Source organism: Phyllostomus hastatus, unplaced genomic scaffold, assembly GCF_019186645.2.
Source record: "Phyllostomus hastatus isolate PE091 unplaced genomic scaffold, TTU_PhHast_1.1 phas_contig_40, whole genome shotgun sequence".
NCBI classification, from domain to species: domain Eukaryota; kingdom Metazoa; phylum Chordata; class Mammalia; order Chiroptera; family Phyllostomidae; genus Phyllostomus; species Phyllostomus hastatus.
The window spans coordinates 1245145-1385849 of record NW_025333872.1 but is presented as its reverse complement, the minus strand read 5'-3'; the positions used below and the strand labels follow the sequence as shown (position 1 = coordinate 1385849).

Genomic DNA, 140705 nt, shown 5'->3' with positions numbered 1-140705 from the left:
TGAGGATGGGCTGGGTGATGGCAGGAGCTTCTCATTGGTCTTAAGACTATTGGGTTTATTTATTGATTTTTAGAGAGAGGGGAAGGGAGGAAGTATGAGAAACATCAATGTATGGGAGATATATTAGTTCGTTGCCTCTCACACACCCGCAACTGGGGACCTGGCCTGCACCCTCAAATGGGGATAGGGACTGTAACCCAGGCATGTGCCTTGACTGAGAATTGAACTGGCGACCTTTTGGTTTACAGGCTGGTGCTCAATCCACTGAGCCACACCAGCCAGCATGCTGAGTGTTCCGTGTGTTCCCTGGTCAAGGTCCTTTAGTAACTTCACAGTGTCAAAACTTCAGCTTGGCATTCAGTGTCCCCCATTGCCTGGCCACTGCATTTTACCATTCTCAGTATAGACCTCTGGCCACCCACAACTTTCTCCTGATCAGCCCAGGCACTTACTGCTGCATATTTCTATGATCTGGTCAAGGAATCATAGGAATAACCCTAGTACTACTTATTGCTTGTCTGTGTCACTCTACTAAGCAATTTGTCACGTTATTTCACGTAGTCCTCACAACTCATTGTGATAGAGGTCATCTTCCTCATTTTGTAGGTGAGGAAATCAAGGTTCAGAGATGTTAAGTAACTTGCCTAAGTCACACAGCCAGAACATGACTGAGTAGAACTCAGCTCCCCAGATCAAATCCGAAGTCATCTCATTCTTGCCATTCTGCTCCTCTGAGATGAGGGGCAGACAACGGGCAAGGCAGGGATTAGTAACTTTGTCTCCTCATTCCCACTGCTCCAGCACCTGAAATACTTTCGCCTACAGGGATGTCAGTGTTGCACTTCTCTCAATACACCCCAGAGACTCTCCCTCTCCCTGAATCCCCTCCATTGCTGCTTGCTCCTCTTCTATCATGACCATGGATTACTCATGATTCCATGGCCTTGGGATTGTTCTCTATTGATTTTGTTATGGAGTGTATTTGAGCCTGACTACAAACTACAATTCAGACCGGCTAGATGGCCAACCTCCATAATAATAACTAACAGTGTTGCTGAGAATGGAGACCAGTCATCAGAACACCAGTAGAGGCATATCAAGGAGGCCTCGCAGTGTAATTAGTATGGTCATATCTTTGGGCTATGGTCTCCTCATCTGCAAAGTGCAGGGGCTCAAACCAGAAGGTCTCTGGACAACAAGAATGCCAGGCCTCAGGCATGCTTCTGGGTAGTTGCAATTAAAATAGACAAAAATCCTTGCCCTCATTCTAGTACAAAGAGACAGTAGACAAAGTAAATACATAAAGCAGGGAAGGGGGAAAGAAACACCAAGGAGTGACATTATCTGACTTTCTTTGTAAAAGGCTCACTAGCTGCCAGTGGAGAAGAGGCTGTAACAGGATCAGCAAGTGAGCAGGAAGACCAGTCAGGAGGCGACTGCAGCAACCCACTGGGGGCTGGCAGTGTGGCTTGGACAAGAAGTAGAGATTAGAAGTGGTCAGATTTTAGACACATTTTGAAGGTAAAGCCAACATTTACCCAGGGATTGTGTGTGTACCTGGAGCAGACTCAAGGTGTTTGGCTTGGAAGGAAGGAACGTCTAGAAGGATGGAGTTGCTGTTAACTAAGATGGGAAGATGACACGAGCAGGCTTTGAGGAGAAAGCCAGTGGAAATAGGGTTACTCAGGTGAGTATTTGTGTCTAGAGTTAAAGGGAGAGATCCAGTCTGGAGATATAAGTGTCAGAGCCATCAAGGTATAGATGATATACACTCTTTTAAAAGACTATTTCTTTTTAGAGATAGGGAAGGGGAAGCTGGAGAGAGAAACATCAACATGTGGTTGCCTCTCTTACACCCCCAAGTGGGGGCCTGGCCCAAAACCCAGGCATGTGCCTTGACTGGGAATTGAACTGGCAGCCCTTTGGTTCACAGGCTAGTGCTCAATCCACTGAGCCACACCAGCCAGGGCAATGTCAGACACTCTTGAACACTGCTTTCAATTCCCTTGACCCCACTTCTTCCTCTAGCTGATGTAATGCAGCTGACATTGGCTAGACTGGCAATGGCTACAAGCTGACAGTACCTCACCCCTATCTGCTCCTGTACTTCCTGTTTTTTGCCCAAGGTGGCTATAGGACAAGGGTGGGAACTCACTCAGCACTGCCCTATGTACAACCCAGAATTATTGGCGGAAGGGGTTTGGCGTCATGGGGCCACCCTTCATCAATGGAGAATAGAAGTTGATGGGTAGTTGTGACCCTTTTCATTCTTTGACAGGCAGTTCTGAAGCTCCTTGGAAGGTTCTGTGGCACACCATTATCCTGTTGTGGTAGTTCAACAATGCATCCTTGAACTGGTTTCCCTTTCTTCTCTGTTTTTCTCACCCTGCTCTTCTGCTCTAGAATTTCATTCCTGTATAAACTACCTGCATGCAAACCTTTTATTAAAGTCCTGCTTTTAGGAAGACCTAGGCTCCATGAGACTGAAGGGGATCACTGAAGGATTAATGAAGATCAGGAAGAGTTCCAAGGACTAAGCCCTGGGCCCCTCCCACATTTATAGGTGAAGGGCCTGAGAACCTACCAAAGGAGACCCTGAAAAATAACCCAGAGAGTGCAGCATTGTGGAAGCCATGGGAAAAACATGTTTCAAGGAAGAAGTAATCAGCTGATCCTCACTGGGCAGTCAAGTAAGATGAAGTGTCAGTGGTGACCACTGGGTTTGGCCACCGTGGAGGGAGCTATGGAGGGAGCTGGTGACCTTAACAAAGAACAGTCTGGGTGAAGTTGTGGAGTGACAGAACTGGGTTTGGGAGAGAACCTGGAGGGGAAGGAGGGTCAAGAGAGACTTTTAAAAAGATGGTTGAGCCCTGGCTGGTGTAGCTCAGTGGATTGAGCGTGGGCTGCGAACCAAAGGGTCACTGGTTCAGTTCCCAGTGAGGGCATACGCCTTGGTTGCAGGCCAGGTCCCCATGGGGGCCACATGAGAGGCAACCACACATCCATGTGTCTCTCCCTCTCTTTATCCCTCCCCTCCCCTCTCTTTAAAAATAAATAAATAAATAAATAAATAAATAAATAATCTTAAAAAATAAAGATGAGTGAAAATATAGCATATTTATATACATTTATATGCTGATACGAGTGATTCAGCAAAAAGGGGAAAACATGCTGCAGGAGAGAGGAGAGAGCATTGCGGGGGAGCGGGGAGGAGGCGCGGTGGCCAGGAAGGTGTTTGCCTCAGATAGGAGCTGGACAGTTTATCCCTGACTGCAGGAGGGCAAGCTAGTTCTCACAGCTCATGACTTACCGGCTGCTTGAATTGCAAGAGGTCATTGGGACTCTGAGTCTGGACTTCCCAGCAGTCCCCTCCATTTTACAGATGAGTCCTTGAGGGTAGTGACCTGCCCAAGGACACATCGTGGTTTAGATGCAGAATCGGAATCAGAACCTACAGATCCCCATGTCTTGCCCAGTGACCACACTCTGCCACTCACCCCGCCTGTGCTCTGGGTAGTGGACATACAGCCTAGTGGGCTCCAGGAAGGACATTAGAAGAGGGAAATGAAGAAATGGGCAAGCTTCAGAATAGGACCAATTAGCCAGCAGGTGAGTTTATTTGAAGGTCTACTGATGAGTTCAAGGAATCTCCCTAGATGTATTTAGGAGTCAACTTAGTCACTGTAAGGGAAGCTGTAAACCTGCCAGTTGGGTTGAGAAAAATATGCCAAAATGCAGGAGGATATTATAAATCCACGTGCAAACAGGAGAACACAAATCCCTTTGGAATATTGATTTCTTATTTCAGATATTCTGTCCAGCCTTGTTTCCCAATTTGGGATTTGGAAACACAGTCCCTCTCAGGTCAGGCAGAGCTGAGCGCAGCCTCAGCAGTGGGCCCCACAGCGGGAGCTGGGCAGGCGCAGTGCGCTGGTCCCGCAGAAGAGCTACATGCTGGCCTTTGCCTTGACCTCCAGGATACTTGCAAAAGCACTGCACTCTGCTCTAGTTTCATTCATTTCACAAACATGCTCTGTGTTTTTGTGCTAAGTGCTTACAGATACACAAGGTAAGGGAGTAGGGGAGGGGATGTACAGAGCAGATAAACAGAAAGAGGTCCTGTCCTCAAATCTGTATGGTCTTACAACAAGGACGAGCTATTCACGAGTTTGACTGTGGTGCCTGCCGCTCCGTCTCCTGTTTCTGTTACCTCAGTCCTGGACAGAAGGGGTTGTACAGTGTGGGGAGACTGCATCTCTAGTCACCACAGAGACAGCGCTCTGGATTCAAAAATATAAATTGTAAACAGCTCTTGGGTACAAATTATTCCCATGTGAGCTTGTTGAACGTGATGCACTTATCTGTCTGGCTGATTGCTAGTTGAGTCCTACACAAGTAGCTGAAAGCCCGTTTGTTTTACAACAAACAGGAGAGAGGCCCTGCTGAAACTGGGGCCTAGCACAGAGCCTGAAGCCCACACTCTAACTAAGGTGTCTGGGGAATGCTTAAACGGGTATGGTTTGTGATGCCTCTCTTTCCCCCTTTCCGCTGAAACAATGCTTGAGAAGGCACACAGGCTAGCTTCCGACTTCTGTCGCTGGAGTGCAGAGAGTGCTGTGTGAGAGCCAGGAAAGTTTCTCTGAAGAAATAATCACGATCTCTTTATTTCTGTTGTCCCTTGCACTGTGTTAAAATGCTCTCAATAACAGTGATTTCACGGACTCCTCACCGCCTCCCCACGAGGTAGGTGGAGCAGGCTTTATTATCACCCTTGTACAGCTGAAGAGACAGAGGCTCCATCTGAGAGGTGACATGACTCAACACAGGTCACATGGCTCATAAGCAGCTGAACTGCAGCTGGAATCCACGCCTCCTGACAGTGAGTCGGATGCCCTGGTGACAGGGCGTCTCCTCAGCCCCTCAGCCCCAGCATGAAGGTGTGGCCCCCCTCCCAGGATGGCCAGGCTTTGAGTCCCAGCTCTGCCCTCACCAGCTGTGTGACCTTGGGCAGTTTATCTAAGGGTCTCCGTGCCTCTCCTTCCCCGCTTCGTAAAATGAGCAAAGTAGTAGTGCCCAAGTCCCCATAACCCTTAGTTAATGGAAACCTTTCATTGTGTGGGCATCCTTTTCTGCTTTTGACAGCGGCAGCCAGGGGACCTAACTGAATCCCTGCAAGCTCAGGATTACCTTTGAAGGGTGAGCAAAGTTTTGTCATCCCAAAATATGCTTTTGGGGATATTGATTTAAGCTGGTTGTTAAGAAGAAAAGACTCAGAAAGAATCTCTGTCCTCCCCGCTTACATGCCGAAAGGAATTGAGATCGAAATGCTTCAGGACAGCGGCCTGACCATGTGCACCTGAGCATGCATGAAGCGAGTGTGGCAGACGGGAAGGGTCCAGCAAGTCTGTTAGACTCCCCTGCCCCACTGTTTCTGGGGGGCCCAGCAAGAATTTGTTTGCCATGACGTTTGCTCTTTCTCATCCACCTGTGAATTACCCGCTCTCGGTGGAAATCCCAGGCCCCTGCACCCCTTCTCCTTTGCCCAAAATGGCATGTAAGCCTCAAATGCCCAATGCATTTGGGCTTCATATCTATGGCACCCCACCATGTACATCCGTGGTAAATTTTGGACATTTTCTCCTGTTAATCTGTCTCATGTTGATTTGGTTATTAGCCCAGCTAGAGCTCAGAAGGTGGGCGAAAAGCCTCTTTTGAGTGTCCCCACATCTTTCAGAATGAAAACATCTGATAACACAGTGATCTGCAGCCTAGAGACCCCCTGCACCCCACGAAGTCTCTCTGCACACCAAAACCTGCGCCTGGGGCTTGGAAAGGCAACCCAGAGTAAAGGGCCAATTCCAGCAGATGCCCCACAAGTGGGTGAGAGTTGAAAGGTCAAAAGGGCGCTGCTTGGCCTGAGAGTCCAGCCTCAGCTCTGCACTGATATCTGAGAACACCTTGAACAACTCAAGGTACACCTCCGTTTCCTCATCTGCAGCCGGAAGCCTGGATTAGATAATGTCTCAGCTGCCTTCCTGATAACCTGAGAGGAACTTGCTCGAGGACAACAGTGACACAATACTGGCAGTCTCTAAAAACTTTTTTTTTATGAAGAATTTCAAACAAACTTTACACTCATCGAAACAATGTAACGAGCCCGCACACGTGCTTCGTGGACCTCGGCCATCATCTGGCTTCATCCCCCCTGCCCACTGCCCCGGAGAGTTATCTGTGGAGTTCTTCTCTAGGTGGAAGTCACAAGCATCGGGAGGAGGAAATCTTAACTGTGTGATACTGACAAATGGGTTTGCCCGTATAAACTGTACATCTATCACTTTCCTAGAAAGTTCTCTCATGTCTGTCACAGACAAAGGTATGGCTGACCGTATTAAACAATAAAACTAAACAGAAATGTGAGTTGAGCGTACTGGGTTCAGCTCTCTCCCCGGCTGGCGAGGTCAGGGTCAGACTCGCAGTCTAGTCTGTTCTTCTCCTTCCTGCTCTGCCCACTTCTGCCCTGCTGTGTGTCCCTGGGGGTTAAGGCCTATGCACGTGCTCTGTGCCCAGTTACCTATCAGGAGAGGCCTTCGCTACTACGCTGGCTGCAAATTCTCAGAAGCTCGCTTTTCTTCTCCCTGTACTTATGCTTCTCCAGGTGTTTTCTTTTGTCCTCTTCCATTTTTCTTGCCTACCACTGCTTTCTCACAACGGCTGCTGTTTCTTTTCCTTTAGAAACAGCACTCTCACTTTCCTGCGTTCAGCCCATCTGCTCTGAGCTCACTGTCCTTTGTCTCCAGACTGTTCGTATCCTGGACACTAGACACTGAGCCCCAGCCCCAGCCTGCAGCCCAAGGCCAGCACATGGTCCACAGGGAGTGAGTGAACGCAAAGGGCCACACGCTCTACCAACACTTGCAGTCTAGTGACTTTGCTGTCCCCTAAGGAACCCCAACCTGTCAGCCTTGCCATTTCCAGACCAGTCTTTCTCCTCTCGTTGAGCAAGAAGCTATTTATCTGTCCCTTTGGAACCCCCAGCATTTGAAAGGAAGAAGGCTGATTTCCTGGCAAAATGTGACCCAAAGGACCATTCTTCCCCAACCCCCATCATTAAAAAAGAAAGCAGAGCAAGCGGGGCTATCAGGGACACTTCCTGTTTTCCTCTGCTGAGAGCATCCTGGATGGATGGAACCGAGGGATCAAAGGGACTGTCTGCCTCTGGGGCTCGGGGACTGGCGGAATGGCTTTTAACCCTCTGCTGACATGTGAGTGCGTGGGCAGTTTATGCCTTTTATTTCCTGGGTAGATCTAACTTTCTGAGGCCTTGCCATTCGTTCATTCACCAAACACTAGTATACTCTACCAAATGCCAGGCTTTGTTTGGGGGCCTGGGGATACAGGGGTGAATATGACACAGTCCCTGGCCCCATTCATCTAACAGCAGTAACTGCAAGTACTAACTAAATTAAGCACTTTCTCTATGTCAGGTACTCACTATGTGCTTTTTATACATTTAGATCCTCACAACAAGCTTATGGGGCATTATTCTGGCCATTTTACTGATAAGGAAAGCAGGGCTCGTGCAGGTGAAGAGCCTGTCCCAGGCACATGACTAAGTAGATGCTGGGGCTGGGGTTCAAGTTCAGTGCTCTGACAGCTCCCACCTTCTTAGCTGCTACACTAGCCTGTAACATGGCCGTGATTCATTGCTGGTAATTTTGACAAGTGCAGTTTATCTCTGGGCTTGGTCAGGTGGCTTCTGATGGCCAGATTTGTCTGCATCCCATTTCCCGCACTACACTGTTCTAGGACAGAGGCGAGCTGGCTCGCAGCCCCCAAGACTAGCAAAAAGGCCGAGAAACCAAGAGGCCATGTTTGGCCCTGTTCAGGGGACAAGGTGTGTGCCTGGGTCTTGCTTCCCCTCTCTTCTGGAACAGATCAGTTTCTTCAGGTTTGGGGTTTTTTTTGGGGGGGGGGCTGTTTGTTTTTTGTTTGTTTGTTTTTGCATTTTCTCTAAAGCCTCAAAAGAGACCAAGGGATCACAGATAGGTAATAATAGCAACCAAGTGGATGTGTACTGAGGAACTATTCTAAGCCTCTGCTTATATCTTGTCTTGCAACCTTGCAAAAATAGGTAATATTTTCTCCATTTTTGGAAGGCTCAGAGTTATTAGTTAACATATCCAAAATCACGCAGCTAGACAGAGCCAGGACTTGATCCTAGGTTTGACTAACTCCAAAACATGCACTTTAATTATACTGTCTCCCTGATGCTGAAACTTGGCAGAGAGAGGAAGGAACTCCCTTCCTGCTGAGATTCCTGACAAACCAAAAGTGGCAGGTGAGGATACCAAGTAACCTTGAGATCACTGGGTAGGGACACTTGGCACGAAAGGATCTTAAGGTGCTTCCGACTCTGCAATTCTATCTCTTTAAGACCCAGAGCTCCCATGCCAAGCCTACTCCACGATCCTCAGAGATTTCAGGGGTGGGGAAACTGGATTGAATACGCTGACATACAACAAGCAAAAAAAAAAAGACCTCAGCGTTTTTGCCTCGCCTCAGTGGCTCCGGCCTTCCCCCCCGCCCCCTCATTTATTTATTACTATGCTATTCCCTGGCCCCGCTGCTGTGTCAATACTGATAAAAGCAAATCGCCCCACAAACAGGTGCAGCCAGCGCTGCCCCTTGGACAGCTGCCAGGGAATGTGATCGCTCAGCTGGGGTGACCTGCCCCTGCCCAACCCCCTTCTCAGGTTCCAGTCCAGGGCATGTGTCCTTGGGCAGTTAATGTCATTCCGTGTGCTGGGAGCCTGGTATCTCAGTTGGCATCATGGACTCAAGCATGGGTGGGGTGGGGTGGGTGTGTGCAGCACAGAGGGGCCTCCAGGAGTTATTGCTCTGTTTATTTTCTGTTTCAGTTTCTTCTGAAATTCAGATAATACCATGTCACCAGGTCCCTCCTGAAAATATTTCCTAAGAATGTCACTGCAAGATTTTTCTAGGTTAGAAATATTCTTTTCCAGGCCTGCCCACTTCCAAATTCACACAAACATTTGCAACTTAATGATCCCGAAGACATTTTCCGAGTACCTCCTAGGGCTTAGCTGAGGGCCCACCTAAAGCAACGCTTTGTGAGCCAACCACGTTATCCAGAATGCATTTGGATGCCACCAAGCCATGTGACTTTGACTCCGGTTTGGAAAAGATTATATTTCATCCTCCCTCCCCCATTTCTGTGTTTTGTCCCCAAGCATTATTTCCCCACCTCTCCAGCCTTTCCAGAAATGTCCTAGCTCAGAGAGCAGCCTTCCTTCACCTGTCCGGGAGGTAGGACTGTGGCAATAGCAGATGACAGAGCAGCAAGGCCCGCCGGCGCTGAGGCTGGAGCCACGGGGCCAGGCTGTCTGCCCGCCTGAGGCCGGAGGAGTACAGCTCGAGGGGGAAGGGGGTTGCTATGCAAATGACACAGCGGCCTGCGATCCCCTCACCCTGGGGCCCTCTGGTTGCCAAAACAGACCATTCCCCAGAACAGTCGCCTAGAAACGCGTGCTGTCATAGCAGCCTCTCTGCTGCGGTGGCGGTGAGCCAGCCTGGCTGCCAGGAGCTGGGTCAGGGTGTTCGGACCTCTCAGCGCCCCCTCCCCACCCAGTCTCCACCTCAGGGAACGGAGCAGTGGCTCAGCCCCTCCTTGGAGCAGGGAAGGCCGCTAATTGGATTGGAACACTCCACAAACACATCAGCTGCCTCTCCCTGGGGGAAAGGGGTGTGTATTAGGGGGTGGGGGCCTTGCACGCTGCTTCCGACTGTCTTTGTGCTGGGTCTCAGCCTCACCCTCCCAGCAGCCTCGCCCTGACCCGGTCCTCACAAGCCTCCACCCAGAGCCTTCCTAGGGCGAAACGGGGCAAGCACGTTGTGGAGTGGAGGAGGCAGACGTTGATCAGATAACTACCAAAATGAAATTCAGCTCTGATACCGAGGGGTATGTGACGCTATAGGAATCCGGGATGTGGGGTCTGACCTGCTGTAGAGGGGTTAGGGAAGAATGCGGGTTGGCCGCCATCCCTCAACACCCCCTTCAGCAGCTCCCCTCTTCCCGCCCAGCCTGTGCTGACCTGGCCAGCCCCAGCCCCAGGCCCTGGGAGCAGACGTTGTCTGCTTCATTTGGCAGCAAGAGAGGTTCAATCACCATTTCAGTGTGTGGATCTTGCCTCTTTCCAATTAAACTACAGCATGAACTTCTAAAAGGCAGTTTAAAATTTTGTGATGGCCCATCCGAACCGTGAAGGGCCGGGCAGATCTGAGCAGCCCTGCTGAATTCAGTGATCTCTGTCACCCTGGGAAGCCTCCAGTGCTGCCTTCGCAGCAACTCTTCCAGACCTGCCTCCAGAAACCACCGGAACCTCTCACAACTCTGGGGTGGGGGAGGGGAGCAGAGTCAGCGGCAGCCTGAGTGACATTAAGCCAACAGGTGAGGTACATGAAAGTGAGTGGGTACTTGGACACCGCATTCCCTGTGGTCCAGACGCCGCACACCAGGGGCAGAGGCAGGCGCATCTCTGATGGGGGTGGGAGGCCAGCTTTGTGCTTCTGTGCTGGGCAGGGGCGTCCCCTTCCTTCATAACCACAGAGGCCTTGGGAGTCTTACGTACTCAAATATGAAGTCTTCATTCGGCCTTCTCTTTCTCCCTTTTCTTCCTCTTGTATTGAGAGCCTACTGTGTGCCAGGCACTGGAGATTCATAGAATGATTCCACTGGTATGGAGAAATACCCTATGTAGTATAGGGGATATTTGCCAGGCCTTATGGTCACCAGTATCTTTGATTCTGTGGCTTTTCCCCACATCCTAAATTCCGCTTCTCCAAAGTAAAGGCCTTTTTCCCAGACTCCCTTGCAACTAAGGTATAGGCATGTGACCTAGGCTTCACCTGCATAAGATTTTGATTTGGAAGAGAGCAACTAAGGAAACGGTCATCATGGGGAAGGGGTCTGAAGGTGGCTTCTGGCCTTTAGGGCAATGAGAGGGATGTTCTGGGATCCAGTTTCCACCATTGTTGCAGGGGTGGGGTGAGGCAAGTTGCTGATGGATGGCCGGCACCACGGCTTGTCCGGCAAAGGAGCTCTGGGTGGTCACCCCTGAATTGCAAGCCTCTGTGCCTGTCTGCCCTTCAGGATTCTGTGAGCCTCTTAATATTTTAAAAACAAGTTCCTTTTCTGATAGAATGGATTCTGTTGTTTGCAACTAAGAAATGATACAAGTAGATGGATGGATGGATGGATGGATGGGTTGAAGGGTGGGGGTGCATAGAGGATGGATGAGTGGGTGGGGAGAAGGGTGGATGAAGGGTGGGTGGGTGGGTAGGCACCAACATATTGAGTGATTTTTTTTAGATGGAATTATAGATTATTTTATCTCTCTGGTTCTCTGTATTTTCTCCTTCTCCCATCCTCCTCCCCTTCTTTTTGGTTTTTTATAATGAAAACAAATAACTTGTATGATGATAAAATTACCAGAAACCCAGACCTAGAAGAGCTCATAGTCCAGTGGGAGGGCCGAACAGGGAAGACAGAAGCCAACTCTAAACTCAGAGAGTTCTCAGTCAGTATGAGCTCTGGGCAAGCCCCGAGCCCGGACTCAGACCCCGCTGTCTTGCCACGCCCACCCTGACCGCCACACCCGAGGCTGTGCCCACCACTCAGAAAGCGTGGCCTTGGCTCATCCTGCCTTGTGACATTGTTCCCGTCGTTACCCAACAATCCTGTTTTACCTTGAGCAAGGATGACACATATCTGTGACTCATCCTGTATTGTTCTGACCTCTCCCAGCTCTGGCCTCTGGTGGCACTGAGTGTCCCTCAGCCAGCAAGTGCCACAACCTTGCTCTGCGGCTGTTTTCACATGAGCACCACGTCCCATCACCCAGCACAGACTGTTGGCTGTGCGGAGCCTGGGACGGCCACTCACGTGCATTTTGCAAACCCTGTTCTCTACAGCTCTGTGGAAAGGAGGATTTTATGATCCACCTATAGATATGTTTCTTTGTGCCTTGATGACTTTCTCCATGGGAAAATTTTAAGCTTTTGAAGGCAGAGCCTCTATTCCTTCCTTTAGTCATTTCTTCATTTGTTCATTCAGCACTCAATGCCAGGTGTTTCAGTTTAATAGAAACGAACACATAAAGGCAAGCAAGTGGGGAAAGCGGTGGAAGAGCTCAGAGAGCCGAGCGTGTGGGGAGAGGAGAGGAGGGTTTGGTGGGGGAGAAAGTCTCTGTCACAGGCACAGTACAAGTGAGTATTTTAAGATGGCTCTGTCTCAGGGGTTTCTTTAAAATCTTTTAATTAATTGATCTTAGAAAGAGAGAGGAAGGGAGAGATAGAAACATCTATTTGTTGTTCCCCTATTAGTGCATTTATTGGTTGCTTCTTGTCTGTGCCGTGACCAGGAATTGAGCCTGCAACCTTGGCGTACTGGGGCAATGCTCTAACCGGCTGAGCTGCCCGGCCAGGGCTGTTCTCAGTTCTTAGCATGCTCATTTTGTTTAACCTCACCAGCAACAAGGCAAGTCATACTCTTAATACTCCCGTTCTACAAATGAGAAAACTAAACCCCCGAGGGGTTACATGTCTTACAGGGTCGCTACAGAACTGGGCTGTGCACCCAGGCCTCTGGCCTCTGACAGCTGTGACCTTAACTGCTGCCCCACACTGGCTGGAGCGGATTCTGGGAGGTGAGTGAGCGATCACCAGGTGTGGGGGCCTTCTGCATGGGCCAGGGCATGGGGTGGCTGCCTGTCCTGTTCGGCTCCTTGTGGGTGTCGGGGGAATGGTATGGTGCAGGGGCGGCCACTCCGTAACACGTGGGAACCTGGTACCCCAGCCTTGGACTTCATTTGCTCTCTGTTTCTTGAAGGGTAATCTCAGTGTGGAAGAGCGGTGACCTAAACAAAATTGTGAGGTTGGCAGGATGGTGCTTTCCTTCCCTGGCTGGGGGGAAAAGACTTGCTGGCTTTGGAGTTGTGGGCACTTGGGACTCAATCCCCGAGCCCTGCCACTGACCCGCCAGTTGAGTGACCTCGGACAAGTCACTCAACATCTCTGAGCCTGTTTTCTCAACTGTTTATAGAAAATAATAACCTCATAGTGCTGATGTAAGATTAAATGAGATAATGCATGAAGATTAGAATAGCACCCAGCATATAACAAGCTAGCAACCTTAAGTCCCCATCTCTTTATCTACAAGTTCAAAAGCCTGAAAACTCTGAAAACAAAACCCCTTTGGCAACAAAACCTGTCTGAACTAATGCAAGGTCATCTGTAGTCTGTCTATAGCTCCATCAACGATGACGATCCATAGACTTCACTGCAGCAATGTTAGCACGCTTGAACATAGGGTGCTGACCACATTCCTGCTGGGGACATTACGGAATATGTGTGCACGTCCCCTCTGGTAGCTCACAGTTGTTAGAACGCCATCCTCATGCACTGAGGTTGCAGGTCCGATCGCTGGTCAGGGCACATAAGAGAATCAACCAATGAATGTATCAGTCAGTGGAACAACAAATTGAGGCTTCTCTCTCTCTCTCTCTAAAATCAGTAAAGAATGAATGAATGAATGAGTGAATGGTATAGGCACTGTGTTACTTTTCTCAAATGTAAAAAACTCTGAATTACAAAGTGGATCTGACCCAGAGACATCACATAGGAGGTTCTAACTTGCACGATCTCCCCTCTGAACCACTCTTTCCACTTCTGGTTTGCTTCTTACTCCAGCTGCTCAAATGGCTTTTGGACATCTGAAACCAACCTTTCCCTCCTGAAGAAATGCATTTATACCCGCATACCCTGTGGGCCTCCCCACAGACCTGTGTCCCTTGGCCAGGCTCCTCTGTTCTCCGTGATTCCTCCACTCTACTTTTGGCCAATGCCATCCAATGTTGGTGCTCTTTTCCCCTCTGCCCTTGTCAAGAAGGTGGACTTTGGAGATGTGTTCTGTGAACTGCTCTGGCAGTTTGGCCTCAGCATGTTTTTACCTGCCCATGGGCTGCAAGGTTATTGCAAGAAGTCTGTCTACTTATACTCCCAATATCGCCTGCCAACTGTACAAGTAATGTCTGGGGTAAAACTGTGTGTCTCCTTTGCAACTGTGCTGAAGCTCTGGTCATTTTTCCACTGTGAATTTCCCCAGTTGACTAAAGCCCAAAATAGCTCCTCTAATCTGCAGGATTGCAACAATGTCCGAAGGGAAAAGGAGCCCTCATGTTGGAGCAGGTCGGAAACCACTGAGCAGGGCTGCCAGGCCCCACGTCAGTCCCTCTTGCAGACAGGGAGTCAGGAGGCCTGAGGTCAGGTTCCAGCCCCACCCCTGGCTGGCTGGATGATCTTTGGGGCAGCCACATGTGACTTGGAGAGCTTTGGTTTCCTCATGCTGAAGCAGAAGTAATGAAAATTACTCGGCAGGATTGTCAAGAAGATTAAATGAGATAATGAAAGGGCTTTGAAGACTATGTCGTGTTGCACAAATGTCAGGATTGTTGTCATCTTCTTACACATATTGTCAGCTTCTTAAGGGCAGGGACGCGTCTTCTGTTTCCTTCTTCCGTTCCCTCAGTGACGCCGCTCATCCCCACCAGCTCCTGCACCCCACACAGCGCTGTGGAGTGACATCATTGAAACACTGCAGTGACTGGTGCAGGGGCTGAGCACACAGAAGTTGCTTAAGAAATGGTAGCTAGTATGCATACATGTGCTGTTGTATGGCCCCTGGTTCAAATCTCCTCTCTGCCACTTGCTAGGGTAATGAGTGTGACTTTGGGCAAGGTTGGCACTAATGTGCCCTAGTGTCCTCGCTTATCGCTCATGGCGATGAGAACAGCAGCTCATTCTCGCAGTGGTTGGGAGAACTGAGGGAGTTTAGTCTGCATAACAGAACCAGGCGCAAACCCAGCACTCTGTGGGCATCAGCTGTGGTTGTTATCTTCCTACTGCCCATTGAGCGGTTCACGAAGAGGGCATGAGAAGATCTCCAGACTGAAGAGTTGGAGATCTAGGTCCTGGTCTTTGTTCAGAGTCGGCAGGGCCTTTGAAGATGGTGGTCAGGTGCCCAGGCCCGCCGCTCAGGGGCAGCACAAATAAAGTGGCCCGACTGCGCTTGGGTGTTCCTTCCCGAGGGGACCAGACGTCGTCGTTAGGTGGAAGGTGAGCGTATTTAGCATTTGGAGAACTTTCACAGTTGTTGAATGGGCAGCTGTGTGTATTCTCTCCAATTGGAACAGGAGGTCCTGTTTCCCCATGCCCCGACCCACCACCTACACTTTAAGTTTAAATTTTATTAAGTTTTTGATGATGCAATATTTGCAGAGGACACAAAATTTTAAAAGGTACAAAGGAGCAAACAGTGGGAAGTCTCCTCACCCTGTCCCAGCCATCAAGTCCTCTCACCAGAAACATAAACTTTGACCTCAGCCTAACTGGTAAGTGGAAAATAGTCTCTGACTAAATCTCACTAGTATTTCCATGTGAAAACAAACCAGCATATATTCTAGAGTGGAATGTTGCATTTGAATGAACTTTAAGATAAAACCAGAGACTTCAAAGACATTTTTGCCGAAGGGCTGGGGAGCAGCGGGAGCTGGTATAACTCTGAGTTAGTCCACACAGCACACAAGCCGGGAGATGCCCCCTGCTCCCTTGATTGTATCCGGGCTTCCTCCTCACCACGCTCGCCTGTGCACGTGCCTTTCCTGGCCTCTTCCTGCTTTTGACTCGGCCACCACCTTGCTGTCTGACCTTGATTCAGCCGCCCCTGCTCTGGGCTTCAGTTTTCCTCTCTAGTAAACAGAGACATTGCACTAGGCCCATCCAGATGTAACATTCCAGGACTGATCAACTAGTTCACATCAAGGTGCAGATGACTGATAACAGCTTAATGCATCACCTCTCCTGTGGGTGGGGAGCATTTGAAGAGACCCAGTTTCTCATCCCATAGGAATGAACATGTATGGTGTGATTTCAGGCCCGGCCACAGGCAGGTGGGGAAGATGTGCGGGGTAGGGGCGCCTTTCCTGGTTCCTCCCATGGTCACTGGGGTGAGGGGCTGCCCAAGCCAGGGGTGGGGTCGGCTCTGAGGGGGCATGCTTATTGGTTTTCCTCCAGGGCTCACGCCACACTCATTTCCCTCTGCCCGTGGGCCAAGAGCAGGGTTTTGTCATAACTAAAAATGCCTCATCAGGGAAACCCACGTGTGTGGCCTGGAAAACTACCCTGTTCCCTGGGGCACGGGGTGCGGTGGGGATGTTTAGCAGCCCGACTTCCAGGCTGGCGGGTCAGTGCTCATCCTGGGTGAGCGAGGAGAGCCCGCTGGAGGGCCATCAGCGTTCTGCCAGAACAGGTGGTCCGGGCACACCTGGATCCAAGACATCCGCTTTTCACCCAGGGAGAAAGGTTGTGCCAGGCGCTGTCTGGTTTCATTTTCTGTGGGAGGTTTGGTTTGGCTTCTGAGTTTTCAGGGAGGGCTTGAAAGGGAGTGGCCCACAACCACTGTTAGCTCATCGGAGGTAAGAAAGGGGGTCCTCTGGCTGGCCAAGTCTAGGCAGGCTGGCCCGGAGCAGTGCTCAGTGCTGTGACCCAGCACGTCTCCTCTCCACGCCCCTGCAGTGGAGGCCGCTGGGGGTGGGAGGTGTTGGTCCGGGTCCCCCCAGAATAGTGGTAAGTGGGAGTGGACACCAGGGGCAGCGGGCAGCGGTCCCCACAATGTTGGCAGTGCTGAGAGGCTCAGAGCAGACCTCACTCTCTGTCAGAGCTCCAGTGTCACACTCCCTCTTCTCTGGAGCAGCGCAGCTCCTCACACCTGTGGGTGCTTAACTCACAAACCCCGTTCGGAGCACATGGAGCTCTAGTCCTCGGGGTGTGGGCCCAGGCCGGCAGCACTGGCTATCTGGGAGCTGGTTAGAAATGCGGAACCTCAAGACCCACCCTAGGCTACTAAATCAGAATCTAAATTTTCACAACACACCAAGTGGATTACAGTAACACATTAACGTTTGGGAAACACTGGTCTAGATGCTGAATGCCTGAGGGAGGGAGGGAGGCAGGGAGGGAGGCAGGGAGGGAGCAAGAGAGGAAACAGAAGCTCCCTGAGGGGCCCTTGTTGGAGGAAAGGTTCACCCAGCAGCCTGGTTCCACGGAGGGAGGCAGACACAGGAAAAGGCTAAGGAAGGCCCTCTAGAAAAATATGTGGAAATAGACGTGTGTCTTCAATGTGTGTTATTTTACTTTAATTTTAAACAGGCAATTCCCTCACACAGTTAAAATTCTAAGGATACAGAAGGGAATGCCAGGCAGTTCCTTTCCCACACCTGCCCCCCAGCCACCTCCTCCTCAAAGGCAGCCTGAGTTACCGGGCCACAGATATGAGATATTATGCAAATAAAAGTGTTTGTGTGTGTTCTTACAGACCTCTTTTTAAAAATTCAAATACACATTAGCCTGCAGCACACAGTGTCTGGTCCTTGTTTTTTTCATGTACTGTATATTGGAGACCATTCTGTATCAGTAAATGAAGCTCTTAATTGTATTTCAGCTGAATATTAGTCCACTTTAAGAATGAAACTTAGCCAGGGCCGGCATAACTCAGTTGGTTGGGCGTTGCTCCATGAAGCAAAATGTCACTGATTCCATTCCTGGTCGGGGCACATACCTGGGCTGCAGGTTCGGTCTCCTATAGGGGCATGTTCCAGAGGCAACTGACCCCTCCTTTTCTCCCTCCTTTCACCTCTCTCTAAAATGAATAAATAAATAAATATTTTTTAAAAAATGAATGAAACAATTTATATTGCCAGTCCCCGATTGATGAACTTGCAGGGCTTTTTTAAAAATTTATTTTTATTTTTATTTGTTTTCGGCAGCTTAATCTTAGCATCTAGAATAAAATCTGAAGGTCATTTAGTCCAAATTCCTATCCCACTTAGGAATTCTTGCATAGCACCCTGCTGCATATCTGAGACTCAGGCTGATGTTGCCTCCTCTGAGAAACCGCACCTCCTCCTCTTTCCCATTGCGCTTGCACACACCTTCACCGTGGCCCCAGTCACATGATGTTGTTCAGGCAAAGGCACGCTAACATCTGTGTCCTCTCACCCCTGTCTAATCACAGTGCACGGTAGGTGCTCAACCAGTGTGAATGGACTTGAATTGACTGTCCCTGAGAGGGAAGTCCTCCAATTATGCTGCTTGAACACTTTTAATGACAGATCTCAGCTCCCCAAAAGCCCATCCTGCCTTTTCGAGGCTGTAAGTGGAGGTCCTGGCATGAGGTTTTTCCCTTTGGCTCTAGTGCAGGGGTGTCAAACTCATTTTCACCAGGGGCCACATCAGCCCCGTGGTTGCCTTCAAAGAGCTGAAATAATTTTAGGACTGTATAAATGTAACCACTCCTTAACTGTTGAGGAGTTGAAATTACATTTGGCCCTTTGAAGGCAACCTCGAGGCTGATGTGGCCCCCAGTGAAAATGAGTCTGATGGCCCTGCCCTAGTGCATCTTCTCGAACAACACAGACATTCAACCCCCTTCCAGATATTTCAGATAACCATCTTTTTCCAAACCATCCCTGTGGGTCCTAGTTCCAGATCCTTCTCCTTCTAGTGTTTTCTTCCATACACTTTTTGGTTTGTAATATGACCCTTTTACAGTGATGTCTGGCTCCCAACACTGACTAGAATGGTTGAAATAACGAAGACTGACTATACCAAATACTGGCAAGCGTGTGGGCACTGGAACTCCCCAACTGCTGGTGGGAATGTAAAATGGTACAGGTGCTTTGGGAAAGAGTTCAGAGTTTCTTAGAAAGTTAAATGTACATCTTTCATATGACCCAGGCGTTCAACTCCAAGATATTTACCCAAGATAAAGGAAAGCATATATCCATTTAAAGGCAAATGTTCATAACAGCTTTATTTATAATAAGATCTGAAAACAACCCAAATGTCCACCAACAGTGAGTGGATAAACAAACTGTGGCATATTGACAAAAGAGAATAGTACTCAGCAAAAACAAACAAAAACCAAAACAAAACCTACTGATGTACTTAACAACATTGATGAATTTCAAGATAATTACACTGAGTAAGAGAAGCCAGCTGACAAATAATAAGAGTTTATGCTGGATGACTTCATTTACACATAATTCTAAGAATGCAAACTAATTGATAATGCTGGAAAATGCCTCACTGTTCGCCGGGGTCATGGCTGTAGGGAGGAGCAGGAGAAACGATTGTGAAGGGTGCGAGGAGACTTTGGTTGTGGTCACTTGATTCGGTATGTCAGAATTATGTCAGAAACCAGTTTCACAGGTCTATATGTATGTCAAAACTTATCGAATTGTATGCTTTAAACATGTACCTAGTTATTGTATGTTAGTGATCCCTCAATAAAGGCTGTTTTAAGAAAATCTGATGTCAGGAATGGCCATGCCCTCTCGATGCCACCGATTGGTGTGCACGGTACACAGCTGGCTTCTGTGGCTTGGCCTCTGTGCTCCTACTGGTGGAGCCCAGAGTTACCTGAGCTTTTTAGGAGCCATATCGCTGTCCTTGAAGTTCAGCAACAATTCTAAGATCTTGATGTCATGAACAGTGACAAGCCAGGTCTCCTCCAACTTGAACGTGAATTTTATCAAGGTTATGGGTTTGATCAGGTCAAGGCAGATAGAGAAGGCAATGGATTGATATTTCTTTCTCACACCGATGTCTCTCTCTTTCCCCTTCCTCTCTCTCTAAAATCAATTAATGTGTGTGTGCGTGCGTGTGTGTGTGTGTGTGTGTGTACATACAAACATATATATACAAAAAAGCTCTGGCTGGAGTGGCTCAGTTGTTTGGGCATCATTATCCTGCAAATCAAAAGATTGCAGGTTTGATTCCCAGTCAGGGCACAGGCCCGGGTTGCAGGCTCAGTCCCCAGTCAGGGTGTGTGTAGGTGGCAACCAATCAATGTTTCTCTCTCTCTCTTTCTCCCTCCTTTTCCCTTTCTCCAGAATCAATAAAAAGAAAATAATCACAATCTCTTTTTTTAAAAAAGCTAATTTTATAACTCTATCACTCTTGCCTGGCACAATATTTTGAAATCTGTCTGTGTATGCCAGGCCTCTCATAACATCTCTATATTTGATTAGCAGGCTATACCCCTTTACTGGAGTTTCTAATATAAACATTGAAACAGGCCAGTTAAAACCAGCTCTGTGGCATACTACCATTAAGTTTCTTCCAGATTGATTTGCACTCCTTGGGTGGGAAGCGGTGAGTTCGACCCTGCATTTTTAAGTGTGATGGCTAATAGGCTGACTAATGTAGAGGCCATCAAAGGAACATGGGAATGCAGGTAAACAGAGTGGCCACTGTGAGAAATAGAATGGTTCTTCACAAAGTTAGACATGGAATTGTCATGTGACCCCATCATCCTACCTCTGGGTGTGTACCCCAAAGACTTGAAAAGGGAGTTGAACAGGTGCTTGTACCCCCACGTTCACAGCAGCATTCTTTGTAAATGGCCAAATGGTGGGAGCAGCCCAGGCATCTGCTGACAGGTGAACGGACAAAGGAAATAGGGTCTGTCCATACAGTGGGATATTATTCAGCCTCAAAAAGGAATGAAGTTCTGACACATGCTACAACATGGATGAGCCTTGAAAACATCGCACTCAGTGACACAGGCCACACAGGGAAGGCACATATCCTGTGCTCCCGTTGGCACCGGGTGTGTGGACTAGTCAGCTGGGGGAATGGCGGGGAGGGCGGCAGAACAACGCAACTGTACTGAGCAACGCAGAGCCAGAGCTGTATGCCTGAGAATGGCTAAAATGTTCCACTTTGTGTCATGTGTATGTGGTGGGGAGGCCAGGCCTGGGCCTTTGGACGGTGGGTCAGGAGGAGCTGCAGAGCAGGCTGGCCTGTCAGTCTGGAGGAGAGGAGGCTCAGTGAGCCCTGGTGAGCCTGGAAGTCCAGACTGAGGAACTGGGATCTGAAATCCTCAGTGAGCCACTCCTGGGGGTCAAGCCTTTGCCACCTGGTTAAAATGAACAATTTCCCGAGGGTACGGCAACCCAGGAACTCTATAGCTAGCCCATTAAGGCAGCATGGATGGGTTTGCTTGTGAACCATTGGAGCTGGGTTGGTGGTCAGAGTGGGACAGGTGGCATAGAACACTGGGCAGGCAAGTGTTGAGCAGAAGGGTTGGAAAGACCCTTCATTGTCCTAGGATTCTTAACAACTCTGGGCTTGCATCACGATTTCTCCATTCATTGTCACAGTGCCCTTGACTATTCTGTGCCTCAGTTTCCTCTTCTGTAAATTGGGACTAATAGTGACCTTGTGTAACAGGGATAACAGAAAAAAGGTACATGCTAGGTGTTTGTCACTTTTGTCTTCTCCACCACGCCAAAGAGGAAGGCCAGCCCTCTAGGATGCAGTTTCAGGTGGGGTGGGCAAGGCCATGTCTTTAAATAAGAAAAATGAAGAGGGAGGAAGGAAGCCAGCAGAACCACTCCTGGGTGTGCAGGCAGGAGGGGGTGCATGGGGCGGGGTGGGGGGGTGGAGAAAGAGGGAGCAACTTGGCTGAGAAGTGGGACTTGGGCAGATAAGAAGTCCCTCTGTTATGTTGATATATTTTTCCTTTTGTGTATCTTCAGAAAGTTTTCAGAAAACATCTGTGTTGTTTCCCAAACTGCATTGGAATCCTGACCTTTTGAATTTTGTCATAGGCCCTGAGGTGACCCAATACAATACATCTGGGTCACATTTGCAAAATGTTTACACACTGTAGGGCTCAGCAAATGCTCCTAGTTATTATTCTGAAAGAAGACAGTCCTGGAAGCTGGGGAGATGGGGACTGAGTCCTCGGAAGAACACACAGGGCTCTCTCCTGAGATTCCAGGCCACTGGGCCAGGTTACAGGAGTTTTAGGCCCCCAACCCCTCCCTGTCTCTGGAGCTGTGCTGTCCAATATGGTGGGCACTAGTCATATACAATATGTACATTTAACTTAATATATATTTAAAGATTTTACTTATTTATTTTAGATAGAGGGGAAAGGAGGGAGAAAGAGAGGGAGAGAAACATCAATGTGTGGTTGCCTCTTATGTACCCCCTACTGGGGACCTGGCCTGCAACCCAATCATGTGCCCTGACTGGGAATTGAACCAGTGGCACCTCTGGTTCGCAGGCCGGCACTCAATCCATTGAACCACACCAGCCAGGGCTAAGTTAATTTTTTTTTAAATTAAAAATTTAGCTCCTAAGTCACATGTAGACAGACATCAGTTGTTCAATAGCCACATGGAGCTTAGTGGTACCACAGGAGACAACACAGATATAGAACATTTCCATCAGCACAGGCACTTGTATTGCCCTAGAAAGATGAGGAAAAGGCCCAAGTAGGTCAGGTTTGTTTGTTTATACCTGACTTGTTCCTAAAAGGATCTGAGGCAGCTGAGGACAGCCTGAGGCCATCAGACCAGTGCCTTCCTTCTAGTTGGAGACGTGAAGGTTGTGAAGGTTGGCGTGTGGGCTGAAATAGTCATTGTCACGAGTGGAGGAGCAGAGAGAAGCCAGGCCCCAGTGGGCTGGGCTCCAGGCCCCAGATAGGAAGTGGGAGGGAAGGCAGAGGTGGGCATGCTGTGGGAGTGAGCGTCAAAGGCCAAGGCCGGGGGCAGGCAGATGTTGAGCAAGGAGAGAGCTACGGGAAAGGAGCTCTTTGTTCCTCTTAGCAATATATGGTTATCTGACCTGTTTAATCAAGGAGTCCCCTGTGCCCTTCTGTGCTGAGATACAAATTCCAAATTCCAGCTAATCAGATGCAGTTAAGGGATATTGCTGGCTGGGTGCAAGTTGCGACTTGCACCACCACGAGTAGGATGCCAGACCTGGGCCTGCGCTCACCGCCCGCTGCTCTGTTTTGAGCAGCCAGGCCAGAGGCGGCAGGGCCGGGCGACATCCTTCCTGGTGGCTGACGTGAGTGGAAAGGTTGTAGCCGGAGGGAGCCAGGCCTGCGTGCTTTCCTCCGTACTTTCAAAGCAATGGTATGCTCTAGGGGTGGGTTCCTTCTGAGGGCAAATCAGAGTTTTAAAAAATGTTCACTCAATTTGGCTTTTATGTTAAACTCATCTTTTGGGGTTAAAGATGAGCCAAACATATATTAAGGTGATCTTAATTTAAGCTTGGAAAGTTCAAAGACATCACAGGGTGAGATGTGGTGTCAAGAGGAGAAGCTTCTTATTGCTTAATTTGATATAATATATAAATTTTAAAAATATATTTTATTTATTTATTTATTTATTTACAGAGAGCAGGGAAAGGAAGGAGACAAATATGGATTGGTTGTCTTTTGCACGCCCCCAACTGGGGAAATGGCCCCGCAACCCAGGCCTGTGCCCTGATTGGGAATCCAATTGGCAACCTTTAGGTTCGTAGGCCAGTGCTCAGTCCACCGAGCCACACCAGCCAGAGCTATAAATTTTATTTTTACTTTCATTTTGAGGCATAACAGACTTACAGGAAAGTGCACTAATCTTTAACGCATGGTGAGGTGAACTTTTACATAGGTAATACCTGAGTGACTTCCACTCAGATGGGGGTGCAGAACATTTCCAGCTCCCTGTTCCTCCCCTGCCTCTGCCACTGGCAGTTCGTTTGCCTTTTCGTAAACTTCATATAAATGGGACCATGCCTTTCTTGTGCTGTGTGTCTGGCTCTTTCACTCATAAGCCCATGAACTTTTTCAGAAGAAATCTTATAAATACAGATCCACCATCCTTTACCTAAAATCACTGGGCCAGACAGGTTTGAGAATTCAGAAATTTTAGCAATTTAGGAAAGGGCCCAGATGAGCTCACTCTCACCGTCTGTAATAAACCCCCTCCGGCAGAGCCTGGGGCAGTGCCTGGTAAACATAAACACTTCTGAGCAAAGTCTATGAATATTCACACACCAAATGTTGTAAATAGAGGCTGCAAATAGCATCATGTCAGTTGAGGTCGGAATTTTTGCTGCCGAGTGAGTTCACATCAGGTCAGGCTTTGCAGTCAAATACCTAATGATAGAAATGCTTTTATCATGCAGTTTTCAGAGGTTTGGGGATTTTGAAACTAAGAATAAGGAAAAGTACGACCTGTTAGTTCCCCACAAGCCGTCGGCTCTGTGGGAGGCAAACTGACGGGGTAGCATGAGTTTCCAGTGCTGATAGAAGGTCACAGAAACAGCTGCCTCCGCCGCAGTGGGTACTGAGCTGGTGTGGAGCCGGGTCCGCCAGGGGCTGGGTGTCTTGGCCGCCTTGTCAGAGGGCCACCGTGAACTCCTGACATTGAAGACACATCTTTGTTGTGTACATGTGCATTTGGGCATTTTTCTGGGACCCCTGTCTTTGCTTAGGTTTTCCCAGACATCTGCTACACATATAAGGCTAAAGGCCCAGTTAGAATGTCAAAGTGGTGCCAAGTTAGAGCCCCTCGCTGTAGCCCTGGGTGTCGAAGGGACATGGGATTCTGATAACAGACTCTCAGTGACTGTGGAAGCAGGGAACAAGAAGGAGCAAGCACACAGGTTTAGGCAGGGAGAGGGAGGGGCGGCAGAAGGGAGAATTGGGATTAGGATGAGCACGAGGGGAGCCAAGATAACAATACACACAGACCACCCCCTCGGGGTTGAGCCCAGGAGAGTCCAGGGCTGGGGGTGTGCGGGGTATGTCTTCAGTTTAGGAGCCTAGGTGAAACACCTACTTTGTGCCTGGCACTGGGGATACAAAAATAAATAAGACCTGCTCCCTTTGGGGGTCTTTCCCTATTTCCCATCAAATGCCCAGGTCCTGTGTCTCATGTCCATAAAGCCCATGTAAAGGAAGGAAGGAAGGCAGTCAGCTGCCACAGTAATGTGTTCATCAGAAGCATGGATTGGGCCCTCCCTGGTATAGCTCAGTGGACTGTGAACCAAAGGGTTGCTGGTTCAGTTCCCAGTCAGGGCACATGCCTGGGTTGCAGGCCAGGTCCCCAGTGGGGGGCAGATGAGAGGCAACCATACGTTTATGTTTCTGTCCTCTTTCTCCTTCCTTTCCCCTCTTTCTAAAAATAAATAAATAAATAAATATAATCTTTAAAAAAGAAGAAGCATGGACTGGGGTTGCTGGGGTCTAGTTCCTCTCCATGACTTAGTGGTGTGACCTTGGATAAATCCTTTACTCTGAGTCTCAGTTTCCTATCTGTGGAATGGACCTAATAAGTCTACGCCTCCCTGTCTCACAGGGTGTTGTCAAGACCGAAGGAAATAACATGGCAGAAGGTGTAAATGGCAAGACCTGACCAGGGCTGGCCTGTGCTTATGATGGGCTTGTTGCGTTCCCAGACAGGGGGCCTTCCCCCGGCACCTTCGGCAGCAGCGTGTCAGTGATTGTACAGACTCATTCTACCTCTTTAGGCACCCTGGGGTACCATGGGGCTGTACGGCCTCTTGGATGAAAGTATTCTCTGCACCTCAAATGTGGTTTTATGCTCTGCTTGCAACAGCTCTTTGAAAAATAATAGTAGCTCACAGATGTTCATTACAGTGTTATTTATAGTAGTCCAAGAAGAGTTATTTTTCATGGCAATCCCCAAGGTCCAAAGGTAGGAAGTGCTCAAGAAATGCGTAAGTTAGAGGCTTGGAGACCCCACTCCTCCTGCTCTCCAATGCTCCCTTTTGTGGTAGTGGGGTAAACGCCTCACCACCCATAAAGAGGACAGAGGAGGGGGGCAAGAGCCATAGGGCCCCCAGAACCTGTGAGTTCCAAAGGACCTTTCACACTGGCAGTGGTCCTACTGCTTGGAATGCTTCTGCACAACAGAGAGGGGTGTAAGGGTGGCCACCACAGAGTGGTGCATTGAAAGTTGCCATAATGTCCACCCATTGAGGGAGGCTGAAAAAACTACGATGGATACACATGGTTTCTACACAGCCATATTAAGAATGTCGTAGAACAACAGCCTTTTCTAGGCAATGCTTCCTCCACAGATCTAAGCCTCAAGAGGATCCCTCCAGGAATTTCACAGTGAAATATGTGCAGGAAATGCCAGTCTCCTCTTTGATGATTCAGAATGCACATTACTAAATTAAAGACTCTGTGAGGTCCTCCAGGAAAGAAGCCCATGTACGTTGGCATAAGCCAGGGTGTCCCAAATAGGTGGGGAAGGACTGCCCTGTTAATAGCAACTGGCCCTGGCGTTCTGTGGGACCAGATTGGGGAGCACTGCACAGCAGACTCAAGGCGAGAGAGCAGAGCAAAAACCTCAGGTTCCAAGTCTCTGCAGCACAATTTAACCCAACACACTACCTGTGTATATGTTTGTATTTGAAAAGTTCTAGCAGGATGCATCTCAGAACTTCCATGGTGGCTGGGGTGGGGGGAATAGAGGTGATTTTTATTTCATCTTTCTTTGTTTTCATCTTTTAGCTCATTTGGGTTTTCTAAACCGCCTTTCATTACCATGTTTAACTTTCAGAATGAGTAAAGTAAAAAACTGCTAAGAAAGGGGTTGAGGGACTGCTGAAAGCTCGTCCTCAGCGCTGCTGCCCAGGAGGAGTTGGGGCCTCCTGCTCCCTGGCCGGCGGAGAGGCCAGGTCCTTATTTAGGCAGAGACATCCCGAGCTCGCATTCCAGTGGGAATCCTTCCCAGCGCATTCCTCCTGCAGCACCGCGGCGTCCAGCTGCACCCTCGCAGGGCCTCCCTCTCCTTTGGTAGCCGCCGTCCTCGCCGGCCCAAGCCCAGGCCCGCCGCACATCTGGACCTCGTTAGGGGCCGCCAGCACCAAAGCCGGCACATCTGGCCGCCGCGAGGCGGAGTGCGCGGCAGGGCAGCAAAGGGGAAGGGGCACGTCAGGACAGGGCGGCCGGGCGCTCCGCTCCGAGGCGTCTGGAAGTGGGGAGGTGGTGGGCGGCCGGCCGCAGACAGGCAGACAGGCAGACAGTGCACACTGCCTGCAGGGCCAGGCAATCCCAGGCACTCCAGGGAGTCCAGCAGAGTAGCCCCCTCGCTGGCAGGGGAGCCTGAGGCCTCAGAGGCCTCCCAGGATGAGGGGTTTAGGCCTGCAAGAAGCAGGGATTCTGGATTCCAGGCATGGTGCTTTTGCCCTCAGGGAGGCCTGGGGGCCTGCCAGGATGGGAAGCAGAAAGCAGCTACAGGGTGGCTGCAGAGAAGAAATGGACAGAAACAGGGTGCCTAGGCTTGAGGGTGTGGACTTTTGGGGCTGCAGGTTAGGAGTCAGGGTCTTCTGTGTCAGACAGAGAATACTCCTATTTGATATGAGAAAGAACAGAAGGGCAACAAGGCATGCTGGAAACGGAGCATTCCCAAGGCCTTTTCCTCACACCTGCAAGCCCAGGCCCCCTGCTCTCCCCTGTGGTGCCATTATTCGCCCCCTGTGCAGCCTGTTCCTCTAAGGCTTTAGCAGCCTTGCCCATTCTTTCCTTGAGGCATCAGCAGATGCTCCTGAAAACAGTCAACAAAAAGTACAGCCTATGGACTCAGCCCTCGCCTCTCCTCTTTGTCCTGCTGCCTCAGACCTTGCTGGCTCCATCCTGGAAGGCCTGTGCTATCACAGGAACCCACAGATTGCCTGCCTCCTCCCCACCCACTAGCCCCACCCTGCAGCAAGTGGCTTACGCACGGGCCCACACAGCCACCCTAGCGCCCTCGGAAGAACCCTCCGAAAGGCCTAGTGGGGGCCAGCTGTGAAAGTGGAAGCCAAGGACAAGGGCAGAAAGCTCAGGACTTCAACTCAACAGACGGTTCAAAATCCCACCGGTTACCCACTCTCAGCACCAGTTCCTCACCTGAAAGATGAGGGTAATTTTTTTTAAAGGACTGTTTTAAGCTGTCTGATAGAAATATGCAGTAACAGACCCTGGCTGTTGTGGCTCAGTGGATTGAGTCCCAGCCTGTGAACTGAAAGTTCTCCAGTTCAATTCCCAGTCAGGGCACATGCCTGGGTTGCAGGGACAGTTGGGGGTGTGCAAGGGGCAATAGCTCATCGATGTTTCTCTCCTTCCCTTGTCCTCTCTTTAAAAATAAATAAAATCTTTTTAAAAAATAAATATACAATAATAGTATTATATATTTCCCCAATAGAAATATAATGTAATTATAAATTAATGTGGGGGATTTTACATTTCTCATTCTGGAATCATTTTAGATTTATAGGAAAGTTGCAAAGATTGTTTGGTAAGTTCCAGTAACCCCTTCACCCGGCTTCTCCTGAGGTTAGCATCTTGCGTAACCAAGGTACATTTGCCAAAACTAGAAGATTAACATTGACACAACATTATCAACCAATGGACTTTATTTAGATTTCACCAATTTTCCCAGAACATTTGTAATTTAAAATTTTCTACTAGCTACATTAAAAAGTAAAATGAAACAAGTAAGATTGATTTTAATAATATATTTGAACTCAATATGTCCAAAATATTGTCCTGTCAGCATTCATCAATATAAAATACACTATGAATGAGATTTTTACATTTTGCTATATTAAGTTTTTGAAATCAGTGTGGATTTTACTCACAGCACATCTCAGTTTGGACACTAAATTTTCACTGGAAATTATTTTTTTAGCATTGGAAATTCTTGATCTGTAGTTAGATTTCTACAAAGCAATAGATTTACATACTCAAGTTGTCCTAAACATATTTAAAAGTTTTCTAATGACTGAATTGAGTATAAATTTTAAAATTTTATATTAAATTAAATTAAAAATTCAGTTCCTCAGTGGTACTAGCCACTTTTCAAATGCTGCACATGGCTAGTGGCTACATCCCGGACAGCTCAGATTGGAAGGATTAAAAGAGATCACTTATTCCCTTGCCAGCGTGGCTCGGTGGGCTGGGCGTCGTCCAGAAAAGGAAAAGGTCGCTGGTGCAATTTCTGATCAGGGCACATGCCTCGGTTGCCGGTTAGTCCCCCATCAATCAGGGTGTGGGACAGGGCTCTAACGTTATCATTAAAGCTTAGAGTTGCTGCTGGTAAAATTAATTTCCAATCATGTTATGGAGACTCTTGCACCCATTTACTGCCAGAGGTAATGGAAGGAAGCAGGGAAAGGTACTGGTCTGGGGAGAGAGGACAAGGGGAGGGGGCCAGATCCTTCTTAGCCCAGCCACGTTCGGGAGACTCCTCCCGCTCCATCAGCCCCTCCCCCATCTCGCATTCAGTGCTTTGGGCAGTCGTCAGAGCAGCGACCTCTGTTCGCAGGTGAGAAAACTGAGACTCCAGACAGCTGAGTTAAGAGAAATGCAGGAGCTTTGAGTTCCTACCTGGCCACCTTGTCTCATTGTGAGGTCTGGGTGCTTTTTCCCTTCCTGGGCCTCAGTTTCCCCGAATGTGTTAAGTAAATGAGATGGAAGTTGGTTTGGGTTACTGGGTCCATCTAGGGCAATGCAGAATTATTCAAATAGGGAACATTTGGCTAGCCCTCACTTCTCAGAATTCACCCAATTCTGATTTGTTATAAATAAATAGATAAAGAGAAAGAGAACTTATTATTCTATTCACAGTGGGGGCGGGGGGACCTGCCATGTAGTTAGTAATATTTTTCTCCACAGATTGGGACACCCTCTCCCAGTCGTGAGGTGCCTAGGAAACCTAATTAATTATGGACTTATGGGGCGCCACTTGTGCTAATATAGAATCAGGGCCGAGGGAGCTGGGTGTCTCAGGGGATATTTATAACGAGCTGAGGCAGTCTGGTGAGTCACTGCTCTGTTCTCCAAGAGGACACACCTGCCTCGCCTCCCAGGAGTGGGGGGCTGTTGCTCTCTGGTCAGGCCCCCTTCCCTTACAGGGCGAGGACACACACACACACACACACACACACACACACTGGGGAGCGCTGCCCTGCCCTGGGCTCCCCTGGGACACTGATTAATACAGCCCATCCCCCCGTTCCAGTATCATTTCCCAACAGCCTCCCACTTCCCAGACTGAGGCTGCCCTGTCCGCCAATGGTGCTGCAGACTCGTCGTTCCCTGGGAACATCTCATTCCAGAGGGATTCCTTCTGGGAAGGTTTACTACGGTCAAGCCCAGCTGTGCAGCTGGACTCTTGAGCAGCCTCTAGCAGGGCCAGCTCTTCCGGGAAGCAGAGAGGCAAAAGCAGAAAGGGGAGGGGAGCAAACCTTCATCGAGCCCCTACTCTGTGCCAAGCCCTAGACAGGGCGCTCGGCATCCCTGAGCTCCCTGAAGTGTCACCATAAGCTGTGTAGTGGGTCCATCACCCACACTTTATGAGCCGGGAAACTGAGACGCGGAGAAAAGTAGCTGGGAAGGAGCACACAGCTAGGAAGGGCTAGAGCCAGGGTTCCCACTCAGGCCTGCTTAACTCCAAAAACTCTTTTCTGTTTGTTTATTTTTTAGAAAATATTTTATTTATTTATTTTTAGAGAGAGGGAAAAGGAGGGACAAGGAGAGGGAGAGGAACCAACTGGGGACTGGCCTGCAACCCAGGCATGTGCCCTGACTGGGAATTGGACCAGCAACCTTTCCGTCCCCGGGACAGCACTCACCCATTGAGCCACACCAGCCAGGGACAAAACTCTTGTTTTTATAAGATCATCTCAAGCTATCAGAGTAGTGGTACAAAACACACACACACACACACACACACACACACACACACATATATACGTGTACTATGTTCACTTAACTCTCAAAATATTGAGGGTGGATCCAAACAGAAAAAGATGAAAGATCTCAGAAATAATAGTCAGAATTGATAGAGGACCAATCCCGACTCTCTGGGGCTTACAAGAAGTACATCTAAAACATAACAAGAATTCAGAAAGGTGGAGGACAGAGCCAGAGTCTGAACTGGGGATCTCGGAGGCTGCAGGATGCGCTCTCCCCTCGGCCTCCGCTGTGCCGAGTGGGCTCTCACCGAGGACGTGACTGAATGGAAGGCACTCTGACACCAGCACCAGATGATTCTCCCATGCGACCCTGGACATTCTCAGGCGACCTCAGTGTCCTCCTCTGTAAAATGAAACAATAATTCATACCTCATAGGGGTGTTATAAGAGCTAGAGACATGTTTGTGGCACCCACTGCACAGTAAAACATTAATTATGTTTATTTTTGTTGGTGTTTTACATGTGCCTGGTGTGATCTGTAAGACTGTATGGGCTGTCGCTGGCAGTCCGATAGACTATTAAACTCTTTTTCTTGTCTGTGTTTGGAGTAGGTGGAGTGTGGGGGGTGGGAGTGGGGGTGAGTCCCCTCTACCTTCCAGGGTGGAAAATCCCAGGGGTGCCCCTTGGAAAAGCCAAGGGGTGGCTCCAAGGTGACTCTTCCTATTTGTCTGCCAGCCTGACCAATCTGTCACCCAGTCTTCCATTAGGTCACACTCCTGCTCGGACTCTAACCTTGATGACTTCCTGCTGTCCGTGTGTCAGGGTCTCTCCTGCTTTCAAGGCCTCTGATGGCGTGCTTTCTGCCCTCTCCTCTGCCTGTGGATTCGCCCCTGCCGGTGAGCACCCACTTGCCCCTCCCAGCCCGGCAGGCTCTCCCCACTGTCCCACCAGGGCTGCCACTCCTCCTTTGTCATCCAGGCTCACATTCCCTTGTCTGTAATTCTGAACTCCAAACACTCTAAAAACCAGACTTTTAAAAATAAGTTGGATATAAACTCATTTGGCCACAAATCTGGTCTGCTCTGATGTAAGGTTATTTAAAGTCTTTATTATGTCTCACGCTGCTCATACATTTTGCCACAGAAACTTTGCTGTGCCTAATTAAGGGCGCTGCCCCAGACCCCGCTGGGGTGTCCTGTCGTGTCAGCACACGCATGTTGTGACTGTTCTGAAAGACAGAAAGCTCTGCAAACCCACAGGCGTCTGACCTCAGGGCTTCGGGCAAGGGCCTGCGCCTGCAGTCACAACAGCCTAAGGCCCGCCCTGTGCAGGCCCTGGAGGTCCTCATCGCCCACCCTACTTGCAACCTTGGAAGGTGAACATTAGCCCCTCCAGTTTACAAATGAGGCCAAAGAACAGACAGCCGGGAAAGTGGCCAGGCCCTTCTGAGGGCCCAGCTTCCTGCTCTCCATCTCTCCTCGGTACCAAGTTCCTCTCCTGTCCTCATGCACTACCCCCCTACTCCCCCATCCTCTGTCCCTCTGACACCCCTGGGACATGTGAGCACAAGAGTGCCTTATCTGGCAGTATTTATTCAGGGCTTCTCAATGTGCACGCAAAATCTGAAGATACTGGTTCAGACTTAATAGTCCTGGGGGTGGTACTCTGTATTGCTGACAAGCTCCCAGTTGCTGTCAGGCCCCACCTTGAGGAGTAAGGGGCTAGAGACAAGTGGAGATACAGCGTTGAATAAGACTCAATCCCTGCCCTGACCAGCATGGCTCAGTTGGTTGGTGTGTTGTCCCGTACACGGGAAGGTTGCGGGTTCGATCCCCAGTCATGGCACATACCTAGGTTGTAGGTTCAATCCCAGGTTGGGACACCTATGGGAGGCAACCAGTCAATGTTTCTCTCTTCCTTCCCCTCTCACTCTCCCTTCTTCTCTCTCTAAAATTGATACAAATATATATATTTTAAAAAAGACTCAATCCCTTTTGTCATCACTCTCATGTACAAGAGCTCTCTGTGTACCTGAGCCAGAGGTGGGTGCAATTACTATCCTCATTTGACAGATGAAGAAACAAGCACAGAGAGGTTAACTAACTTGGCCAAGGTCACACAGCTCACAAGGCACAGAGCCAGGACTTCAACCTGGTGAGCCTGGCTCCGAGAGTGCTTGCTGTTAACTACCGCATGGCACACGAGTCGGAGACACGGACCTGGCAGAGCTGTGTGACGAGCCGATTGCTGCAGGCAGGACTGGCAGTAGCAGAGCACAGGGTGAAGGCCGGGCTCCTTGTTAATGCATGGTGAATTTTCAGGGTAACTGACACTCTCCCCTTTAAACACCCAAGCCTATTTTCTTCAGAAGATCTTTCCAACTGGACTGTACATCGTCCTGCTATGTGTACTTTAACCTTTCCTTGAGGACTCGGGCCACTGTTATGATTGCCAATGTTTGTAGCCACAGCAGGTCCTCGAGTGGAGTCACGTCGTCCAATGTTATTTTGTTATAACTTTGATGAGGTGCCGTAGGCACTTGACTCTTGTTTATATGTCGTTTCACTTAAAGTCGCAGAACTTATTGACGGCGTCGAGGACTTCACTGTGTTCTAAAATATTAATTCTCAAACCATTAGCTTTCAGTTTCTCAGAGTTCTTCCTATGCATGCTTCCTATACACCGTGGGCTGAGAAACCAGACGACCAACCTCGTCAGAATTCTGTGTGGAGTAAGGTCTACAGGTGCAGAGTGAGGCTAGAACAGTTTCTTTAAGACAAACAGGCCTTAGCTTTTGCACATGGAATTTATGAGATTCAGTTTGGTTGCTCATTTACATGTTTTTGCTTATTTCCTGGTTCATGGTTGTGTATTGAGAGCTGAAGGAATCGGATAGGCACGCTTTATGTCTGATTTACAAGCTGGAATGTGATCGGACTTCCAGGGCAGTATTTCAAAGCTGTCTGGAGTCTTTATTCTGTACTCTGAGGTGGGATGTGGGCCTCTGAATTTTGAAAATGGCATTTGGAACCACCAGCACTTACTGAGCACCTACTGTATGCTCGCATGTGCTGGGCACTATGCACAGGAAAACGTGCGAGCCCAGTCCTCACGCATTACAACATCAAACTGAGTGGACAAGCTGCCGCACAGGAAGCCTCCCTCGCCTGCAGACAGAGAGGGCCGGTAACAGCGGTGCTGTGGCACAGTGAGCACGTCTGCAAGAGCGGCCTGGCGTCAGCAAACCGATCTCTGAGTTCCTACTCCCCGAACCGCCAGCACACTCATATCCTCTCTAAACATCGGTTTCCCCATCTGTAAAATGGGGATAACCCTCTCTCCCTCCCATGGCCGTGATGAGAGAATGCCTGGGAAAGTGCCACGTAAACTGTAAAGTGCTGTCCACACGTGTACAGTGAGACTCCTGCAGGCTGCAGGGAAGACTGACCCACTCCGGGTACTTCCGGCGATGAGGCTTTACTGTAAGGTTGTGCTGGGGAGGTAGGGAGACTGCAGGGGGCTCATCAGACAGAGAGCAGCCCTCCAGGATGACTGGACCCTGGTGCTGGAGCCCTCGGCTGCTTACACCCAACCCAATTATGGACTCTCTGTCTCTTGGCTTCTGATGCCTCCTGGCTCCTGCTTGCTACCTTCTCCTCATGTAGTCCTTACCTTCTGCCCCCTTAACTGTCCTCTGCTTTTCAAGCAACCTGGTGAGAGAGAGCTGGCATGGTGAGCCACTTTTCAATAAAAAGTGAAAAGTGGCTCACCATGCCGGTCCCCACGGGCAGGGTGTTAATGCTGTGCTCCCCCCTCTGTGCCCTTTACGCACATCCAGTCTGTAAACCACTGCTTGCGTGGTAGCCACACCTTGGCCTGGGCTGTTGTAGCTGGAGCTCTGTGCCCAGCAGCACAAGGTTAGGGCCGGCGGGTGTGGTGCCCACGGGGAGGGCAGTGCACACTGTTCACTGCGGAATTTGAGCTGTTGTTATGGAGGGAGGACCTCGTTGAGGCAATTCATCTGGCCAGCAAGCAGCACCTGCCTGTCATGTCTCACGTGCCACTCAGTAGGGGCCAGCCACAGGGCACATTGTGCAATCGGGGAAGGCCACCGTGTCCCAAGTCTCCACGTTCTGCAGGTTTCTCAGGTGGATGACAGTCTTCTCAGTGACCCCTGCTCCAGGCTCTGGCTTCTCTGTGTGTGCCCCCCAGTCCTGTGTCTAGAACCTGTGCACAGGGTGCTGCTTGCAGCATTGGACGTGGTAGAGAAGAGTTAGAACCTGCTTCCGTGTCCAGCAGTGGGGGATTAGTGACCGATATTTGGTAGATTTAAATGACAGAGTGCACATAGGCATGAAGAGTTGCATGATCAAAGGACACTAACGACACGGTGTAACAGTGAGGTGCCAAGTTGGCATTATGTACGTGTGCACGTGAGCGGGTGTGTGTACGTTTACCTACATGTGTCATTTACATAGGGAAGAGACTGGAGGTTTTATGTAAAAAGTGTTAGTAGAGGTTATCTCCGGGCGACATTTTATGAGCAAATTTTGTTTGCTTATTTATGCTCTTCTCTTTTTCTACATTTTCTACAACAAATACATTATTTTTATAGTCAGGAAAAAACCCCATAAATATCATTAAAAAACAAACAACCAACCAAACCCTATCCTCAGAAAAGAAAATTATAACTCATTTCTCTTCCACACACTTGAAGATTCAGTTCCTAAGAGGGGGAACTATATTTTCTGGGAAAATGAAATTTTTCATTAAAGATCTGACACGCAGTCCTGCCTGGTGTGGCTCAGTTCATTGGGTGTCATCCTGTAAAGCCAAAAGTTGCTGGTTCGATTCCCAGTCAGGGCACATGCCTGGGTTGAGGGCCAGGTCCCCTGTTGCGCGTGCGAGAGGCAACCAATTATTGTTTCTCTCTCACATCGATATTTTCCACCCTCTTTAATTCCCTCCCTCTTCCTCTCTCTAAAAGTAAGTAAATGAAAACTTAAAAATAAAAAAAGGTCTGACGTTCTGCCGGCAGAATGCAACCTAATGGGGAGGTATGGAGGGCAGCGGGTGTCCTTCTCGGTGGCCCTCTGGGAAGGCTGTAACAGCAGCCAGAGGTCAGGGAGGTAGGAGTGTCCAGAGTGGACAGAGCCAGGACACTTCCCAGACAGATCACCTTGTCACCAACATATTTAAAAGGAACTGGAGTGAAATGGACATTTATGTTGTCAGTTACAGCACTGACCGAGTTTTTGTTTCCCTTCAGGGAAAATCACTGCCCTCTCTCTCCAAAGGGAAGAGAAGGAGAGAGAAGGAGCCTTAGCAAATGCTATCAAACTGTCACCAGGGATGACCTCTGGGAGTGTGGGGGAGGGGTGAGGTGGGAGGGGAGAGATGAGGGCATTTGCCTTTTACCTTTGCCTTTTATACAGTTAAAAAAAAGAGAGCGTCAGTGGGATGTGGGTTTTTGGTAGTCTTCAATTTTTTTATTGTGAACACAAGATACCTTTGTAATCAGGAGAAAAATGTCATAATGAAAGGACCAACCTGTGGTTGGCTCCTGGGTGGCCATCCCGCTGTTCCCACCTGCAGGCCACCCACCACCCTCACTCTGGGGCCGAATCTTTGGGCTCAAAGCTGCCCACACTTGGCAGGGGATGGGAAACAGGGCCAAGGGCAAGCAGCCTGGGTCCTCCATTCTGCCATCCCGGCCCCTCTGGGCAAACCTGGTCAACTCATTTCGAGTTCATGGTCTTAGCTGTTTCCCCAAGCTTGACCCCATGTGTGCCTCCCTGCCCTCTGCCAGCTGCCAGGCCTCCCTACTTTGCTGGACTCCAGCCTGACCCCTTCTGACCAGCACTTTCCTGGGGCTGGGACTGCCCAGGCATTTCGCTCATGGCTGCTTGGTGCCTGGCTGAGAATTCAAGGCTGCAACTGCCATCTCAGGGAGCTGCGCCTGCAGCTTTCACAGGGACTGTCAGGAGTTTACTCGTCCTTGGAGACAGAGCAAGGCTCACCCTCTCAGTCAGCAGGTGAGCACAGCATGCGATCCACGGAGAGCCCTGGGTGAGAGAGGGTGCCCCGCCCTAACTCCATGAGGCCATCTGCCACAGCATCACAGACGTGGGGTCCTGAGACACCTGTCCATTCGTGCCTCCTGTAAGTGTAATCCCAGCCGTGGGACTCTGAGTGCATCCCTCTGAGCTGCGCCTCCCTGCTCTGTAAAATGGAGATGATAATGACGTTTTCTATCCAGGGACTCCATCAGGAGCAGATAGGTTAATGTAGGTGAAAACGCTTTGTGAGGTGAAAGTGCTCAAATGGTATTTTCTGTGAAAACCCATTCTGGCATTTTGAGAAGTTTTTAAAAAAACCCCAACTAGCTCCCAAGTGTTTGTTAACTCACTAACTACGCGTGCTCAGTGCTCAGCTCAATTCCCCGAGCGAGTCAGGAAATGGAAGGTGCGTGTGGCTTGTCACCAAGGAACTTGGGCTCAACTGGGCAAATGGAGCACTCACATTAAAAGTTCATTTGCTTTCTGTTCAAGATTGGAAGCTTCAACGAGGGAATCCTCCGCCAGCCCTGTGGGCGAGGGGCCGGGCAAGCGCCGACAGTTCCCGCAGAGGTAGACACACCTGAGCACAAACTGGGGCTCTTCCCCTCACCACGTTCCCTGAGAGTGTGAGCCGGTTTCTCTCACTGGGCCTCAGTTTCTCTGGATGTGGAAAGAAAACTGTGATGGCTACCACATTAAATGGCACTGAGAATTATACTTACCTGGCAGGGGAGATACCAGGTGGTTTTCCCAGGGCGAGGCTTGTCCATTGCACTCTGGCTGTGCTGACCCCTGCGATTCCCCCAAATGTGGGAGACTCGACTGCATAATTTGTGTTAGTGGGGGGCTGCATTTGCTTTCTCCCCTGACAAAAAATACAAATAAATAAATAAATAAATAAGTTGTGGTGAGAATTAAAGAAAACAATGCATATCAAGTAACTGCCTTGGACAGTATTATAAATACCTCTAAAGTGAGGAACTCAACAAGGTTCCCCCCTTTTTAAAATTTTTATTTTTAATTATGGTAAAAACCATAAAATTTATCATCTTAACCATTTTTAAGTGTATACAGTTCAGCAGTGTTAAGTATATTCACATTATTATGCAATAAATCTCTATAACATTTTTACCTTGCAAAACTAAAACTCTATACCCATTAAATAGTAATTCCTCATTTCCCCCTCCACCAAGTTCTCAGTCGCCACCATTCTACTTTCTGTTTCTATGAACTTGACCACTTTCGTTACCCCCATAGGTGGAATCATGCAGTAAATTTGTCCTTTTGCGTCTGGCTCACTTCACTTAGCATAATGTCCTCCAGGTTTGTCTATGTTGTAGTGCATAACATGTAGTAGCATCTCCTTCCTTTTTAAGGTTGAGCAATATTCCATTGTATGTATAGGCCATGTTTCATTTATTCATCTTCAGTGGACACTTAGATTGCTTCCACCTCTTAATGGAATTGTAGATAACACTGCAATGAATGTGAGTTTGCAAATATCCCCTTGAGACCCTACTTCTAACATTTTTAAAGATTTTATTTATTTACTTGTAGAGAGAGGAGGAGGGAGGGAGAGAAGAGAAGGGAGGGAGAAACAGAGGGAAAGAAACAGCAATATCCGAGAGAGACATTGACCAGTTGCCTAGTGCACACCCCCAGATGGGGACCTGGCCTGTGACCCAGGCATGTGTCCTTACCAAGAATCGAACCAGCGGTCTTTTGGCTCTCAGGTCAGAGCTCAATCCACTGAGCCACACCAGCCAGGGCTAATTCTTTTGGATATATATCTAGAATGGAGATTGCTGGATCATATAGTAGTTCTATTTTTTAATCTTTTGAGGAACCACCATACTGTTTTCTACTATGTTACAATCTATTTCTTTACATCTATAGTTCCAATTTCTTTACATCTTTGTCAACACTTCTATTTTTGTTTTTGTTTTTGTTTTTTTAAAGAGTAGCCATCTTAATGGGGGTGAGGTAAACAGGGTTTCTTTTTGCAAAACTATTGAAATTTGTTTTCACCACTCCAGTAATCTCCTAATAAGTCTGATTATGGGATTGACACCACATTTGGTCAAAGGAGTGTGTTTCCTCGGTGATTCTCGCAGAGCCCAGCAAAGCTGGCAGGGTGCCAGCGCTGTCGACCTGCTGAGAGCTGGGTGCCCGTGCCCTTCGTCTGCGGAGGGCGCAGGAGCTGTGAAGGCAGGCCAAGTCTGCCACTGTATTTGCTTTGGCAGAAAAGATGCCACCAAAGCAACAAGGCACTCGCCTGGATGGCCAGATTTTCTGTGTGGCCGCTGTCACCCTTCCCAGTGGCCTCTCACCACCGTTATCTTGCTTCTGTCATGTCTCCCCAAGGTTACCTTGGGGGCAGAACTTGTTGGGAAGTTTAAAGCCAGGTCTGTTCGGCTCTATTGAGCAGACTCTGGGGGAAGGGCCTTGAGGCACAGTGGGCGGCAGGTGAGGAGGTGGCCTGCACTGGGTGCTGTGCAGCTAGAGGAGGTCCCTGCACTCGGGAAGCTGGATAGAAAACTCAGGTGCTGCCCAAGAGAAAGAGACAAGCAAGAGAAAATTCCAGATAGGAGGCTCTGCAGAAAAAGAATACTAGACGACTCTTAGGGGTATAGCTGAGCAGGGCTTGCAGCGTTTCCCAAAAAGAGACTGCGTTGTAAAGTCAGGAGACCCAGGGTCAAACCCGACCAGGCTGCACCACTGTGTGGTCTTGGGCAAGCTGTGGAAACTCTCTGAGCCTCACTTTCCTTACCTGTGAAATGGGAACAGAAATTCACACTCAGTAAACTGTTGTGATTAGTATTGTTTATCAAACAGCTCTTGTTTGTGTAGCACCCCTTATAAGCACGCAGACCTTGGTTAAAAACCTAGATCTGCTCCTTATTAACTGTGGGACCCAGACCAGCTGCTAACCTCCCTGGGCCTCAGTCCTCTCACCTTTAACACGGGGATGATAAATAGGAACGATAATGCCCATCTCCCCAGGCTGATGCAGGTGTTGATGAAGTATCACACAGTGCTTTCGTGCAACAAATGTTCGTGACATGCCTACTATGTGCCAGCACTCTGCTGGGGGCTGGAGATCAAGGATGAATTAGACTAGCCCTGCCTTCAGGAAGGCATCTTTAGTGGTAACAAAACAGCTCATTTTAATACTGAGATGGGGAAGGCTGGAGAGCAGGGCTGTCCGCAGAGTAAATGCCTTTACATAGAGTAAAAGCAGCTGTGATTCAAGCATGGCGGAGCTGATGGGGAGCGGGCATCGCTTGGTTCCAGCCCTCTCCTGATGCCTGCCCTGTGTTTCTGGACTCCTGCATGGCTCTTTGGCCTCAGAGGAGCCCTGCATTCTGTCAGTTCCTTCTTCCCAGTGCAGATGGGAGGGGTGTCCTCAGGCTTTGAACCCATCTTGGTGCCTCCAGGCCAGAGAAGAGTCTCCACACAGCTCGTGAGTGGACAGGTCTCTGGTTTCACAACAGGAATGATGGTGCCGTCGGTGTGAGGGCAGCCATTGGTGGCCAGGGTGGCCTGTGGCTCTGGAAGAACGCTGGCCTGGCGTCTTGGGGCCGGGAGGGAGGGTGGTTTTCCTGCCCAAAAGGTCTCCCAAGAGACCCACTGCTGACTCTCCATCCCTCATTCTCCCTGGGAGAGTGTCCTGGGCACACTTTTCCTGACTCCTACCCAGCTGAGCGCTCACAGGAGCAGGCACACTGGTGGGGGCTGCTTTCAGCCACCCCGCCACCCCAGTCGGTCCAGCGTGTGCCTGCTGCCTGTGTGCGGCACATTTCTCTCTGTTCAGCTCCCAGCCTCCTAGCCCCAGGAGTGACCCTGCTCCTGTCACCGGAGGCATGTGGGAGACCGACAGGGCAGGGGTGGCCGAGATGGTCTCTTGTCAAAGTAGTCAGAGCAGGAGAGCATAAAAGCTGGGCTGGGTGCCCTGGCTGAGCCCAAAGAACGCAGGACTGGCACATGGTGGTGTGGCTGGCCCCAGCGGCAGTCCCGCAGAGGGGCTGCCTGGGCCAGCTCTTCTTCCCGCATGCAGAGGGAGGCTCGTGAACCAGCCACCCAGTGTCTCCTCCTCCTCCAAGCCTGTCACCGTTTCCACACACACAGCAGGGTCTGTGGGGGTGGAGGCTTTTTCCAGACATGTATTTAAGTGAGGAGAGAAAACAAGGCGAGTCGCCCAGGATTTGCCAAATCAGTAGGCAGGAACGCAACCCAGGAAGGAGGCCAAAAATAAGACGCCAGCGAGGGTCACCCTCTTCTCCTGAGCAACAGCCTGCACTGAACACACTATAATCACACTTTTGTTGGAGTCTGACCCTTGATCCCAGGGCATCGGTCTCCTGGTCAGAAGGTAGCAGAGCCCTGCCTGTGGGCAGTGAGCAATGGTGAGTCAGGGAAATCGCAAGGACACAGGGAACACCCCCGAGTCACCGGGGACAGGCCCTGCTTCCCCCTGCTGGTCAGGGAGCCAGGAGTTCTGGCCCCACCGAAGAGGAGGAATTTCTCAAGAACTGTGGCAAAATTCAACGGGATCTTTCAGAGGAAGCAGTAGGCTTTGGATTTTTTTGGGGGGGGAAAATTGTTCAGATTTTTTCACCTTTATATCTATTTATGAATTAGTTCCTTTTCTCCTTTAGCTCCAAAGTATATTTATCTCTGTATTCTTTTGGGGGCATTTGTTACCTCATGCTCCAAAGAGCAAATAATGACAGTAATAACAGGGCTGACATTTATTCAGTCCTCACAACATGCCAGGTACTGGCTTCCCCACAGATTTGTGTCTCCTCCAATCTAAGGCTCCACTAGCCTTCAGGTACACCATGATTTATGTGCCGCTGATGAATGCACGACATGTTGTTGGCTTTAAGGCTCACCTGATTTCAGAACTGTCAAAAAGGGAATCTTAGAATCAATAAAACGCAGTAACTAATGCTCAGTTGCCATCGTGCCCCACAGAGGGGCACACCGAGGAACAGAGAGGCTGAGCACATCCATCCCGATGTCGCGCAGCAAGTACGTGGTGGAAAGGGGATCGAACCCAGAGCTGGGCTCCGAAGCCTGTGCCATCTTGTGTGAGTGAGTGACATCTGTTCATGGGCAGGGCACAGGGAAGGACACACAGTGAAGAGGGAGAGTGGGACCTCCCCCTCCACTCCCTCCTCCCCCCCAGGCCCAATGTTGAAACCTGCTCTTGCTGCTGCACTCACTCCCAGCAGCGGGCACCCTGGGTCTGTGCTGCCTCACGTCTCTCTTGCCCCTGCTTGGACTATTGCAGCAGCCTCTTAGCTGTCACCCTCCTCCAGCCGCCCCCCACCAACACACATGGAATGAGGGTCATCTTCCCAAAATGTGAATCTGATTGTTTGACTCTGTTCCAAACCCTCTGAGGTGTCCAAACCCTAGCAAGCATTTGTTCATTCACTTGGCCATGTCAGCCCCTGCTCTGTGCCAGCTTCTGAGGGTACAAAGGTGACGAAGCCCGATGTGGTCCACGGCCATGGTCTCCTGCGGAAGCGAGGCCCTCAGTGGGCACGTGTGATCCAGTGTGAAAATGCCTCAATGGGACACGCTGGGCCCATGCGGGGAGCCCCTGATCTGCAAACTCAGAGACCACTTTGTGCAGGATGAGCGGGGATTCACCAGGCAAAGAACAGCAGGAATTCCCAGGCAGAGGGAAGAGAGATTGGAGGAGAGTATCAGATCTGTCCCTGATGAATCTGGAAGGACAGGCTTGGGGGAGGGAGACAGCTGGACAAAACTCTCACTGGTCCCTCCTTCCTTTTTCAGCCTCTACTCCCCTTTCCCCACCTCTTTCCCCCCTTCTTTTTACAACATCCCTGTGCAGTAGGTAGGTACCCGTTTCCCCAGCAGGCACCTTCCCCCTCAGGCATCCTCCACAGGCAGCAACCCTCCGCTCCGCAAACTCATCCTTCCAGACCCTCCCCCATGAGAACACCCCTGACCCGAGACTTATCTCCCTGAGCTCTGAGCCAGGCAGAAGCCTGGGGACCTTGTCTCAGTTTCCACATGGGGTCTGGGGAGTATTCTGACAAAATTCAGCTGAGTAAAAGCCAAAGTTCTTACAAAGGCCTTTATGCCCCTGCATGGTCTAGACCACCCCTGCCTCTTCGACCCTACCTTCCACTGCTCTCCCCTTCGCCAGGACGGCTGCTGCACTACCGGTCCCCTTGCTGGTTCTTAGATACCTGTCCTCTGCATTCCTACCCCAGGTCCTTTGCACTTGCTGTTCCTGGTACACATTTTCCCTCCCTTTTTTGTGCAGCTCCCTTATTCGTCTTCATCTTCATCAGATTCTGCTCCAGTATCTCCTTGGAGAGGTCTACCCAGACACCCTATTTAAAATTGCAACCGATTAGCCCTGACTGCGTAGCTGAGCTGGTTTCAGCATCGTCCCAATACCCCAAAGTTTCAGGTTCGATCTCTGGTTAGGGCACGTACAAGAAGCAACCAATGAGTGCATACATAAGTGGAACAGCAAATCCATGTTTCTCTCTCTCGCTCCCTTACTTTCTCTCTCTCAAATCAATTAAAATAAAATAAATAAATAAAAATAAAATAAAAACCCTCATCTCACACTTTTTATTGCTTTATTTTTCCTCATCGCACTCACCTTCTTCAAGAGCCTCTGACTCCCTTACTTGTTTCCCGTCTGTCTTTCCCCACGAGGATGTCTGTCCCCACACTGTAGGGTCTGGGTCCGCCTGGGTCATCTCCCTGCGCCCCCAGCACCTAGCACAGCACCTGACACACGACAGGTGCTCAATCACGCTTGTTGGCTGAATGAATGAATTCTGAGTTCTGACTGTGTCTGGCAGGCTCTGCCCCGGAGCCCGGGAGGGCGGAGGGCTGAAGAAAAGGAGTCTTGGCCGCTCCAGGGGGCCGGCGGAGCTGGTTCTGGAGGGCAGTGGGGCAGGCCCCTGACAGTCAGGTGAGTCCTGGGTGAATCACTGCTAATGAGACGGTGAGGGCCACGCCAAGCTGCTTCCCACACAGGCGGCCGGCAGGTCACTGCCTGTCGCCGAGAAACTCGTCAGTAGGGATTGAACGGGACCCTGGGCTGGGGCAGGAGGAAGTGCCTGCCTCCCCTTACGGCCCCACCCATTCCTGAGGACTGAGTCGGCTCACCTGGGTGCCCCCACCCCCAGGTCTTGGCAAGATGCTGGTTTCTCAGCCTTGGCTCTGAGAAGAGTTCCTTCCTAAAAGGAGTTTCGCTCGATGCGTCCCACACCCCTCCCGGGCTGGGCCTGCTTGTCAGCTGGCCCTGTCTGGGTCACCGAGCCTGCGGAGGGCAGGCAGCCGGGCCTGGCAAACCCCGACAGCCCTGGGCAGCCCTAGGGAGAGTCGGTTGGCCAGTCTGGTCGGTTGACCAGAGTTTATTAAGTGTGAGGATAGGATCAATGGCTTGTTTGTTTGTTTGTTTGTTTGTTTTTCATCCTCACCTGAGGACATGCTTCTTGATTTTATAGAGAGAGGGGGAGGGAGGGAGAAAGAGAGGGAGAGAAACATGGATGTGAAAGAGGAACATCGATTTGTTGTCTTTCATAGGCACCCCAACTGGGGATTGAACCTGCAACCCAGGCATTCCTGACTGGGAATCAAACCTGTGACCTTTTGGTTTGTGGGATGACACCCAAACAACTGGGCCATACTGGCCAGGGAGGATTAGTGGGGCTTTTAAGGCCTAACTGGACAGTATGAAGTGGCCTTCAGGACCACACTCCACCTGCCCCACTGGGGCCTCGGGCCCACCACAGCACCGTCAGGACAGGCGTCAATTTCTGTGAGTCTCCATTTCCTCACCGGCAGGGTGCTGCAAAGCCTCCTGCCCCCGGGGCAACTACGGGGCTGGGATGAGATCATGGGTAGACACAGCAAGGAATGCAGGTGGGTAGCCAGGCCTCCACCCGCAGCCCAGAAGACATGGCTGATGCAGCCGACGTCGGGGAGGAAGCTGGCAGGTGCTGTCCCAGAGTGAACGCAGCCGGTCCTTCATTTCTCCCTCCCTGTGCCTCAGGTCAGTGCCCTCAAGCCCCCCACAGGCCCTTCTGCCCCAGAACCCAAAGAGCCCCTAACTGTGTTGCCTTATTCCAGCCCTCTGTCCCTCTCTGAATTCCCCACCCTTATTTATTCGTACCATAGTAACCATCTACAGCTTTTAACAAATAGATTTGTTTATCAGTCATCAGGTGTCCAAGGGGCACTGCCCAGCTGCCAGGCACAGATCCCGATGGATGGATGCAGTGATGATGAGGCCTAACCTCTGATTCGAGGACGCACAGTCTAGGGGTGCTCAGAGAAGGGAGTGGGGGTGGGTGAGGGTGAGTTTTGGGTAGAGCCTCGTGCAGAAGCTGCAGCTTGAGCAGAGTTGTCTTTGTGCTTTGCTGACATATTTGTCATTTAATCCTCACGAGAGCCCTGCAATGCTAGCAGCACAGGTATCATCATGCCCATTTTATAGATGACAAAACCAAGGTTCAGGAGGCAGGAGTGTACCTGGACGATCTGAGGAGGGCTGGGAAGCTGAGTAGGTGAGGGAGGGAGTGGTAGAGAGTGGGATCAGGAAGGTAATGGCAGGGGTGGGGCATGTGTCCTAACGGCCTTGCCAGTCAGTGAAGCCTTTCCCCCCACCCCACCCCACCCCAGTGGGATGGGAGCCATCAGAGGGTTTTGAGCTGGGGACTAACTTCACCTGTGTTTAAAAAAGACTCTCTCTGGCTACCGTGGAGAACAGACTGGCATGGGGTAAGGAATGGGAGAGGCAGGGAGATGAGGAGGGGCTGCTGAGTCTCCCAAGCAGAGATGGGCCAGGCTGGTGCTGGAGGAGTGGTCACGTCTGAGATGTGTTTGCAGGGAGCCCAGCAGCATTGGAAGGCAGACTGGACAGGAGTCATGAGGGAAAGCGAGGGGTCAAGATGACCTTGGCTGCGAGAACGAGGGCAGCTCTGCTCAGGTCACATCCAGCCTGGAGAGCGGCAGGGGCACGACTGCCCAGGGATGCGAGGCGCTCGGAGAGTGCCGGCCGCCCTGCCGTCCAGTCCATGCTGCCTCCGCCTCCTGGTTCATCCCAAATGTCACGAACTGGGCCCGGCAGCGGCTGGGACCTCTCCGCCCTGGGTGGGACTCTGAACCACACGGCTTTTTCGGGAAGCACTTTGTTCATATGTATGGAGTCTTTTTAAAATAAATATCTCTGCAGTCTTTATTCTGTCCCATTGATCAACATGTCTGTCCTCATACCATTATCACACTTTCTTCGTCACTGTTTTTGGTAGTACATTTTGAAATAAGGTAATGTGAATCCTTCAATTTTTTTATGTTGGCTATTCTAGGTCTTTTGCATTTTCACATACATTTTAGGATTTAAAAAATCAAACATTTTTTCAGTTACAGTTAACATAATATTATATTCGTTTCAGGTGTACAACATAGTAGTTAGACATTTATATACCTTAGGAAGTGATCGCCCTGATAAGTCTAGTACCCATCTGACACCATCCATATTAACTTGCTAATTTCTACAAAAACAGTCCTGTTTGAATTTTGATTAAGAATTGTGTTTAAATCTATCGATCAATTTAGATACAATTACCACTTAAAAATACTGAGTTTTCCAATCTATGAACACGGTACGTTTTTTTCATTTATTCAGTTCCCTTAAAAACATTGTTCTGAAGTTCTCCGTGTATGGATCTTACACTTTTTGTTACTATTTCCCTAAGTGTTTACTTTTTATATCCTTTGACCCAGTGAGTCTCTGTCTAAGAAGCTCCCCTGGGGAAGTCACCTGAAATGCAGACGGGCCTTCCTGCATCGAGACCCGCTGTGTAGTCATGGCCGGTTGGCTCATCTGTTTGGAGCATAGTCTCATATGCCAAAAGGTTTTGGGTTCGATTCCTAGTCAGTGCACATGCTTAAGTTTCAGCTTTGTTCCCTGGCTTAGGTGCATGCAGGAGGCACCTGGTCAATGTTTCTCTCTCACATTGATCTTTCTCTCTCTCTCTCTCTCTCTCCCTTCCTCTCTCTTTAAAATCAATAAACATAGCCCTGACTGGGCGTGGCTCAGTGAACTGAGTGCTGGCATGAAGGGTCACCGGTTCGATTCCCAGTCAGGGCACGCACCTGGGTTGCAGGCCGGGCCCCCAGTTGGGGGAGTGTGAGAGGCAACTACACACTGATGTTTCTCTCCCTCTCTCCTCTCTCTAAAAATAAATAAATAAAATCTTTAAAATAAAAAGAAAAAGACCTTCATTTAGCAGTCACACTACCCCCAAATCTATGTGCATCCTCAGAGTTTTAATGTCAAAGGACAACACGCATGCTACCATGTCAAGTGGATGCAATATTGCACAGGAGACACGTACACGAGGGAAGAAACAGACAGTGATTACCTCCGAGGGCCTGACTCTTGGATTGCTATTTTTATTTTCGTCTTTATACTTTGATGCGTGGTATTAATGCTTTAAGATGAATGTGCATTACCCTTACGATAATTTGATTAAAAAAAAGAAAGAGAAAGTAAATGTGAGTTCCCAGAAGCTGAGGAAGCACAGCAGAGGCCAAGCCAGAAAGGAAAACCAGAGACCCATCCCTTCCAGGGAAAGGCAGCGGCCACGTGGAGGGAGGCAGGCCTGGTGCCCTGCCAGCCAGCGCTGGGCTGGGCTCACCTCCTCCCCCAGGGCTGCCCAGGGGGCAGGGCTGAAAGTTCTAGCGGGAGAGAGCTGAGGCCCCTCTTTCTCCTCAGGCCACGGGAGGGGGGGTGTACCCCTCCTTGGGCCTCCACAGCCCTCAGTGTCTACCCTCCACTGCCTCTGCTTCCATTACATCTCCTGGGAAGCCTGCTCCTTTTGTGCCGGGTGTTTAACCTTGTGTGTCTCCCCTGATGACTGACTATAAGCATCCCATAACCAGCGGTTTTCTGAGCGTGGTCCCCAGGCAGCATCAGCACCAGGGGAACTTGGTAGAAATGCAAATTCACAGACCTCCACCCCCGGAATCTGAAATTCTGGAGGTGGGACCCAGCAATCTGTCTTTTAATGAATCCTCCAGGGCTACAGTTTGAGGACCACTGCCCTAGGGTACAGCCTTACTGTGGTCCATGTTGGACATGGTTGTTTCTTTTTACAGATTGCATGACCCCTGTGTGATAGACATAGAAATGAGCTCAGAGAGGTTAAGGGATTTGCTCAGGGTCACACAGCCGGGCAGAGGCAGAGCTGGAACTCTGAGCACATGCTTTTGTTTTAACTCCTGTGCTTTACAGCTGCCTGGACATCAAGGTCTCCTGTGGCCTCCAGTTGGGGGTGAGCATAGGGAGTGCCATGGACACAGGGTGAACTGAGGTCTGGGTGCTGTGGGGTCAGTGCCCTGGCTGCTCAGTCGGAAAAGCAGACTGATTCCCTATGAGACCCAGGGAGCCCCATCCCTCTGTGGGCGGGAGGCAAGCTCTGTGTGCTGGCGGACCCTCCAGTGATGACAGCAGTCCATCAGGATGGACAAATACCACAGAGGAGGGGTGCAGCGCCACCTGCTGTCCAAAATTGTCAGTGATGCTGGTGGGTAAACACAGGCACCCACAGACACATCTCAGAACACCATGGCAGCCTTGCACGTGTCTCCTCCCACTGCACATGGGCCTACACATCCACACGTGGATGTCTGGGCCTGTGGACACGTGGGGCTCTTGGCCACACCGCCTGGCAGATGGAACTAAATTCACTCATTCTCTCATCAATGTTCATTAAGATATGTCAAGCCCACAGTTGCTGCCCCTGGGGGACCTAAATGCCGAGTGATGGTCAGGAGACTAGGCAATCACAAGGTGATGTGGGTCAGAGATGCACCTGGTGAGGGATGCACCCAGTGAGCTCATGGAGGCAGCCCCAAACCCACCTGGACTGAGAGTGGGAGCAGGAAAGACCCTCCAGCAAATCCATGCCCCACTGGATCTTATGTGAGCAAGAAATGGCTGGGTGAAGGAGGCAGAGGCTCCTCAGAGCAAAGCCCAGAGGGGGAGCTGGAGAGGAGGTCTGGGACTTGCTGCAGTGGGTCTTATACACAGACAGCAGAGTCCCTGAAGGCAGTAGGGAGCCATGGAAGGTTTTTAGCAGAGGAGTGCCATGGCCAGATCCTAGTGCACGCCACACTGACACATTTGTACTAAGGCTTGGGACTGGAGTGTCTCAGCCCCTTCTGGGGTTAACCTTGCATGTCATTTTTCCCTGTGCGTTATTTTCCTTTGCTGCAGCAGCTGCCCATGGTTGTGTCTAGGATGGGGAGAGCCATCCCCCCAGTCTCTAGAGAGAAGCAAGCCTGTGTCCAGTCTAGAAATGAGGCACACAACAGTCACCATTACATCAGGCATCTCTGGGTGGCCAGAAGGTGCCCTCTTTCCAACTTTCCAGGTCATCTGAGACAGCTCAGAGGATGGGGCCTATTCCAAAACATAGCTCCCTGTGCTTACTGGGGGGTCGGTGCCTCTCTAGGGGTTGGGGGCTGGATGGGTGAGAACTGGAGGACGGTGAACAGAGTGAGGGGTGTAGACACTGACACAAGGATGATCCTGGCGAAGGAGTGGTGGAGGAGGAGGGAGGGCGCCCCGGGCAGCTGAGAGGGAGGGGAGTGCATGAAGACTTCCCAAGAGGAGGTGGTGAGTGGTACTGAAGAGAAAACGTTGGCAGCTTCACAGCTCCGTCTGCATCTGCGAGCTGGGCTGGAGGCCGTGGCTCTCTGTCTATGGCCGGTTCTCCACCACCCTGGCCCCTGGACTGGCCTCCGGCCTGTGGTTTTCCTCAGTAGAGCAGTGGTGGCTGTTTCCGAGAAGCCCCACCAAGACTTTCCTGTAAGGGCAACTCCAAGTTCCTCTTATTGAGGAAGGGGAAGTGGTGGAGTTTCTCCTAAGGGCTTTCAGTTTCTTTCTAAGAAGCTGGACTGTCCCAACCCCAGGGCCCTTGGCAGAGCCAGGTGTTGGGGGGAAAGCTGCGACCTCGGGGGCTTCCCCACCTCAGTTCCAACCAAAGCCCAGTCCCATCGTGGGCATTCCAGAAGAGGAAATGAGACGTGTGCGTTTTGCGGGCCCTTTCCCACACCCAGGGACATACCAACCCCACCAACGGCCCCCTCGCTTGTCGTGGTCTTCCGGCTCTCAGAGACACCCCGGGTGGAAAACGTGCTTCCTCAGCCTGCAAAGCCAACGTCTTCTGAGTGCTGCTCCTCAGGGCTCTGCTGGGCAACTGAAAATCTAACCCAGACGAGGAAGTGACAGGTGACGCTGGCTTCGTGTAGGTTCTCGTCCAGGCGACATGACCATTTTGGAAGCCCAAAGCTTCTTGAGGACAAGTTTTGGGAGCCTGGAGAACTGAGAGAATGCCTTCTCAAGAAGACCTACCGGTTTGGCGATGAAGAGAAAGCCCTCACACTGCAACAGCGGTTGCTGATGACAGTAAGCACTTAGAGTGCACCAGGCTCCTTGCCCAGCATCTGGCATCGGTTTCCCTCTAACCGCCACAATGGGGCCATGATGAAGACGTGGTCGTCACCCCCAGGTCCAGCACCCTGCCCGGCTCACACAGCCTACCAGCCCCTTCTTCTCAATAGACTCTTTCTCAGAAAGGCAGGGAGGGAGGAATATCTGCCTCTCAGAGGAGGGGTTGGGAAGGTCTGGTCTCGATATCCCCACAATCTCAAAACAGCTGTACTTCCCTGGGAGGCGGGGAGCGGGCAAGCCAAAGCCACTCCAAGGGGTTAGGGACTCCCCTCACCTCTTCTGTTTTCCTTTCACGGGCATTGTTTTAGGGCTTCTGCTTTGCCAACACATGCGAATGGGGACCGTAGGGGGATTTCCCTAAGCCACGATGCTGTTCCGTTCAAAACATTTGCCTAGAGGTCCACAGCTGTGACTCATGCACTGATGAGGTGGCAGGAAACCTCGCAGCTGCAGGGTGAAGGGGACAGGGGACACCAGGAGTGTGGCCGGGCTCGGAAATAAACACACAGGACACCCAGTTAAAGTTGAATTGCAGAAAGCAACATTTAGGATATCCTTATACTAAAAAAAAATTGTTTATCTGAAATTCAAATTTAACTGGACATCCTGTTTTGTATCTGGCAACCCTGGACACTCAGCACCTGGAGCAAACCTCCAGCCCTCCCCAAGGTCTGGGGCAGGGGATGTTACAGAGACAGTGGGGCCGGAAGAAGTCCACTGGCCTGGGGTGCAGTACACGTGGGACTGTCAGTGGTCAGAGAAGCGTGGAAACACTCTGCCTCACCGCTTCCTTCTGAGCAATCTCAAAGTCTCAGTCTCAACCTAGTACAGAGTCCTGCATTCACATTCCACAAAAATGCATGGGTGCTCCTGAAGGGGACCCTCCTTTCTTTGGACCCCAGTGTCCTCATCTCTGTCATGGGGAGGAGGTTTGGATTCTGTGATGGATAAGGACCTCCTGGCCCAGGGCTTCTCTGGCCTAGTGGGAAATCTGCTAGAAGCAAGAGAAGGTGTGGCCTGGCCGAGGGGCAAGTTTGTGGGGGGGGGGGGCACAGTTCTGCCATAGGGTCCCCTCTGGCACTTACAGGGGATTAGGGTACTGCAACTGGTCCCTGGGTGCTTGGTGGGCTCCCCTTGGGTCAGGCACACCCAGTGCACACCAGACCTCCTTGGAAGGGGCCCTGGGGAGGACCCGCAGATGAGTCCTCGGCTGCAGTGCCTGGAGTCAGCCAGCTTTTCAGACACCCATGGAAACACCTGAGCCAGAGTGGGCATCATGGGCAGCTCCAACATTAGAAAAGTGTGCTGTTGTAAAGGTGAACAGTTCAAAGTCCATGCAACGTTGACTAGACAATTGCAACTCAACCGCTATAGTTCATGTAAATTGTATGTGATGAGGTGTGTGGGTTCTTCTGAATGTGTTTGAGGGAGGTGGTCTCTGAGAGTGAGAGTGTCCAGGGTCTTGCAGCCCCACAAAGGGCAGCCCTGGGCTGTGGAGACAAGGAACGTCCTCCAGACCAACAGCCATTTTTGAGTCTGTAGGTAGAGTGGGGTGAAGCAGAGCAGCCAGGAGCTATGGGGATAGAGATGGGGGTGGTCTGAGAGGCAGGCGGGGCCCCTCTGAGAAGAGTGACAGGGTCCCAGATGGCCCCTAAAGAGGGGGCTGGAAAGACCAGCCAGGGGCCTCAGGGCCTGGCTACAGTCTCAACAGAGAGCTGGAGGCCACATCACCTGTGGAGTCTGGGCACCTCCCACTGGATGGGTGATGGGGTTACTGCTCAGCCTGTGGGGAGGGTCCGGGTGCTGACTGACAGCCCGTCGTGGTGGCAGGGATAAGGGCACCCAAGGGCTCCACAATCACCATCAGCTCCGCATTTCAGAGCCGTCGCAGAAGATAACAGCCTTTGCTGTGGACAACGGACGCTTTCTCAATTGTGTGTGAAAGTGTATCTCTGGGAAACTTGGTATATTCGTTGGTTCAGGCTGCCGTATCAGAGCGCCACCATCTGGGTGGCTAAAACAGCAGAAATTTATTTTCTCCCAGTCCTGGAGGCTGGAAGTCTGAGAGCAAGGTCATGGCAAGGTTGGTCCTTTTGAGACCTCTCTCCTCGTTGCCTCCCTGTGGCCTTTCCCCTGTGTCTGTGCCCGAACTTCCTCTTCTCATGAGGACGCACCGGATTAAGGCCTACCTTCTGACCTCATTTCACCTTAGTGACCTCTCTAAAGGCCCTGTCTCCAAATACAGTCACATTCTGAGGGACTAGGGGTGTCAACACATGGATTTTGGGGAACACAGTCGAGCCCATGTTTGCTGGCCCTTAACCTGCAGTGGAGGGGAAGGCGGTGTGCCCGCTTTGGGAGCGCAGGTTGGAGGCTGGTCCCGGACCACCGGACCACCGCTCAGAGCTCGCCCTCTTCCCGTGGACATCCGGGAGCCTCCCTGCCTCCCAGTTTTGACTGGGATGGTTCGGGGATGCAGCCTCTGGATATGGCCCCCACGGCCAGCGGGCTGTGACCGAAAGGCTGGGCGAGCAGCCCCCTGAACCCAACAGCGTGGGTCTGGTTATCTTTGTCCTTGAAACACTGCTGTCTCTAAAAACAAAGTTTCAAATTCTCTACCTGGGGCTGCTGTCTACAGGATCATCCATGAAACTTTTTAAAAAGGGACCAACTTTTAGCAGTTGTGTTTTTACAAAAGTACCCCATTTATGGTTGAAAACACAGAGCAGAAGAAAACAAAAAGGAAGATAATCTGACCAGGCAGAGATAAGCACTGCTAACATTTGGTTTCTGCATCTCTCTGTGTTTCTCCGTGTGTCCTACCCTGCATCGCCTTCTGCACTCACATGGTCACATTCACGTTACAGATAAGATTATACCGTGCCATTGCATAACTTCGCATAGCTAAATCTTTGTCATGATTGCTTACTAAGTATACATATCTAGGAGTAAAATATTTGAATTGAAGAGAAATCGATAGTTAAAACTTTTGAACTTTATTTCCCAAGGTTCAAAATTTAAAAGGCATCTCTCCACCTCTGATCTCCTCCCCAGAGGGAATCACTATTACCAACGTCTTAAGTTCTTCCCACAGATGTTTTGTGTATATATAATATGTAGAGTGCATGTATTCTCTGTAACTATGCATTTGTACATATAAATGACTGTGTATACACACACTTTTTTCACAAATGGTAGTCAACCCTCTATATACTACTGTGCACTTGGCATTTTCCCCTTCATGTCAGCACATAAAGAACTTCACTTTTTTAAACAGCTGCACAGTATTTCATTATAATCACATACTGTAATATATTTAAATAGTTTCCTATTGATGGGCATATAGGTTGTATGTTAATTGTATGTGGCTGTGTGACACCTTACCTCAGAATGTAATGACATGAAACAACAATAAAAATGTATCTGTTTCCATTGGTCAGAAACTTGAGAGGGAGTTGGCGGGGCAGCTCTCTCCTGGGGTCTCTAAGGGCTGCGGCCATCTGGGGCTGCAGGGCCAGGTTCTGAGGCTCCTCGCCCGTTGAGGGCCACGGGGGGGCTGGCTGTGGGCGGGAACCTCAGTTCCACACGCACAGATCTCTCCGCAGAGCTGCCTAGATGGCCTCGCCACCCGGACGCAGGATTTCATGGTGTGAGTTATCCGAGAGGCCAAAGTAGAGACTGGCCTTGGAAGTCACATGCCTTGGCTTCTCTTGCTTGTGGCAATGACAAAGGTCTGTCCAGGTTCAAGGGGAGGGAATAGGTGCCCCTCTCAGTGGAGGAGTGCCGACATCACATTGTAAGAAGAGCAGGGGCAATAGGATATAGTAGTGCCTCCATCTTTAGAAATTATAACTTGCCCAAGTCATTTCCAGTATTTTGCTGTTGTGAAAAACTGATGGTAAGTACATTTGAAGACCTTTGATTTCTATTAGCAATTCCCTCTAGAAAGTTGTGCCAATTTAGACTCTCCCCAGTGGTGATTGAGAAAGTCTATATCTCCACATTCTTACTACTACCAAGTTTATCTTTCAAAACTCTTTGCCAATTTGTTATGCAAGAAATGTATCTCGGTGTCTTAAGAGAATTCCTTCTAAAAAAGTAGAAGACCTAAATTTGATAGATCTACACCTCCATTTGCTTGCTGCCCACGACAAAGTGCCAGAAACTGGGTGTCTTACACAACAAAAACTTATTTTCTCATTGTTCTGGAGCCTGGAAGTCCAGGTGTGAACAGGTGCGCTTTCTCCCGAGGCCTCTCACCTTGGCTTGTAGACAGATGCTTTCTTGTTGTGTCCTCACACGGCCTTTCACCCGGGCACGGCCTCTTAGATCAGCGCCTACTCTTCTGGCCTCACTTAACCTTAATGATCTCTTTCAGGGCCCTATCTCCAAATACAGCAACGGACTCAGGGCTTCAACTATGAATTTGGGGTCATACAATTCAGATCTTAATAGCATTCCTACTGACTTGCTGAGCAGTTAGGGGGCAGTCCCCTATCTCTCTCATACATTTAAGGGAAATATGCCACATTCCCTCTTCTTTGTCCTCACTGTATTGTTATGACAATTAAATTAGTACATATGATAGGGTTCTGGAGAATATAATTTTTTAAAAAATATGTTTTATTGATTATGCTATTACAGTTGTCCCATTTCTTTTCCCCCCTTCACTCCCCTCCACCCTGTACACCCCCTCCTACCCATATTCCCCCCCTTTAGTTCATGTCCATGGGTCATACATATAAGTTCTTTGGCCTTTCTGTTTCCTATACTATTCTTAACCTCCCCCTGTCCATTTTATACCTACTATTTTTTTTAGTTTTTTAAATATATTTTATTGATTATGCTGTTACAGTTGTCCCATTTCCCCCCTTCACTCCCCTCCACCCTGTACACCCTCTCCCACCCACTTCCCCCGCCTTTAGTTCATGTCCATGTGTCACACTTATAAGTTCTTTAGCTTCTACGTTTCTCATACTATTCTTTCTCCCCCTGTCTATTTTCTACCTACAATCTATGCTACTTATTCTCTGTACCTTTTCCCCCTCTCTCCTCCTCCCACTCCCCTGTTGCTAACCCTCCATGTGATCTCCATTTCTGTGGTTCTGTTCCTGTTCTAGTTGATTGCTTAATTTCTTTTGGTATTGCTTTAGGTGTGGTTGTTAATAATTGTGAGTTTGCTGTCCTTTTACTATGCATGTTTTTTTTAATCTTCTTTTCCTAGATAAGTCCCTTTAACATTTCATAAAATAAGGGCTTGGTGATGATAAACTCCTTTAACTTGACCTTATCTGGGAAGCACTTTATCTGCCCTTCCATTCTAAATGAAAGCTTTGCTGGATAGATTAATCTGGGATATAGGTCCTTGTCTTTCATGACTTGGAATACTTTTTTCTAGCCCCTTTTTGCCTGTATGGTCTCTTTTGAGAAATCACCTGACAGTCTAATGGGAACTCCTTTGTAGGTTACTGTCCCCTTATCTCTTGCTGCTTCTAGGATTCTCTCCTTCATTTTTACCTTGGCTAATGTAATTATGATGTGCCTTGGTGTGTTTTTTCTTGGGTCCAGCTTTTTTGGGACTCTCTGAGCTTCCTGGACTTCCTGGAGGTCTATTTCCTTTGCCAGAATGGGGAAGTCTCCTTTATTATTTGTTCAGATACATTTTCAATCTGTTGCTTTACCTCTTCCCCTTCTGGTACCCCTACAATTTGGATGTTTGAACGCTTAAAGATGTCCTGGAGGTTCTTAAGCTTCTCCTCGTTTTTTTGAATTCTTATTTCTCCATTCTTTCCTGTTTGGTTGTTTCTTTCTTCCTTCTGGTCCACTCTATTGTTTTGAGTCCCAGTTTCCTTCCCATCACTATTGGTTCCCTTTGCATTTTCCTTCATTTCTTTTATGGTAACCTGCATTTTTTCATCTAGTTTGTGACCAAAATCAACCAGTTCTGTGAGCTTCCTGATCACCAGTGTTTTGAACTGTGCATGTGCATATGATAGGTTAGCTATTTCTTGGTTGCTCAAAAGGATGAGTTCTGGGGCACTGATTTGTTCTTCTGTTTGAACCATCTCTCTCTCTCTCTCTCTCTCTCTCTCTCTCTTATCTGGTTGCTCCTATTACCATGAGGGGCGGAGCCTTAGGTGTTCTCCAGGGCTGGGCACCCCAGTCGCTAGATTGTGACGTTGTATGTGAGGGCGGGGTTGAGAGGGAACAATGGCGGTAGCTCCATTCTCTATGGGACCTAAGTCCCTTCCCTGGGATCCTGGGTTGTGCGCTCTGCCCTGCTCCACAATCGCTGCCTCACTGGGTCTGCCAGCTGCCACTTGCGTACTCAGGGTCCACCCGCTGCGATCTTGCGTGCTCCCAGTTGCCTTATGCGCCCAATTCTCCCTGTTCTCTGAGCCTCGATCCGCGCATGGCTGCTCGTCTCTGCCTCTCCTACCGGTCTGGATGAACGGGTCTATTTCAACTTCTTGGCTGTCTGAATTCCATTCAGATAAATTTTCTGCCAGTTATGGGTGTTATTCTGCCTCTAAATTGTTGTTGTTCCTATCTTGGTTGTGCGTGGAGGTACAGTGCATCCACCTATGCCTCCATTTGGCCAGAAGTCCTTCTACCTACTATTTATGCTACTTATTCTCTGTACCTTTTCGCCCTCTTGGAGAATATAATTATTAACACATGAGATATTTATAATTTCTGGTCTCACAATTCTGAGTTTGCATAACATGAAAGGCCCTTTGTAGACCAGGCAGTAATTTATAAGGTAGAGAAATGTATCAGTTACCCGTTGCTGTGTAACAAACCATCCCTGGATTTAGTGACTTAACATGACAATCTATTATTTCTTGCAGGTCTGTGAGTTGGCTGCATGCTTCCCCTGCTTGTCTTATTTATGTGGCTGCAGTCTGCCATGATGGCTCGGGTTGGTAGAGATGCCTGGGCCTTTCTCTGTCTGCGGTCTTCCATGCTGGGCTTCTTTACGTGATGATAGAATCATCCCAGAAGACAGCCCAGCTTCAGAAGTTGCATAGCACTTCTGCCATATCCTATAAGTCAAAGCAAGTCACAAAGCCAACCCAGACTCAAGAGGAGGTGACACAGATTCCACCATGTGATAGCAGAAACAGCAAAGTCCATTGTAAAGAGGCAAGGACACAGGGGTGGGGATAATTCTATTAGGGGCCATTATTGCATCAATTCTCCTTATGGATGGTGTATAAAGTACATTTGCTGAGTCAGTATGCCCCACACATGCACCCATAGACCAGTGAACTTTGGCTTTACTCTTGGCAATGACCTGACCTGGCACCTCCAAACTTGTTTCTAACTCCATTCTCACCCAGCCCAGCCCAGAAGCTCTGCGCGTTGGCTGTGTCTCTGGTTCAGGGCCCTGTGTATGCCCTTTGGCCTTGCTGATGCATCTGAGGACTTTGATTTGGATTACCCTTTGAGCCTCCCTGCTTCCTGGAACTCACAGCCCAGCCCAACCCTCCCAGCTGCCCTCTGGCAGGGCCTACCCTCCCTTCGGGGAAGTTCATTCTCTTGACCCATTTCCCAGGAAAACTGCTTAATCCACCTGCAAGTGCAAAATACTTCTCTCCCTTTTTATTCACCCTAACCTAAGAAACTCCAGTAACTCAGGACTTTGAGAAATTCTACAATTTATGCTCCAAATTTTAGTCACTTTTTTTTTGGTCTCTCACACCTGTCATTTAGAACTCATGAGTTATAATGTTGTCATTGCCAAGAGCTATAAAAGGAGAAGATAATACCAATAAGACAGAATCTCACAGAATGCTGGGCTGGGTGGGCTGTCAAAAGTTCCATGAGTCCCGTTTTCCTAACTGAGTTGCATTCTGTGATGTTGTGGCAGAACTTGCTGCTGAGGACCCTCAGACGTCTGTAAGGCAGAGCACAGAATTATTTGGTAATAAAATTTGGATTTTTTATAAGCCAAGTTTTCTGTTAAGAGGCAGCTTTTTTGTAAAGATATTAATTTGATAATTATTAAAATGAGTCTAGTGTTTTAAGATATATTAAGTAAAAAAGGGTAAGGTATACAATGATTGCATAGTTAAGTACCTTTTGTGTAAAAAGGGGAGAAAATATAAAACATAACATAACATATGGTGTGTGTGTCTACATATCTCCTTTCCTTATAAAGTATCTGTAAGAAAACATTGCTAATGACTCGGGAGAAAAAACCAGGTGTCTGACGGCAGGATGGGAGGGAGATTTTTCAGTTTACCCTTTGTGCTTTTCTAATTTTTTACCAAGAATGGATATTGTGGGGGCTCAAGGGACCCTCTGGCTGCTGGAAATGTTCTGGTCTCGGTCTGGTGGCGGCGATGCTGGCGGGCACGAGAAGAGTCCCCGAGCCACACACCTGAGGTCTGTGCGCTCTGCTACACCGTCAAGCAAGTGGTGTCTTCTTTATGTGTTAAAGAAGGTTTTATTACTACATTTAATATTTATAATAAAGCACAAAAAACAGCTTTTTTTTTTACCATTTAGCAGGTAACATAAAAATGTTTAATTTATTTTGAGCTAATTATGTAACATAAAGTATGATTTTTCAACAAATAGATTTTAAAATGACTTACATCATGTTTGAATTAGGGCCTAAATATTTATGAAACCATAGGCTAAATTTAACTATGTGTTTTGGCAGAAAGTGATGTCTCTTAATGAAAAAAATTAAATATATTAAAAATAATGTTTAAAAAAAAGTCAGACCAGCATTTCTTGCCTTGCTCCACAAAAGTAGACGTGTTTCTGGAAAGTTTACTTGAGCCAGTTTCTGTAAAGTGAAGCACAATCTCCAACTGGCCTCCGTTCGAACATACTTACTCTGGTGCTGGTCTGGACCTGAGTGTTGGAAGCCTGCTGGGGAGTACCCTGCCCACCCTGCTGGGTGTAACCATAGCGACAAAAGGGGCGAGGTGCTCAGTCTCCCCAGAGCTTGAAAAATAAGAGCCCAGGGGAGGACAGGGGAAGAGAAGTCACACTGAGGCCCCTGCACCCGGAAGCCTGCCGTGTGCCGCACACACCAGCACCACTGAGGCAGACAAAGAGATCTTCTGAGAGGCAAGAGAAAGTTAAAATTAGAACCACTTACTAATAAGCTACTAATTTGCTGGCAAGGATATGGGCAATGGGAATGCTCTTTGTTGCTGATGTGAATGCAAAATGGTACAGCCACCCCAGAAGACAGCTCAGCAGTTCTGAGAAAGTTAATCATACACTTACCATATGACCTAGTAGCCCAATAGTAGATATCTACCCAAGAGAAATGAAAATGTGCACTCATGCCCTGGCCGGTGTGGTTTAATGGGTTGGGCGCACCCTGCAAACCAAAAGGTCGCCAGTTGATTCCTGGCCAGGGCAGGTGCCTGGGTTGAGGGCTAGGTTGGGGGTGTGCGAGAGGCAACTGATTGAAGTTTTTCTTGCATACACATTGATGTTTCTCTCCTCCTTCCCTTCCCCTCTCTCTAAAAACAAATAAATAAAATCTTCTGACATTTTCCAAAATATTTCAATACCAGGTATTAACAAGAGAAATAATTATGGTAAAAAAACATTGTGTCAAAACTAATAATAAATGTTTGAGGATAGTCTATATACAATTCAGTTTTTGGTGTAAAGTTATTTGGCTTGAAGAAAGAACATTTGGCCCTGGATGATGTGCCTCAGTGGATTGAGCACCGATCTGCGAACCAAAGGGTTGCTGGTTCAATTCCTACTCAGGGCACATGCCTATGTTGCCAGCCAGGTCCCCAGTAAGGGGACATGTGAGAGGCAATCACACATTGATGTTTCTCTCATCTCTTTCTCCCTACCTTCTCCTCTGTCTAAAAACAAATAAACAAAATCTTATAAAAAAGAACATTTGGTTTACTTCACTAATAGGAATATGTCTTAATGCTGGAATAGCCTCTTCTTGGTGTTTCTTCTGCTGTTGGTTTTTAGCACAGTTCCCTGTGACTGTGTGAATGGAGCTGAGTGGCAGGCACTCGTCATGTTTATTCCAAATGGGAGTACATGCGGTTATTACAGTGATGAGGAGGTAGGCGGGCAACACACTGCCCAATACCTGTCATGTCCAATTTCTGAGTCTTTCTGCAGTTTTAGGGCACAAATATTCTTGCTGGTTTCCCTATTTTGAAGCCAATAGGTTAAGTTCAAGGTGTTCAGCCAAGATTCAGGAATAAAAGCCCATGCAAGATACTCTATGAAGTCAAGTTGGGAGCTTAAGAAAAGAACAAAGGCATAAATCACTCTGTCTGGGCAATGGTGACAGTGAATTTTCCATTTTCCCTGTGACTTTGAGACAATCTCAGCACAGAGTCCCCTGGGCAAACGCCCATGCTCCCCCCCTCCAGCCCCTGCCCAGGCACAGGTGCACTGCCACCTTCCCCCTGAGGGCTAAATAAAATCTTTAAAAAAATGTATGCTCACACAAAACTTGAATGTGAATGCTTATAGTTCATGGTGGCATCATTTAATTGCCCAAATTGGAAATAATCCAAATATCCTTCAGCTGGTAAATAGGTAAATGGTGGTACACCCACACAGGGAGTACTACTCAGCAACGAAAAAGGACAAAGACCAATCCGTACGACCGTGGATGAGTCTCGAATACATGATGCTAAGCGAAAGAAGACAGGCTCGGAAGGCTGCATACTACACGATTCCATATACATGGAAACCGCAGGTGAGAAAGCAGATCCATGGTTGCCAGGGTCCGGGCTGGTGAGGAGAGGAAGGGGTGACAGCAAAGGGGTAGCACAGGGAAACTTCCAAGGGGGTGCAGCTGCTCTATGTCTTGATTATGATGGTGGTTGCCTGACTTTTGTCCAAACTCATAGCACTATACTATATAAAGGGTGGGTGTTACTCTATGTGAATTATCCCTCCGCAAACCCAACTCATCTAGCACCTTGATAAGGACAGTTCCCACACCAACTCAGACTAAACCCCCTGGAGACCCCTGGGGGCCAGAGCCAGGGCTCCTGGGCTCAAGAGCTGGTCCTGCCCTTTCTGAGGGGGCTGTCCACCAGAATCACTGGTGGGCTTTAAAATGCTGATGCTGCAGCCCCAGCCTAAATAAGGGGTTCTGATTTAATGGGCTTGGGGTGCAGCCTGGGCATTGGGAGTTTTTCAAAAGCTTCCCAGGTGATTCTAATGACCTAGACGATGAGCTCCCCAATGGCAGGGACTGTGGCTTATTCAACTTTGCATTGCCTCGATACCCCCTGAATATGTGCCCGGAAGCTCACGGAGGCAGACGAACGGTGTGAAAGATCTGACCGGTGAACACCAGCAACAATCGTGTGGGGCCACCTCTGTTCTCAATGCTGGGCACACGTATTCATTTAGTTGATGCCCACCCCCTTCCCCAGGGAGGCAGGAATGTGGCTGTCTCCCTTTGACAGATGAGGAGACCTGGGCACAGAGCACTGAAGTCTTGCCTAAGACAACATAGCCAGTAAGTGGCAGAGCTGCCTGGTGGCCTGGACCACTAACCACTGGGAGATGCTGCCCCCCAGTGCCAGCTGGGGCAACATTTTGGAATCAGATGGGCTTGAATGTGAATCTGGGTTCATTACTTACAGGCTGGGGGACCATGAGGAAGATATTTAGCCTTGCTTGGTTTCACCTCCCCTTTGTAAAATATGGACCCTTGAACTGATGTCAAAAGGCTGTTACAGAAATGAGATGATGTCTGCTGAGAGCTCTCTGCATAACAAAATACTCAGTGCTAGCAATGATGAACCTGGGAAGAAATGAATGAATGAATGAATGAATGAATGAGTGAGTGAGTGAAGCCCCAGAACCCCAGCATGCCAGCAGCAAGACCAACTCCCGGGAAGGGCGTTTCCCAGGAGGGAAGGCAGGGAGAGGCAAGGTCTCCCAGCTGACGTGGGTTCTCCAGAGATGCCCCAGAGATGTTGGGGTGAGTGTAGCTAGAATGTCAGGGTGAGGAATGCCAGCTTTCCTCACCCCCACCCCCAGCTTTCCCTTCAGGGGCAGCCACCTGACTGTAGGCGATCCTTCTAAAAGTTTTCCTTTTAGAAGTAAAAACTCTGAGTAGTAAAACTTTGAAGGCTTTCGAGTCTTTGCTGCCTGATGCGGCCTGAGCCTGGGCTGCACAGTGTCTCTCGGGGAGTGAATCCAGGCTGAGATGCTGCCAGGGAAGGCTGGGGCTCCCCCCGGTCACACAGGCCCCTTTCAGCTCCCAGGAGCAGGGCCGGGGGGATGGCACCCTCTGTGTCCACGGCTCTCCTCTTCAGGGAGACCCTGGGTACTGCCCAGTCCAGCTCTTCTCTACCCCTGGTCACTTCTTGTTTTCTCATCTCCACACTCAAGGGTGGAATAACAAGCCAGCCCCACTCCCACTGGGTGCTTCCCGGGGGCCCTGGGACACAGCCTCTGGCTCTGGCACCGATGCTTTACTGACCCCAAGTGGTGGCAGGCCAGGCCTCCAAGGCAGGGCAGGTGCCTCTTACTTTGTTCTTCCTTTATCTTCCCCCTCATGTGGGGAAGGCACTTTTGTTCTTGTGATTATTAAATGAAAGGTATTAAAAAAAAAAGCAAATGCCACAGAGCATCTGAAGGAGAGAGCAAAGCCACCGCTCCTGCAGGGCATTGTGGAGTTCCTGCAGAGAAACTCATAGCGCAGGGTTCGGGACACTGCCTCTTCTCGTGCCACACGACCACAGGCAAACTACTCAGCCATCGACGCCTCGGTTTCCTCATCTGTACACTGAGAATCCGAACAAAGTGTCTGTTTCTAATGTTATGAAGAATTAGATGAAGTAATCTCCACCAAGGCCTCATTACAGGGCTTGATGCAGTAAGTGTTTAAAATGATCAGCCCCTTCTGTGGTTACTACTCACCTCCCACTCCAGCACACTAAGACCCTTGAACAGCCACGCAGCTCTGGGAGTGGGTATGGCGGAGGTTCCCAGGACCTCCCTCTCTGTGGGTGTAGGTCCATTTACTGAGTCTCCTTTGGATGGATATTCATGCAGTTTCCAGTTTAGGGGCTATGGTAACAATGCACTGGAGTCTTTTCACACTTGCCTACTTCCTTGGAGTGAATTCTCAGAATTGTAACTGCAGGGTTAGAATGTTGGGGTGCATGTAGCTAAAGTGTTGGGGTGAGTGTAGCTAGACTGTCAGGGTAGATGAAGCTAGAATGTTGGGGTGAATATACTTAGAATGTTGGGGTGCATATAGTTAGAATGTTGGGGTGCATGTAGCTAGAGTGTCAGTGTGCATGTAGTTAGAATGCCAGGGTGAGTGTGGTTGGAATGTCTGGGTGAGTGTAGCTAGACTGTTGGGGTGCGTGTATTTGAATGTGGGAGTAAGTGTAGTTAGAATGTTGGGGTGCTTTTAGATAGAATGTCGGAGTGGGTGTAGTGAGAATGTCAGGGTGAGTTAGAATGTCGGAGTATAGCTAGATTGTTGGGGTGGGTGTAGTTAGAATGTTGGGTTACATGTAGCTAGAATGTCTGGTGAGTGTAGTTAGAATTTTCATGTGTCCCGTGCAATTTAAAATGTTGAGGTGCACAGGGCTCAGTCTTTGGACCTCTTCCTTTTGACTCACACACACTTTAAACCCCATCTCTGGGATGATAGCTCCCTCACCAACTTCCCAGGTCACACCTGGTCCCTGAGCTCAGGCGCCCCTTGGGGGCTGTGACTGTGAGGGGCAGCTCAGCTCTGACTTAGTCCCGACAGAGCTCCTGCTGTGCTGCTGCGCCTGACCCTCCCTTCCATAGTCTCTCCTCTCAGCCAGTGGCGTCTCGGTCCTCCGTGCTGTCAGGACAGAGGCCCCAGGTCACCGCTGGCTCCCCTTCTCCCACCACATTCACTCTGTAGGGGAATCTCCTCCATCTGCCTCCAAAATCCAGCCACAGTGCTGTCCCTTCCCACCCCTTTCAATGCTCCAACCTGCCGTAAGCCTCTCCACCCGGACTGCTGCATAGCCTGCAAACTGCCCCCACCCCCATGCCTTTCAGTCTGTGTCACAACAAGCAGCAGGGGTGTTTGTTAAAATGAAGCTGACCCCTCCAATGGTCCCTGCTCTCCCTGGGCCCTCTGGAGGCCTCCCACCTGCTTCCCCCAACTCCTAACCTTGGTTTAGTGATGATTAGCGTCTTCTCCCGTGATTACCTTCCCGTGTCCTCTGATCCAGCCTCACTCACCCCCTCACTGTTCTTCACGGACACTAGGCAGGCTCCCACAGCAGGACCTTTGCACCGACTCTTCCCGCCACGTGGAATGCTCCTCCCCAGATGTCTGCGTAGCTCCCTCCCTTCCTTCCTTGTGATTGTTTTCAAACATCAAATTCTCAGTGAGGCCTTCTTTGATTTTCTTTTTAAATACACACACTCACACACATCCCATTCTCCCTCATTCCCCTTCTTGCTTTTTCTGCTTCTACTAGGGTGACCAACCATCGGGGTTTGCCTGGAACTGCAGGGTTTCCTGGGACTGGAGACTTTTGGTTATAAAATTAGGAAAGTCCAGGATGGTTCATCACCATGTTTAAACACTTATCACAACTGATATGCTCTACATTTTACAAACTTACGTTGTTGATTATCTCCCCCACTAGAACATAAACTCCATAAAGGCAGAAATTTTTGCCCGTCGTGTTGACTGCTGTATCCCCAGTACAGGAACTGCACTTGCCTCATAGAAGATGCTCAACAAATGCTTGTTGAATGAATGGATGAACTTGTGGCCAGCCTGGTTCCCAGGGATCATGCCAGTGAGGTTTTCTTGGGCTTTCAAAACACCCACGGGAAGGAGGTAGCCTCAGGTTGGGGACAGGCAAACTGCTAGGCCTGGAAGCAGGCAAAGATCTATGACTTGTCCGCTTGTCCTTCTTGAAGGGCAGAGCCTGGCAGTGTCTGGACTTGACGGAAGGGACATCGGGTGTCAGGGCCCCGCCTGGGGCCACAGCGTGCATTTGGCTGACCATTGCCACCCCCTGGTGGTTCCTTATGGAAAAGCAGCCTCACCCACCAGCCAGGGGCCTAACAGAGGTACCTGCCTTCCCCACCTCCTTTCACTTCTCCCCTCCTGTCTCCCCCACCTTTTCTTCACTCCTTCCCCCCTTTTCCTTTTCCACTCAACTCCTCTCTTCGCTTGCCCCAATGCTCTGCCACCTGACAGTTTTGACCTTGGTGTGCCAGGTTCAACCCTGGCCTTGGCGTCCACTAGCTGTGTGACCTCGGGCCAACGACTGAACCACTCTAAGACGCACTGTCCATCTGGAAAGTGGGGCCACAACTCCTGAGGGTGAAATGAGATAGTCTGTGTCAAGTACGTAGTACAGTGCCTGGCCCAGTGGATGTTTCTTCTTCTTCTTCTTCTTCTTCTTCTTCTTCTTCTTCTTCTTCTTCTTAATCTTCTTCTTATTATTATTACTTTTTAATTTTTTTTATTATTTTTATTATTATTGTAGGTGCCCAGCCAGTGGTCGTTTGCTCTCTTTCTCCTTTGCCCCGGGCAACCCAGGCTGCACGTTAGACTCGTGGGGGCACTCCCAAGACACACCCAGGCCTCCCCAACACCAGCCCAATTAAATCAGAAATCTTCGGTGGTGGCTACAGGCACTGGTAGTTTTAGTTTATTTATATATTTTTATGGGCATATTTTTTTAAAGGTCTCCAGTGATACTGCTGTGCAGCCCAGGGTGAGAACCACACTGGTGACCACCAGTCCTGGGTAACCTGGGACTTCCCTGGTTTTACCACAGAAAGTCCCTTGTCCTAGGAATCCCCTCAACCTTGGGCAAACTGGCATGCTTGGCCACCACGCCCGCCTTCCCAACGGACACACTGGGCACAGATGATCAGAAATCAACTGTGTAAAGCTCAGCTTGGGTGGCGGGTCACAGAGGCCACAGGGGCGGCCCGTGGCAGGAGCCGGGCTCTGAGGGGAGCAGCCGGCTGCGCTCAGTCAGACAGGTCCCCGTCACCGGCTTCCCCGGGGATCCAGCCACTGGCGGCCCGCTCCATGGCTTTCACCCAGCGGCCCTTCAGCTCCTCGGTTTCAGCTTTGAACGTGTAGAGTTGGCCTGACTGCTGCAGCTGGAAGACCCGGGAGTCCCCCTGGGGTCCGTCGGTCACCTGGTAGCCCAGCAGGGGGATGGAGGTGTGGGCCCGCATGTCCTGAGAGGGAGGAGAGAGCTGTGGGCCACTGTCCTCCCATTCGGCCCACCCCTCAGAGAGTCACTTGAAGGTCATGGCCACACACCTGCCTCCCACTTCCCACACCCGGGAGGCAGGAGGGCTGGCAGAAGGGCACCAGGGCAGAGAACCTGCTGCCCCTTGAGAACAAAGCCGTTGTGTCCTGGAGACTGGGCCCAACTTTGAAAGCCACTAATCCTGTGACTCCAGAGAACTATGTCCTCACTGGGCCTCAGTTTCTGCATCTGAGATAACGGGGCCAACAATACTCACCCTCCCCCTGTCCTACACGCTGCAAGAAGGCCAAGACCTGTGTGTGTGCGTGGGGGGCGGGGCGGGGCAGGTGAAGGCGTTACCTGAGGAGCAGCGTAGACATAGAGCACGAGGGGGTCGTCCCGGGGGATCGCACACCAGCCCCGGGTGCTGCCCTTGCCCCACTTGTCCCCGAGGAGCTGCAGGAAGCTGCACATGAGGTTCTGCTCAGACCCCGACGCGGACCCCTTCTAAAGCCAGAGAACAGAGCACATGCTAGATGACAGGCATCCGCCTGGGAGCTGGACAGTCACCGTTTCTAATCCTGCAGCAACCCTGCAAGGAGGGGCTATTTGTCCCTGGGGCTCAGAGAGGTCCCCTCGTGAGCCTGTGGTCGCACGGCTGGCCAGTGGCAGAGTCATGGTCAAACCTCGGCTAGCCTGAACTTGGGGCAGGTGCTGGGAGAGCTTACCACCTGAAAGTCCCCCCAGGGAACGCAGCTGGGGCCCAAGAAAGGACTGGCCACCTCCTCTTTCTAGGAGCGGGCCGTGTTGCTGGATGGCCAGGAAGGGCGGGGGCAGGGGCTGGACCAAGAGTAATGGGGAGGACAGGAAAGCAGGGAGATGCCCACAAAAAGGAACTAACTGGAAACCTGGGAGGCATGTGCACTGGAATAGGCTGGGGTCTTCTCCCTCCCAGGGATGTGGGATGTCCACCAGCCTTTAGTGAAGGAGGGGCAGGGGGCAGTGGTGCCCAGCATCCGGGCTGGGTTGCATTATATGTGTAGCACGTGGCTGAACACAGCTAGTGCCCCAGCGGTGCTGACCAGCAGCGAGGGGGCGGCCTGGGGAGTGCCTGTGGGGCAGGGAGTGGCTCAGCCAGGCCCCAAGGGTGACAGAGAGGACATCTGTGGCAAGGTCAGAGAGCTGACTCCCAACTCACTGGGCGACCTTGGGCACATCGCTGCTCTGGGTCTGGTCCCTGAAGTCCCTTCTAGTTAGAATGGGATCTCCAGTCTGCCTCTTTTCAGCAGTGGGGCCCTGACCTGGAGCCTCAGTCTCCCCATCTGTAATATGGAGTCAGTAACACCAGCTCTCCTCAGCTCCTAGGACTATGGGGCAGGGGTGGGAACGTGAGCAAACACTGTCCAGAGAGGCCGTGCCGTCTGGGTGGGGACCCAGGGGGGGAGTGGAAGAGCCTGGATGACAGCCTGGAGTGAACAGTTGCTTTCCTGTGGTGACAGGCCCGGCTCTGGTGGGGGAGGGGGTGAAGGGTAGAGAGAGGAGGGAGAGCGGGGCCATGGCTGGCTTTTCCTCAGCACCTAGGACAGTGCCCGCTGCGGTGGGAGTCCTGTAAACTTTTGGTGAATGGGGGAAGAGTGGCCCTCACCTCCAGGATGCCCCGCCTCTTGTCATCTTTGTCCTCGGGGAGCACGTTTCCGGTGAGGAATGTGTAGCAGGTGAGGCAGACTCGGTTGGGCCTGTTGTCATCATATTTGAGCTCAGCCCGGTAGTCGGAGCACCTGGCACACACCACCTGAGGGAGGAGGGGCAGGAGGGGCTTGGGGCCTCGGGCGAGTTGGGGAGGACCGTGTTTATACCTTGGCTGGATGGGGGTGTGAGAGCAACCAGGGGCAAGAGGAAGAAAGAGCAAGATTTGGGAGAGGAATGTAGGCAGAGAGGGGCCGTCCCGGCACTGGCGGAGAGACAGCTGTCTGGAGGCCAAGATGCAGGAGGAGAGCTCAGGCTTTGGGCTTCCCCAGCTGGGGGGGCTGCCACCTGGCCCCCTCTGCAGGTGCCTTGGCTTTTCTCCCCTTTGGACTCCCCTTCAGTGAAGGCAGCTGTTAATCCCAGGGGCTTGCCCTGCACACACCCCTTATACCCGATTCACTTTTCCAAGTGCCCTCTGTCTCCTCCACCATCCCACCAGACTCTCCCAGCAGCCCACTGGTTGCACAGCGCTGGGGTCTTTATCCTCTCTGGCCTCACAGGGGGCAACAGGGCATCCCAGAGGGGCAGCCACTTGCCAAAGGCCGCTCAGCTTACGGCAGCAACTGGCCCTCCACAAACAGGACATGTCCTTCAAGTTCTGCAATTTAGCTTTAAGGTGCATGCAAATTTTGCACTCTGCCCAATCTTAGAGTCAAACGTGCTCTAATGTAACAGTGATGGACTGGTTGTTCTTGCCAAGAAGACCTGCCGTGGGTACTCTGTGGAGTGAGCCCACCATGGAGAGGCCCCCAAGAAGGCCGACATGGGTCGTGCCGGGGACACCGGGTGAAAGAGGCATGACAAGACTTGGAAAGAAACATGGGGTGCTTCAGGACTCGACTTCCAGGAACACTGGGGTGTCACTGTGAGTCCAGGATATGGGCTTGGAAATGAGAGCGAGAGCTGGAGACGAGGGTGGGGGCTATTTGTCAGTGAGCTCCTGGGTGCGCCCAGCACAGCACGTGACTGGGAGGGCCCCACGGGAGGAGGTCTGGGCCTGCCCCACCCTCACGGGGCTCCCGCCTGGCCAGCGGGAGACAGAAACTGGGCACCAGCCCACGAAAGGATGACTCACAGAGCGCAGAGGTATGGCTAGGCAGAAAGAAACCAAAATCGGGGCCAAGGACGCTTCACGTCCTCATGCAGAGGACTTCAACTACCTTGGGAGTATATTTTTACTTTTTAAAATATTATTAGTATTTCTTTTCTGCTCTGACAACTTTTTATTTTGAAAAATTTTAAACCTGCAGACAAGTTCAAAGAATAATGCAGTGATACCCTGCCACTACTCAATGCCCCAATTGTTAACATTTTTGCCACATGTGCTTTAGCTCTTTCTGCATTTTATTTTTCCTAAACCATTTGAGTATAAATTACAGTCATCATGACACCTTCTCCTTAAACACGTAGCTGGTGTCTCCTAGGAACAAGAACAGTCTCTGCCCATCCGTGATGCCGTGATCACACTCAGAAAATGTAACATTGGTACAAAATTACTATTTACACATGGCTTGTAATCAAATTCCCACCAACGGTCCCGAAAACGACTTCTGTGGTGGGTTTTGTTTTCCAATTTAGGATCCAGTCAAAGATCATATATTTCATTTAGTTGTCAGAATATTTTATTTCTTCCATGCACCTGCTTTTCAAGTTGTTATATTATTCTTGTGGCTTTTTGTATTTCTTAACCATTTAAATAGTTTTTAGGAACTACTTTACTAAGTCACAAGTGTGAGTGAACTCAACTCTTATTTTATAGACATAAATCACCAAGAATAGTAGCTAATCCCCAGATCCAGGATATATCTCACCGCTTAAATCTCAACAGAGGTGTGTCCCCAGTCCTAGACTTTTACTCTGTGTTCTTACTGTATTTTAACACAATGTGGGGACACCTCCTTGACCCAACCTGCCCAGCTGGCCTCTGGCCCCCAGAGTTCACTGAAGACTAAGGTCGTAAGGGCTTCTCTGCAGAGTACATGGAGGGAGTTGTGATGTCGGCAGAGAACAGCTCAAGTGCCGTGGCTGGTTAAAAAGCTCAGCCCAGAGTGGGGAGGTCCCTTCCTCAGTCAGCTGGTGACTTGCTCCTCTGAGTGAGCCGGGCCTGAGCTCTTGAGGAGGGGGAAGGAATGGAGGAGGAGAGGGAAGGGCGAACCTTCTTTTGTTGAGTCCTCACTACCACCCTGGAGGGAGGTATTATAACCCCCATCGTACAGGTGAGGACACTGAGGCCTGAACCTGGAGGGCAGAGTTAGCAACAGAATCGGTCAGACACAGGAGCACTGCGGACTTGCAAGGAAGAGGAGAGGACAGCGAGCAGAGGTCAGTCACGAGGAAAGGACAATGAGGGGTGTGTGTCGCAGGCGTGGGGCTGAGGACGTGGTGAGTGCAAGGCGGGAGGGGGCTGAGGGGCTTGCATGGCCCTCCCCCTCAAACTGGAGACCATTCCTGCTGCCGGGTCTGGGAAATGGTGGGAAGAAAGCAGGTGCATTAATAGGGTGGCCTCGAGGAGCGCCCTTGAGGAGCGAGTCATTTAGGCTCTCTGAGCCCCACCTCCCCATGTGTAAAATGGGGATAAGCAGGTCCTGCCTCACAGGTGGGCACTGGGAGGTCCAGACGAGGCAGCTCAAAAACCCAGTGCAGAGCTTCCCCCAGCGCTCCTGGGCCACACCGCTGCAAGCAGGCCGAGCTGGCGGGAGGCAGGGGTGCTGGCAGGGGTGCTGGCAGGGGTGCTGGCAGGGGTGCTGGCAGGGGTACTCACATAGCCGCAGGCCCTGCAGTGGTGGCGCCGGCGCGTCAGGGCGTTGAAGGGCTCCTGGCAGCGCATGCACATGGTCACCATCTTGTCCCGGACCCACTGTGGTGCCCGCAGGCCCAGCTCCTCGGACTGCAGCTGTGGGGCAGCAGGACGGCCACTTCATGACCCTTCTGCCCACTCCCTGAGCGCTGGGCCCCTCCCTGCCTGCTTGTGGAGGGGGTTCTGTGCCCGGTGCTTCCCCGTGCCGTCCACACAGAGCTGGCCGCACTGATGAAGGCGGTATGGCAGGTCAGGCGCTATCACTCCCGCTTTACAGGTGAGCAAACTGAGGCCCAGAGGGGTTGAGTGACTTGGCAGAAACACCAGCAAGCCCAGTTCAGAGCTCAGATTTGAAATCTAGTCACAGTGTCCCCGACCCCATCCCTCCCGGGATGGAGACCTTCCCCAGGTCTTACATTTCTCAGGCACCTTCAAATCCAAACCTGCAACACCCCCCCCCCCCAGCCAGAGCTGTATAGTCGCAAAGTCCTTCCTATGACGAGTTGTGTACACAGGTTCCCATGGGAATTGTTTGCTAATGGGGAACCTTGGGCACTGAGCCTCCAAGCAGGGTGATGTCGGGGTGGGCGGGTGGGCTTCCTCCGTCCCTTCAAGCCCTGTGAGTCTCCAGGGAGGAACAAAAACTCCGCATTCACCTCCTGCCCCTGGGCGTCTCCCTCAGGGCCCTGGACCGCAGCCTTGAAGGTTTCATTCCGCTTCTCGATGTGGTCAATGGCTGCTTGGCAGGCCTGGACGGGGGCACAGGGAGCTGGTTAAATGGGTGCCAGGGCGAGCTTGCTCATCTGCCATCCATCCGCACACTCAACAAACACTGCTGAGAGCCTCCTGGTGCCAGGCACTGGATTCTCAGCACACATGGGCTGACTTAAGGAAGAGGGAACATCACCCCCAGATTACAGATGTGAACACTGAGGCTCAAGGAGTGACTTGTCCCAGCTAGACAGTGAGGGACAGCAAGGTTTGGACTCACGTTTGCCTTCAAACCACCACAGAGCTACTCCTGAGGGACAGCAGGGAGCAGCCAGGCAGGAGCAGAGGCTCGAGCACCCTCCCATACCCCACCCAGCATACAAGCACACAGCCCTCCCTCTTCCTGGGTGGGGGGGGCGGTCAGAGTCCTAGGGGCCTTGGATTGGTCTGATACCTGCATCCAGGAAATCATTTCCTCCTGGGACCTGCTCGGAAGTGAACACTGGTGTTAGGGAAGCGGCCCCTCCCAGTTTTTTGCCTCCCTGCCCCCAGCCCGCCTGCCTACCTGGCTTGCAGCTCCAGGGTGCGCTGCTTCCCGGACACCAGGAAGGAGTGTGGGAACTCCGCATCAGTCAGCTCCCGCACCTGCTCGGAAACAGGAGGGAGGCCGTTCAGACTTGTCCCCTGCCCCACCCAAGGCACGGTGGGGTGGAAGGAGATGGATTGTGCCCAAGGGACAATTCAAGCTCCTGGGACAGAGAGAGTGAGCTTGTTCGTCGCCTCCCTAACCCCAAGCAAACGCACCTGCCCTGGGCCTTGCTCTACAAAAGTGGTGCTAAGAGCTCCTGGGATTTGAGCAGCTGCTGAACTGGCCCAATGTGAGTCGGGGGTGACAGCTCCTGGCAGATGCTTTGCCAGAAATGAAAACTGGGCCGCAGACTGGGCTGGGGGACACAGCTTTGGCACGGGCAGATCTACGGCCTGCAGTGAGCCCCTCTGCCCCAGCGATCTGCAGTGTTCTCATCTCACGGCACACATAAACTAACTATTACAGTTCTGCAGCGCGCCAAGAATATGCTTTTTTTGCTGATATGACAAAAAAACAGGTACAATTTTGATTCATTCACACTGGATGGTTATGTTGTGTTGGCTGTTGTCATTTTTCAATTTGATGCTCTAAGGAAAAAGGTCAGTGCCCTGACTAAATAGTCAGGTAGTGCACGTCTTACAAATTCTTACAGCACACCGGTTGAAAATCGCTGCCCTTCCCCCTACAGTGAATGAAGGGATTGATTACCCAACTCCTAGACCATAGAGATCCACCCTCAAAAACATCCATGAACTGGGCGATCAATTCCTCCTTGTCTTTCACCATCCTCTCACCCAGAATGCCGCAGGTCCCAAGGCCATTACGAAAGCTGCCAGTCAGAGAGAGCTTACTAAGTGACAGCCCTGAATGGAGTCCAGGGCTCTCCACACACACTCTCATTCGATCCGCGCAACTGCTGAACCCACCGATCAATCCTACACTTAAAAGCCATTATGTGCCCCTGAGGGCGGCGTCTCTCTGCAGCTCCGGCTTCCCACATGGCTGAATCTGGTCAGGCCTCTGGGTTCTCTACCAGCTTACAAGAAATATGTGAGGCCGCAGGACATGTTAAATGACACCATAGGGGTGCAGGCAGCAAAACCCAGATGATGAAAACCTCTACCAGAGAAAGGATCTGATTTTTTCAACAAACAAAGAAGAAAAAAAGTGGGAAATGAAAGTTTAGTATATGAAAAGGGAGAATATTTAGTATATGAAAAGTTTAGTATATGAAAAGAAGCATATCACAAATGATTCAAACAGATCAGCTGTGAAAACACATTTATGAGACAGTCAAGGAAACCCGAAGGATCTTTTTCAAAGATTTTATTTATTTATTTTTAGAGAGGGGAAGGGTGGGAGAAAGAGAAGAAGAGAAACATTAATGTGTGGTTGCCTCTCGAATGCCCCCTACTGGGGACCTGACCCACAACCCAGGCATGTGCCCTGACCAGGAATCCAACCAACAACCCTTTGGTTCGCAGGCCAGCACTCAATCCACTGAGCCACACCAGCCAGGGCTGAAGGATCTTGATGTGACTAAATAATTGTTATCTACTTGTCAGATGTGATAATGGTACTGTTGTCATCTTTTAGGGCAAAGCCCCACCCCCCCAAAATTCTTATCTCTGACAGACATACTGAAGTATTTACAGGTGAAATAATTATGTCACTGGGATTGCTTTTAAGTGATAAGAGAAAATTCAGAGGGGAAATGCTGAGGAAACAAGACTGGCTTTGAGTTGGCAATTGTTGAAGCCAGGATATGGGGTTCTATTTTCTCAGTTAAAATGTATGTAAAAAGTTAAAGAAAACCTTCACAGCAATCTTGTGAGGCAGATACTATCATCCTCATTTAGGGCATAAGGGAATGGAGACTCAGAGACGGCAAGAGACCTGCCTGAGGTAACACAGCACCTAAATGGCAGAATGAGAATTCAAACTCAGGTCTTTGGCCTCCAAGGGTAAAATGGAAGAAGGTTTATTTCCACCCAAGCTCAGAGTCCTGTGAGCACAGACCTCTCCCAGGCAGTGTGGAGAGTCACAAAGGGAAGCTTAGACATAAACTTAGAGCCCACAAGGCCTGGTATGGGGGAATTTTGTTGCCATTGAATCCATCTGACACTTGAGCCCCCTCTGCTGGCTGTTGCCACGTGTGACCTGGCGTGTGTGATGACTTTCAGGGCAGCTCACCACGTCCCAGAGAGCACAGACTCTGGGGGCACCCTTCTTCACACCAGGACTTGTCTTCCTGCCAGGCCCACGAAACCAGTCTGCCCCACTCTGTATCGGCCTAATGTGATTTGGACTTAACACTCTTGGCAATGCGGAGGCTCTGAGGGTTTGCAAATGGAGAAGCTCAAGTGGAAAGACTTCCTTGGGAAGTCACTCCTGCATCTGAGTGTAAGGGACGAAGGGCTGGGTCTGGGGGAAATGGGACAGACCAGTACCCCAGAGGCCAGTGTGGAAGTGATAACCGAAATGGTGCCGGCCAGCCTGCACTGGGGGAGGGAGAAGAGGTTTCTACCTGAGGAACAATATTAGGAAATCTGGCAAGACTCCATGACTAATGGGGTGAGGGAGAGGAGAGAGGGAAAAGAAGGGAGAAACCTAAGGTTTGGAGTTCAGAGGTAGGAAAATATGATACTTTTTATAGAAATGGGGCAGCTGCTGACCTGGGGTCCAGGACCACGTACCTCTGTAGAGAGACAGGGTGGTTTCTGGAGATCACTTTGCTGAGTGTCCAAGCTGGGCTGGTTCAGGCCCCTGCAGCCTATATGGTACCTTTGTGCCAACTAGCCAAAGACACCACTTCCTCAAAACACGTTACTGACATCTGTTGGCAAACTGGCATACTAGTCTGGTGTTCCTGGAACAAGACACTTGACTGCCCTCTGCTGGACAACAGGAGTTGTGACTATACCACCTATGCTGCTGCTGTGGATGAGGTGTGCTTGTGCAGCGCACAACCTGCACAGTTGTACATGGAGACGCTGCGTGTGTGTGTATCTCACATCCCTTCCTTCCTCCCAGGCTGGCCCTGTGCGGGATGGCACAGCGTTAGGACCAAGCCAGACCTTGGGAGAATCAGCTACTGAGAACTAGGCCTCCCTGATTCCCGGGAAGGAGGAAGCCAGGGGCTTGCAGGCCAGTGGGAAATGTCATGGTGGTCAAAGGCCAGATCTGCCTCCAAACCTGAGATGCAGACAGTGGTTCCCATGCAGACACAGTGTGTGGACTGCTCTCCATCTGGCAGGCCTGTGCCATCCAGCAGAGGGTGCTGTGTGGCCGCTGGGGCATCAAACCGGCCCTGCAAGGAGCACACTCTTTGGGACTGGCAGCTCCAGGGAGCCAGCACGCACTAGGCCCATGAGCCCTGAGTGCCTGACACTCCCAGCCCCATCTTTACGTATTTTTTCCTGATGACTGTTTTAGTCTTTGCATTTCTTGGCATTTTCTGTCGATCTGTGCCTCTTCTTTCCAATACTGGGTTTCTGCCAGTCCTAAGACAGGGCTGCCCATCTCTATTTGTCCATCTGTGTCACAGGTGGCAAACATGAGGCCCGAGGGCCAAATCCAGCCCTCCACCTGTTTTATCCAGCCCAGAACCTTGTTTCTACCTGGCGGCAGTGCCGAGCTCTCACTTAACAGTTAAGGAGTAGTTACACTTACAGTCTTAAAATTACATTTGGCCCATTGAAGGCAACCTTGAGGCTGATGTGGCCCCCAGTGAAAATGAATTTGACACCCCCGGTCTATGTAACTAACTCCTCACAAACCTGCCTTTCTCAGTCCCACCCAGTGAGGCTCCCAGAAACACACGCCTGCACACGCCACCAGCATCATCCCGACTCCAAAACCAGACAAAGACACTACAAAGAAAATTATAAGCCAATATCCTGATGAACATAGATGCAAAATCCTCAACAAGATATTAGCAAACCAAATTCAGCAATGCTTTCAAAAGATCATACACCACGATCAAGTGGGGTTTATTCCAGGGATGTAAGGTGGTTACAATATTTGCAAATCAATTAACATAATATATCACATCAACAAAATGAAAGATTAAAATCACATGATCATATCAATAGATGCAGAAAAAGCATTTGATAAAATGTAGCACACATTTATAATAAAAACTCTCAGCAAAGTGGGAATAGAGGGAGCATATCACAAAATAATTAGGACCATATGTGACAAACCCATAACTAATATCACACTCAATAGGAAAAAACTAAAAGTGTTTCCCTTAAGATCAGGAATAAGACAGGGATGTCCATTTCACCATCTTATTCAACACAGTACTGGAAGTCCTAGCCCCAGCAATCAGAGAAGAAGAAATAAAAAATATCCAAATTGGAAAGGAAGAAGTAAAACTGTCACTATTTGTAGGTGACACAATACCGTATCTAGAGAACCCTAAAGATTCCACCAAAAAACTACTAGAACTGGTCAATGAATTTGGTAAAGGAGTAGAATACAAAATAAATATTCAGAAATCATTTGCATTTTTATACACTGATAATGAACAATCAAAAAAGGAAAACTAAGAAAACAACCCCATTTAAGATTGCATCTAAAATACCTAGGAATAAACTCAATCAAGGAGGTAAAAGACCTGTACTCAGAAAATTATAGGACACTGAAGAAAGAAACTGAAGAGACGCAAATAAACAGAGGCACATAGTGTGCTCCTGGACAGGGAGAATGAACATCATTAGAATGTCCACACTGCCCAAATCTACAGATTCAATGCAATTCCTATCAAAATACCAATGGCATGTTTTACAGAACTGGAACAAATAAGCCTGAAATTGATATAAAACCACAAAAGACCCCAAACAGTCACAGCAATCTTGAGAAAGAACAAAGTTGGAGGTATCATGCTACCTGATGTCTATCTATGCTACAAGGCCATAGTAATTAAACCAGCATGGTACTGAAATAAAAACAGACATGAATCAATAACAAAATAGAGAGCCGAGAAATAAACGCATGCCTATATGGTCAGTTAACATATGACAAAGGAGGCAAGAACATACAATGGAGTAAAGACTGTCTATTCAACAAATGGTGTTGGGAAAGTTGGACAGATATATGCAGAAAAATGAGACTAGACCACTTTCTTACACTGTATACAAGAATAAACTCAAAATGAATTAATGACAAATGCAACACTTGAAACCACAAAACTCTTAGAAGAAAACATAGGCAGTAACATCACTGACATCTCTCTTAGCAATATTTTCTCTGATCTCGTATCTCCTCAGACAAGGGAAACAAAGGAAAAAATAAACAAATGAAACTATATCAAACTAAAAAAGTTTTGCACAGAAAAGGAAACTATCAACAAAATGAAAAAACAATCCACTGAAAACATGGGCAAAGGACCTGAACAGACACTTCTCCAAAGAGGACACACAGATGGCCAACAGGCACATGAAAAGATGATCAATGTCACTAATCATTAGAGAGAAGTAAACTAAAACCACAGTGAGACACCATCTAACACCAGTCAGAATGGCCATCATCAATGAATCAACAAACAACAAGGGTTGGCAAGGATGTGAAGAAAAGAGAACCCTTGTGCACTGTTAGTGGAAATGCAGATTAGAAAGTGGTATGAAGATACCTCAAAAAATTAAAAATGAAACTGCCTTATGACCCAGAAATTCCTCTCTGGGCTATCTATCTGGAAACAACAACAACAACAACAACAACAACAACAACAACAAAAACCCCAACCAACCAAAACACTAATTCAAAAGAATTGCACCCCTATGTTCACTGCAGTGTTATTTACAATCACCAAGATATGGAAGCAGCCCAAGTGTCCATCAGTAGATGAGTGGATAAAAAAAGTTGTGGTACATACATACAATGGGATATTACTTGGCCATAAAAAAGAATAAAATTTTACCATTTGTCACAGCATGGATAGACCTAGAATGTATTATACTAAGTGAAATAAGTTAGTCAGAGAAAGACAAATATCATATAATTTCACTTATATGTGAAATCTAAAGAACAAAATAAATGAACAAACAAAATTGAAACAGACTCATAGATACAGAGAACAGACTTATGGTTGCCAGAGGGGAGGGGGTTGGGGGGTGGGGAGAACGAGGTGAAGGGACGGAGAAGCACAAATTGGGAGTTATTGTACAAAATAGTCGAAGGGATGTGAAGTACAGCACAGGGAATACAGCCGATAATATTGTAATAACTATGTATGGTGCAGACAGGTACAAAAGCATTGGGGAGAATACTTTGTAAAGTTTATGATTGTCTAACCATGATGCTGTATACCTGAAACTAACACAAATACTAAAATATTGCTGAATATAAACTGTAGCTGAACATTTTTTAAAAAGGAGCTTGCACATACTTCCTCTAGCCCCAGCCCTCAGGAGACACCTGCACTCAGGAGGGACCAGGGAGGAGCGACCGGGAAGGCCCCCATCACTCCCTGCGCTGCGCCAGCAATTCCACTGCACGCTTTGTCCCTCTGGGCGAGGCCTTAGTACAGGGACTCTGGGCTCGGCTATACCTGACCCTTCAGCCCTGGTTTAACTCCAAGCAAGTTGCTTAACCTTCTGGGTTTTGATTTCTTTATTTTTTAAAGACAATTTTTTAGAACAGTTTTAAGTTCTTCAAAAAATTGAGAGGAAGGTAGAGATTTCCCTGCCTTCACACATGTATAACCTCCCCCATTATAAACAGCCCTCCCCAGAATGGGGCTTCGTTACGACTGAGGGACCTACACGGACACACCATTGTCCCCCAAGGCTCACGGTGTGCACCAGGGTCCGTGTTCAGCATCGGGTGCTTTGTGGGTTTGGACAAATGTATAATGACATGTGTATACCATTACAATATACGAAACAGTTTCCCTGCCCTAAAAATCCTCTGTGCTCTGTGTATTCATCCCTCTCTCCCAGCTAACACCTGGCAAACACCGATCTTTTTACTGTCTCCATAGCTTTGCCTTTTCTAGAATGTCACATAGTTGGTATCATATAGCCTTTTCAGATTGGCTTCTTTCACTTAGTCATATGCACTTAGGATTGATAGCTCATTTTGTTTTATCACTGAATAGTATTCCATTGTCTGGATGTATCAGAGTTTATTTCCTTATTTTAAAAATAGAATCAGCCCTGGCTGCTGTGGCTCAGTGGATTGAGCACCAGCCTGCTAACCAAAGGGTCACTGGTTCAATTCCCAGTCAGGGCACATGCCTGGGTTGTGGGCCAGGTCCCCAGTAGGGGACATGAGAGAGGCAACCACACATTGATGTTTCTCTCCCTCTTTTCCTCCCTCCCTTCTCCTCTCTAAAAGTAAATTAATAAAATCTTTTAAAAAATAGAGTTAAGTACAGATATATGCATACACAGGCAAACTGCACATAGTCATTCAACTCATTTGCAGACTGCTGGCTGGAAACAGCATGAACGTCCGGAGTAGAGGCCTGGCTGAGTGAGGCGCGGCCCACCTGCACCTGGGACACCAGGCAGCCCAGCAAAAGGAAGGCGACCTCCTGCTGTGCTGAGGCTCGCAATCTCCGGAGCCAGATCACTCCGGCAGGTCAAAAAGGCTAAGTGCCAAATAGTGTGCGTGAAACTGGTTTCACTGTTTATGTGAAAGAAAAGGAAGTGATGGTAAATACCGTGTTAGTCTGTGTTCAAAAAGATGCCTCTGCAAGGCCTCCCGAGAAGCCAAGGCTGCCTCCAGGAAGGGCACTGAGGGGAGGCGGTGCGGAGGGGACTTTGCATCGTATATATTTTTATATTGTTTGATTTTGGAATGGTCTGTATTTTTAAAGTGATAAAAGTATTATTTCTAAAAGATTAAAAACCCCAAAGCAGGGGATAATAAGAGCCCTACATCACAGGGCTGTTACGAGGATCTGATGACACAGGGCCCATCCACAGCGACCGCCTCGTCAGGGGGCACCCCTGCGGACAGCTGTGGCCACCTCTGCGTGGGGAGATGGCAGTGGAGACCCAGCCCAGCTCGCAGTGGAGGCCCTTCCTACTCAGGTGTGGCCTGTGGGTCTGCAGTGTCAGCACTCCCTGGGAGCTGACTAGACATGCAGAATCTCAGGACCCCCAGACTGACTGAGTCAGAGCCTGCACTTGAACAAGACCCCCACAGGGGACTCCGGCAGGCATGCTCGTTCTGGAAGCACTGGTGTAGACAGGAGGGAAAGCCAAGTGGGGTCAGGCTGGCGCGGGGCGCCCCAAAGGCCTGCGGGGGCTGGGAAGGGCCCTGGGCAGGAAGGCTGGGAGCACAGACGAGACAGCTCTTACTCCTCGCGCTTCCCGGTCCACGCCGGCCCCAGCCCTGCCGGGCCTGGGTTCCTGGACTGAGAACCCGGGTCGGCACCTCTGGCTACTCCCCATACCTGGGCCCACCCTGAGGATAAAGCCCGACAGCACTTGGGGCACCTCTCACCTTCATCCCGGCCACGTCGATGCGGGTCCTCACCTGGAACTGGGCGCCCACCTGGATGACCCTGGGCACGCAGTAGAGCAGCATGTTGTTGAACTGCGGGAGACACCACATGAGTGTGTGCGGCGGCACAGGAGGACGCCCAGCCGGGCTTCCCTGAGGGTGCCCAGCACCACTGCTCTCCCACCCCTCTCTCTACACTCTGGGCCAGCTCCTGGGACGCCACAGGTTGTGAGAAAGGGGTTGTCTGGGCCCTGATCCAACTAGGATGTCACTGCAGGGCTGCCCCACCTGTGAGCACCCAGGGAACCACAGCTGAGCTCAGAAACCTATGAGGCCTTTCTCACGGGGCCTCGGGGAAAGGGGCTTATGCAAGGGTAGCTCCCTCCTCCTGACCACCAGGCAGGACCAGTTTCCAGATTTCCAGGAGACCCCTGGCTTCTTCGGTGCAAACCCAGACGGTTCTTCCAAGTAGCTAACTTAAATCCCTCCTGCCGTGTGCTCCTAGAGCACAAATGATACCACAGGCTTTGGAGCCAGAGTGGGTTCAGATGCTGACCCTGTGGCTTCCTAGGGCATGTCTAGGAAACCCCTTGTCTGGGACTCTCAGAGGCCTTGAGGCAGCACTTGTCCGAAGTCAGCCAGGGCCAAAGCAGCGGAGGGCCAGGGCTGAGAAGCAGGCTCTCCCCTCTTCCCCCCGCAGCAGCACCGGGCAGACCCAGGCAGGCGGGACCTGACCCAGGCAGTGTGGCCCACGGCTTCCCTCCACGGGGCCGGGGTCCCCCACATCCCCTTACCAAGAAAAGGTATCGCTCCATGGGGTCTCTGCGGCGGAAGGAGATCTTGAGCACGGGACCCTCGCGGAGCAGGGTGTTGGAGGGGTCCACTATGTCGTCTTCGAGGCCTAGTCGCTGGTACACGTCCCACAGGTCCTGCAGCCGCTCCTGGGAACGGGGTGCGCCCTCAGCTGAGGCCTGGCGGGGCCCACCTCCTTCGAGAAGGTTTGCTACTTCTCGTGGACAGGGACAGGGGTGGCGGGGGGGGGGCAGTGGGGCCAGTGACAGGGATCAGGGGAGGAGCAGATGCAGAGACCTGGGCGGGCTGGGGGCTGGGAGCACAGGGGGAGGTGACAGGGCCCGGGGTGCACCGAGGGCCGGTGGCTCACCATCTCTGTGATGGCTGCGTTGGAGTGCTGCGCGGCCGAGAAGATCATGTCAAGGGCTTCTGAAGGGGTGGGGAGCAGAGCCAGAGTTACCGCCTGCACGCCTGGGCTGGTGGCTGAGGCAGGAGGTCCTTGACGCTTGACAAAGTGGCCTCAGGCCTGCTCTGAGCACCCCGGGGCAGCCCTGCCTGTGCAGCCCAGCATATGAGGTTCTGGGTGATGGGGGCCGTCTCCCACCCTGGTGGGGAGACTGGAAGCCACGGAAAGATGGGGCTTAGGTGTTTGGCTTCTGTGTCTCTCACTGCTCCCCAAACCAAGCCAGGCACAGTGGGTGCTGGAAAGGCACGGGCTTTGGCCTCCTATAGGCATGGCTTCAAATCCCAGCTCTGCTCCTTTCTGGCTGTGTACCCTTGGGCAAGTCAGTTATCAGGAACCTCTCTGGGCCTCAGTGTCCTTGTCTGTAAAAAATGGCTAATGGCAAAGGTAATGTCTGCCAAGTACCAATGATTGAAGTTGACCGCCGATGCTCATTATAACCATTTTAGTAGGTGCTCATTAAACTTATGGGAACAGCTCAGGCCTCCCCAGCCCCCTGGGTCCCCTGGGGGTGTCCTTACTCTGGGCATCAGCCCGGTCTGGGGACTCTTCTGGCAGCTTCTGGACGTATTCCTTGAGCAGCAGCTCATAGCGTGGGATTCTCTGCACAGGTTCCAGCATGTGGTGCTGCAGGGTCAGGCTTCCCGAGGCCTTGCTGCTCTTGGGGAGGCACAGGGGAGGGGCAGTGTGGGGTGAGAGCAGGAGGGGTGGGGGGCTCATGGAAGCGCTGAGCCTGGGGGGTGCCCCAGAACACTGGGGAAACTGAGCCACTGCACTCAGGGGTGGCAGTGCAGGCTCTGCCCCACCCCCACCCCCACCTCACCTGAATTCGAGTGAGAACCTCTTGGAAGGGAGGAGACTTGTCAGTCCAGGTGGCCAGCAGCTCAGCGGCTCGCTCGAAGTTCTTGACATACTCACTGTACATCTTCAGGAAGGGGGCCAGTTTCTGGATCACGTCACCAATACGGGGGGTGGCTGTCCTGCAGGAGGGGTACCCAGGTATTGTCCTTGGCCTGAGGGCCTCCCTGAAACCCCCAATAGCCTTTCTGCTGCCCTTCTGGGTGCAGTCATGGGGGCCAGGTCGCCCTCCCACACGTGTGAGGCGTGTTCTCTCCCATGTTCTCTCCCATGGACTGGCTCCCCCACAGGCTCAGCAGCGTGTGCGCCCGGCACAGGTGTTCAGAACCACCTGGTGCTTCTTCTCATAACGACACCGAGGGCCATGTGCCAAGCATGGCATGTCTCCATTCATTCAATTCCCTGCAGGCAGACAGTCCTGGGCCCATCCCAGACATGAGGAAACCGAGACTCAGAGGGTAGGAACCCATCCAGGACCCTCCTGTGGTGGGGCCTGAAGGTCACTCAGCCCAGGGGCTGCGAGAGCAGAGCAGCCAGGAGCCGGCGGCCTGAGTCGGACTCTGCTGCACCGCTTACTCTCGCTGCGTGTCCACGGCACGCCAACTAACCTCTCTACACTCCGGTTTCCCCTCTGGAGAAACGTAAATGATGGTAGGCAACCTCATAGGGCTGTCTTTAAAAAATACATATTATAAAAACTTTTAAGCAAACAAAAGTAAAAAGGATATAACAGTGAGCTCCTGTATATTCATCACTGGAGTTAACAATTACTAACATTCTTCTTTGCTGAAGAATTTTAAAGGATGTCCCAGACATTGTGGCATTTCTTTGGCAAAATATATGAAGCAAGTAATTTTACCACTAAATACTTTAGCGATCATTTCTGAGAACAAAGAGGGTTTCTTGCATAACCACGATGGCATTGTCACACAGGGGCTGATAGGAGGATTGCGTTAATAGGTGTAAAGTCCTATCACGTGGGAAGGGCCGGGCACGTAGGAAGCCCTCAGTTAGCACAGCCTCCTGGGTCACCCAGCCTAGTGAGGACCTTATCCATCCCCTCCCCAGGACACACACACACACACAGAGCCTCCCAGGGCTCATTTGTCCAAGCACCTCGCTGTGCAGACAGTGAGCCCAGCGCAGGAGACCGCCATGGCCACACAGCACGTGCCCTGCAGGCTGCACCCCAGTCTGGCCAGGGCTGCAGTCAGGGGGCTCGGGGCTCCTGGTGGACCTCACCAGTCATCCAGCCGCCGCTGCAGCTCTGGGAGGAAGAACTGTGCGTGGAACTGGTAGATGGACGAGATGTTGGAGAAGATGAGCCTGACCACGTCCTCGGGGAAGGCCTTGCTGCTGCGGGCCTCCTCCAGCAGCTCCTGGAAGAAGACCTGCAGCCGCCACAGGGTCACTGGCCTGTGGCGGAGGGGGAGCCACCCACAGCATGGGCGGGGGACAAGCACAGCCTAGGGTCAGGGTCCTGGCGTCGAGCGCATCCGCCTCCCTAGTCTCCCATCACCCTTGTGATGGCCCCAGAAGACACAGGCAGGGAAGGTAGTCTTCTGGTTGCTTTACAGACGGGCGGACCCTGGCCTAGACATTCAAGGACTTGGCCAAAGGCTGGCAGCTGATGAATGTCAGAAATGGGCCCGTCTGGAGTTTGTCAGGGCCTTAGACTTTGTCAGGCTAAAGATTCCTCCGCTGATGTTTGGTGATTGAACCCTTTAGCCTGGGGGCTCCTTAAGACAGAGGGAAGGGGTGACAATGCTGAGGATGTTTGCTTTGGGATGCAGATGAGGACGCTGTGTGGGGCCGGGAAGGCCTGGCTGGCATGTCCTCTGCACAGGTGAGGCCCGGGCACCATGATCGGAATGGGGAGTGGCACTGATGGGCTATTCCTGGTTTCTGCCCCAACTGTAGCCAGCGGGGTTAGAGGACTCAGGCTTCCCGGAATCAAATCAAGGGGGCCTAACTCTCAGCTCTGGTGAGGTGGGTAGGGAGGGAGGGCAGGGGTCGGGTGAGGAGACGGTGCTGGGGCTCGGGTGGGGGCAGCCCAGACACTGGCCTGGTCCAGCAGGTGGAGTCGCGCCACATAGGCCTGCTCCGTCTCCAGCAGCTCCTGGACGATCCTTTTCTCCTCAGGCTCCTGCAGGAGGTTTGGGGGAGAATGAGAGGACAGCTTTGGTCTCCTCTGGTGGGCACCTGGGGCATGGTCTCCAAAGATGCCCCTGTGAAGCACCCCTCCCAGCATTCAGGCTCTCCCACAGTGCATCTGAGCTGGCACTGGAGTGGCTTTAACTGAGAGAATGGGGCAGAAGTGAGGCTATGCCCGTTCTGGGCCACAGCCCCAAAGGGTCTGGGAGCTTCTGCCTGTGCTGTCTTGGGAGCCTTGTGTCCAAAGGTCTGGGTGCTCCGCTGAAGAGACCTCGTGGAGAGGAGATGCCCTGTGACTCCCGGCCGTGCCGCATTCCCGCTGGACCCAGGCTTCGGTGGTCCCAGGCGGGAGAGCTGAGCTTTGTGGGCATCCCAGCCCCAGCCACCGTCCGACTGCAGCCACGTGGGGGACCCTGTCATGAACTGAGTCACATCTCCCTCAAATTCCTATGTTGAAGCCCTAACCTCTAATGTGACTGTGTGGAGAGACAGGGCCTTTAAGGAGGCAGTTAAGTTTAATTGAAGTCATAAGGTAGTCTTAAGCCCACTGGTGTTTTTATGGGGAGAGGAAGAAACACCAGGAAAACAGTGTACACAGGAAAGGCCACGTGAGGACATGCAAGAAGACAGCCAGCCACCTGCAAGCAAGCCAAGGAGAGAGGCTTCACCAGAAACCAACCCTGCCAAGATCAAAGTCCGACCCTTTGATCTTGGACTTCAAGTCTCCAGAACTGTGAGAAAATGAATTTGTTGCTTAAGTCCCCTCAGCTGCGGGATTTTGTTATGGAAGCCCTAGCGGAGTAGGACAAACCCTCCAGCAAGACCAATCCAAAAACCACCCAGCCCTGACTGGTGGGGCTCAGTGGGTTGGGCCTTGTCCCACAAAGTAAAAGGTCGCTGGTTCGATTCCCAGCTGGGGCACTTGCCTGGGTTGTGGGTTTGGTCCCTGGTTGGGGTATGTACAAGAGGCAACCAACTGATGTCTCTCTCACACATCAATATTTATCTCCCTCTTTCTCTCCCCCTTCCCTGCTCTCTAACAAAATAAATAAATAAAATCTTAAAAATAAGAGAAAAACCAATGAATAGTATTCCGGTCAACCCAAAAATTGTTAAGAAATAATAAACTGCACTCGACTACAGCATTGGGGGGTGGTTTGTTACGTAGCAATTATTAACCAGAACATTCCATTATGATCATCCAAAGAGGTTAGAGTGACATGGCCGAGGTCACACAGTCAGTAAGCAGAAGAGCCGGGACATGACCCCTGGTAGCCTGGCTTCACGTCCAAGTAGCGTGTAGCCTGACCTTTGAACTACACAGAGGAGGAAACTGAAACCCAGAGAAAGGAGGTGAGCTTCCCAGGACCCGTCTAAGGGCAGGAATTAGTACTGACCTCTGTTTCTAGTTGGGATTGTTGCCTCCTTCAGTGGGTAAACTGAGGCCGCCCCTGGAATGGGTACCTGGTTTACAAGTGGAGACTGTTCCAAGTTGTGTGGCTTTGGACAAATTCCCGAAGCTATCTGAGTCTGCATTCCCTGGCTTAGAAGACTCCTGCACTGAGGGACATGTGGAATAATGCCGGCGGTGGAGTGCACACTAGACAGCTCAACAAAAGCCTTTAACGAGGACAATTTAGCTTCCCATGGGGAAGAGTGTGTGGGGAAGAGGTCAGTGGAGGGGACCCCCAACACCCCACTCCTACCCCAGCACCCAGGCACCTGTGTCCCTGGCCCGGGGCAGGTCCTGGGCTGGCAAGATTTCCTCCAGGTCCCACTGGAAAGCTTGTCCTTCAGGGAGCTCAGGTACCTCCTGCTGACTGTCCTGGGCCCAGGCCCCAGGGCCTCCTCCGTGCTGGGCTTCTCCAATAGCCCGGCGGGTGGGGGAGGCCCGCCCCCAGGGTGGTGATGCTTGGCCTCCAGCGCGTGGGCTCTGGGCGCTGCTCCTGGCATCCTGAGAAGAGAGCAGACCTGAGGGTTTCCTGTCTGTAGAGTGGGGAGAAGAATAGCACCTCCTGGCCAGGATTTTGGGGTGATTAATGCAAATCACAGGGATGCCATGGTCCCTGAGTGCCTGGCCCTCAGGAGCAGTTTGCTAAGCAAAACATCCACTTCCCTCCCAACACTTTCTTGGAGGGAACTCCAGTCTTCGAAATGAGTCAGCAGGAACTGTGCCTAGTTCTCTGGGGAACTACATACTTCCCTGTTTAAAATGCAGCCAGGAATGCACACAGTGGCTTTTAAGTGCCCTGAAGCCCCCAGCTGCCAATCACTCTCACCTGTGGACCTCACCCCTGCTTTTAGTCTCTGCAGCAGGGAAGGCCTTAGAACCTCGGTACCTGCTACACCGAGGGAAGGTGGGAGCCAGAGAACACTGCGAAGGAAGGGTGGAGCTGCCGACGCTGAGGCTGTTCAGTGGGAGCTGCGCCCTACACATCTGTAGCATGGGCGGGGGGAGGAGGACAGGCTGGGGAATGGATAACGTGCCAGGTACAAAATTTCCAACATTTTGTGAGAAAGCTTCATTACCCCCATCTTCAGCTAAGGAAACTGGGGTACAGAGAGGATAAGTCACTTTCAGGTAGAGGGTGGCAGAGGTGAGATTCAGATCAGGCAGGCTGGCTCCTGAGCCTTCGCCCCAAGCTGCCCCTGCCCATTTGAGTCAAGGAGAAATAGGTCCGGAAGGTCAAAGCGGCCTGTCCTGGATCACACAGCTGGTCTGAGGCAGAGATGAGATTGTGACCCAGCCCTGGTAGCCCCGCACGGGCTTCCCCACCCCTCGCTGGTGCCCCAGTGCCTGGTTCCTCTGCCTGTATGTCTGTAGCACTTGGAAGTAGCCAGGCCTCAGGCTTTCTGTTCTACATGTGGTTTCAGGTTCTGCATTTCTCTCCTAGTGCCCCAGGCCAGCTTCTCTTTCCTCTTCACCCCCCAGTTTCAGATCAGCTAAAGCCCTGGAAGACCTCGCAAGAAAGCCCTGGCCACGGCAGCTGGCACGGGGCCCCTCATACAATAAGGGGTGACTTTCCTCCTCTTGACAGGGTCTGCTCTGACCACGTTCTGGTTTGAGGGCTGCCTCCTTCTGCTAGGAATGTTGCCGGGCAGGGCACACGTGCTGAAGGCCCCCACTGGGCATGCCTGGAGTGCTGGCTGGGCCATGCCCTCTCTCCACACCCAAGGGGGCGGTGGGCCAGGAAGGTGGCTCCTAGAGCTGTCCTCGGTGCTGAACTCAACGTGCTAGGCAAAGGACCCTGGGAGAAGCAGGGTGAGGTCGCCCAGCTCAGGAAATTGAACTGCCCTCTAGGTCCCCACCTATGCCACTTCCGCGGGCAAGCCACTGGAGGCTCTGTCTGCTCTGAGTGCCCTCAGCACAGTGTCTGGGCCCCTCCCGGGGTCTCTATTGTCCATGAGCTGGCATCGTGCTAATGCTGTGAGCTTATCATCGGAAGAAAAAAATCTTCCTGACAGGGATCCTCCTTTAGGCTCCCACGTCTGCTACAGTTCCTGTGTGGTGCTGGGCTGTGCCACCCACAGCCCCTCAGGATGGAGGCACTCTTCCCCACCACTGCTGCTGGCTGGGGCTGCTGGCGGGGGCTGCTGGGCCATTGACTGTGTTCCTGCTGGGAGTTGCCCTCCTGGAGGAGAGCTGCCTCACCCAAGGTCCACAAACAGTGACTAGTGCCTATGGGGTAAACAGGCTCAGCCCTTTGCCTCAGCTGGAACAGCCTGAGGGGCAGCCCAGTCCAGGGCTCCCTGAGCCAGGCTGGGGCCTCTGTTGCAAGTGCACAGTGGTCCAGCTTCTCCCTCTGCCCCGTGCTGCGTTCCTCCAGAAATCTCCTGAAATAAATCTCTACCTCAGAGCCTATTTCCAGAGAACCCATCTATGACAGTCCCTAACACGCCTGCACAGTGGGTTAATGTCTCACACACACACACACACACACACACACACACACACACAACCCCTGACAGAGCCAGCAGTGACCTCCACACATCTGACCCAGCCTTTCTCCTTCAGACAGAAGGCCCCGAGTCACCCATTGCCAGTGAACTTAAAGCACTTAAAACCTCCCCACCTTTCTGTGCTTTTATTTTCTCATCTATAAGATGAGAATAGAAATAGAACCTCCTTCCGGCCCTGTTAGGCTGTTGGATGATTAAATGAAGTAATATAATACATTTGGAACAGGGCCCCATAGGTAAGCAGACCATACATCCTGGTTTGTCTGGTCATCTCAGATTTTTCCCCATTACCCACCCCCACCAAAATAATTAATGGCATTCATGTTCAGTGTCAAGTGTGTCCTGGTTTGAGTGATAAATTATATGGTTATTCTAGTCATAAAGAATAAGTGCATGATAAGTATTAGCTCTAATTTCCGCTGGAAGGGCAATGGGTGGGGTTCTGCAGCCCACTCTCACTTACAACCACACACTTCTGGACTCTCCCTGACACACCAACAGACACTCTCATCCTTACCCAGCTCCTCAGTGCCCAAACAACGTTCTCCTGTGCTCTGAGGAGCCCATGACCAAGTGACATGGGCGCTGCCCAGTCAGGACTGGGTGTCCAGGGCAGGGCCCAGAGAGAGCGCTGCTCCCTGAGGGCCCAAGGTGGCCCTGGTCCCGCTCCTCAGCCTGTGCTTCCCAGGGGCCCAGGGTGGGCAGAGGAGCTGAAGGGCGGCAGCCAGTTGGCCATGCTGATCCTTCCCACCCCCCCCCCATACCTGCTGTTCTCAAATGCAGTCACCAGATTGGACACAGAGGTCAGCTTCTCCTTACTCGCCGCCTCCATCCTGCAGGCCTCCAGGGTCTCCTGAGGCAGGGAGAGAGGCCTCCAGCCAGCACACTCAGTCACCCCAACCTGGGGTCACAGGTCGGCTAAAGCATCAAGAATCTGCTCCTCTTTCCCAGGGGCTCAGCCGGCCCGGGGGTCAGCAGGCCGGCTCCTGGCTTCAGAGTGAAGAAAGAGGAAGTGGTTCCTGAGCTGCAGCCTGAAGGGGAAAGGCTCTGTGCTCCCCGAAGAGGGAGGAGCTCACTCGGCCCCAGGACCCCTCCCAGGGGCTGACCTTTCACTCCTGTAGACCCCTACTTGCAGAAACCACACAACAGGGGACAACAGGACCCAGAGGTAGTTTCTGGAGCTGGGCCCTTGGCTGCATTCTTGGTCAGAGCATCTCTGGCCAACCACACTTTCTTACAAGATTCAGGAACTTCTACTTGGTCCCCTCTCAGCAACTTCTTTCCTGCTTCTGACCTTGTTCACTGCTGTAAGAAAACAGCTTTTAAAAAATTAAAAACAACCACAAGTCTGATAAGGGCTGGCAGGGAGGAGTAGTTGGTGTTCTCACCTCCCCTCTGGGGTTCTCATTTTAATGGCTGCTGTCCCCACCTCATTGTCCCCAGGGAGGGCCGCTTCCTCCCTGAAACTCTGATGATAATAATAGTTAACGTACACTCTTCAGTGTTTTACAAGTATTTTCTCATTTAATCCACAACAGCCTATGAGGTGGGTCCTATTACTATTTCCAATTTATGGAAGAAAAAAGTGAGGATCAGAGAGGTTAAGTAACTTGCTTGAAGTCACCCAGCAGGCACACAAAAGAGGTCATGTTTCCGAAGCACAGGGGAATGTCCACAGTGCTCGCAAAGATTCAGCTGGGAGCCTCGATGACCACATTCTGACTGTTGCATCCCCAGGCTCCCTGCTCCCAGCATGTGGGGTGTCTCTGCCTGACGTCTCTTCCACCACCTGGTCTTCCAGCCTTTGTGGCACAGATACCCCTGCCTCTGCTCTCTTCAAGCCTCTTAGGCCCTTTGGAGCCCTCCCACTGGTCTCTGGTCTCTTTCTTCCTGAGCCATGGCCCCCTGTTGACACTGGTCCTTGTCCTGCTGTGGAGGGACTTGGTATGCAAAATGCGGGCACAGCGCAAGGCTCCAGCGCCAGTGAACCGGGGCCCACACGCCAACAGCTCACTCTCTCAGAGCGTCTCCTGAACAAGTCCTGCCAGCAGATGCCTGGCTCCTCCCCGCCCTAAATTTTACTAATCCTCCTCACTTCTTGTTTTTACTCTTTAATACGGAATAATATAATGCACCCCATGAAGCTATGACCCACCCCCAGCAACCATCAACTCATAGCCAGGCCTGCTCCACAGGCAGCCACATTCCCTCCCCTTTCCCACACCATCTGAAGCAGATCCCAGACATCAGATGATTTCACCCATACGTATTTCCTGTGTATCTGAGAAATAAGGACATACACTTACCCCCCCATATACACATATAATAGTAATGTATTCTGTACATGCACACACACATGTATTTCATACATGCTATATACAGCTGACCCTCAAACAATGCACGTTTGAGCTGCACTGGTCCACTTACACACAGATAGTTTCAACTGACCACCATTCAAGCGATCCTCACAGATCAAACCTGCTTTCTTTAAGGTTCAGCTGTGTTTTCCATCATTATGCAGAGGGCCAACTTCAAGTGCATTCGGATTTTCAACTGTGTGGGAGGTCAGCACCCCTCACCCAGGCATTGTTCAAGGGTCAGCTATATATGTTTATGTACATATGAAACAGTATTACCATTATAATAACTCAGAGATTGGAGATGTATTGATTATATGCAATATAATCAAATAGCAAGTCAGCATTCAAAGACCCAATCACTCCTGAGTACCACCTGCTATGGACCGAGCTGTGTCCCCCAAATTCACATATTTAAGCCCTGGCCTCCAGTGTGGCTGTATTTGGAAAAAGGACCTTTGGGAGGTCATTAAGGTTAAATGAGGTCATATGAGTGGGGTCCTAATCTGGTAAGCCTGGTGGACTTATAAGAAGAGGGAGTGGTCTCTCCCTCCACACTCTTACTCCCCCACCCCTGCACGGCTCCCAGGAAAGGCCACGTGAGCATAAGTGGCCGTGGGAGCAGGAATCGATCCTCCCTGGAAATGGAGCCCTGCCAGACCGCGATCTTGGACTTCAGGCTTCCAGAACTGTGAGAAGTAAGTTCTGTTGTTTTTAAGCCTCAAAATCTGTGGTATTTTGCTATGGCAACCTGAGCAGAGTAATTCATCGTCATTTTAAAAAACTCAAGATGCAAATAAGGCCCACATGGCGCAGTGAGCTGCCCGGTCTATTAACTCTCCTTTCATCCGCAGGTGCGTAGGTGCGCCGCGCTCTTTTCGGTTCCCTGAACAGTTCAGCTGAGAGGACACTACTTGCTGGCCGAACAGGTCCCTCCCTCAGGACGACGACAGTACTGGCTCCTGGATTCCCTACTCATGATGGTTAGATCTAGGGGCTTGACTAGATTCATACTCAAACTCTGCCTCTTTCTGGAGGCCCTCCCAGGTGTGGGGGGGCCTCCACCCTTGGTACCCCTCTTCCCTCACCTGCAGTGCCTAGTTTCCTCTTCTGCCTCTCCCAGACCGCACCCTGGCTCCCTGCAGGCAGGGCCAGGGCGCACGTGCTTCCTGCCTGGTCCCCAGCCCGGCCCAGGGTCCCACACACGGTGGGGCCTCACAAGGCATGTGGAATGGACAAATGTCGCACCTTGAGCCCAGAGGCTTTTTGCACACTTTAGCGTCCAGTGCCTGAGCTTCCAGCGCAGAGTCTGGGCCTGAACAGCAGGACCGGCCCCTCACACGGAGGCAGAAGAGTGGACAGAGGTTCCTGCAGGAGGTCACCTAATAGCCCGGCTCTGAACATGACAGGAGCGCCATCAAAGCTGCATCTGCCCAGCAAGGAGGGCCGAGATGGCCACATCCCCAAATGTCTTCCAGGGCTCTGCCTCCTGTGCCGCCATCTCTCCGGCCTTGGCCCCTCACAGTCCAGCCAGCCTTTCTGCCTGACTTGCGCCTCACCTGCAGACATCACCTGAGGCTCAGCCACAGGCTCTGGTCTCCTCCTTCACACACACCCAATTCAGAATCTATCGCAGGGTTCCTGTCCTCCTGCCCCAGACCGAGTATGCCCAACACCTTCAGGACATGCCAGGGACACATTCCACCTTTGCTTCCAACTTAACACGCAGTATCTAAAACCAGCCCATGACCCGTGGAAGGATTCCCAAACTCCCAGTCTGGCTCTGACCAACCCTCCCAGCCATTTCTTCCTCAAGCCCAACCCTCCCCCACCATGCCCCCCGCCAGGTCTGGAAAGTGACCTAAAGCGGTGGCTCTATGTTGTGTCAGCTGAGCTAAGCAGAACCATGGTTCCAGACCCCCCTTTCCTGCAAGTTGGCCAGGGCTGCAGGAGGGGAGGGAGCAGCTGGGGTGGCTCCAGTGCAGCTGCACCTCTCACAGGTGGATGCAGGCTTCTGGGCTCTCAAGGCATCTCCTCTTTAACTTGTCTAGCTCCTCAGGCCAGGTGTGCGTTTTGCTCCAGGACAAAGGGTGTAACTTCTTCTGCAGGTCACCTGTGTCATTGAAGTGGGTGGCTTGGAAGTTGTTGCAGGTTCATCCTTCAGAGTCCCAGTTCTTCCTCACTGGTTCAGATCAGTCTTGCTCACCCAGCTTTGTATCCATCTTTGCTACCCCACTGCCTGCCCTGATGATTGTAAACTCACAGACATCAATTCTTTAAGTAGCTTTTCCACTGCGTAAGATCAAATCTTACATTCTGTCTCACTCTGGTGATTCTGTTTCTCTCATCAAATCTGATCTATATGGTAACAACTCTCAGCAAAGTGGGAATAAAGGGATCTTACCTCAGTATAATAAAGGCCATATACAAAAAACCTACAGCCAACATCATACTCAATGGGCAAAAACTAAAAGCGTTTCCCTTAAAATCAAGAACAAGACAGGGATCTTCATTTTCACCTCTCTTATTCAACACAGTACTGAAAGTCCTCACCACAGACATCAGACAAGAAGAAATAAAAGGTATCCAAATTGGAAAGGAGAAAGTAAAACTGTCATTATTTGCAGACGACATGATAGTGTACATAAACCCTACATAAACAAACAAATAAACAAAAACCCTTACTAGACCTAATAAATGAATTCAGTGAAGTAGCAGGATACAAAATCAATACTCAGAAATCTATATCATTTTTATACACCAATAATGAACTATCAAAATGAGAGACTAAGAAAACAATCCCATTTACTATTGCAACAAAAATAGCAAAAAAAGGATATAAGAATAAATTTAACCAAGGAGGTAAAAGACTTGTACTCAGAAAACTATAGACACTGAAGAAAGAAATTGAGGAAGATACAATAAGTGGAAGCATATACCATGTTCATAGATAGGAAGAATGAACATCATTAAAATGTCCATACTACCCAAAGTAATCTGTAGATTGAATGTCATTCCTATTAAAATACCAATGGCATATATCATAGATCTAGAACAAATATTCCAAAAATTTATATGGACCAAACAAGGCCCCAAATAGCCTCAGCAATCTTGAGAAAAAAGAACAAAGTTGGAGGGATCACAATACCTGATATCAAATTATATTACAAGGCTGCTGTAATCAAAATAGTCTGGCATAATAATAGACACATAGATCAATGGAACAGAATAGAGAGCCCAGAAATAAGCCCATGTCTTTATGGTCAATTAATATTGGACAAAGGAGGAAAGAGCATACAATGGAGTAAAGGCAATCTCTTCAATAAATTGTTTTGGGAGAACTGAACTGGTACATACAAAAAAAAAAAAAATGAAACCAGACCACCAACTAACACCATACACCAAAATAAACTCAAGATAGATAAAAGACTTAAATACAAGTTGCAACACCATAAAAATCCTAGAGGAAAACACAAGCATTGAAATTTCAGATATCTTGTGTAACAATATTTTTGCCAATATATCTCCTAGAGCAAGGACAACAAAGATAAAAAATAAACATCAGATTTAAAAGCTTCTGCAGGGCTAAAGAAACCATCATCACAATGAAAAGGGAACCAACCATATGGGAAAACATATTTGCCAATGATACATCAGACAAGGATTTAATCTCCAAAATAAGTAAAAAACTCATACAGCTCAACGCCAGGAAGACAAACAACCCAATTAAAAAATGGACAAAGGACCTGAACAGACACTTCTCTGAGGACATACAGAGGGCTGATAGACATATGAAAAAGTGCTCAGCATTCTAGCCATCAGAGAGATGCAAATCCACAATGAGATACCACTTCACACTGGTGAGAGTGGCCATAGTAACCAAATCAACAAACAACGAGTGCTGACAAGGTTGTAGAGAAAAGGGAACCCTAGGGCACTGTTGGTGGGAATGCAGACTGGTATAGCCACTGTGGAAACGGTATGGGGTTTCTTCAAACAATTAAAAATGAAACTGCTTTTTGACCCAGTAGTTCCACTTTTGGGAATATATCCTAAGAATCCTGAAACACCGATTCAAAGGAATATATACACCTCTATGTTCATAGCAGCATTATTTACAACAGCCAAGATTTGGAAACAGTGTTAAGTGCCCACCAGCAGATGAGTGGATAAAAAAGCAGTGGTACACTTACACACTGGAATACTACGCATCAGCGAAAAAGGAGGGACTCTTACTTTTTGCAACAGCATGGATGGACCTGGAGATAATTATGCTTAGTGAAAAAAAAAACAGTCAGTGAAAGACAAATACCATATGATTTCACTCATACGTGAAATCTAGTGAACAAAATAACCAAAAAGCAAAACAGAATCAGAGGCATAGAAATATGGAACAGACTGACAGCTGTAAGAGGAGAGGGGTGGCGTGGGGACTGGTTGAAAGAAAATGAAGGAATTAGCCAAAGAACTTGTATGCATGACCCATGGACATGGACAATGGTGCAGGGATTGCCTGAGGGAGTGGGGGGGGGGTTGGGTGGAGTAGGGCAAAGGGGGTAAATTAGAACAACTATAATAGCATAAACAATAAAACATTAAAAAAAATCTAACCTATATGCCTTGGGCCAGTAACTGAACTTCACTTCCCTTGTCTGTGAAATGGGGACAATTATAGCACCCACGTCCTGTGGTGCTGTGATGGTTAAATGGGACAATAACGTGTGAGGGCTCAGAGTAAGGCCTGGTACAGAGTAGGTGCTCAGTGAGTGTGGCTACAAACATTCCTATTCCTGGCCAGAGACCTTTCCCATGGCTCCCCCCTGCCTTGACCAATCAATTCTTTTGCTAATCAGTTATATACCATGTTAACAGCCTGTTCACTTCTTCCAGGAAGGCTTCCTTGATATCCACCACTGCAAATTCCTTTCCTTTCTCAGAGACCTTGTGCTCTTCTTTGACTACTTTCATTTCTTCTGCCTCATTCATTACATCATAAATTTAGTTGACAAGTATTCTTGAACACCTACTATGTGTCAACACTATGGTAGAGGTTATGGGTTAGTCACAGTCCCCTGCCCCTTGGGTCACAATGTAATGAGGAAGATGGGTCTATTAACCATGAAAATACGATGTGGGAAATGCTTTGAAAAGGAAGTTGTGAACACCCAAAGAAGGGACACCGAAGGCTCCAGAGAACAAGAGTGCTATTAAGGAAGGCTTCCTGGCAGAAGCAATCTGAAGGGTAAAGGCTGAGTTAGTTCTCTGGGTGGACAAAGTAAAGGAAAGCATTCAAAGCAGAAGGAACAGCATGTATACAGGGGTGTGGACTTGAGAAACCAGGGTGAGACCAGGAAGGAGACTGGGCAGTCCAGCACATCGGGGTGCCCAGGGGCTGGGGAATGGCAGGACATGGGCTGAGGGGGCCTTAGGAGCCTGCCCCTGGCAGGCTTTGTCTGCTGAGTTGAGGGGCCTGCCAGCTAAGGAGAGTGAGCACAGAATTTTAAGCAGAGGAGCCCCTGATCCAATGCTCGTGAACTCACATCCCTCTGAGTGAGAGCAATGTCTCCATTTCAGGGCTGTTGGGGTCCTTGGCATGGATGAGTCTCATGCTTTCTCTCCTCTTTTCTGATTTCAAGCCCTAAGGAAGATTGAAGAGCTCAGTTCCCTGCAGCCCAGATGCAGAGAAAGGAGAGAGGGAGGGGGAGACTGAAGAAGGGAGGGGAAAGGGAGGGGAAAGGGAGGGGAAAGGGAGGGGAAAGGGAGGGGAAAGGGAGGGGAAAGGGAGGGGAAAGGGAGGGAAGCCCACGAATAAGCTGTAGGGCTGGGCAGTCTGTGGCTGGCCGGCTGGCTAGCATGAAAGTGCTTCCCTGGGATGCAAAGGGGGCGTAGTGTGCACACGGGGGGCACCCAGAAGGCCTCTCCCTGAGAACCTGGGGCAGCAGTAGGCATTTGGGGGCCGCCAGGGAAGAAATACCAAAATTTGGGGACTGGATGCTACTAGTGTGTGGTGTATGTGTGTGGTTTGTATGTGTGAACATATGGTATGTGTACCTGTGAGCTTTGTGTCTGTGGGGTGTGTGTGTGGCATGTATGTGTATGTGGTATATATGTTTGTGCACACATGGTGTATATGTGTTCGGTGTTTGTGCTATGTGTGGTCTATGTGGTCTATGTGGTCTGGGTATGTGGTGTATATGTACTTGTGTAGTGTGGTATGTATATATGGTATGCATGTATATGTGCGTATGTGGGGGTATGTGTGCCCATGTTGTATATGTGGTATTCATGTGTGGTGCAGGTATGTGGTGCGTGGGTGTGGGTGTATATAGTATGCATGCATATGCATGGTGTGCACATATGTGGTGTGTGTGGTATGTGTGCATATGAGATATGTGCTGTGTTTGGTATATATGTGGTGTGTGCATGTGTGTAGTATACACGTGCTATGTATGTGGCACTTATATGATGTCTGTGTGTGGTGTGAATGTGTGCAGGGGTTCATGAGGGTGTGATTTTTTCAGGGGAGAGTGAGGACTCCCCAGTGGAGCATTTATCCCCCCTAAGCCAAGGCTCAAGAGGAGACAGGCTGGCCTGGCATGTTCCCTAGGCTCCCTCTTGGCCCCCAACCCCCACTGCCTGCCTGGCTCCAGCCTCAGCCAAGCACAGCACCTGCCAGAGCTTAATGGCCTGTGACAGACAGGCCTCTGAGAGAGGGATGACATGGCTCCAGGGAAGATGCAGGCAGCCGGCTGAAACCTGTTCCCGGGGCTGGTGTAGCCCTTGCCAACCACCCCCCTCTCCCGACTCACAGCCTCCTCTTCCCCCCTTGGTTCCCGCTCCCTCTGGTCGTCAGGAGGCCCCGGCAGGGGTCGTCTGGGTAGTCACGTGTGAGCAGAGGCCACACCACCAGTGCCAGTGGGAGTGGTGGGCAATTGTCACCAGCCCTTGACTTGGAGGGAGGAGGCTGAAAGAAGCTGGCCTCCCTCGCTGACTAGACAGGCCGCTTCCCACGCCCAAACAGCCAGAATCTCCCCGTGCGCTCCCTCTGGTGCACTCAGTGTGCTGGGGCTGTCTTCTGGGCGTGCTGGGGGCTGCCCCTGCCCCTGCAGAGGGTCTGGGTCCAGCCTGAAGTCTTCCTGCCTTCCTGCCCTTCGCCTTTTCCCAGACTCTTCCCTTCCCACGTCTGGCTTTTGTATGCCCCCGACTCTTAATGGGCTGGGTGTTCCTAAGCCGTGTTGTCAGTCTGAGGGCTGCAATGACTCAGAGCCATTCTGCTCTATGAGGAGCACAAGGAGGCAAAAATCAGTCCCCCTCAACGCGCTAGCCAAGGGCTGGCCATCGAGGCACAGGGTTCCCTCAGGGATGCAGAGACGAGGAAAGACAAGACAGCAAATGTGTCAGTCCTGACGTGGGTGGCCTGCGGACGTCAGTGAAGAACGTAAACAGCTTTTTTCTTTGGCAGAGTGTGAACGATCTGGTTTCAAAGTTGGTCTTCTCGGGATTGGACAAGGCTTGCACCAGGCCCTGGCAGCCGGCCCACTATTCAGGAAGGACTGAAGGTCACCAGAGGCAGACAGCAGGTGGGGCTGAGGGAGGTGTCCTGGGAAACCGGGAATGAAGAGGAGGGGCGGCGTGTGGCGTCTGTGAAATAGCAGCGGGGCTGGACTAACAATCAGCCAATGTGCAGGAGGCAGGAGCCATACCCGCCCCCCGCCCCCCCGCCCCCAGCCTTGGAGAGGGCAGAGCGACGAATGTGTTTCTGGGGAGGAGAGAGGGCCCCGCTGAGCCAGGGCCAGGGTCTGGGCAGGAAGGCGCCAGAAGGGAGCCAGCAAAGCAAAGCCAGAGCCCGGGAACGGTGCCAGGCGGCGCCTGAGAAGGCGCCGGGACAGCACTAGCACTCGGCCGGCGTGCCGGACTCACCCCCCACCCCCTCGGGTCAGGTTCCAAACAGCTGTGGGCCTTTCTCCAGGACCACTGGGGCCTCCCACAGCAGCGCACAGAGAAACATGAGCAGCTTGGAGACGATCGACAGGTTTCCAACTGGAGGACGATTGTCCTGCCCAGTCAGCCGCCCTGCCCACTGGTGACCTTCCTCCCATGACCCACCTCCCGGTCTGTGCCACCTCTTCCCACGTTCCCACACAGGGCAGCAGTTCTTCTCTGCCTGCCACTCCATGTTAATGCACCTTCTCTACGCCCCCTCCACCACTTATTTCCAAGACAGCTGTTATGTAACCAACCACTCGGAAGCTCGCTGCATCCAGTTCTCCCATCACAGAGCTGCATGCTTCCTTCCTCCCTGCCCACCAGGTTTCTCTCTTCCTTTTTTCTTTCAGCAAGTAGCGCCTGTGCGCAGAACTTAGGGAATTATGACAAACAATATTTATAAACCTTGCCTGGGGCCTTAGTCCTCGAAAGACCCTGAGAGGGCAGGGCCTTGGCTTGTTTCTGTGTCCCCAGATCCCAGCACAGCGCCTGCCGTCTGTTACAGTAGGCCCTCCACACACCTTTTGTGCGTAGGGAGCAGACGGAGGGTTTTTGGGAGAGTGTCGTGTGTTTTCTTTCCTCCATCTTCTGCCCTCCCTGAGTTTGGCTTTGCTGTCCCCCAATCTCACTGTCCACCCTGACCAGGCTCCATCAAGGCCCAGTCCTCTCCCTCCCCCGGGCCCCGCCCTTTGAGCTGAAGCTCAGTGTGAGTGAGCCACCACCCTCTCCCCTCACTGTCCCCACAGGGCAAATCAGAAAGATGAGCTGGTTGAATGGCTACTCCTCTAGCCTCAGTTTCCTCCCACCTTTGTAAGGCCCCCTTCCTGTTAGGGATATGTCTAGTTTATGTCTCACTGGGTGTGACAGCCAAGTCCACAGGCAATGGCTCAAGGCCCGTCGCCCTGGCCTCACTTCTACCAGTTGCCCCTCACTCACTCTGCTCTGGACACTTGGCCTCCCCTCTGCCCTCCCACCTGCCAGGCAGACTTTCACCTCAGGGCCTTGGCACTTGCCGCTCCTATTTAGAACTCTCTCCTGCCAGACGGCTGCATGGCTCACCCTCTCACCTTTACTTCAGTGTTGCCTTCTCACCAAGGCCTTTCCTCAGCCCCATACACTTCCCACATCATAGCACCACCACCCGTTCTCAGTCCTCCTCCCTGCCCAATTTTCCTCACTTACCACTTTCTAATGTACTAACTTCTTTATTACGTTTATTGTCTGTCTTCCCCATTAGAATGCCAGCTCCACGAAAGCAGGAGTTTTTGTTTACTTTGCTTACTGCTCTAGCCCCTGCATCTGCAATAGCGCCTGCCGCCTAGTGGGTGCTCAACCAACAGTAGTTGAAGGAACCGGGAATTTTTACTCTGTCCCTCCTGAGCTCTCACAGGGCAGAAGCTCCAGGGTGCCCAGCTTTACCGTGAGCCAAAGTTCATTCTGCTTCTCATCCTTGCTGGGTCCCCCAGCCCTCATCTCCTGGACAGGATTTGGCTTCCACCTGGTCTCCCACAGGGTGGGAGGGAGCCTGCCATGCCTCCCCTGCTGCCCTGGTGCTGGGTTAGAAGAGGAATGGGAACTACAGCCTGGGGCGGGATGAGAACCTACACAGATCCTCCCTGTGACTTCTTAGCATGAGGAAAAAAGCACCTCATGTGGGGCCTTCCTGAAAATAAATAAAATAAAATGAGATGAGATGAGATGAGATGAGATGAAATGAAATAAAAATAAAAATAAGAACAGCCCCAGCTGGTGTGGCACAGTTGGTTGGAGCGTCATCCCAAACTGAAAGGTTGCAGGTTCGATCCCCAGTCTAAGTGCCTACAATCCCTGGCCTGGATGCATGCAGGGGTAGCTGGTCAATGCTTTTCTCTCACACTGATATTCCCCTCTCTCCCTTCTTCTCTTTCTAAAGCCAGTGAGAAAGTATCCTCTGGTGAGGATAATAACTAACTAACTAAATAATAAAAGTAAAAAATAAAAAAGGTGCACATTAGAGCTGTCATCTGTAGGGTGTCTCTAAAACATTTTATTTTCAGATTTTTAGTCAACTGTATGGGCTGAGGCCTGGGCTCTATTTATTTATTTTTTTTAATTCTTCTTTTTTTAATTCTCATATTCAGCCAAGATTGGGAATGAGAGGTCTGGCCAATGTCCCAGCCAGGTTCTGTTGTCCCTTAGAGTCCCAGCCGCACCCAGAGTGAGCATGAGTACCCTAGGATGCCAACGCTGGCTTCTCCAAATGGGGGAATTGTGGGTGTGCATGGATATTCCTCAGTTCACCCAGCAGGTCCACACACATGCATGCTGTTCTACCAGAAAGCAAACGGATTCTGAGAGATGGCACAGTAAAACCAGGATTTACAAATTCAGATGCCAGCTAGAACCGTGCAGGTGACACAGCTGTTTGCAGCCGCAGGTGTGTCACTGAGATGTGCAGATGGGTGCAGGACCCGTGCCCTCTTTGCACCGCCGCTCTGCTATGCTCTGCCCTGCTCTGCCCTGCTCTGGGCAGCAGGGATGCAGGACTTGCAATGCCAGGTTTTCTTCTTCATTCTCCCCAGGAGGAGTTAGAATTCAGAAAATTGTAATAAAATAACCCATATTTTCATTGACAAGTCCTGACGTTGCCAACAGGTCACTAACCCCAATTATACAGTTGCCAAACTGTCATATCCTGTGAGGCTGACCCCTCTGACATTGGGGTTCAGTGTTCCACTTCAGGGCAGGCCCGTCCCTTCCCGCCACCTTTCACATTCAAGCTAATAGGGAATGGCTGCTCGCTTCAGAGCCACATGCTGCTTATCGGCATCTTCCTCAGCTCTGCCAGGGCGCCTCAAAGCTTTGCAATAAGGCTTGTCACAGCGGTGTCCTGCAGCCAGTCCCTACAGGTGCGTGGACGCCAATGGTGCCCCTTTCGTCCTCACCTCGCACTCTATGACATCACAACAGCAGCTCGTGTCAGACATGGTGAGGACATTTACATCACATGAATCAGCAAGCGCCACAGATCAGAACTTGTGATCCCTAGAGAACAAGTTATTAAACACTCTGGTACATGTTTAGTGCCAGCACACCACTGCACAGGAGGGTGCAGACTCTGCCGAGGCCCGGGGGGCATCGGTGGGGAAGGGGTAGATGCATCTTTAGAATCCCCATGGATGTGTGCAGCAGGCATTCTGACAGAACCTTCCCTTTAAAACCCCTACGTACCCGCTCAGAGGAAGCAACAAAAATCTTAGTCTTGAAATATTTTTTCCATAACTAAGGAATCATGTTTACACAATAAAATGCCCAGATTTTGAGAGTATGGTTTATTGAGCTTTTACTAGTGCATCCACTCACATAACTGCCGTCCCAGTCAGGATGAAGAATGCTTTCATCCCCCTAGAAAGTTCTCGGGGGGATGCCTGTGTCTAGTCACTGCTCCATCACAGACAACTGCCGTGCTGGTCTTTATCCCCACGGACTAATTTGGCCTGTCTTAGAACTTTACATAAATGGGACCATACAGCAGGTGTTCTCTTGTGCCTGGAATATTTCTTTTTTTAATAGTGGTTTTTAAAAATTTATTGATTTGAGAGAGAGAGAGAAACATTGATTTGTTGTTCCACTTATTGATGCATTTGCTGGTTGATTTGGCACACACGAGTATGTGCCCTGACCAGGGGTCAAACCCACAACCTTGACATATCTGCACGATGCTCTAACTGAGCTACCCAGCCAGGGCTGTGGATGGATTATTTCACTCAGAATAATGTTTTTGAGACGCATCTGTGTCACTGCCCAGATCAGCAGTTCTTCCCCTTCAGTGCTGAATAGTCTCCCACTGAATGAGCTTCTCTTGGTCCCCAAACTCACCCCAGCTCTGGACAAGGGCCCATTAATGTTTGATTTTTACTGACTGCTGCAGGAGAAGAAAACTCCTTCCCACCGCTTAGGATAAACAGCCATTGAACACAAGAGATCCAGATGGACTCATCTTTCTCCACCAAGAGGAAAAATGACAGAGCAGAACACAGCCTGGGCATCCAACCCATTCTGACCTGGTGTGAGCGCTGTGCTCACTGTGGCACGCTCCACTTCCCCAGAGAACTGAGGCCCCATTTCCCTTCTTAGATCTTACATAAATTTAATCTCAAGGCCTAGGGGCCTTTCAGTCCCAAAGCTGGCTCCCATGTTTTTCCCAGAAGGCTTAGTGATTCCTCGTGCCAATACATTTCTGGTGACCTGCATGATGAGCCAGGATTCTTGAGATGATCAGTTACAGTGCACCTTCTGTCCCCTTGGGCAGGAACTGCTGGGGCTGTCACCAGCTAGTCAGAGCCCTGTCACTTCCAGGGTGGAGGTGGTCCCACACCAGCAAGGCAATCAACCGGCTCTGTGCAGAAACTGTTGGACTGTAACCATGAGCTGTCCACAAAGAAGGGAAAGATGGGAGGTTGGGAAAATACTCAAAGTCATCCATGAAGGAAATTTTCAAACCCTGGATATTTCGGCATTAATTACATTCTTTATCCCTGGTTCTCACTGCACACCAGGGGAAACCAAGGCTCAGAGAGGCTTTCGACTGCACGGCTGGGAGCAGCAATGCAAGGATTCACAGCCAGACAGCTCTGACTCCAGACAGCATGCTTCCCTCAGTGGGTAGGCCGCTTCTAGAGAAGTCAGCAACTGCGGAGTCCCCAGGCTGGACGAGGGCTGCAGAGTGTGATCTCAGGGGAAGCTGATAAGCTTTCAAGGAGGTGCTGTCCCCACAGGAGGTATGAAGACACGGGGGAGGAAGACCTGAGTGAGGCTGGCATCAGGCTGCCATCTGGCTCGCTCACCAGTACATGATGCCCACGATGAGTGTGTATCTGTAGGTGTGGGCCAACAGGGTGTGTGCCACAGCTGCTGAAATCCTGCCTTCTTCGTAGACTGTGCATCCAGAAGGCCTTTGTGCCGGCAACGATCTTGAAGTGACTGGTCCACCTGGCAGCAGCCGCTGGAGGCCCAGGATCATCACCCTGAACACCTGTCCATTTTCTCCTTTCACTTCCATTTAAGAGCGTGAGATATCACACTCAGGCAGACCTGGGTCTGAGTCCCGGCTCTGCCACTTCTCAACTGCGTTACCTGGGCAAGTTACTGAACTTTGGTCTCTTGTTTCCTCACCTGTGGAATGAAGGTGATCCTCATAGCTCTGGCCTCATATTGCAATAATCAGTGGAGTTAATACTTGTAAAACCAGTAGCAACCGTGTCTGTCAGGACGTGGGCACCTGCACAGGCACACCTCACTTCACTCAGCAGCAGAGCCCCTGAATACAGGACAGCTGGTTGAATTTAGCTCTTGAAACTGCTTGGTAGAATCCTGTGCCCTTTGGGGAATGGTGAGGAATGACGGGGGCAGGCATGCCAGAACCTGAAGTCGGCTCCTTTTGAAGCTTGGTCCCTGGGTGGGGGGTTTAGGACAGAACGGAGGCCTGTGCTGCCTACCTGCACCCGGGCCAACAGGTGAACAGAGGTAGCAGCCAGAACGTTCTCACCTGGAACTGCTGAACAGGGAGCCCACATCCAGGCTTTATACCAGGGTAAATTCTTCTGATATCACAGTGCCTCACCGGTTCCCAGATGAGGCCAGAACTCTCATGCTGACCTTGGCATCACCTCGAATTCATTCCTGATCTGATTAGTGTGGTATCAATTTAGTTGCAATAGTGGATACTTATATTGTATTCTTTTCTCACTGGTTTCCCATAGGATTCCAGGGACTGGTGGTTTATATACTTGGCAATTCTTGAAGTCTTTAAGAGTCTTATTTCTTGTTAATTTTCTGCTATTTGTTGGATCTTACTTTGGAGCATATGGATCTCGCTTAAGTTCTCATTCTATCAGTGGTGTTACAACAAATAACTTTGTTAAAAGATTTTTGCTTTTTGTCCTGGCTGGTGTGGCTCAGTGGATTAAGTGCTGGCCTGTGAACCAAAAGGTCACTGGTTTGATTTCCAGTTAAGGCACATACCTGGGTTGCAGGCCAGGCTCCCCATTTGGGGGCATGTGAGAAACAAACACATGTTGATGTTTCCCTCCATCTCTTTCTCCCTCCCTTCCATTCTCTAAAAATAAATAAAATCTTTAAAAAATATATTTTCTAGGAAACATTTGGTGGGTTTCTGCCACGTTCATACTATGCCAAGTATGAATAGGACAGTCCCTGAGCTCAAAGAACTTGCACTCTGACAGGGCAGACTGATGAAGCAGCCACAGCACGGTGTGGCAAGCACTCTGTGATGGTGACTGCAGACAGAATGGGACCACAGGGGGGCACTAACCAGCCCAGAGATGACTGCACTGAGTACTTACACTGCCAGTGGCTCAGTAGAGTAAATTCTGGGCAAGATCTTCTTTCATTCAGTCAGTTCAGTGAGTATGTTTTCCATTTCTAGATGATCTGATTTCTTTGTGAACATACCTGTTCTTTTTCACAATGTCCTTTTTTTCCTAGTATTTCCTATTCTTTATCTTTGCCTTCATGTGAAAACGATATTTTCTCCCTTAGAGTTTAAGATTGCTCTATTATGAGAAGTTCCCAGGAGTAGTAATATTCCTGTTTTGCCCATTCACTGTCATTAGAGAATGTGTTTTGAGCGGTCTGTAATTTCTTTCCTCCTTTCTCTTGGTGTTCCTGAGACCTGGGTTGTGGAACTGTAGCCATGGTGCAGTTTCATATTTGCTTCTGTCTGGTTTCCTGGGGTTGGGCGGGGGAGGGTCTAACTGCTTGAACTGACCTATTTTTACTTTAATTTCTTTGCTTAGAGAAATGATTCAATCACTTAAAAAACAATGTACTGAACAGTTACTCTATCCCCATATTTGGTGTTGTGGAAGACACAAAATGATGTAAGACAAAACAATGTAGCTGCCTCATGTGGAACCATTGTCTGGAAGGACCACATACACACAAAAAGTGAGGTGACCACGTAAGGCAGAGGAAGTGAAAGGGCTAATAGTGCACCCAGGGACAAGGTCAGAAGGAAAAACAGACAGCTGGGGAAAAACGGGGAGGAAAAGCCCCAGGAGGAAAAAGTTTGCATGAGGAACTTTTAGAAAGCTGCCTTCTGGGTGGAGTGTTAGTGTGGGGCTCTGATGTTATCAATAAAGGAGGCTGTGGATAAACTTCACTTTAAGGTCCCTGTTGGGAAAGCTAAACCAGAATCCAGGTGAAAGGAAGTCAAAGTGTGCCTGGGGCAGGAGGTAGGTTTAATGAAAGTTGTGTTTAAAGGAGAAAACACAGTAACCTGAAAGAACTAGGTTTGCAGTGATTTAGACCAGTATATATCTGCGTTAGGGAAGCCAGTGTGGGGGAGAAAGGGAGGGAGGGAGGGAAGTAGACTGGCAAGATTTGGATGTGGAAGGTGTATAGAGTATTGTCAAGAGTGGCAAAGGGGAAGGGAGTTTTTAGGATAGGACAGGGAGTTGGGAAGGACAGACTGCAAGAAACCTGGACAAAGTGGCCAGCTGGTGTGGCTCAGTGGACTAAGTGCCAGTCTTCGAAACAAAGGATCACTGGTTTGATTCCGGTTCAGGGCACATGCCTCAGTTATGGCCAGGTACCCAGTGGGGGGGTGGGAGAGGTCACCACACATTAATATTTCTTTCTCCTTGCCTTCCTCTCTCTCAAAACATCTCTGACTGGTGTGGTTCAGTGGTTTGAATAGGGCGTCATCTCTGCAAATAGATCCATTTGCTGGTTTGATTCCTGGTGGTTAGGGCACACGCATGGGTTGCAGGCCAGGTAGGTACTCAGTTGGGGGCATGCAAGAGACAGCCTCTCCTTTGGATGTTTTCAGTGCCTCTCTGGCACATCAATGTTTCTCTCCCTCTTTCTCCCTCCCTTTCCTCTCTCTAAAGAAAAGAAAATCTTTTTTTAAAAAAAGAAGACGACAGAACTTTCTCACAATGAACACAGGGTAAATACAGGCAAAGGGGCAAGGTGACCCACTGCTGTGTTTCTGCAGACTCTAGGTTACCCGATTCCTTCCCATTTAAACAAACTTTTACTGTGCACCTCCACAAGTGGCGGGGCAAGGTTCTGGGTGTCACTGTAGGGGTGTGCATTTTACAAACAGGAACAGGGCATTTTCCGTAATATATACAGTAGGGTCCTCCCTTACGCCTATAACAAAACCGATTTTACTGAAGGCTAATTGATATAAACATGAGGTAACTTCCTATGCATCTCATTAATGCTCAACTGTTATAAACAAGCGAAACTGAACAAAATGTTATTGGAGGACTAGCTATACCTTCCTCCCCGGGTTGTTGTGAGGATTATACTGGAGTTAACATGGTGCAAAGCATCTAAAAATATGTCTAGCACTGTTAAGTGCGATTTTAGGCCCACTTGTTATAATTCATTTTCATTACCTAAAGATTAGACCACGGACATCTAGCAGTCACAGTGCCTGAGTGACTGATTAAACACCACCCCCCGCCCCCCCCGGATCTAGTGAGGGAGATTGGCCAAGCACTTTAGAGCAAAACACATTTTCTAACCTTAGGCGCCAAGGCCCAAGTGCAAAGGAAGCTGGCCACATCGCCAAGGGGCTACTGGATCTGGTCTGGTGGGGAAGCCGAAGGGGTAAGACGGGTCTGGAAACCGCACAGGGGTCGCCCCACAGCGGGAGGCCTCACTGGGTACTCTGCCTGGGATCTGTGCCGCGAATAGGCGGCCACAGAACTGCAGCCAAAACTCGCGAAGCCGGGGAGGGGGCTTACAAATGCCGCAGACCACCACGTTAGGGTCGTCTGGTTTACGCAGCCTCCAAGCCCCGCCCCCACCGCCGTCTGGGGTTCTCCGGGAAATACCCAGGCCTGCGAAGGCCTACATAGGCCCCGAGCCCGCGACTCCGGGCCGCCCGGGACCACGGAGCCTAGGCCTGCCACCCAGGGCCCAGGTCCGCAGGGGAAAACGTATCCGGCGCATACCATCCCGCGATACCCCGCGGCCGTGGAGCACTGTGGCCCGAGCCCGGCCCCTGACGCCAGCGAGGGGCGGGGCGCCGTCCATCACGTGACGGGGAGTGACCTCGCCGCCGGCGCCATGGGGGCCTTGGACCCGGAAGTGGCGCCTTGGGCTCGCGGCGGTGCCGCGGGGATGGCGGGAGCTGGGGCAGGAGCCGGAGCTCGCGGCGGAGCCGCAGCGGGGGTCGAGGCCCGGGCTCGCGACCCGCCGCCCGCGCACCGCGCACACCCGCGCCACCCTCGGCCTGCGGCGCAGCCCTCGGCTCGCAGGATGGACGGAGCGTCCGGGGGCTTGGGCTCCGGGGACAACGCCCCGACCACCGAGGCTCTTTTCGTGGCTCTGGGTGCGGGCGTGACGGCGCTCAGCCATCCGCTGCTCTACGTGAAACTGCTCATCCAGGTGGGGGGCCGGGGGCACCATAGGGAGGTGGCGGCCCCTGTGGAGGTGACAGGCCTCGATTTGGACAGATTGGGTCGGAGGAGTCGATGACGACGGATTTGGGAGAAGGGCAGAGACAGAGGTTTTGGTGGGCCGAAGAAATAGGAGAGGAGCAAAGCAGGGAGGAGTTTGGGGATGCAGGGCGCGTAGGTTTGGAGGAGCCGGAGACTGGGTGAGGGTTCGAAGCGACAGATTTGAGAGGTTGGAAGGAACAAGGCATTTGGGGGTGTAAGGAGAGGGCGATGGGATAGAGAGACGGGTTTCGAGAATGAAGAGATGAACTTGGAATAGGAAGGAGAGGGTATCATTTTGGGCTGACTACAGAAGCAACAGAATTGGGAGCGGGGCGGGAAGTTTTGGCGAATGTGTGAGGAGGAGGATTGGGGACCAAGGCAAAGTATTTAGAAGATGAGTGCATATTTAGGGTAGAGAGGAGCAAGAGCTTTGGATTTAATAAGGGTAGATTAAAAAGTGGTTTGGTAAAACAAAGGACAGGGGCACAGGGCCATAAATTTAGGAAAGGAGAAAGGGCATCAGACTCCAGGGACGAGGGGCTGGGGGCAATGAAATTCATGGTCAGGGAATTTGATGGGAGAGGGCGAAGGCAGAGGATTTAGCAGGGGAGAGCTTTTGGTTAGCAGGAGATGGGAACTCTGGATCTGATGGCGACGACGGATTTGGTGGGAGGAGGGGACGGGGTGACGCGTTGTGGGGGGAAGAGATAGGACGACGCATTGGGGGAGGGGACTGGTGGCGTTTTGTTCGGAGAGAGAAGCGAGGAGGAGGCTTTTAGGGGGAAAGGCATGACGCATTTGGAGGAGAAAATGGAAGTCTGGTTGGGGTAGGGAGTTGGGAATCACAGTCCTTGTATCTGGCGGGATGAGCTGAAGGGGTTTGAAAGTATTGGAATTGGGAAGATGGGACAGTTGGGACATATAGTGACAGGATAGGGGAGGGCTGGCAGAGACTGAGGCCAAGGTAGGGATGTATCTGGAACGGTGCCATGCAGGTGCACTGGTTATATCGGTGGTGGCCAACAATGCCTTACAGGTGGAACAGGCTTCTTGAAATTGAGTTGGAAAGAGAGGAGCTGGAGCGATGCATTTGGCAGAATTGGGGAAGGGGCATGGAGATGTGCGCTATTTAGATAGGGATGGTTCGTCCTAGATTCATGACTGACGATTTAGCCTAGAATTTTCCAGTGAAGAAAAGTGAGGTGGGTAAAAATTGAGATGGAGACCCAAGCAAGATTTGAGGTTTGATTTAAATGGAGGCAAATGGGTGTCAGATTTACTGTCTTTATAATTGTACTGACAGACTGGGAGATAGTTGGAATGAGAGGGACTTGAACAGGAGTAATTGAAATCTAAGGAATAGGGGTGATGGGTTCGGGGGTGTGACCAGGAATATGACAAGGAATGGGGAGGTTCAGTCAGGAACATCAGGGTGCCTGACTAAAGTCTGACTGTGACAGATTTGGAAATGGTTCGTGGGGGGAAGGTCCAGACAGGTGTTTGGTGGTGATTTGGGAGTGAGGGCTGCTCTACTTAGGGAATTGGAATTGCATTTACAGCAACTGCGATTACAGGTTTGGGGGAGAAATTGGCACCTAAGATGTGAAACAAGGGTACTAGGCGTTGAGTTTTTCCGTTGATGGAACGAGATGGGGCGAGGGTTTGGATTTTAGGGTAGCAGATAGGAAAGTCTGAGGAGTGGAGGATGCTGGAATATAGCAATGGGGGTTCCATGTGAAGGAAGTAGAAACTGGCTTCATCATTTGGACCATTGAAAATTTGGTTTAGAGGTTGAGAAGAAAATTGAAATAAGGGTGACTTGAAGAGAGAATTGGGAATGAGGGAGAAGGGGGAATTGAGGAATGAAGGGAGATAAATGGGTGAGAACTGGATGGTGGGGAGGCATGGATGAGTGAGCTGGGTTGGGGCGATAGGCATCCTATCTGATTTGAACTCAGCTGGTGCTGAGCATAACATATTTTAGGCTGAAATCTTAATGGGTATAGCTTGGGAATCAGAGTAACATTTTGCAAAAGGCAGATACCAGTTTGGGGTGGGTAGCAGGATTGGAGTGGCAGATTTGGGGTTGTCTAGATTAGGTACATCAGAATGCGGTGCCTCAGATCAGGGCTTGTGGGTGTTAGGTTCAGGGTTTTGGAGGTTTGAGGGTGATGGACTGGCTTTGGCAGTATCTGATCCAGAGCCACAGCTTTAGACTGGGTTAGTAGACTTGGGGATGAAACTGGGCTGGTATGACTTGGGCACAACTAATGAAAACTTGAGGTCAAGGAGAACAGGGGTGAAATATGGCCAGTGTGCCTTTGATAACCTGGGTGAAAGTTAAAAATACAGGCTCAATAGATCTGGGAGCTATGGGGATGTGGGGGAGGGGACACAACAGATTCAGGGGTAAAACTGGAATCGGGACTCCTAGGTTGTGACTGGACTGGGTAAGACAGTACGAAAGCTGTAACTCAGACTTGGAGTAGCCATGATGGAGGGAGTTCTGCCTGTGTACGAGAACGAAAACAAAACAACTCAGACCCTTCGAGCTTCTAACCCAGAAGGAGCAAGGTCTAGAGGGGGAGGGCTAACTTGCTTGGGTAAGCTAGCTCATCCCTCTTCTCCAAGTCCCCTGGGATAGAATTTCTTTAAAGAAAGTTCTCATCCATAGGGGGTTTCTTAATTTATAATCACTAGTCTGTCAGTTAGCTCAGAATCACATCCACAGGGTTAGTGTCAACTTTCAAAAACACCAAGGCAAAGAAGAAAGGAAACCAAGCTAGGAAAGCACTATAAGCATACCTAGTCCAGTTTTTAAGGCAGAGCTTCCCAACCCTGCCAGTTCTGCTTTCCACATTCAAGAGTTGCTGGCCTGCTTTGAGGGGCAGGGCTGCTGTCCCCTGTCAAGGAAGGAGACTTCTCACACCCCACTTATGTGCTAGTCTCCTAGACCCCTTGCTTCCTGCCTGGCAGCAGAGAGAGCCTGTTATTAGTTGACAGTATAACAAATAGCCTCACCCCTCAGTGACTGCCCCCCACCCTCACTGGACAGGGGGGTGGCTTGGTCTTTCATCCACCCATGAGTTTAACAGATAGAACCAGCTCTACACAGCAAGAGTAACCATTGCCCCACAAACGTGGGGACATTCTGTCGTGGGGACATTCTGTCACAGGGACATGGGTGATTGAGATTAGAACACAGTTGAGGAATATTTTGAGGAGCAACTGGGATTTGACTGAAGTTTGTTCTGCCTGGGAGTGAGAGGGACACTCCCAGGCAGAACAAACCAGATCTGTTGCTTCTTTTGTGGGTACAGTAAGAAATTTGAGTTGTGGGGTGAACTTTGCAATGAGGTACTTGGAACTGAGCTGTCTTTGGGACTGAGATTTTAGTGTTGCCCCATTTCGGATCGAGACTACTGAAGTTTTTAACCTGGAGATGAGAATAAATGAGATTTATTCTGAGGGGAAAATTACGGGTTTGACGTATATAAAAATGGGGCGTTTTGCCCTGGGAATATCTGGAACTTCAAGGGATCAGTGTTGGGGAATGGAGGTGACTGGGAGTGTGGTAGGGGTAGTATTTGGGACTAGACATTTCTGTTTATTGGGAGATTTCACAATACTAATGGTAATCAACAGAAACAGCATTAGAATTTGTGGAAAAAGTAAGAGGCCTGCGAAGATGAAAAGCAGTGAGGCTGAACCTGCAGTAGAATCTGACCTTCCTTTTGTATATGTTGATTCTGAAGGTGGGCCATGAGCCGATGCCCCCCACCATTGGGACCAATGTGCTGGGGAGGAAGGTCCTCTATCTGCCGAGCTTCTTCACCTACGGTGAGTGTGCTGCTTAGGCAGGAAAGCCCATGCTGACCAAAAAAAAAAAAAAGCATCAAATGGGGAGCAGGTCCAGCTGGCCCTGGGGAACACCATGGGCAGCATGGCGCCCAGAGTCAGAGCTGGCATGGAGGAGGAGATCCTGGAGTGTGGCCAGGGAGGCACCAGAGTTTGGGGGCAGAGCAGCTGAACAACACAGCTCTGGTCCAGCTCCTCTGCCTCAGGCAGGGGGAGGGCAGACAGGTGCTCAAAGGAGGGGCCAGTCAGGACACTGACCCCTGTCATCCCTGGTTGTGCCTGGGATGAGGTGGGGGGAGTCCTTTTGCCCTCTGAGCAGCCCGACCCCCTTTCTAGCTTTTCTGCTTTCCTGCTTCTCTAGCAGGAGGCCTGCTGGGGCCTTCTAGGTCCTTTCCTTCGTTCTCCGTCCTTTTCCCTGTGTTCCCCAGGTGTGGTGCCAGCTCACGGCATCTCCACCCACTGGGTGTAGACCAGAGAGCAGCGAGTTGTGGCTTCACCTCTGGGGTGCCCCGACCAGCTCTGTGAGCTTAGGCAGGCTACTTAACTGCCCTGGCCGTGCAGTCCTTCTGCGAAGCAGCATCAGTGTCTTCCTGCCTGGCCCTTCGTACACCTCCTCCCTGCTTCAAGCAGCCCTGCCTGTCGGGGTCTCTCCAGCAAGAGGCCCAACACAGTGGGCCCGATGCCAGTGAAGCCCACCTGGCCGCCTCTACTGCTCATCCTCTAGCCCATGGGCGCCAGCTGCCTGCGGTCTTTTCAAGTCCACTATCGCTGTCCCTCCCCCAGTCCCTACCCTCACAGGTTGACCATGACAGGGACTTTGTTTAAATGTGCCTTTGTTGTCCATGTTCACAGCCAGCCAACCCCCTCATGCTTCCTCTACCTCCGTTCTCACCTGTTGGGTCACTCCAGAATGTTCTCTGGAAATCTTTCCATTTACTGAATAACTCAGGGCTTCCCCTCCTGTCTCCTTTTTTTCACATCACATACTTTTGGCAGAATCTGATGTGATGTTTTTCTTTTAGTCTTGCCACCGTTTTGTTGAGTACAGTCCAGGGCTAGGCGGACCATGTCATTTTATGGGGAAATGTGTTCATACTTGTTTTTATTTAAAGATTGTCACTGTGGGGGAGGAGAAATCAGAATTAGGAAGGTCTCCCACCCCGAAGTAGAGTGAGGCCGGCGGCCACAGTCAGCACTGGATCCGTGGGCAGCCGGGGTGGCAGCCCCTCCCAGGTGGTATCTCTGTTGCCGGCTCGGTGTGCTCCCGCCACGCAAGGGCCTCAGGCGGAACCCAGACTGGCACACAGCTGTGACTGTGGCACAGCACACAGTCACTCCCGGAAGCACTTGGGTCGAGGGGTCTTGACTCACTTTACTGCCTCTTGCAGAGATGAACAGAGTTCTGAGGTGCTCCCCCCACCCCTGTTTACATACGTGTTGTTTCGGTCCAGATGTTATGGCAAATGCCCACTGGGTGGTTCCAGGCATGTGTGACTCTCCCACCGGAGAGAGGGCTCGGCTGTCGGGACATTTAGGGCCTGCCCGGACAGCACCTACTCCTCCTCGTGTTGTAGGGGGTTGTAACGAAAAGAACTTCTGGAGAGTTCCAGGGCCTGCAGAGAACCCCTGTGATGAGGGAGTCCCTTGCCAGCCATGGGGCCCTTTGCCTCTGTTTTCTGCGTGCCTTTCTCCACTCTCACTTGTTCATGCTTCATCTGTGAGGTGGGGAGGAGTAGGGGTCCTTAATTCCTTTTTCACTGGCAGGCAAGTTGGATAGAAAGAGATTAAGTGTCTCGCTAGAGATTACACTCCAGCTTTACCCTTCCACTCTCCCTTTTACTGACTGGAGGGAGCTCCCCTCCCCCAAAATAAACCTTCTTTCTGCCGGTTCCCTTTGAAGCAGGGCGCCTTGCCACGTTGTCCAGGGCCCTCTCACCTCCCACTCCTCTGTCCAGCCCCACCCATCTCAGGAAGCCAGGTAGGCAGGTAACAGGTGCTGGGAGGGGGTGCCCAGTGAAAGCCGGAGCTAGCAGCGAGGTTGGGTTGCGGGCTGGCAGACATGCTGCAGAAGCAAGGCCTGGCGTGCCGGCTCCTGCCACTGTGCGGTGCCGGAGAGCTAAGCTTGGGTGTGCGGGAAGCCCACAGTCTGAGAGTGTTCTGCCAGCTTCCAAGTACGCAGAAAAATACACTCCTTTCTGAACAAAGCTTAAAAGTCGATATTACATAAAATAAAACATTAAAAAGGGGGTCCTTTCAGAGACCCTAATGAAAAAACACTAATTAGCTGGTAGGGTCTAGCTTCCCTGACTGCTTAAGTTTTTTCTGTGAAGTAGTTCATTGGTGCCTCTGTTTTGGTTACTCCTCTGCTTGTTTCTCCCCACCCCCTCCCCATCTTCACTAATAAATGCCAACTGGTGCCCTGACCGGCTCGGTTCAGCGTTGTCCTGCAACGCAGAAGGGTGCCAATTCAGGTCCCAGTCAGGGCACATGCCTGGGTTGTGGATTCATTGCCTGTTGGGGCCTGTGAGAGGCAACTGGTCAGTGTTTCTCTCTCTCTCCCTCCCTTCCCCTCTCTCTAAAAATAAATAAAACCTTTAAATAATAAATAAAATAAATGCCCACTGGCCAGATGGGGTCCTGGGGAAAGCACAGTGACAGGGTGGGGACGCCCTTCCATGGCAGGCTCGGGACACTTTGGAGCCTTTCTTCTGGGAGCCCTTTTTCTTTTTTCCTCCCTTGGGTTGCAGACTGTCACTGCCTATGGGAACTCTGCCTTCTTCCTTTTTTCTTTCCCCTGAGAACAGTATTTCTTTATAAACCACAGAGTTGGTGCCTGGGTTGTAGCACTAAAGTTACTGAGTTAAAAAAACTACACCTGAGTTTGCCAAGCAGATATTTCAAAGCTACAAAAAGGAAATAAGTGATCTTTTCATTAAAAATATGTTTTGAAGGCTTTTACACAAAGGGGCAGAAACTAGAGAAGAAATTGGGGTGGGGCCTGATCACTTCCAGGGTCCTGGACCAATGCTCCCCTCGGTGACTGACGGCTGCACGTACTGAGGGATGGGCACCTGGTCCAGGTGTGAGTGCGACTCAGGAGTGGGAGTCCGGGCTGGGCGTGATGCTGCCACCTCTGCTTCCTTACAGCCAAGTACATTGTGCAGGTGGATGGGAAGATAGGGCTCTTCCGAGGCCTGAGCCCCCGCCTGATGTCCAACGCCCTCTCCACTGTGACTCGGGGCAGCATGAAGAAGGTGAGCCCCAGGCAGCGTCACAATTCCCCTGAGCTCCCTGCCACCCCGAGGCAGACGTGTGCACTGGTCCAGCAGCTCCATTCCCAGATTGGTGGGGCCTCCCCCATGGCACTGTAGCTGGGCTCCTAAACCTGATGGCCCAACCCTAAGACTCCCTGACTGGGAGGGTCCCTGCCCCACAGCCCTCCTGCTTTCTCACGGCTATGACACCAGGCAGGGCCTCCCCCCCCCCTCCCCCCGAGCTCCCGCCCTGGGGATTACCTGAGGCTGGCCCAGCTAATGGGCACTCCAGAGAAAGTTGTGGAAGCTGATTGTTACTGTCTCTGCCCCGGGAGCCACATTTTGAGAGGCATAGCTGTATTTTGCTTTTGGCTCTCTTGCCTTTTGTGTCTCAGGTTTTCCCTCCGGATGAGATCGAGCAGGTCTCCAATAAGGATGACATGAAGACTTCTCTGAGGAAAGTGGTGAAGGAGGTAGGTGTTGGAATTGGAGAAGGTGAGGCCCTTTGAAGGGGGTCGGTATTTCTCACTGCTGAGCTGGGCAGGTCATTGAAGAGTCTCAAGATGGGGTCCTTGTGCTTGCATGGGACAGGGACATAGAAGGAGCCCCATTGTGGACACACAGGGAATCTCAGAAAGCCTTGAGCCGTCATAGGGCCTGGCCTTGGACCTGGTAGCACTCCTGGGTGGAAGGAATTGGGGGGTGGGTGACAAGTGGGGCCATCTGAGTTAGACTGACCCCACATGGGAGCTGCGGAATCTCAGGTTGTTCTTCACATGATCTCGTTCTGCAAGAGTGCCGGTTCCAGAGACAGGCCGAACTGAGTGTCCCCCTCTGCTCTCTTGCAGACCTCCTATGAGATGATGATGCAGTGTGTGTCCCGCATGCTGGCCCACCCCCTGCACGGTGAGCAGCCGCACTGGAGGCTGCAGCTCAGCCGTGGGATGACCCCTGGAGGACTGTAGCTGGTGGTGGGGTAGGGATATTCCATGGCAACCCCACTGGGAGAGACACCTTCCTTGGTGTCTGTCGCCCACCTTACTTTACCTATAAAGAAAACGCATACCAAAAAGACTGTGTCCAGACAGAATGACCCACAAACGGAACCCAAAAGCTGAGCCTAACAAGTGTCATTTGCTTTGCCTTTAAAGGTCTAGGCAGTGACATGTATGTGCCAGGAATCCTGGCTGGAGGGAGCTGGGGCTCTCCCCAGGCAGAGGAAATGGGATACTGTGGTCGTGGGGTGTGACGGCGAAGCCCAGAGCCCCTCCTCCCCTCCCGCCCCCTGCCCCGCGCTATCTTGTGCGGTGGCCTCTGTAGCAGGCACCCCACGGCGGGCCATCGTGGGCTTTGTGCGTGTTTGCCTCGGGTCACCTGTGTGTTTTCTTTCTCCCCAGTCATCTCAATGCGCTGCATGGTTCAGTTTGTGGGACGGGAAGCCAAGTACAGGTGGGTAATTCTCCTTGGGACAGATGGGCGTGGCCTCGTCACCATTCAGAGTCTGCCAGGACAGGCTGTGCTGGGTCAATCACTGACCCTTTTCTGCCCTAGTTCTAATGTGCTGACTTCAGGGGAACATGGTGGTTTCCACAGTCTGTGTCTAGGGCCTTTTCTCTGTATCTCTTGTCCGGGCTGCCCAGAGTGAGCCTGGGTGCCTTGCAGTGGGGAGGTGAGTGGGGTTGGAGTTGGCTTGGATGTGGAGTCCTGGCAGCAGAGCTGATTCTGCCACTTGGGACTGAGCCAGGGCTCCCTCCTGGGCTCCCTGGGTTATGCCCTAACGATTTCCCGGCTGTCATCGCACCTGGCTTACAGCTCGATCCTCTTCTGTCCACTTCAGTTGATTACCAAATACTGGCACCTACGTGCCCTGCGGGGGGAGTAGGTGTGTTGACACGGGCCTTCCATGTGGCAGGAGGACAGCCCATTACCCTTCCTAAGGTTCTCATTTCCTGGCTTCATTTCTTCTCTGCAACTGTCCTGTGGGGCCACTGCTCCAACAAGATCAGAGGCTATGGGGCCTCATTTTGGGTTCACTAGTGGGAGATCGGCCCCTTTCCCCAGACTGAAATATGAGGTTGGCAGATAGGATCAGGAGTGGCCAAGCCACTGTCCTGAGAAAAAAGGTAGTGGGGCCTGGCAGGGCTTGTGGCCCGGGACCAGCACTAGCCAGGGCTTCGGCTCCCACCAGCTTTCTCTCTCCTGGACCACCACTGCACCTGGGCTTTGTAGAGCTTCATATAGGACAGGCCACTTGGCATTGGTAGCCACGTCACAGAGGTTGCTCTTGAGCCTCCTTTGCATGTCACACCTAGGAGCCCATTTGCTGGTCTTCTATAGGCTGTGGCGACCAGGGCACTCGTTCCCAAGCTCCTTGCTGGGCGGAGGGGTGGGCAGCTGCCTTTTCCCAGGCTGCTTCTGGGCTGTCTGATTCCAGGGCCTCCTGCTGGGGGGCCCGGTGTTCCTTTGCCCTCTGAAAAGGTGGTTCTTGCCACTTGCCACTCCGCCTGTTCTCACTCTGTTGGTCATGCAGGCTTCTCCACGTAAAGGGTATTCAGCCAGAGATAAGCACTAGGGCCAGGCTCAGAAGGTTTATTCCTAAATTCCAGACCCACGGAGAGCAGTGGTTGCTCACTGCTGGGGTTCTGGTGGTGGTGGTGGTGGTGGTGGTGGTGGTAGGGTGTCTCCAGTCTCCATGAACTAGGTAAGTGCCCCTACCCCCAGACGAGAGCTCTCTCATCTCCACTAGTTCTGCCTCGTAACAGCATCTGCCCTGCCCTGTCCAGCCAGGACTGGATGGCTCTGAGCAGGGGTGAGGAGGTGGGGGCCCTCTCCAGGTGACCGGGTGACTTCTGTCCCTCTCATGCTTTCTTTACAGTGGCGTGCTGAGCTCCATTGGAAAGATTTTCAAAGAGGAGGGGCTGCTGGGATTCTTTGTGTACGTGAGTTTGTACCCCGAAAATCTGGCTCTACTAACAGGCTCACTCCCACCCTCTCAGGCCACAGCTGCTGGCCTCAGAGTAATCACAGGCCCTGCCCCCCACCCCTCACCCTCCCCACCTGGGTAGCTGCACTTTCACAGCCTGTGTGAGCCATGGATTATCGGGTGAAAGCTGCCCAGCCCTTTCCAGACCACGGCTCACTCACAGTTGGTACAGTTTGTCCACTGCTGGCTGCACTGAGCCCGAAGGCCGCGTCCATTTGCCCCAGGGCCAGAGGAGGGCATGCAGGTGGACGTGAGCTAGCGTGTTCCATTGTCTTTGTTTCGCTGCTGAAAATGACTGAAAATCTGTGACAGGGACTGGGGGTCAAACACTGACAGCTCACAGGTGACTCCAGGTGATGGCTTCTGTTTGACAGCATTTCTGGCAAGTCAGTTCTTCACATTTAACATTTAGGATCTTCAACGTAACAATCCGTATTTTCGGCTTCTCTGGAAAAGTCCAGGTTTTCTGGACTTTCTGGGCCTGTGTCACGCAGAGCACCTGTCAGCAGGACACATGATCTCCCAGGAGCCACAGACCCCCCCCGCCTTCCTTGGGTCTCTCACCCGCCTTGCTTTACTTGTAAAGAAACTGCTACTGAAAAGACTGTGTCCAGACAGAATAATCCACAAACGGAACCCAAAAGCTGGGCCTAACCAGTATCATCTGCTTTGCCTTTAAAGGTCTAGGCAGTGACAAGGACATGCCAAACATGGGGCCGTCTGTTAAGTTGCACTGTGGGTGTGTCGTTAGCCAGGTGCTTTCATTTACGATCTCTCATTTAACCCAGAGGCCACCGTGTCTGCGTGTGTTTCTCATCAGGAGGTGGTTTTTGCCCCCAGGGACATCGGTACTGTCTGGAGACAGCTTTTGGTTGTCTCAACTGGAATTCGGTGGGTAGAGGCCGGGATGCTGCCGCACACCCCGCAGTGCAGAGGGCAGCCCCTGCAACACAGAATTCTTTGGCCCCAAATGTCGACAGTGCAAAGGTGGCAAGCCTTGATTTGTACACACACGTGTGTGTGTGTGTGTGTGTGTGTGTGTGTGTGTCTTTGTATGTGCACACATGCATATACACATGTGAGTACATATTTGCCCATGTGACTGGTGCATCAGGCTTTAAAACAGTACATCTCACCACCCTAGCATTTTCCACACTCGTCGTATAGTTTTACTCTGGTGTGTGAATAGCATTCCTGTTGGGTTACTTAACCATCAGGTTCCCTCTCTCAACGTGTTCGTGGAACAGGCAGCGCACGCCCGTGCGGCAGGGTGTGTGTGGACCATCCGTCAGCACGGGGGAGCGGCACGATGAGAAACAGCACTCAGGGCGCTGGTTTTGTTAATGTTCCTCATAACAGATGTGTTGCGTATATTTTTTTGAACTTTTTAAATATTTTGAAATAAGATTTTAAAAAATTCAAAAATCACGATTCTGCTTCCTCTCTTAAGAGAGAGCCATTCTGGAAATCTTTTCAAGTCATCCCATATCTAAACAAGTAAATCAGCACATTAAAGATCCATAAATTATACACAGGACCCACTGATCTTAGTCTGGCTTTTTGTCCTCAGCACTGTATTTGGGGGAACCTCCCGTATCCTTTGACAGAGGTGTTTATCACAAATGCCATCACTTTAAAAGTCAGTCCTCCTTGTAAAGGCATGCATGGAATGTCTTCATTAGAACATTGCAGGGGTGAAGACAACAGCTGTATTGAGCAGAGTGTTTTGTGAATTGATTAGGTAAAGAGGCCAGGAGAAAACTACTAGCATGTAGGCACTCTTTCATAATCTGCACGGAAAATCCCATGTTAGTAGCATTCACATCCTGAGGCCTGGCTTGTGTGGTTTGAAAACTGCTTGTGAAACCATGAACTAATATGTGGTGTCAGATGTGGCATAGAACACCCACCCCCGGAGAAAGGAACGCTGCCTTCCTGGCGTGGGTAGCTGCTGACCCACACAGCCCTGCAGGCTTCTTGCCTGACATGTTGGATGCCGGAGTTCAGAGCTTGGAACGTTCTGCTTCCAGGGTGTGGAGCCTCCAGGAAATGGTCTCCTCCCTCCCCAGCTCATCTTTGCTCACCTTGTCTTTTAGCGGCTTAATCCCTCACCTCCTGGGAGATGTGGTTTTCTTGTGGGGTTGTAACCTGCTGGCCCACTTCATCAATGCCTACCTGGTGGATGACAGCGTGAGTGACACCCCAGGGGGGCTGGGGAACGACCAGAATCCAGGTTCCCAGGTTGGTTGGAACAAGGACTTGTCCATCTTTTCATGTACTGCTGGTGCCCAGGGTCTGGGGCAGACTTGAGGACTCTGGGATTCTGAGCATCAGGTCCCAAGAACTAGAGAGGGCCTCCGGGGACGTGGTCTGAGAAGAGGACCTGGTTGTCCCGAGGTCAGCTTTCCCTCCAGACAGGAAACCTGCGGGAGTTTATGGAATGCCTGTCCTAGGCAGATGTAGAAATAAGACAGGTCCCTGCTTTCCAAGGCTGGTTGGACTTAGGACCCAACCAAGGAGCAGGAAACAGAAATAGACAGGCTAACAACAGCCCTTCAGCTTTTGCTCAGTATTCCATACTTTCAGAATCCTTTTGTGGACATGATGGCATGTGGTCCCGATGATAGCCCAGGCGTGAAGGGAACAGGGCAGGTACACCACCCTGTTCCACAGGCAGAGAAGTTGGGACACCGGCGTCAGAGGGCCCTGCAGAGGCACTGGGCTGGGAACCAACAGGCGGGGACTAGACTTTTCCTGTGCTGGATAGGGTGTGCTCCCCCTTGAGGTTTTTCAAATCAGCTAGGAAGTGTACTGCCCAGGAGCACCCCACTATTTTGTTAGCAGTGGCCTGCACAGCCAGCTGTACACAGGCCTCTTCGCAGGTGGGGCAGGCGCAGGGAGGCCTTGGTCCTTAGAAAAGGCGCTGCCGAGGAAAGGCATCCGGGGACATGATGGGTTGGCTGGTCCTGTGTGAATCAAGACAAGAGTTGGTGAACAGTGATGGGTGAGGGGTTTCTGGTAGCCAGTCATTGTAACAGCAGAGATTGCCAACCCCAGGGAGAAAGGTGAGGGAGGGGTTAGGGACCTGTGTGCCAGAATCACCGGCAGGGAGGCAAGGGGCAGGGGGGTGGGTGTTGTGGGTCATAGTCTACAAGTGTCTGTGTCTGGGCAGCTGTGTGTGTGTGTGTGTGTCTGTCTGCCTGGGCACATGTCTGTGGCAAGGAGCGCTCTGTCCCTGCTGAGAGCCTCTGCTCAAAGGAAAATTGTTGGCCTGTTTGACTTGGGTAGATGAGTCTTATGGCCTTTCAGTGTGAATGAATTCAAGCAGCTCTGTAGAGGCCAGCTCCTGTCCAGCTCCCGTCTTCAGTTACGATAGCCATGGCCCTGCCCTTTTTCAGGGGCCTCTTGGGTGGGGGAGCTGCTGCAGTCACAGAGAGCCAGGCTGGGACAGCTGGGGTGTCTGGGGTGGGGGGTGTCCCCAGCTGATTGGCTTCTCCTGTCTAGGCGGCAGGTGTTTGAACAGGGGCTGCTGCACTTAATGTCACCACCAACAGCAGTCAACAGCTTCATTGAAAGTATTTTCCAAGTGCTCTTCTGTGTGTGGCTTAAAGACTAAGATGAAGCTGCCACTCAGGCAGAGGGCTAAGCAGACGTGCACCCAGGGATGCAGGGCGTCCATCTGGTGGGATGGCCCCGCCATAGGAAGGTCAGGAATAGGTAGCCCCTCTTCCTGGGCAAAATAGACTTTTAGTCTATTTTGGGGCCTGAAGATGGTGAGAACTTGCTGAGGTAGGAGGTGACAGGAAATGCAGACTTGCCCTTCTCATTTTGCTATAAGACTAGGATTTTGTGCCTGGGCAGTTCAGGTGGCTGCCAAGCCATAGACATTAATCAAGGCAGACACAGGCCAAGCCCTCAGAGCTCATAGCTCGGTGCGGTCATGCAGGGCAGCAGCCGGGGATCTACTTGCCTGGCCTTCACGTCTGCCCCTCACCATCCCCAGCCAGGTCATGGATGTCCTTTAGTCTGGTTATCCTAGTTCTGCCTTGCAGATCTCTTGGCTCTGCTACAAGGCTGTGGAAGCTGCCGGCAGGCCCAGAAAGGAACATAGTGTGTGCAGTGGGTGTGTGAGGCCAGGGTGGAGGGTGGGGTGAGGGGACCACAGACCAGGTAGCATGGTGAGGGTCTGAATGTCTGATGTCTGTACCCTGAGGTGAGGCGCCTGTGGCAAACCGGTCTTCCTTTCTGTCTCTTCAGTTCAGCCAGGCCCTGGCCATCCGGAGCTACACTAAATTCGTGATGGGGGTAAGTCAGGCCAGCTGCCCTTCCCACTGCCGTGTGGGTCTCAGGGTAGGGGGCTTTGCAGACACCGGCCGTAGTGTGGGGTATTGGCACAGTGAGTACTGCTTCCCAAGCCCCAGGGGTGGTGCCGGTGAGGGGGCTGTTGATACTCAGGTGTCCCTGGGTTTCAGATTGCAGTGAGCATGCTGACCTATCCCTTCCTGCTGGTTGGTGACCTCATGGCTGTGAACAACTGTGGGTAGGTGTGCGCCCCTCCACCGGGCTCTCTGCCCCCTCCTGCCAGCACCGTGTGGGTTCGTCCCACTGGGCACCCTGTCTTCCTCTGGGGTTCACTGCGCCCCTTTGGGATGACCAGTTCAGGATGTGGGTGGCGGCAGCTCCAAGCCATTCCTTCTTGGGGTCTCCTTTCCCCTGGCTGGTCAGCTTCCGTGTTCTCTGGGTCTCACATGTTCTCTCTCCCTGGCAGGCTGCAGGCTGGGCTGCCCCCCTACTCCCCAGTGTTCAAGTCCTGGATTCACTGCTGGAAGTACCTGAGTGTGCAGGTGAGCAGCTCCCAAAGGAGGAGGGGTTTCCCATTCTCACGCGTCGAACACATGAAATGGTTTCGTGGGTGCTTCGTTGCTCGGAAAGATAGGGGGTTGTCGTGGATTCCAGTGTTGTGAGTGGGGAGGATGTAGACCTGGTTTAAGGCGTTTAAATTGACTTTTCACTTTATTTTAGGAAGGATTTGAGATAGTTAGATCTGAGTTTACTTAAAAATTTACATCAGAGAAGGTCCCCTTTTCTTCACCTCTTAAAGACTCTTAGAACAAGTAACAAGTATGAGGGAGCCAGGGGAGGTGGTGAAGCCCAGGAACATGTCTTAGACTTTGAGTGACACGGCTGGAGATGCAGCCGTGGGGTTGAGACCAGCTCCTGCCAGGCAGCTGGCTGCTGGAGGCCGAGCCCTCCTGCTGGACATCCAGTGCCCAGGAGAGCGTGAGGGTTGAGCTGGGCCATAGGATGAGCCTGCTGAGGGGGCCATTCTTGGGGTTTTATATTCTGTGCCCAAGTACCTTCCTGCTGGCTGGAGCTCCAGGAACCAGAGGTCAAGGATCCTGGTGTCCAGGGCAGATTCTTGCCTTTTCCTAGCCTTGCATTTGCCTTGTAAAATGGGTCAGTGGCTTGGGGAGCAGCCATTGCAGTGACTGGCCTCGGGTTAAGAAGAGGACAGATAGGAGGGAAGCAGCGAGGCAAGAGAAGGGTGCAGTTCTTCCCAGTGACTCTGGTCCGTTCTACGTGCGTCACATCCTGTGGACGTTGGAGGAGACCCGGACGACTTTGGCTCAGAAGCCAAATGGGCAGTACTCCCCGGTACCCACCTCTTTGAGGGGTGCCTACCAAGTAGCCCATCAACACTGGACACCCTGTGGCATGAAGTGAGCCACCCAGCACAGGGCAGATTGTGACCTTGCCATTTGGAATGCAGACCTAGGCCCTCCTCCCGACCCTGGGCTCTCGGCTGCTGGGGCCCTCTTTGCTTCACGTTGGCCTTGCTCTGGGGCAGGATGTGGAAGGTGGCCTCCCCTTTCCCTGACTGACCTGACTGTTCCTTCCAATCCAGGGCCAGCTCTTCCGAGGCTCCAGCCTCCTTTTCCGCCGGGTGTCATCAGGATCGTGCTTTGCCCTGGAGTAACCTGAATCACTAAACACACGCTGTCCCAGCCTGGCCACTGTGGGTGAGGCCTGTCCATCTCAGGCACTCGTAAGACAACTCCAACCCAGCGACACCTAGATGTGCTCCTGCCCAGCTGGGCTTCGGCGTCCATGTTTGCCGTGTGTCTGTCCAGAAGCGGGGGTCGGGTGGGGGTGAGGCTACGCCCACTGGTCAGTCACCTGTTAGACCTGGGGAAGGTGGGGCAGGGCTGGGGATCTGGGGTGGAATCCCCTTTCTTCACAGATTTGCTATGTCTGCTCTGTGCAGGGGGCCAGAGAATGGCTGTAGAGGCCCAGGTTGGATGGGACAAGGCTCACGGTGTCAGATCCCACCCCCACCCACCCCCGATCAGTCCCAGCTCTCACCCTGAAGCTCGGCTGGGAGTACTGCTCTCCTGCTTGTAAATAGGGCACGGTCCCTTTTCACGAGGCCACCATCATGTCCAGGCCTGTGCTAGGAAGCTATTGTAGGTTCTGCCTTTGTTTTCCTCAACACTACTTTTCTGATACAAAGGCAGCACCTTCCGAATGGGAAATCATGTGACCGCTCAGAATGTGTCCCCTCATCAAATGCTCATCGGTTTAATGGTGACGCTTTGTGTGCAGGATCTAGTTACCTGTGCAGTCGTGCACACCCAGAAGTTAGGCAGATCAATGTCTTTAGTCCTACCCAATTTAAAAGTTCCTGATAAGATTTGACCCTTCCTCCCTCAAATAAATGTACTGGTGGTGATTTGAAGTTTTGTGGGGATTCTCTGATTTTGATGAGCTTAAAAACCGCAGTCTTTGTCAGTCCTATGTGTTAGTGTGTGGAGAGGCTGTAGAGCCACAGGGCTGCGGCAGCTCAGCCCGGGATGAGAAGCGCCAGGCCCAGTGTAGATCAGCCTGGACAGGGAGCCAGGGAGACCGGATGATTTTCTAAATCAGACCATGATGAGATGCCAATATGCAGATCAACAAGTAGTATATAGGCCTGTTGCCATGGAGACAGGCTTCCCATCTTCAGAAAATGTTCCACCCAAACCCCTAATTGTCATCTCTGCACTGTTTGGCATTTGCAGTTTTTACTGAGTCTTTTGGGGTAGCAGTCACATGATTATAGAAGGGGCTGGCACGGGCCCAGCATAAGCACCAAGCCCTGCCTTCCCTAGGAAAGATGGAGCGCCCCTCCATTCACTTCCGCCGAGCGCTGGGTTCTATAAACAGGCAAAACTTACAGATAGAGCAGCCTGTCCTGGGGACCACGGGCTTCCATCTGATGGGGTTTGAATTCCTGTGGAAGTCCAGCTAGGTGTTTCTTTGCCCTTGCTGTAACGTTGTGGTCTGGTGACTTTGGTCATGCTTCCTCACAGGTGTGGTCTGGGTCACCTCCAGGGAAGGCCCCGGGACACTTGCAGAACTGGCTGTCCCCAGTGGCCTAGTAACATTTGACTTGAGAGCAGTTTATTATGGATCCTTACTCCCCAAGAACTCATGAAAGTGCCTCAGCGCGTGTGCTGTAAAAGTACATTGGCTGAGGCCACTTAGGTCTTATACTCACTTCAGATAGCTGAAGTAGCAGGGCAGGAGAGCGCCCAGCTAGGTGAGTGGGCCAGACCCTGCCAGCACCACTTCTGGAGAGAAGGAATGCTCTTCAGGGGCCAGCCTGCCTCATAGCATGTTGCCTTTCCACCACCCAGCGTGGCTTCCCACAACAGTGACCACTGTTAGGGGTAACTTTTCTTCTTGTTGCTCCATGTTTGAATCTTGTTTTTGTGCTGATTACTTCTCATGGTCCCCTGGATTTAGAGCCACTTGCCTCTCTGGAATCCTGTGCTGAGCTTGCCCTGAAGGGCCCCTCCCTCTATGTTTTCAATTGAGCAGAGCCCAGGTGTTACCCTTAACTTCTAAAGCACATTTCCAGCTCAATATCCAGATGCATGTATTGTGTATATTAAATGCTCCCTTTGTTCCCTGGTTCCCTCAGCCTGTGAGGGCTGAGGCTTCACCTGCCCTCTGAGCACCTGGCATGTTCCCTGCCGGGCCAGGAACTAGAATGACAAGGTCCACATTTGAGAGAGGTGATCGGGCAGGAGGGAAGCTGAGCTGTTGGCAAAAGGAGGGGTGGCGGAAGCAGAAATGTTGTGGGAAGCCGGTCACCCACCTCCCCTCCAGGAACACTTAATTCTGATGGACAAGGCTGGAAAAGCCTGTGACAGCCCTTTTGGGCCCCCCTGTGAAAAAGCCTGAGGTGGCAGAGGAATCCTAAGCTGGGCCTCTGTAGTGGTCCCTCTCTCTGTGCCGTTCCCCAGATGCCAGGGAGCCATGCATCATGACGCTGGAGCCGACCCCTCCCCACCCGGACAGCAGCAGCCTGAGTGCCGGCCCCCTGCCCTCCGAACATACCCTCTTATCGTGTCCTCATGGGCCTGTGCTGACATGTCCCCTCCCCGCCCATTTGTCTCAGGCTGGCCTGTGTGGCACACCGTTATTTCCCAAAAAATAAGCTTTCAAAGAGGTCCCTGGCCCTGGTCTTCGATAGGTTCCCTCTGTGACAGTTTTCCTGAGGGCCGACCACAGGTGTGCTTTGTAGGAGGCAGGGTCCACTCAGAAACTAGGAAAGATGGGTTTGGACCACCACAGTCCTGTGCCCAGAGGCCACCATAGTTGACCACCTCAGGGGACCCAGGAGGCAACGTAAGAAAACAGGAACACAAGTTGGACCAACATTTGGAAATCAGCATAATACACTTTTATCCACGTATAAGGAACAAAAGCCACAGGATCACCTCAGTAGACACCAAAAAAGAATTTTGGCAGAATTCAATACCCTTAACGATAAAAAGCATTCAAAAACCTAAGAAGAGATTTTTCCTCAGCCTGATCAGTGATATAACCTGGTGAGTATGAAAAACCCACAGATAACACTGGATGGTGCGAGACCTGACATTTCCCCCTGAGATCAGGAACAAGAAAAATCTCTGCTCTTGCCACTGCTTAACACTGCCCAGGAGGGACCAGCCGGGGCAGTTAGGCAAGGGGAGAAATTCTCTGGATCAGAAAGGAGGTAGTAAAACTGCTTCTGTAGATGACATGATCTTATATATAAAAAATTCTAAGGAATCCACTAAAAATACTTCTATAATAAGTGAATTCAGCAAGTTGTAGGATTCAAAATCTATATACAAAAATCAATTGTATTTCTATACATTTGACAGTTGAACAAAGTGAAAATGAAAATTTTATTTATAATAGTATCAAAAATAACAAAGTACTTATGAACAAATTTAACAAAAGATTTGAAAAACACTTTGAAAACTATAAAACACTGTTGAAATTAAAGGAGGCCTAAATGAATAGAAAAACATCCTTTGCTCATAGATTGGAAGGTTTAACAGTTAAGATGGCAAATTATACCCACCCTATTAAAACCTCTGCTGACTTTGCAGAAATTTGACAAGCTGATTCTAAAATTACTATGGAAATTCAAAGGGCCTAGAATAGCCTCAGTAGTCCTGAGAAAACAAAGTTGGAGGACTTGCACTTCCTGATTTCAAAACCTACCACGAAGCTGCAGTAATCCAGATGGTGTGGTACCAGCATACAGACAGACGTATGGACCGATGAGATGGGATCAAGAGTCCAGAAATAAACGCTGACTTTTATTTTGACTGATTTTGACAAGGGCAATGACAGATGGGGGAGAGTAGTCTTCAATGAAAGGTGCTGGGACAGTGGGGTGTGTACATAAGAATGAAGTTGGATTCCCATTTTATACCACATACAAAAATTAACAAAATGTGTCAAGGCCTTAAATGTATATAAAACTTTTAGAAGAAAACATAAGCGTAAGTCTATGACCTTGGATTGGGCACTGGTTTAGCCATAACATCAAAAAGTACAGGGAACAAAATGAAAAAAAAAACTGATGAATTGGACATTGTCAAAATTTAAAACGTGCTCAAAAGATATGTATCATCAACAAAAATTGTTGATGCCCACAGAATGAGAAAATGTTGAAATGAAGAGGGGAGTGACCTCTGATGTATAGGGTTTCTTTGGGGCTAGTGAAAGTTTCAGAGTTGGCGGTGGCTGATGGCTGTGCAGCCCTGTGGTACACTTAAAGCCACTGAATGGTACAATTTATTTTTAGAGAGAGGGGAAGGGAGGGGGAAAGAGGGAGAGAAACTGATCAGTTGCCTCTTTCCCTGAATGGGGACAGAACCTGCAACCCAGGCATGATCCTGATCAGGAATGGAACCAGCGACATTTTGCTTTGCCAAATGGTGCCCAACCCACTGAACCACACCAGTTAGGGATGAAGGGTACAATTTAAATGGGTGGATTTAATGTCATATGAGTTCTATCTTAATGGAGTTACATTATATCATATCATATATATACATACATGGAAGTCTCGCAGCCTTGGCCTGACTTGAATGCTTCCTGTTTAACTGCTGACACTGCCTCTGGCCTAGAAACCACTCCTCTGCCACTTGCCAACCCAGCTTGGCCCCAAGTCATCCTCAGTTGTCTGCTGTTGCTGTCCCTGCACACACGCACAGTTGTGCTTTTCTGCCCCACGGCCCTTGTGGCCAGTCCTGCTGTGCTCCAGTCCTGGGTGTTGGAAGGGGAGGGGGGCCCCAGAATCTTTCTCAGGACTCCTCCAGTAACTAAGGGTTGGCAAAGCCAGGCCACAGCTACATTTCTGACCTTGTGTACCAGGTGGGCCTGGGTAACTGCACTCCTGTGAAGAGATTGTCATGCTACTCCTTGACTCTGGGCCCCGAACCCAACTTGGCCGCAGTGGTGACTCCTGGGGCTGGGAGAGTCACCCAGCACCCTTGCCTGCCTTTGGCCTTTCCCCTTTGTGCCAGCAACCTAAAGATTTGGAGGGGGGGTGGTTATAGGAAGGAAAGAAAGGGTGCCCCAAAGAACCAAATGGAGTTATTTGGGGATAGAGGGAATGTGAGAGAGGAGGAGGAGCAGGTGCCACAGGTGAGTAGGGGAAGCGTAGAGCCTCTTCAGGGCCACCCTCCCCTCACACTCTTATTCAGGAGTTGGAGCTGCTTCCCTTTCCTGGTCTCTGTCTTCCCACCCATAGCACCCCACCAGGTGGGACTTGTCCATCTGCCTCTCAGCCCCACTGGCTACACAGCAAGTCTAGGGAGAGGAAGGTACCCAGGGAGAACCCTCTACCTTGCATAGGTAGATAGTCCCAGGCCAAGCAAGCAGGTATCTCCCCAGAATCGCCACTTGCCCACCTGGACTGACATAGGAGGGGCAGGAGGGGTCCAGGCCAGATGTGCAGTTATTGGGCGGCAGCCTGAGCTCACTACCAGCCAGGCCAAGATGTCTGGGTGAGCCACATGCCCTGTAGCTTTTCCCTTCCAGAGGGTCTTCAGCCAAGACGCATATCTTGTTAGGGGGTGTGGAGACAGGGTGGAAGAGGTGGCAGAGGACAGCTGACCTCCTTACCCTAGGAAGGTACACCTGGGAGCAGCACAGGACTCCAGGAAGAGGCCAGGGGGCTGGTAGGGGCCGAGGAGTTCCCGGGAAGCCCTGAGATCTTCTGTTCCTATAAGACCAGGACCATGGCCGCAGGAACACTGCTTAGAACAGGCTGCAGCTAGCTGAGGGGTGGGCCGCCCCAGAGGCAGAGGCTTTCCTGGGACAGTGCCAGGGATTGGCTCTGGCCAGAAGCTGGGTGAAGGGGCTGCTGGGCCACAGAGCAGGCCTTGTCCAGGAAGCCGGGGTCTCTTACTTAGAGAAAAACAATCCAGAGTGAGCATGAGGCCAGGATCCCCCCACCAGGCCTTGCCTTTGAGTGGTGACCCCTTCAGAAGATTCCAGCCAACACTAGGGAAGACAGTAGCAGCAGACCCAGGAGAGGGCTCCAGATGCGACCAGGGCCCGAGTTTATCCCTGAATGGATTCCAGGCTTTTCAGGGTCCTCTGCACCTATAGGAAAGGAGAAGGGTTGCCTCAGCCTGGAGATAAATAGTTCTGCCTGAGCCCCCACCCATCCCACCAGGCATGTAAGTAGGGGCCCAGCATATAGGGAGGAAATGCCTATTCAGAGGGTACATGTTCCCTATACCCTGACCACCTATGCTGGGGACAGAGCGTTGACAATCTGGAGTCAGGAGGGACGATAGGATGCTAGGGGCTTTACCTGGCAAGGACTGCAGGGCCAGGATTCGTCCACCCATGTCATTAGCAGCAGCAGAGGTACTGGAGAGGTTGAGCAGGGACTTGGAGAAGGTGTGCCCCGTATGGTCCAGTGTGGCCTGCAGCTCACCTGGCTCATCCTGGGCTGGAAAAACTGAGGCCAAGACCTCACTGGAAGAAGGCAACTTGGCCTCAGCCTCCCCCTCCCCCTGGGAATGGGGTAGCAACTCTTGAGTCTCGGTGAGGGACACCTTGAGGTGCAGAGAACTCTCTGGGCTCCTGGAGGGCATTGTTGTCGTGCTGGACTCTTTGTCTGCCGATTTGAGGATGGGATCATTGGTCGACTTGGGGAAGGTAGCCTTCCCCTTATCCAAGGAGAACAAGCTGTGAGTTTCTGATGACCAAGGGACCTTACTTGTTAAGGGAGGAGCCTCAGTTGCCATGGAGGGTGAGCTTTCTGTTGCCAGGGAAGATGGGGCTTTGGTCTCTATGGCAAGGAGAGCCTTTGTTGTCAGGGTGCCTGAGACCTCTGTTACCAAGGATGGACTTTCTTTTGCTAAGGAAGAAGAGATATGCCCTTTCTTGGAGTCTGGGGCTTCAGCTGCCAGGGAAGGTAGGGTCTCAGTTACCGATTGAGGCAACTCTTCAGCCTCCTCTGAGTCTCTGATGGGTTCTGCAAAGAGAAACAAGGCCTGGCATTAGTGCTTCAAGCAGGACCCCATATCTCTCACCCCACCCCAATCAAGGTGAGGCAACCAAATATCCTAGAAACACACAAACACACATACACCCTCTCCAGCGAATATGTCCCCCATTGATAATAAATGTTATTTCTTCTGATTGACACAGTTGTTCCTCCACCTCCTTGTCCAAGTCTCTCGGACTCTGTGCTTGCACTTCCACTTTTTCAAGGCCTGTCTCCAGCCGGATTCCAGTTCCTAATACGGCCCATCCAAGTCCTTCTGACCACGCCCACCGGTCGGCCCCGCCCACCCCGGGCTTTCCTTGTCTGACCACGCTCACCAATGCAGCGTGACTTTCTGCTACCTTCTGCTTCGAGGGTTGAAATCCAGTCACTCAGAATGACTGGGCGCCAAAGTGGCTGCGCAGGAGGGCAAAACAGATTTAGGAACCCGGATGGGGTGGGACTGCCCAGGGCCCCAGGACATTGCATCCCCGCCGACCCCCCTCCCCCCACCCCCCCACCCCCGCCCCTGTCCACGCATGCTCAGGAGTGGCAGGAGCCTCCAGACCGTCCAGTTGGTGTCCCACCCTTCTTTTTCCTCTCCCTCCCCACCCCAACCCCAACTCACCGCAGAGGGAGTTCTCGCAGCGGTAGTCGGAAGGACATTGGGAACACGGAGTTCCCTCCTCGTAGGGCCTCTGCCCCTTCACGTTCCCCCTGCAGGAGGCCAGGAGAATGCTAGGGGTGGGGGGAGCCCTGTCGACCCCTGACCCTATCCCTCAAATACACACCTACACCAGACGTGTCCCTGGGTCTTACTTGCCCCCAACTAACTCGCTGGGCCCACAAGATGAGACTCCTGCAGGTGGTGCCCTCACAGCTCCCCGAGGGTATAGGGCGTAGGCTCCACATCATCCCCCTCCCACGTCCTTAGATTTGTGTCTAACCCAGCTTCCCCTCGGCTCCGCCCACCAGTAGGGCTGCCTGGGACTCACGGGGGCTCATAGTTGCAAACCAGCAAATGGATATTGGTCTCCTCAACGCCCTGGAGCTTCTCACAAAAGTGGGAGCCACAGCCAATCTTCTCTGTCTTGGCCCAGACCACCTGAAGGAGGGCAAACCCAACAGTTTAGCATGGGTGGGACAGCCCGGGTGTTGTGTCTCTGTACTAGCCTTGTACAGGTGGGAAGAGGAACAGTCCTTGGAGCCTGTAAGATCCAAGCTTCTGAGGACAGACAGCTAAAGTAGAAAACTCTGAACTGGGGGGTGGGGTGGGGGAGGTGGGCACGAGGGGAATTTGTCTTGAACAGACTACTCTCCCCTGCCAACCACTATTTTGCCAGGCCTCTCTTCCTCTGAAAACCTTCCCTTTTGATATATTCTCATGAATTCTTCCTGCGGGCTATTCCTAGAGGCTTTTTTGCATTTTAAACAAGGTGTATATTCAAAGGAAACAAATGGGAGAATCTTAAGCATCAGCAACAAGCAAAATCCAAGGAAGGGAACAGGAGGAGCCATTTGGGAAGTGGAACTTTCCCCAAACCACAAGTACGCAGGGACCTGCTCTGCCGTCTCTAAGTGTGGGTCTCCTAGCTGCTAGAAGGAGTTGTATCTTAGGTATAAAACTTAAAAAGTCAAAACAGTCTTTGTGCACTGCCATGGGCTGAGACCAGCAGCTTCCCCTTGCTGTTTCTAGGCCCAGTCTGCCCAGGACTCACATGATCTGAATGAGGCCAGTGTTTGCTGTGAGACCTGCCTTTGGCCGTGAATTCTGCACACCCTCCCGGATTGGGATCTTTCTGCTTACATCAGCTGAGGGTCCCCTGCTGTGGAACATCTACCAGCAGAAATGACCGAGTGCATGTCCACTCAGCTCTGGAGAACCCTGAGGTGGAGGTAGGGCAGATCCACTCCTGCTGGGCTCCGACAGCAGTCACCGCGGAGGATGGGGTGGGGAGGGGACTGTGAGAGGTGGCAGGGTGCAGAGGGAGGGCTGCTGCACCCTCACAACTTCCTGATCTGCATGGGTGATGTTGGGATTTCCTGCCCTAAAAATCAGCACTAAAAATACCACTCAAATGAGGCACTGGAAAATCAAATTGGTGGATTTGGGTGGGAAGACAGTTGGCCTATTTTTGTCTTAAAAAAATAAAACTTGCCTTTGTGTTATTGTTGAACAACAAATAAGCATTAGGAAGAGGAAAAAAACAATTCAGTAACACTGATGTTAACCCACACACACCCGTACACCTCTCATCTGCAAATGCAAACTTCCAAAATGCAGTGGGAATCCCGACATAAGCAAACAGAGACTGCTCTCGGAAGACTCCCTGAAACCCTCTCTTAGTGACAATTTGCTCTTATTTACACACAGTTTTTAAAAGCAGAAGAAAAAACCAAAATAGTTTGTTTTATTTATCCTTGGCAGATTCGAAGCAGCAACTTACACACCATGAGAAAGGACAGAGAGGGACAGGCAGGGGCGCTTACTGCTGGGGTGAAAAGCTGACTCAAGCCAGAGGACAGGACTGCTTAGAGCCCGGCCAGGACCGGCTGGTCCTGTAACTACCCTGCAGGAAACGGGCTCAGAGACACCTAGCCTAGGTCTGTCTCTCTAGTACCGGGAGACTGGGAGGGCAGCCTAGGTTCTCCGACTGTGATTTTTAACTACCAAGCTGAAAATGGGAAGTAGACTTCGTTGGAGGCCTAAACAGCCATTAGTAGCTGTGGAAAGACGATTTTTTATGAAGGATCTAAGGGGGCTTAGAGTGTGGACAAGGGCACCTGCGGGAGGTCATGGGACTGGTGGCTGGCCCTGCCCCTGCTCATGTGTTCCCGCCCCCTGTCTGCCCGCCGGCCTCGCACCTGCGTGTAGTGGCCGCACATCTGGCCCGGGTCGCAGTGGGCGGCGCTGAAGTTGTAGTGCTCCTGCTCGAGGTACCACTCTTCCACCGCCCGCGGCACGTCCATGCCCTCGTCCGTGATGGCGAACAGGTTCTCACCGCGCCGCCCGCGCTCCTTGTTGTGGCCCCACACGCACTGCTGAGCGTAGGCCTTGGCAAAGGCGGCCAGCTCCTCATCCCACCTCTGAGGGGAGGAAGGTGAGGACACCTCAGGCTCAGTGGAGGTGGAAGAGGGGGTGTCGGGGGAAGAAGATAAGGATGCTCACAATTCTGGACAGAGACGGGAGTCCCTCGTTAGCTGAGTGACTCTTGGCTATGATCCAGAACAGGTCTCTGCTCCTGGTGGACTTCTGTAGGGAGGCCAGAGAGTGCCACCCCAGGCCGTGAAGTTAGCCAAACTTGGGACCATTCACCAGCTGTGTGATTTTCTACAGATTGCCTAACCTTTCTGAATTCTCAGGGGGTTGGGAGAAGGAAATGAGATATTTGTAATAATGTTATTATTAATTAATATTACTATCTAAGTGAAAGGTGGGCAGTGATGCCCTGCCTACCTCCCAGGGCTGCCTCAACTGCTCTGAAGACCACAAAACGTCCAGTGAGGTGTGGGGCTGTTTATTCAGCCATTCCCCTCCCCCCACCCACCATGCTTCCATCTGACCTGGGGTCAGCACTCCTCAGCTCCCACTCTCCCCTGGGGTAGCCCAGCCTCTGCGGCTTTGCCAGCTGCAGGCTGCCCTCCTGAGTGCTCTCCCCATGTGCTCACTTCTTGTCAACAGAGAACTTCCCCCCCAAAAATTGTGTCTCTGTGTGACTCTCACTGGGAGGCCTTTTCTCAGAGCCTCGGTGGCCCAAAGAGCTGTCCAGTCCCAAAGGCAGTGTTCTCCAGTGGGGACCTGAGGTGTGGCAGCAGGAAGATGGCATTTTAGGTCGGGGGCCCCTGATGTGCTGCGTCCCTGTCTGGGGAGGCAGGCTCAGTGTGTGTGGGAAGAGGGATTAACAAGGCGTCTGACCAAAGGGTTGAGGAGGGAGGCCTGGATCCCATTAAACTTTGTCCTGGCCTCTCCTGGAAATGGATTGCCTGGTCGAAACTCTTGCTCCACCCTCTGGGGACCCATCCAGCTGTGGGAGCCAGGCAGCCCATAAAGCACCAAGGGCTTGGGTAACTCTGAGGGAAGGGGGCTGTGTGTCCACACCCACTCCCCACCCACGCGAGGTTCTCAGTAGCAGCTGTCTGGGGTATGGATGGGAGCACTGGGCTGGAACGGCCCCGCTGCTGTGACTTTGGGTGAATCCCTTTCCCTCTCTGGGCTTTTTTGTCCCAAAACATTGGTCCCTGAGGTTCTGTCACAGTCTGGCAGCTGTGGGAGCTAGAAAGTGGTGAAGGGGCTGGGTGCTGGGGTGGGGGTTAGGGCATCTGGATGACCTGCTGGACTCCAGACCAGACTGTACGCTCCTTTGGGGTAGGGCTGCGACGTAGCCCCCTGTCTGGCACTGTGCGGGCACACAGCAGGTACTCAATAGATACTTGTCAGCCGTTGAGGACTGAGACAGAGCCCTGCTTACAGCTGTCTCCTCCGCAGAGCCCAGCTGTCATTTCCATCCCGGCTGGATGCCCGGGGTCCCACTGCTGGAGAGCCATTGCTGTGGGTCTTAAGGCTTCTCAGTGGTTCAGAGACTCTTGGGGAGTTTCAGGAGTCATGGCACCGACCCACGTTGGCCAAATGGCCACCATGTGACAAAAAGGCCATTCATTCACTCATTCACTAACTCATTCATTCATTCAACAGTCTAGGGCACCATGCCAGCCCGAGGAAACAAGGACCAAGAAGCCCAGATTCACATTATCATAAGCCATTAATTGGGCCATGTGATAAATGACAGATACTCAGTGGGTATTACAGAGGCAACAAAGGGCTATTTAGCCCAACCTGAAGGTGGGGAAGGAGACAGTAAGCTAAGTGTTAGAAGATGAGGCATTGGCCAGGTGGAGAAAGGAGAGGCATCCCCAGCAGCAGGCACTGCATGAACAAAGGCATGGAGGTGAGAAGCAGTGTTTGGCTGGGGGAAGGACAAGCGGTTCCTGAAGGAGAACCTGGGCAGGAGAGGAGTCTAGAGAGGCAGGCAGGGGCCAGACACACAGAGAGAACATTCTCAGGGGTCGGAGCTTCATCCCGGGGCTCTAGGGAGCCAGTGGGAGCCAGTGAAGGGTTTTGAACAGGGAGGGTCAGGCCTGTGTGTTGGATCATTTGTTCTGGTAGGAGAGGCCAGAGCCTGAGGAAGCAGGTGGAGGCTGATCTAGGAGTTCTTGAGAGAAGAAAGGAAAGACTGAACCAAGCTTGTGTCAAAGAGATGGGGGCTGGGAGGAGGATTCAAAGAAAATGGAAGCTTCTGGGAGGTGGAAGTGGTGATGATTGGATGTGGGGCTGAGGGAGAGAGGAGTCCAGGACAACCCCCACCTGCCTCACCCAGCATCCGTTTCCTCTGGTTAATCAAATACTTATTGAGCACTTACTAATTCTCAGGCTGTATTCTAAGGGCTTTGCACATATTCACTCATTTAATCTTTACAATCACCCTACAAGGGCATTGTTAATGCTCCCCAATTTACAGGTGGGGAAGCTGAGGCACAGAGAGTTTGAGTAATTTGACTGAGGTCACACAGCTAATAAATGGCAAAGTTAAGATTTGAACCCAGATCATCTGGCTTTAGAGTCTGCATTTACCACTGCTGAGGTTGCACCAGAGCCTTGTTCCCACCAGGCAGCAGCGTGCCTGAACTGCCTTCCAGAATGTTGCCCACCCCTGAGGCCCATCTCTGAAGGCAAAGAAGCTCCCAGCCTGTGTAGTTTGCAGCCTCAGCCAGCAAGGCTCTCGGGCATTAAGGGTCTACAGATGGAGAGACTGAGGCTCAACAATGAGTTCCAGGCCTCAGTCAGGGATTTGTAGGCAGAGCTGGAACCGGGCTCCTGATTTGTGTCTGCAGCCTCTGGTCACCCGGCCCGAAGGGCTTGAATGGTGGGGTGTGTGCTGCGTGTCTGTAGAGCCCCTCCAAGATTTTCTCATACGTCTTCCTGCTGAACCCCACGTGATAGGTCAGGAAACAGAGGCCTTTGACATTAGAGGGGCACAGCAGAGTCACTTTGCCAGAGCGAACATGGCTGTTAAAACTCTAGCCTTGGACCTTCAGGCTCACTGCTGTGTCCTCCAGGTGTGACCTTCAGGCACCTGGAGGCACCAGGTAGGGCTCCCTGGACACAGCCCCTCATCCTTCCAGGCCACCTGACAGTGGCTGGAGGGCATGGGCCAGTCTAACCTTCGGAGAGGGCAGGAAGGGGTGAATTTCTCACTGTATCTCTTTTAGTCCTGCCCCTAAGCATCCTGTCCCTAACATTGCCACAGGTGACTCTCCCTCCCTGGCAGGAGTAGCCACCACCCTGAATCTGGCTTCTGTCACCTGTAGGCTTGTCCATGTATGTTCACTACTTCTGCATGTGGCACTATCTGTACACAACAGTATTTTTTACATTTTAAACTTCATGTAAATATATCCTACTATACACACACACACACATGCATATATATTTAAGATTTCATTCCCCCATCAATATTGTATCAATGATATTCATAGATATATACTGATACATATGTAACTCCAATTATATCTATAACTCTAATTATAACCCCACTTTACCCATGAGGAGCTGAGGGTCCTTACTGGGTTAAGGGATTCACCCTAAGTCATAGGTCCTGCAGGTGGCCAAGACGGATTTGAGCTGTGTGGTGCAGAGTTCTCTCTGCTTCTGCTACTGCTTCCTGTGCTCAGCGTACCTCCTCAGTCCCCCGTTCCTGCTCCAGGTGCCCGGACCCATCCTACTGCCCTGTTTTCCCTTGTTGTCTCCTTGGAAGGCATCTGAAAGACTGTCATCACCAAGATGTCCCCCCTCCCAGGGGCATGTGCATTTTAGGAAGTGCCGGGAAGGGGTCATTGGAGTGGGACGCTGGGGGGCCCAGACCCGGCTCTATCAGCTGAGTGATCCGCAAGCCCCTGGAGGACCAGTCTGTCTCTGTGAGCCTGTTTCCTCGTCTGCATAAGGGGCTGCTTATGAAGACCTGTGAATCATACATTGTCAGAGACTCTGTCACTGACCTGAGAGGTGAGTCTCTGTGACAGCCTCAGCTAAGGGGTGGGAAGCATTGGTGGAGAGCCCTGCGCAGCTCCCCTTCAAACCCACCGGGTGGGTGCCTCTGGCCACACTCACCATTTGCAGCATGTTGGCAGCCGATGGGGACACCTGGGCACGGTAGAGGTTGTGCAGCTTGACCATCTCAAGTCTCTCCTCATCATCCAGGGCTCCGGTGGGGCCTGTGGTGGCCACCAGCAGTAGCAGTGGCGGCAGCAGAAGCGCCAGGAGACTGTGGATGCTGTGCATGGTGGCTAGCCCTCTCTGCCTCTCCCGCCCAGGGGTCTGGCAGCTGGATTTAAAGCCCCTCCCACACAAGCACCACCCTGGCTGGGGCTGTGGGAGGGGCTGTCTGGAGGCCTAGCCCAGCTCACACAATGTCTCAGGGAGGGCTGGGTGCTTGGGTCCTGACCAGAGTTGAGTTCACTCCCAGCCTTGAACTCCCCTCTGAGTCCTTGGCAAAAGTTTCCTCTCTCTCAGTAACAGGGGCTCAGGCCAAGAGCTGTGTGAGTGCCACAGTTCCTCCCAAGTTGTGCACAGGTCCTCCAGGGACAAAAGCACAGTAACCTCTGCAGAGGTCACACCAGTGGGTGCTGAGGACAGAGAAGAGGAAGGAAACCACAGGGACCCCATCCCCAGGGACTGGACAAGAAGAGAAAGGTAGAGGTAACTTGTGGAAGGATGGAGGAACACGAGAGGTATCTGGTAAAAGCTGAGCCAAACTAAGTCTGAATCTTGGTTCTGCTTCTTTGCTATCTGTGCTTTTGGCAATTTTCTCAGCTGAATCGGTGACAATAATAATACCTCCTTCATAGTGCTGGAAGGAGGATTAAATGAGATCGAATGTATATCAAGCACCCAGTACAGTATCTGGCACATAGTAGGCCCTCAGTAACAGTAGACAACAACCACCCACATGGTGCAAACTTGGCCAGCACCCAGTACCGTGGGGAGCCAGGGCTCTTACCTTTGGAGGAGGGACTGAGTTGTTTCCCACTTGAGCTGTGTCCTGTAATAGGGCTTTTCACTATGGAGAAAATTTTGGCTTTCGTGTGCCCTCTGTGAATGCATGTGCTTGAGGTGCTCATTTGACAGTGGGATGCTGGGACCACTACTGCTCTGAATATGTAGAAAATAGAAAGTGTCTTTTTGAAATCAAGAGAGCAGAAAAGCAGAGGGGTGAGTGAGCTGATGCAGAAGAAGCTCTGAGGGGAAGGGACAGGAGCTCAGAGGTCAGGCACTGGCGTGGTAATGACCATGCAGGGGCAGGGACTGAGGCCTTGGCCTTCATGAGGTAGGAAGCTGGAACCAGTCCTGTTGGGTCCCACTGGGAACCTTGAAGCCTGCACTCTCGGCAAACGGGGACTGAGAAAAACCCTGCTTACTAGCTTTGGAAGATGGCAAGAAAACCTGTCACTGCTTTGGTCTCTGAGTAAAAACAAAAGAACAATGAAATAACTTGGATTCAAACACAAACAAACAAAAAAAAACTATTAGAACTGATTAAAAAATACAGCTAAGTTTCATAATACAAAATCATCCCACAAAATAAGTTGTGTTTCTATATACAACAATGAACAATCCAAAAAGAAAATGAAGCAAATGATCCAGCCCAAGCTGGGTAGCTTAGTTGGTTAGGGCGTTGCCCCTATATGCTAAGGTTGCGGGTTTGATGCCCAGTGAGGACACGTGTGGAATAACAAATTGATGTCTTTCCCTCCAGGCTTCCTCCTTCCTCCCTCTTTCTCTAAAAATCAATCCATAAAAAAATTAAGCCATTGGAAGTTTGAAGAAACATATTATTTTAAATATTCTATTTACAATAGCAATAAAAAGAATAAAATATTTAGAAGTAAACTTAACCCAGGAAGCATAAGACTTATACATTAAAAAGTACGAAACATTGCTGAAAGAAATTAAAGAAGACAAAGTAAAGTGGAA

General features: G+C 50.9%; 3 protein-coding genes, 1 long non-coding RNA gene and 1 pseudogene across 8 annotated transcripts; 2 read left to right on the top strand and 3 right to left on the bottom strand.

The window, feature by feature from the left end:
* Nucleotides 1-30468: 30468 nt before the first annotated feature.
* LOC123822007 lies at nucleotides 30469-43541 on the bottom strand. Of its 2 annotated transcripts, none has more exons than XR_006786197.1 (3): nucleotides 43345-43541; nucleotides 37415-37557; nucleotides 30469-31036 (listed from the first exon to the last, which is right to left on the bottom strand). It is a non-coding gene; the product is annotated as an uncharacterized LOC123822007 (long non-coding RNA). The 2 variants fall into 2 exon arrangements; XR_006786198.1 differs by lacking the exon at nucleotides 30469-31036 and adding an exon at nucleotides 32525-32580.
* Nucleotides 37407-37558, top strand: LOC123822299 (annotated as a pseudogene).
* A 22294-nt stretch (nucleotides 43542-65835) lies between the features above and the next one.
* Nucleotides 65836-89987, bottom strand: FGD2 (FYVE, RhoGEF and PH domain containing 2). Of its 2 annotated transcripts, none has more exons than XM_045844021.1 (16): nucleotides 89714-89987; nucleotides 86712-86943; nucleotides 84901-84981; nucleotides 84078-84226; nucleotides 82801-82957; nucleotides 82499-82637; nucleotides 81885-81943; nucleotides 81517-81663; nucleotides 80756-80815; nucleotides 72242-72321; nucleotides 72131-72161; nucleotides 71622-71714; nucleotides 70930-71061; nucleotides 68068-68214; nucleotides 66783-66929; nucleotides 65836-66408 (listed from the first exon to the last, which is right to left on the bottom strand). In XM_045844021.1, the coding sequence occupies exons 1-16, from the start codon at nucleotides 89779-89781 to the stop codon at nucleotides 66193-66195; spliced, it is 1938 nt and encodes a 645-aa protein (XP_045699977.1). In that variant the 5' UTR covers nucleotides 89782-89987; the 3' UTR covers nucleotides 65836-66192. The 2 variants fall into 2 exon arrangements, with proteins under 2 accessions (XP_045699977.1, XP_045699975.1); XM_045844019.1 differs by having other exon boundaries at nucleotides 80723-80815; nucleotides 89714-89986.
* An 18362-nt stretch (nucleotides 89988-108349) lies between these two features.
* MTCH1 (mitochondrial carrier 1) lies at nucleotides 108350-125581 on the top strand. Of its 2 annotated transcripts, none has more exons than XM_045842610.1 (12): nucleotides 108350-108697; nucleotides 112506-112590; nucleotides 115756-115862; nucleotides 116258-116335; nucleotides 116711-116768; nucleotides 117260-117311; nucleotides 118738-118797; nucleotides 120942-121035; nucleotides 123103-123150; nucleotides 123318-123385; nucleotides 123614-123689; nucleotides 124751-125581. In XM_045842610.1, exons 1-12 carry the CDS (start codon nucleotides 108377-108379, stop codon nucleotides 124820-124822), a joined length of 1119 nt encoding a protein of 372 aa, XP_045698566.1. In that variant the 5' UTR covers nucleotides 108350-108376; the 3' UTR covers nucleotides 124823-125581. The 2 variants fall into 2 exon arrangements, with proteins under 2 accessions (XP_045698566.1, XP_045698565.1); XM_045842609.1 differs by having other exon boundaries at nucleotides 108352-108697; nucleotides 120942-121086.
* A 3566-nt stretch (nucleotides 125582-129147) lies between these two features.
* PI16 (peptidase inhibitor 16) lies at nucleotides 129148-139035 on the bottom strand. 2 transcript variants are annotated; one of them, XM_045842608.1, is made up of 7 exons: nucleotides 138843-139035; nucleotides 134543-134764; nucleotides 132673-132782; nucleotides 132306-132394; nucleotides 131408-131665; nucleotides 130997-131305; nucleotides 129148-130782 (listed from the first exon to the last, which is right to left on the bottom strand). In XM_045842608.1, exons 1-7 carry the CDS (start codon nucleotides 139011-139013, stop codon nucleotides 130661-130663), a joined length of 1281 nt encoding a protein of 426 aa, XP_045698564.1. In that variant the 5' UTR covers nucleotides 139014-139035; the 3' UTR covers nucleotides 129148-130660. The 2 variants fall into 2 exon arrangements, with proteins under 2 accessions (XP_045698564.1, XP_045698563.1); XM_045842607.1 differs by having other exon boundaries at nucleotides 130997-131665.
* Between the last annotated feature and the right edge of the window lie 1670 nt (nucleotides 139036-140705).

Coding starts and splice junctions, on each gene's coding strand:
- MTCH1 (XM_045842609.1), top strand. CDS start 108,377: ATGGGGGCCTTGGACCCGGAAGTGGCGCCTTGGGCTCGCGGCGGTGCC. Junction 117,312..118,737: donor GGACGGGAAGCCAAGTACAG/GTGGGTAATTCT, acceptor CTTTCTTTACAG/TGGCGTGCTGAGCTCCATTG. Junction 121,087..123,102: donor ACCAGAATCCAGGTTCCCAG/GTTGGTTGGAAC, acceptor CTGTCTCTTCAG/TTCAGCCAGGCCCTGGCCAT.
- FGD2 (XM_045844019.1), bottom strand. CDS start 89,781: ATGGAGGCGGCGAGTAAGGAGAAGCTGACCTCTGTGTCCAATCTGGTG. Junction 68,215..70,929: donor ACTGCAGGGCCTGCGGCTAT/GTGAGTACCCCT, acceptor CTCCTCCCTCAG/GTGGTGTGTGCCAGGTGCTC. Junction 66,409..66,782: donor ATGTCTACGCTGCTCCTCAG/GTAACGCCTTCA, acceptor CCTCCCTCTCAG/GACATGCGGGCCCACACCTC.
- PI16 (XM_045842607.1), bottom strand. CDS start 139,013: ATGCACAGCATCCACAGTCTCCTGGCGCTTCTGCTGCCGCCACTGCTA. Junction 132,783..134,542: donor TGTGCGGCCACTACACGCAG/GTGCGAGGCCGG, acceptor GCCCTCCTTCAG/GTGGTCTGGGCCAAGACAGA. Junction 132,395..132,672: donor GTTTGCAACTATGAGCCCCC/GTGAGTCCCAGG, acceptor GGCCTCCTGCAG/GGGGAACGTGAAGGGGCAGA.